The sequence below is a fragment of the Phragmites australis genome, chromosome 17, assembly GCF_958298935.1.
Source record: "Phragmites australis chromosome 17, lpPhrAust1.1, whole genome shotgun sequence".
Classification (NCBI taxonomy): Eukaryota; Viridiplantae; Streptophyta; class Magnoliopsida; order Poales; family Poaceae; genus Phragmites; species Phragmites australis.
The window spans coordinates 26,232,828-26,366,902 of record NC_084937.1 but is presented as its reverse complement, the minus strand read 5'-3'; the positions used below and the strand labels follow the sequence as shown (position 1 = coordinate 26,366,902).

At 43.5% G+C, this 134,075-nt stretch overlaps 13 protein-coding genes, 2 non-coding genes and 1 pseudogene across 17 annotated transcripts in view; 12 read left to right on the top strand and 4 right to left on the bottom strand.

The window, feature by feature from the left end:
• Window positions 1-5,196: 5,196 nt before the first annotated feature.
• On the bottom strand, window positions 5,197-7,114 carry LOC133896647 (NAC domain-containing protein 83-like). The gene is made up of 3 exons (XM_062337249.1): window positions 6,858-7,114; window positions 6,417-6,709; window positions 5,197-5,701 (listed from the first exon to the last, which is right to left on the bottom strand). The coding sequence occupies exons 1-3, from the start codon at window positions 7,030-7,032 to the stop codon at window positions 5,387-5,389; spliced, it is 783 nt and encodes a 260-aa protein (XP_062193233.1). The 5' UTR covers window positions 7,033-7,114; the 3' UTR covers window positions 5,197-5,386.
• Window positions 7,115-11,824: 4,710 nt separating this feature from the next.
• LOC133896680 (mitochondrial import inner membrane translocase subunit TIM8-like) lies at window positions 11,825-14,401 on the top strand. Its single transcript, XM_062337274.1, has 2 exons — window positions 11,825-12,173; window positions 13,791-14,401. Exons 1-2 carry the CDS (start codon window positions 12,117-12,119, stop codon window positions 13,974-13,976), a joined length of 243 nt encoding a protein of 80 aa, XP_062193258.1. The 5' UTR covers window positions 11,825-12,116; the 3' UTR covers window positions 13,977-14,401.
• Window positions 14,402-15,928: 1,527 nt separating this feature from the next.
• Window positions 15,929-19,662, top strand: LOC133897358 (multiple organellar RNA editing factor 8, chloroplastic/mitochondrial-like). The gene is made up of 4 exons (XM_062338071.1): window positions 15,929-16,353; window positions 17,264-17,361; window positions 17,453-17,518; window positions 18,637-19,662. The coding sequence occupies exons 1-4, from the start codon at window positions 15,986-15,988 to the stop codon at window positions 19,410-19,412; spliced, it is 1,308 nt and encodes a 435-aa protein (XP_062194055.1). The 5' UTR covers window positions 15,929-15,985; the 3' UTR covers window positions 19,413-19,662.
• Window positions 19,663-27,005: 7,343 nt separating this feature from the next.
• LOC133897874 (double-stranded RNA-binding protein 3-like) lies at window positions 27,006-29,027 on the bottom strand. The gene is made up of 3 exons (XM_062338702.1): window positions 28,431-29,027; window positions 28,131-28,350; window positions 27,006-28,041 (listed from the first exon to the last, which is right to left on the bottom strand). The coding sequence occupies exons 1-3, from the start codon at window positions 28,674-28,676 to the stop codon at window positions 27,458-27,460; spliced, it is 1,050 nt and encodes a 349-aa protein (XP_062194686.1). The 5' UTR covers window positions 28,677-29,027; the 3' UTR covers window positions 27,006-27,457.
• A 5,556-nt stretch (window positions 29,028-34,583) lies between these two features.
• LOC133897152 (probable protein S-acyltransferase 7) lies at window positions 34,584-40,523 on the top strand. Of its 2 annotated transcripts, none has more exons than XM_062337762.1 (5): window positions 34,584-35,063; window positions 37,655-37,752; window positions 38,923-39,222; window positions 39,384-39,617; window positions 39,699-40,523. In XM_062337762.1, exons 2-5 carry the CDS (start codon window positions 37,723-37,725, stop codon window positions 40,224-40,226), a joined length of 1,092 nt encoding a protein of 363 aa, XP_062193746.1. In that variant the 5' UTR covers window positions 34,584-35,063; window positions 37,655-37,722; the 3' UTR covers window positions 40,227-40,523. The 2 variants fall into 2 exon arrangements, with proteins under 2 accessions (XP_062193746.1, XP_062193745.1); XM_062337761.1 differs by having other exon boundaries at window positions 37,570-37,752.
• A 17,222-nt stretch (window positions 40,524-57,745) lies between these two features.
• On the top strand, window positions 57,746-59,389 carry LOC133897512 (bidirectional sugar transporter SWEET11-like). The gene is made up of 5 exons (XM_062338272.1): window positions 57,746-57,900; window positions 58,047-58,083; window positions 58,225-58,597; window positions 58,706-58,825; window positions 58,974-59,389. The coding sequence occupies exons 1-5, from the start codon at window positions 57,843-57,845 to the stop codon at window positions 59,232-59,234; spliced, it is 849 nt and encodes a 282-aa protein (XP_062194256.1). The 5' UTR covers window positions 57,746-57,842; the 3' UTR covers window positions 59,235-59,389.
• Window positions 59,390-70,475: 11,086 nt separating this feature from the next.
• LOC133897596 (uncharacterized) lies at window positions 70,476-80,426 on the top strand. 2 transcript variants are annotated; one of them, XM_062338385.1, is made up of 3 exons: window positions 70,476-70,529; window positions 70,621-70,810; window positions 79,542-80,426. In XM_062338385.1, exons 2-3 carry the CDS (start codon window positions 70,633-70,635, stop codon window positions 80,132-80,134), a joined length of 771 nt encoding a protein of 256 aa, XP_062194369.1. In that variant the 5' UTR covers window positions 70,476-70,529; window positions 70,621-70,632; the 3' UTR covers window positions 80,135-80,426. The 2 variants fall into 2 exon arrangements, with proteins under 2 accessions (XP_062194369.1, XP_062194368.1); XM_062338384.1 differs by lacking the exon at window positions 70,476-70,529 and having other exon boundaries at window positions 70,536-70,810.
• A 912-nt stretch (window positions 80,427-81,338) lies between these two features.
• LOC133898019 (small nucleolar RNA Z247) lies at window positions 81,339-81,473 on the top strand. Its single transcript, XR_009906038.1, has one exon. It is a non-coding gene; the product is annotated as a small nucleolar RNA Z247 (small nucleolar RNA).
• A 6,799-nt stretch (window positions 81,474-88,272) lies between these two features.
• On the top strand, window positions 88,273-89,068 carry LOC133897765 (indole-3-acetic acid-induced protein ARG7-like). Its single transcript, XM_062338586.1, has one exon. It carries the CDS (start codon window positions 88,378-88,380, stop codon window positions 88,768-88,770), a length of 393 nt encoding a protein of 130 aa, XP_062194570.1. The 5' UTR covers window positions 88,273-88,377; the 3' UTR covers window positions 88,771-89,068.
• A 5,511-nt stretch (window positions 89,069-94,579) lies between these two features.
• Window positions 94,580-96,978, top strand: LOC133897659 (large ribosomal subunit protein eL8y). Its single transcript, XM_062338456.1, has 7 exons — window positions 94,580-94,694; window positions 94,943-94,990; window positions 95,086-95,287; window positions 96,006-96,175; window positions 96,288-96,416; window positions 96,509-96,601; window positions 96,690-96,978. Exons 1-7 carry the CDS (start codon window positions 94,692-94,694, stop codon window positions 96,819-96,821), a joined length of 777 nt encoding a protein of 258 aa, XP_062194440.1. The 5' UTR covers window positions 94,580-94,691; the 3' UTR covers window positions 96,822-96,978.
• A 1,043-nt stretch (window positions 96,979-98,021) lies between these two features.
• Window positions 98,022-100,520, top strand: LOC133897390 (transmembrane emp24 domain-containing protein p24beta2-like). The gene is made up of 4 exons (XM_062338118.1): window positions 98,022-98,654; window positions 99,221-99,407; window positions 99,491-99,598; window positions 100,186-100,520. Exons 1-4 carry the CDS (start codon window positions 98,445-98,447, stop codon window positions 100,317-100,319), a joined length of 639 nt encoding a protein of 212 aa, XP_062194102.1. The 5' UTR covers window positions 98,022-98,444; the 3' UTR covers window positions 100,320-100,520.
• A 1,877-nt stretch (window positions 100,521-102,397) lies between these two features.
• On the top strand, window positions 102,398-106,213 carry LOC133897030 (peroxidase 73-like; annotated as a pseudogene).
• Window positions 106,214-106,400: 187 nt separating this feature from the next.
• Window positions 106,401-108,115, top strand: LOC133897029 (nuclear transport factor 2-like). The gene is made up of 2 exons (XM_062337620.1): window positions 106,401-106,568; window positions 107,826-108,115. The coding sequence occupies exons 1-2, from the start codon at window positions 106,401-106,403 to the stop codon at window positions 107,898-107,900; spliced, it is 243 nt and encodes an 80-aa protein (XP_062193604.1). The 3' UTR covers window positions 107,901-108,115.
• A 1,249-nt stretch (window positions 108,116-109,364) lies between these two features.
• LOC133897633 (uncharacterized) lies at window positions 109,365-111,743 on the bottom strand. Its single transcript, XM_062338428.1, has 2 exons — window positions 111,207-111,743; window positions 109,365-109,678 (listed from the first exon to the last, which is right to left on the bottom strand). Exons 1-2 carry the CDS (start codon window positions 111,532-111,534, stop codon window positions 109,641-109,643), a joined length of 366 nt encoding a protein of 121 aa, XP_062194412.1. The 5' UTR covers window positions 111,535-111,743; the 3' UTR covers window positions 109,365-109,640.
• A 17,068-nt stretch (window positions 111,744-128,811) lies between these two features.
• The window catches only part of LOC133897266 (MADS-box transcription factor 8-like), a 10,060-nt gene continuing 4,796 nt past the window's right edge, over window positions 128,812-134,075 (bottom strand). The window contains exons 4-8 of the mRNA XM_062337922.1: window positions 130,259-130,358; window positions 129,904-129,945; window positions 129,738-129,779; window positions 129,044-129,192; window positions 128,812-128,860 (exon numbers count right to left, since the gene is read on the bottom strand). Coding sequence (XP_062193906.1) covers window positions 128,812-128,860; window positions 129,044-129,192; window positions 129,738-129,779; window positions 129,904-129,945; window positions 130,259-130,358 — 382 coding nt within the window. The remainder of the gene's footprint in view (window positions 128,861-129,043; window positions 129,193-129,737; window positions 129,780-129,903; window positions 129,946-130,258; window positions 130,359-134,075) is intronic.
• On the top strand, window positions 131,461-131,599 carry LOC133898015 (small nucleolar RNA Z247). Its single transcript, XR_009906034.1, has one exon. It is a non-coding gene; the product is annotated as a small nucleolar RNA Z247 (small nucleolar RNA).

Below are 134,075 nucleotides of genomic sequence, written 5' to 3'. Positions count from 1 at the left end.
CTATGTGATTGATGTTCGTGCTAATGCTGTGTGCCTTAGTCAATCAAGTGCTCTTAGAAGAACCCTAGTAACCTAATGATCAGTTATCCCCTCTGGAGCCTTACCTTTTCTCCTACCTTCAAAGCAGATGCCGCCCAAGAGGACAACCCGGATTCAGCCACGCCTACAGCGTCAAGCTCATGAAGGATACGAGGCCGGTAGTGAGATTCAAGTGGGACGACAACCCAGAGGAAGACTACGAACCAGAGGTGGAAATCAGAACCGAGGTGGATGAGTTAGGCAAGCCCCACTGTTTCTCCAAGCCCAAAGAGCAGTCATGGAAGAGCTGGACCATGATGAAGAAGTAAACCAAGAGCCAGAAGGTTATGGCCAGAACAACCAACTCAAAGGACAACTGCCACCCTCACCGTCTGTGGAGGAACTTGTGGCTTTGATGGCAAATCGTCTGACCGAAGCCATAGCACGAGGCATTCAAGGCAACCGTGGGCATGGTCAGGGGCCACATTCCAAAATGACTGAGTTCATAAGACTGAGGCTAGCCACCTTTGACCACACCGAAGATGACCCTTTAGCAGCAGATGATTGGCTACGGGGCATAAACAGGAAGCTGGATATCGTAAACCCCAGTGACCATGAAAGAGTTCTTTTGGCATCACACCAACTGACAGGAGCAGCCTTAGAATGGTGGGAAAACTACCAAGAAGCAGTAGAGGATGCTAGTGCAATCACATGGAAGGAATTCCAGGAGGAATTTAGGAGGTATCACATTCCCGAAGGGATCATCGAGATGAAGGTAACAAAATTTTGTGAATTGAAGCAAGGGTCCATGACCGTGAATCAGTACATCCGCAAGTTCACCAAGCTCTCTTGCTATGCCCCTGAGGATGTGAACACAGATAAGAAGAAGCAGGACCGATTCAGAAGGGGACTGCATAGTACTCTGAAGACACACTTGTCTGCGAGTACCTACCCGGACTTCAACACGATGATGGATCGAGCCATCATCGTAGAGGAGGCCAAGACTGAAGGAGACAATGACCGGAAGCGCAAGTTTTTGGCACAAAAGCAAAAGCAGCAGGAAAGGTTTGCAAGGCCCAGACCTAGCCACTACCAGAAGCCAAAACACCAACCAACCATGCAGTATCGGTCCCAGGGATATAACCAACCAGCAAATTCAGCCTACCGTAGCCAACACCCAGCAAGTTAGCAGAATAGCAGTGGAACTGTTGCACAGGTGACGGAAAGGAATAAGGACAGAGTCTGCTACAATTGTAGGGAGCCCGGGCATGTGATAGACAACTGCCCACACAAGAACCCCACTGCAGCACGAGCCCCAACGAACCCCGCAGCAAGTGCTAGGACAGCAGCGTCGGGAGTTGGACATTGTGGACCGCAAGCCTCAGGACAGCAGTAGAGGACAACACAATCCTTTGGAAGAGGCCGCGCCAACCACATCGATGCTTGTGATGCCCAGGAAGCACCGTACGTCGTCTTCGGTGAGTTCATTATTAATTCAACTCTAGCAACAATACTATTTGATTCTGGAGCTTCGCATTCATTTATATCATCAAAGTTTGTTGCTAAGCATATAATTCCAACTGTTATGCTTAAAACCCCCCTTATGATACGCTCTCCCAAAGCAGAAATTAAGTGCCTATTAGGATGCCCCCGGGTTAAAATTATAATAAGTGGGATAGAGTTCCTAGCGGACTTAGTGGTTCTCCAATATGATAGAATAGATATCATCTTTGGGATGAATTGGTTAGCCAAATATCAAGGCAACATAGCTTGCGGCACCCGAAAGGTCACCCTAGTTAACAACCATGGTATTAAAGTGGAATGCCAGCCTAAGGGATCAAAACCCAAGCACATGTTGTGCAACTTGGAAGCCACAACTCTGGACAAAGTGCCCATAGTGAAGAAGTACCCAGATGTGTTCTCAGAGGAACTACCTGGAATGCCACCTGACCGGGAAATATAATTCATCATAGATCTTATAACTGGAACATCCCCAATGGCCAAGAGACCCTACCGTATGGCAGCAAATGAACTAGTAGAGTTGAAGAGGCAGCTAGGAGAGTTGCAAGAGAAAGGATATATAAGACCTAGCTCATCCCCGTGGGGATCGCCTGTCTTGTTTGTGAAGAAGAAAGATGGTGGTCTTAGGATGTGTGTAGACTATTGAGCCCTAAATGAAGTAACGATAAAGAATAAATACCCACTGCCCAGGATCGATGACCTCTTCGATCAACTACAAGGAGCCAAGTTCTTCTCTAAGATTGACTTGAGATCAGGGTATTACCAGCTAAAGGTTCGGGAAAGTGACATACCTAAGACAGCCTTTGTAACCCGGTATGGACAATACGAGTTCACAGTAATGTCCTTTGGATTAACCAATGCTCCTGCTTACTTTATGAGCTTAATGAACAAGGTATTTATGGAAGAGTTAGATAAGTTTGTCGTAGTCTTCATTGATGACATACTCATCTACTCTCAGAGTGCCGAAGAGCACGAACAACACCTAAGGATAGTCTTGGAAAGATTAAGAGCCCATGAGCTTTATGCTAAATTTAACGAGTGTGAATTTTGGCTAAAGAAAGTTACTTTTCTTGGACACGTCATAACGGAAGAAGGAGTAGCAGTGGATCTTGCTAAGGTTAAAGCAGTCGCGGATTGGAAACCGCCTACTAACGTAACACAAATCAGAAGTTTCCTTGGATTGGCAGGATACTATCGGAGGTTCGTAGAAGGTTTCTCGAAAATAGCAAAACCTATGACTGAACTGACCTAAAAGGAAAAACCCTTTCAGTGGACCAAGGCTTGTGAGAAGAGCTTTCAAGAGCTAAAAGATAGATTAATCACAGCCCCAGTGCTAACCTTGCCAGATATTCACAAGGATTTCACGGTATTCTGTGATGCCTCTAGGCAAGGATTAGGATGTGTCATACGCATCTAGACAGTTAAAAGAGCATGAGAAGAATTACCCGACCCATGATTTGGAACTAGCAGCCGTAGTGCATGCCCTTAAGCTCTGGAGACACTACTTAATTGGAAATAAGTGTGAGATATTCACGGATCACAAGAGTTTGAAGTATATCTTTACCCAGCTAGACTTAAACCTAAGACAAAGAAGATGGTTGGAATTGATTAAGGACTATAATCTGGATATCCAGTATCATCCAGGCAAGGCCAATGTCGTAGCAGATGCCCTTAGCAGGAAGGCTCATTACTACAACCTGAAAGTTCAGAAACGGAAGCCAGAGATACTTAAGGAAATTCAACGACTAAACCTCCAAATAGTCAATGAAGGTTGTGTCAATGCCTTGATAATCCAACCTACCTTAGAAGGCCAACTCCGAAAAGCTCAAGAAGAAGATGAAGAGCTACAGAAAATTAAGGTCCAAACCGGAGAAGGCAAGGCACCTGGATTCTAATTAGATGACCAAGGAACTTTATGGTACAAAGATAGGATCTGTGTTCCTAATAAAGAAGAGTTTAGGAAACTCATTATAGACGAAGCCCATAACTCTGCCTATTCGATCCACCCCAGGTCGACAAAGATGTTCCTGGACTTAAAGGAGAAATACTGGTGGTCAGGAATGAAGAAGGACATAGCTAAATTTGTTGCATGTTGTGATATATGCCAAAGAGTTAAGACAGAACATCAGAAACCAGTAGGATTATTGCAACCACTTCCTATCCCAGTTTGGAAGTGGGATGAAATCGGGATGGACTTTGTTGTGGGATTACCCTGTACCCAGAAAGGACATGATTCTATATGGGTCATAGTAGACCGTCTGACCAAGCTAGCTCATTTTATACCAGTAAAAGTAACTTATGGAGAAGATAAGCTAGCACAGTTGTATGTGAATAATATCCTCAAGCTTCATGGAGTCTCGAGTAGAATTGTATCAGATCGCGGTTCTCAATTCACCGCAAGATTCTGGAAAAGCCTACATGCCATCTTAGGAACCAAGCTGGACTACAGCTCGACCTATCACCCACAGACCGCTGGGCAGACAGAAAGAGTGAACCAAATCCTAGAAGATATGCTAAGAGCTTGTGTGCTCACGTATGGAAAAGATTGAGAGAAAAGTTTATCTTATGCAGAGTTCTCTTATAACAACAGCTATCAGACAAGTCTGAAGATGTCACATTTTGAGGCATTATATGGGAGAAAGTGCAGAACCCCTCTTATGTGATCTGAGGTCGGAGAACGCTGTCTCTACGGGCCAGCCTTGATAAAGGAGGCTGAAGAGCATGTAGCCAAAGTAAGAGAGAATTTGAAAACAGCTCAAAGCAGACAAAAGAGTTATGCCGACACTAGGAGGAGAAATCTTGAGTTCGAAGTAGGAGATCATGTGTATCTGAAGGTATCGCCGATAAGAGGCACACGAAGATTTCGGATTCGAGGAAAATTAGCATCCCGATACATTGGACCATACAAGATACTAAACAGGATAGGTGCTGTGGCATACCGTCTCGCACTTCCAGAGGAAATGGCGGACATTCACAATGTCTTCCATGTATCACAGTTGAAGAAGTGCTTAAGGATTCCTGAAAAGCAAGTACCGTTAGAAGTGATGGACCTTCAACCGGACCTACGGTACCAAGAGTGACCAATAAAAATATTAGATACAACAGAGCGACAAACCAGAAGATCTGTGGTCAGATTCTGTCAAGTGCAGTGGAGCAACTACACTGAGGCTGAAGCTACCTGGGAGCGTGAAGATGATCTTCGGTTGGAGTTCGTGCGTACTAGCTACTGATTCAGGGACTGATATGAGCTATACGAGGAGACCACAAAGGAGGGGGTCCGACATTTGTCATTGGGACCTTTTCCACTACTGTATGCTAATCGAGTGCACAATTATCCCATTCTGCATCTTGAAAGCTGCAGGGAGGAGAGTGGAGTCTCCTGCTCAGGCCACCAGCCTCTCTTGTACTTACCTTGAAAACACTGAGCATTTCGCTTCTACGCCATTATATCTAGGGCTAATCGACGATTTATCACCGTTAAAATGAGTTTTGCGCTTATTTGTCATCTGACTTTATGGTTATAGACTTAGGTGACCCATTTATTATTGGCTCTGATGGCATTGTAATCAAAGTGGCTTAAGTTTTTGTTTGCAAATCATCAATTTTTCCTTATATCTAACACTGGTTCTTTATGTCTGAAATATGCAAAACACAAGATCAAATCTAACTGCTGTATAAACCTGAAAACTGCAGCTGGACAGTAGCAACTGCTGCTCCTGATTAATTCAGGTTCCCTTTCCTAAAAAGTTTTTCAGGGAATCTTACAAGTTACAACTGATACAGATGGCGCAGCTGTATGGTAGGTAATCTTAGGATCATTCTTGAGCTGGACTTTCCTTAAACCTGATTACCTGACTCTTTGAGAGGCAGCTGGAGCATCCCTGCTGCTGCTGCTGCTGCTGCTGCTAACTTCTTCTTGGTCCGAAATGTCCGTGACACCCGTAACACAACTTGAGGACGACGACGACGATGGCGGAGTCAACAGCCAAGGCCGCAGCTGACCGGCATCCTGCTGGTGCTGCAGCTGTGGCGCGGTGCGGTGTGCAACGGAGGGGCGGTTGCCCGGCGTTTGGTTGCCTACGGTCACCCGGTTCGGCCTTCTTGGTCTGTTCTTCAGAAAGATCCGGCACACGACCCACTCTCCTGGCTGAACAACGCAACCCTGCGGAGTCATTGGCACATCATCACTACAACAAATGGCATCGCTCAATTCGGAATGAGTATAACTGTAGTACTGTTACAGCGAACTGTCGCGAGAGGCAAAGATTAGCATGATTAGCTGACTTCTGCTGTGCAGCTTGAAACTGACAGGCATGCACAGAGCAATTCGAAACACTAGTCTGCACTCTGTAGTCTGTACTCGCTGTTAAGCTGTCAAAGTCTCAGGATGCTCATGGAAGGGGAACTTTCTCCTGCCGAATGCCGATTCCTTAGCTTGATGGATAAGATGATCTTATCACATCTTGTACTGTGCTAGTTGTATATGTTATATTAGGTTGATTTAACATGAACTGCAAAGTGGAGTATGGATATAAACCTAGTGAGCAAATGTTACAGAGCATGAATCCTAGAATTTCAAGAAGGCGGCGAAGATCCTAAAACAGGATACCAAATGAAATCAACCATTCTACTGACTGCTTTAAAACACATCTGTTAGTATACTTTTTTGCTGTGATAGCACATATCGAAGAATTTCCCAGAACAATTGATTTGAGGCTGAGTTTAATGCAACCTATCTGCTGATCACTTACACAATTATAAGTGACCAGTAAATTAACAGTGCCATGAACTGAACCACTTAATAGTAGTTTCACAGCGATCACTGCTAGTCTGCAAGAATTACGCGTAAGACTGAAACTGTGGATAGGAATTCTCACATGGCTTGCATTCTTCCTCTGCTCCGCCACGCCGCCGGGCACGGGCACGGCGAGGCGGTACTCGTGCATGACCCAGCGGGTCCGCGAAGACGACGGCTCCCCGCGGTGGAACGTGAGCGCCGTCTTGACGCCCACGAGGTGCTGCTTGCCGCCGCAACCGGAGCTATGCAGGACCGGCTTAGCCTTCCCCGTGGCCTTCCAGTACCCGCTGCCGGCTCTCCTCCTGCAGCCGCTACGGCCGGTCGCCGGCCCTCGCCGCAGGCTAAAGAAGTACCCTTCCCCTTCGCTTGCCCCTGTACATACCAATACCAATGGAACAAACGCAACAAAACTCTGTCAGACTCTCAGAAGCTTCCATTTCCATTGATTTTGACACGCGTGCGGTGCTGCAGCTGCACGCACGGGCATGGCAGCTCGAATCAGGAAAGCGTCCGCACGCACCAGGGAGGTCCCAAGGGTCGAGCCTGGCGACGTCGTGGACGACGGGGATGACGGCGGCCGGCAGCGGGCGGGAAAGGGCCTTCCGGCCGAGGTACTGCACCACCAACTCCTCATCGGTAGGGTGGAACCGAAACCCCGGCGGCAGCTTCCTGGGTGCCTGGGCAAGCCTCTCCATTGCAGCCGCCGCTCAGTGCTCACAGGTGGACTCTGCTGCAGTTGGTTGCACAGTGCACAGTAGCAAGTCTAGCTGGAGAGAGAGATAGGAGAGAGAGAGAGAGAGAGAGAGAGAGAGAGAGAGAGAGAGAGAGAGAGAGAGAGAGAGAGAGAGAGAGAGGAGAGGCTTGATGAGTGGAGTGGGGAAGAAAAGGCGGGGGATTTATAGGAGTCCCTGTGGCGTGGAGCGGACTCCATCCTGCCTTGCTTAAATAGTATGATTCCTTCTTCGATTTGACAAGATCCTTTCTCATTCATTGATTTTCATTTTCATTTTTGTCAATTTCAAGATGGGGTATTTGCAATCTGGAGAACGGAAACAAACGGAGAGACAAACTATAAAGTAGTAACTTAAAAGGATTTAATTCAAGCACCCTTAGCTGCAACTGAAGCCCATTTCTTGTTCTTCTTCAGATGCTCAGCAGAATTGTGCATGAGTTGTTAGTTCAAATCAAATGGACTGAGATCATTCTTTTTTTTTGCCTGACTGGTAATATAGATTCGTGAAAAGTAACCGAATTGCACTATAAAGCTGGGTAAAAATAGAACAGAGGGAGTGTTTGGTGTAGAGTTAAGCAGCAGAGCAGGCAAAATATGATTACTAAAACTGAAGAACTGAATCAGATGTCTTCTCATTCTGAAAATTCTATTCGATCGATGGATATCTTCCATGTCAATTAACATAGTTGAGAGCTCACTTGATTATGCCATGTGATGTACGTGCTAGATGACGATGTGTCAGCTTTATATACTCCTTAATTTTGATTAGAAGTAATGATTAGCGCATTTCTTCTTGCGTCCGAATATAATAAATCATGCAACCCCATGGCCTTTTCTTGCAACTCTCTTCAGCCTTGCTTAAAGCCATTGCTTCCTGCCTCCTCCTTCCAAGGACCAGTCACTGAATCTTAGGGGCTCTGGTGTCCACGCATGGTGTCAGATATTTCTTGGTTCAAACCAATGGTCTCAGATATTTCAAGGCCACTGACAAAAAAAAAACTGAAATGGAGCTACCAGCCTCTGATTTTTCACTCGCCATACTCCAATATTTTCAACTCTCTTTGCGTCTGTTCTGAAGAAATGAAACATTCCTTGTGTACTTATACATACCAATCTGATCAATTGACCTTTTTGTTCAGACTTTAGAGTACTAAACTACTTCTTTTCGCTCTCAAATCACCGGCATCACCAAAACAAAAGCTACACGGAATAACGGAACAGTTCTTGAGGCAAAGAGCTGGAAGCCAAATGTAAGAACAGTATTAGCCTGCGAAGTAATGACGTCAAAGCATATTTCTTCTCCGAAGAAGATGACGTCAAAGCATGGATCATCCAGCAAGCAAGCCGAGCAAGAAGGTAAGTTTGGTCGGCCTGCCGCCGTTAGCATGACAAATACTTGTTTGGATCGGAATAAGTCCAACAAGATACTTGTGGACTTGCTTGTCTTGCCCCAATCAAATTGAGTGACCTTTTGGTGAACACAAGGACCATTTTGCCTTGCAAGGCCAGGGTAACTTGTTCAGTGTTACTGTCTGCTGTAACTTCGGAACTTGTACTTCTTCATGCAAGAGTGTAGTCTATACAGAATCTATTCAAGTTCACATCTTCACTTGTACACTTTTCACTTGTGGAGAATCTTGATGAGGAACAGATCGAAACTATTATTATGCATGTTTTCAGGTTTACACTTAGTAATGGGGACAGGGTTAGGACAAAGTTGGCCAACCCAAGCAACAGGTCCCCTTCAACTCTCCAAGCAAAGCAGCAGCACAATATGCAATCATGCAAATGTTGACAGGACCGCCCCACACAAACACATGGTTCGCATCAGGAGACAGACAATGCCGGAACAGAATTAGCAACCCGTTTCCAGCCAGTGATTTTTTCCGTCGATTTGCTGTCGCTTGTCGACATCAACTCGATCGAATTCCACGAAACACTGAGCATGTCTGAGGGCGCCTTTCAGGCTAGCTAGTTGGAGCAAATGGATTAGGAGAGCATCTGCCTCACAAAGTCCAATCCAAGAGGACTGTCCGCTCACCTGATCCTGATGCCATGTCTATTCCTTAAACAAACAGCAAGAGTTCAGAGACGGCTGTAGAGAACAAGCAAGCAAGAAAGCTATCAGCAGTAGGTAAACATCAATCATAGGAAGAGAGAGAGAGAGAGAGAGAGAGAGAGAGAGAGAGAGAGAGAGAGAGAGAGAGAGAGAGAGAGAGAGAGAGAGAGAGAGAGAGAGAGAGGTTCTTAGCTAGGACGTCCTACATTTCCTCAAACACAAGCTAGCCAATACTAACGTAGGAACTCAGAAACCCACGGATCCATCCATCGATCACGTGCAGTTGTGAACAGTGGAGTAATCACACCATTACCGAAAGGTTAAGGTGGTTGACACGCTTGTCTTTTCAGACTATGTCACTGAATAATTGCTGATCGCCATTGCAGCACATCGCTGGAAGCTCTTGGCCGGCCGGCTGGGTTGCTTTCTCAGGCCGGCGGGGCCGGGGGCCCCCAGGTGTAGCGCGCATCGTCAATGCCTTTGGAGTGCGGGTGACTTGCGCGCGCGTGGTGAGACCTTGCCCATGGGATGAAGCAACTCCGGCCGCATTGATAATCGTCAGCAAATTATTGTGAGGGAGAAAGGACGGCAGACTAAGCCCCTGATCAAAGCAATAGAAAAGGGAAGGTTAGGTTGATGCCTTCTGTCCCGGATACCTGGTGGACCAGGGAACTGACCCAGGATTTTAATTTTGTTTTATAATTTTTTTCACTCACCGGTGAAAAGATAAAATTCGTGAAATTTTGTCAAAATTTTGATCATTTTTTTCCTTTGCTTTGTACGTCTCAAATGTTAGTGAAAGAAAATTCTAGAATTAGATATTCCGTTTCCCTCTAAAATTCGTAAATTTCATCGAATTTTCGATAAATTTTTAATCCCTGACCAATGATTTCACCTTTTACTAGCATAACTTCTGAACATATTTTAGCCGGACTTAGTTGAGTAGGACGTGTTAGTATGTTAAAAATATATGAAATTTTCTAAACTAAACCCAAAATTTTGACTGTGGCGAAGTTCTGAACCTAGCTTAGGAAGGTTTTGCCGGGTTGATACAGCTGGGACTTCTCTTTGCTCCTAGCTTTTGTCAAAAGCCTGGACATGCTCTATTAAATCTAACCGAAGCTCAAGGCCCTATTAGGACCGTGGAAACTGTCTCCCAAACCTGCGGGAATGAACTGCTGCTTCCTACGAAATTCTTTGAAAAATTCTACGTTCCAAACCGGCCCCGAAAAGGTGAAGAGATGAATATTGCAAGGTCCTGCCCTGAAATCAGATACCGAAATTCGCAAAATTAGTTAAAATTTCGGTCATTTTCGTCCTATTCTACTACATGCGTCCCACATGTTAGTCAAATAAAATTCCGAAATTTTAATCCCTGCCGAAACACAGCATTGCTATAATGCTTGTGACCGAGCAATCAGGCACGCATGTGATGATGTGAAGTGTCTCGCTTTCGGAGGAACGGCTTGCTTCCGATGGATTGGTAGGTCAGGCCACAAATGCACGAGGCATGCATGCAGACTTCGATGATGCATCAGGACTGGCTTTTCGTTTAAGCCGATCGATTGCTTGTTTGGCAGGAGGGGCCATGAACAGCGCATACTTGCCTCCATGTGCATGCTCTGAAAGTCGCAGCTAGATCGCAGCGTGTGCAGTAGTCAGAGTTGCAGAACAGTAATTGCTTGGATCTGAAGAGAGTAAGCCATGATTCCAGGTGGTGATGGTGGTGATAATGGAGAATGGTTACGTACGCTAATGACATCCGTTGTATATTGGTACTAGAGCACGTGTTCTTCGGTTGCATATTTACCTGAGCATGCGTAGGGATGAAAACAAAAACTATAATTCTCGGTATGACAGATATAGTTTTTGAATTTTTTCTAACTGTAGCAGCCGGAAACGATATATCGAGAAAATGATGATGACAACAGGAAAAGTTTACTGAAACGATATAGAATACGATTTTAGACGCTTCTGATCATTTTCGAGTTTTTTCATCTTGGATGGGAAATATCGCCGGTAATTCCCGTTTTTAGACCAGTCTTTGTGAGCCCAAGGCCCAAGGCACAATGGCATGAGCATGTTGTTTGATGATTCGTATAGGCGTGCTGTTTTAATATTGCCCGGTATCAAACATGCACTAGTACTAGTACTAATGTTCTGAGTGCCTAATGCCCAATATCAAATCTAGGTATGGTTTGTCCGTTTTATTGTTTAAGTTTGACATTTGAATTTATTCTCATATACTCGTATTGTGTAAGAGTCAATCATATCCATCATGCATGGAGGACTTAATCTTTCGTGTTAGACACTTAAATTGTACTAGTAAGATGTCCATCATATATTGCTATGTATGGTGACCACCTAGCGCTACAGTTCGATGCTTTTCGCTTTGAATTACCGATTTTCGATTGATACTGGTATATTTTCATTCTGATAATATTGTTTTCGATATTCCTGTAATACCAATGCTGTATTCATTTTCGGTATTATCGTTTTTTTACTCCGCTTTTGAGAAAAAATGTAAAACAAATGTGGTTTAGACCTTTTCTGATGGTTTTCGATCTTTTTTTTTTTTCACCCATGGGCAATGGCTAACGAACTGGTTCTGTCTACGTACAAGGGAGGCAGAGAGAGAGAGAGAGTTGCATGCTTGAGGCTGAAACTAACAAGTGATGAACGATGATCCATGACTACATTTCATCTTGCGTTCGGTGAAGAAAAATCGCTCGCAAGGTCACAAACGTTTTGAGTTTTGAGAGCTCTTTTTTTCCTCCAGAGGTTTGAGAGCTCTGCTTCTCTGAAGAAAAGGAAGAGAAAGGAAGAAAAATTCAGCCCATCAAGGCCCGATTTCGAACACAAAGCCCAATTCTTGGCGGTGAATCGTGATCCCTGCCCTGCCTCTCTTCTTCTCCCTCCCCAATATTCTTCGGCTCCAATCCAGCCAAACTGCCGAAAGAAAGCTAGGGTTTTGGGAGTCTTGCACGATGGTGAGGGACATGGATAACTCACCCGAGCAGGCCGAGCTGATGCGATTGATGGAGGTGAGATCCGCTTCACACCAGATCCCCTAATCCTTGTGGTTTTTATTGGGGGCACGCGTTGTCGCTGATCTCTTTTGGTTCCTGTGTGGTCTAATTATTCGTGGCGCATCTGGGCATGCTTGTGGTAAGGTTACTGCTGGTTGCATGAACTAAGTGCAGTGGTTGATGCTAATTTTTTTGTTTATTTATGTTTGTTGCTGTTTATGGTGTGTTTTCCAATTGAACAGCAATTGTGATTCAACTAGTAGTACTCCGTAATTTTTAATTCTAGGTTTCAAAACTGTCATCAGTTGTGCTACAGCGGTTCCTGGAAACTGGCACAGGCTGCCGGCTGGTACCAATCCATATGGTGCTGGTTTGGACAGCAGCAGTTGTTCTACTAAACTTGAACCTTGTTATCTTCTTTATATTCAGGATTCTGTTGGCCCATGACAAGTGTGATTTATAGGATCCTTTATCGACCTATTACAAGAGACGCTGATTTTTTTAAAGGTTTGATGGCTGAACAAATGCCGGATTGATCCGCTTGATATGTTTTGGTAATTATTCGGTTAAGGGACGCCTAGTGTTCAATGACGACATATACAGGAAACATTAGACTAAACTGAACGGTCCACTGTTTGTGCAGATTTTGTGGTAGTGCTGACTTTCTGACCTTGAGCATCGGTGATCAAGTTGGTCCGCCAATGTGTGTGCGCGCGCGTATCAGTGTAGCCTTATAATGAATAAGACATCCTGGTGTTTATGCTTTACAATTAACTCAGTTAACTTTGCTCTTTCGGTAGGGGTCTAGTTTTATTGTCATTAAAGCAATATGAAACAGTTTCACCATTTCTATCTTGAATCATGGGCGTATTCAATACCAAGCTGCATGCATATTGGGGACCTTGCACAACACAATACAACTATGAGAACAAAACATGAAAAACAATACACTTCAATATCATTTCTGTTGCAGTGTTGCTGCGTACAGGAATGAAATTGTACATGTCTTAGTACTACCCAAATCTTCAGTATGCCAGGATTCTGTTTTGCATATGGTAACATTCTAGGAATTTGTGAATCACTTGTGACGCATAGCTCCTTTCACTAGTGAAGTTCGGTTGCAGTGCTGCTCTGGTGTGCATACATAGCTTAGTCATATAGAAAACATGAGTCTCAGATCATAAGCATAAATGCTGAGTTGTAAAGGGCTAGGCAAGGAATCCAATATATGTTGGCATACTCCTTTTCATATTTGGCTGGGGCTTGTTTTAAGTATTGAATTGGCACCGATGATATATTCTAGAAGCTATATGATGTGTCATTCGCAATCTAGTTATTTGTAAACATGAAAAAGTGCATCATCTGTCACAAATATGTTGTGCATCTCATCATGGTGCAGTGGATAAGAGAAATTACTCTGTGCACCAGGGATTCTCTTGTTAGTGTGGAAAAATGGTTGGGACCCTACGATCTCAATCCATGTGTTGACTTGAACCGAAAACGCATATTCATTTCGAATGGGTTGTCCGGGGTGAGGTGCATTGGTGTTCTTTTTCTCATTTTTTCAATGCATACATGCTCACCGTTATTTGTTGTCAGACAATCTGAAGTTTTATCCTGATCAATGTATAGCAAGAGAAGGAGCAGCTGATGGTTAAGGAGATGGTCAGCAAGCTAACTAGTGTGTGCTGGGACAAATGCATAACCAGTACACCCGGAAGCAAGTTCAGCCCTGGAGAAACCACTTGCCTGAGCAACTGCGCGCTGAGGTTTCTTGACATGAGCATGATACTCGCCAAGCGATTTCAGATGCAGTAAAACCATTTCAGTCCACTCCATGTTACTTTTTAAGACGTTTGAAGTTTTGCAGTCAGCTGCTTTTGGATTATGTATCTTTTGACATCAGTGGATTGTTTCTGGTAGTAACTCCAGCGCTTTGTAGTTTTGTGGTGGAAGACTCTGTAGGCTATAAGTGCTTGCAAGTGTCAACTTAATTTGAACGGAAATACAAATCCGCATATACTTGGATGTCCATGCATGTATCCCCTTCCGTTCATCTTTTTCTTTTTTTTCTTTTTTGAGGGGAAGACGTTCATCTGTTGTTCCTCCCTTTTGTTTGTAGACACGATGCCACGTGAACTGTTGAGAGTTTGTTTGGTTTTAGCAACAATGGCATGTACATAAATCTTTGCATCATTTGTACTGCCACCTGAGAATAATATTTTTCGCTGTCTTACATTTGCTTCCACCTCCTCCAACGCCCTTCTGGAAATCTTCTTATTCGCAAGAAATATTCAAAGTTTGCACTCATCCAGTGCTCAAAGCATCAATGTTTATCAGCATTTTTCATTTCAGGTGGATGAGATTAAGAAGATAGATTTTTTTAATAAGAAGATATAAAAATTGACAAGAGTGTAGTGTTTGCGATGAATGCTGCAACCGATGCTATGGGAAGTGGAATTGCAAATCTTCAAACGGGCATGGTTCAAAAGAAATCTTCAAACGGGAGCTGCTCAAGCATCGCGGCAGAGCCTGGAGCACAAGGTAACAGTGCACGCCTGTATAGTCCATTCAACACTGAAGACCAGAAGTCTGGAACCACAGTATTAAGTGGTGAGCACGAAAATTCTATTAGATTTTACGGACGCACCGTTCATTTATGTTAAAATTTATATTTAAAAAATAGGTAAAAAATATAAAGTATATGAGATAATCAACGGATATATAAGTGTGAGATGCGAGAAATCTAAAGATGTATGATAAGATAGACTGTGCATGTACAAATAGATGCGGAGTTACATTCCCCGGAAGACCGATTGCTCTGTTCAATGTTTGTCCAGTTGAGTGTGTCTGGCCGCACATCTTTGTCCCAGACCACCACGACCCTGGCCTTGAGCACAGCTTCATCTCCGCGCGGCCATCGAGCTCGCGGCGCGCACGTAGGCGCGTGAGGGCAGGACCAGCAGGATGAGAGTAGCCTCCACCCTCCGGCGGTGGAAGAACTCCTCGACACTTTAGGCGAGGTCGCTCCTTGACGAAGGCAAGGTCGTCGCGGACGCCGAGCTGCAGGGCGACCTCGTTGGCCAGCACGTTCTACAGCGCGCCGCCCGGCGTGGCGTGCCACCAAAGTTGGCTGCCGCACGGGTGACGTAGCCTCATTCTCGGCCTCCTCTCAAGCGCTAGCCGACGAGCTTTTTTTATTTTTTATATTTCAAAAATAAAAAAATACAAAAATAAATGTTTATTTTAAAAAATTATAAAATATGTTACTATCGTCTATTAGAAGAGGAACATATACTACTTTTATTACTCTTAAAATTCAAAAAATATCAAACTAGTCATGAAAAAATCTAAAAAATAGCTGACAAATTTTTTTAGATATAATATGTACAATAAGAAACAAAATAGATCATGTACAATGAAATTTATCTTTTTTCTCATTATAAAAATAATTGTTTAAGTTGAAAGTTTTTAAAATCTAGATTATAACATAATCTACAACATACTTAAAAAAATTATAATAACTTCTATAGTGTTTTGAATTTTAAGAGTATTGAAATGATATTTTTAATATGTTAAAAAAGTGGTAGATTTATATTTTTAAACCTATCGTCGGTTGAAAGTACATGGATGACCTTCCAACAAATGATAATGGCATACTTTTGCAATTTTTTTAAACAGGTCTAGTATTGCAATTTTTTATTTAAAAAATTCCCGAAGTTTCTAGAGAAAGAGAAACCAGAGAGATATTTCCCCACACTCTACTGGTCTTAAACCCTCGCCGTCTTTCCCATTTCCCCCCGTCCCCTCCTCTAGGGTTTTCACCGATGGCGATGGCGTCGACTTCGCGCGCGCTCCGCCTCGCCAGGCTCTCCTCGCCCCTCCGCGGCGCCGCCGCCTCCCGCCCCCTCCGCCCGCTCGCCGGCGCGTCAGGGAGCCTCCTCCCAGCGGCGCTGCGTCCCTCCTCCGAGCCCGCCAGGTTCTTCGCGACGCATCCCGCCACGTCCTCGCTGCGGGACTCGTCGCCAAACTGGACCAACCGGCCGCCCAAGGAGACGATCCTCCTTGACGGATGCGACTTCGAGCACTGGCTCGTCGTCATGGAGCCGCCCCCGGGCGATCCGGGGAACCCCGAAGTCACCCGCGACGAGATCATCGAGAGCTACATCAAAACCCTCGCCCAGGTCGTCGGAAGGTACAACCTTATACCATCTCTCCCTCTCATACACGTGCGCAGTTATGGGAATCTTATCCATTGATTAGAGATGATTATTCGGTGCTGTAGTCACCAGTTTAGGTCTATTGTGACATTTAACTATTTTTACACGGGGTTTTATTAGGGATTCTGCTTGTATTTGTCGGTTTTTCTATTTGTTGTGTATGCCATAGACCATTGGAGTCTCCTTGTGCCGCAGATCAGGAGTGATGACTGAATCATTTAGGTTGTCTATGTTGGTGAGATCTCATTCTGATTCACAGTTTTTGGAAATTAGTGAGTGAGGCAAGGAGGTGATGTGTAAATGGAATTGGCCAGTTGGGTTACTCTCTTTCTATCTCTTCTCACTTCGGTGGGTGATATTTGAAATTGGAGAAGCCTGGGAACTCTGTGATGTTATCCTGTTTTGTATCAATTTTGCTAGGGAAAATTGGCCACGAGATTTGGGCACCTGAGTCGGTCATAGGACTTCATCTCAGGTGTATGGTGAGGTTAAAATGGCCTCCCCACAACCATACCATTGATCTAGCCCCCTGTATCAAGTTATTTCATTTGTAAGATGACTCCTGTGCAAGTTGTTTTGTAGCATTGTATTTGTCATTTGTGTCAGCAATTGATTCTTACTGGATGACGGTGGTTAGTTTTAATGATAATCCTGATGTTAGTTTTAATGATAACCCCGATGACAATCAGACTTGCTCAGCCATCTATCTGCAATATTAGCTCATGTTAATATCTTTAGTTTATCTCTTACAACCATAAGCAGGGCTTGTGTTTGAGGACAGCGACATGCAGCTATATGCTTAATATTTTGGCTGTCTTGGCTAGTACATGGTATTAGTCACTTTATGCATTATTCTGAAGTATTTTTATCAACCCTGTGTTCCAGCGAGGAAGAAGCAAGGCACAAGATCTATTCAGTGTCAACTCGGCATTACTTTGCTTTTGGAGCCCTCGTCTCTGAGGAACTTTCCTACAAACTAAAAGGTATTGTTAAATGATATTCTTTGGATACAATTTTTTATGAAGTTGACTCTAAATGATCATGATGTAACCTTGTGCAAAAAATTATTTGTAGAATTGCCCAAGGTCCTCTGGGTTCTTCCTGATTCATACTTGGATGTGAAAAACAAGGACTATGGAGGTAACAATTATATGCTTTCTATCTGACTATGCCTTCCACTATTTTCAAATAGTCGTTGATTCCTGGTTATATATTTATCTTTCCTCAAGGTGCTTACTGCCTATGTTGTTATGAGTTATGACCATCATATTGGACTATCCATATTGTGGAACTCTGATGCACTCATATAATTTCTAGGAATGTGTGCTTCTAATTTCCTCTAGCTCTTACCTTTTACTTCTTAATTATCGATTTAATGAAATTGCTTCTGCCGATTAGGCAATTAGGTTGCCCTTTTGTACTTTATTGGTACCAAACTGTTTAGAAATGAATATCTCATTATTGATATCCTTTAGAAATGAGTATCTCATTATTGATATCCTGTAAAATTTTATAGCCTCAACTTCTCAAGGATATCTAAATGTACGATGTCACTTAACTCAAAAGAGAACACATTGAAGAGCATGACTGATAAGTCAGATAACCTATTCAAGTAAACTGGGATGCTGTCAACTTGATTAGTTGTTACATGCTAATTTGGGTCTTATATTCTGCCGTAACTTTGGTATTTTAGTATTTGCAACTTATGTTTTGTGATAAAATTTGAGTGTCGCAAATTGCGTGTATAGTTGAGAACTGTGTGGCAGTCATGTGTTGCTTGAAATACATTTGTCTTTAACAGTTTCTAGTGGTTTTTTTTATGTTTGCTCTAGTTGTGAGTACTCTTTTTATTTGTCAAGCATGGAGCATAATCTAAGACAATCGCAAAACTATGTGATTCCGTATCCCATCAGTTTCTGGGCAAGATGATTTTTCTATGCTTTTAGCCAGTGCGTTGATATCCTTTCTGCCCTGGGCTTCTGAGCTCTTGAGATAGCAGTTTTAACATTTTTATATAGTGGTCTTCCTATGACTCAACCATGGATGCCGTCTTTTAGCTTGTTTATGTCTGTATTCAGGGATGATAACACTATGTGAGTATGCGTTAGAATATGCTGATGGGCTGAGTTTATACATACATATTTTTCTTCTGTTCAGGGTTATCTTTATATATGTGATAGAAGTGGAGACTTGAGATCTCTGATCTATGAAGATTCAATCATATATATGTGCCTGATACCCTTTGTCTTATGTTGTAGGAGAACCTTTTATAAATGGTGAAGCTGTTCCTTATGACCCTAAGTATCATGAGGAGTGGGTGAGAAACAATGCACGTGCCAATGAAAGATCCCGGCGCAATGATAGGCCTCGTAACTTTGATAGGTCAAGGAACTTTGAGAGGAGACGAGAGAACATGCAGAACTTCCAGAACAGAGATGCATCCCCTGGGCAGGGATTTAACACTCCCCCACCAGGGCAGAACCCGATGCCACCCCGCGAAGCTCCTCCAATGCACCATGCTCAGGGCAGCATGCCGCCACCTCCACCGCCAAATGCTGGCACTCCACCAACCTACCAGCCCCATGCACCAAACACACAAGCTGGGTATGCACCAGGAGGTGGACAAAACTATCAGCAAGGTTTTCCTTGCAACCCTGGCTACCAAGGTGGCCCTCCTGGCAATCAAGCTGGCAACCAAGGCTACCAAGGTAACCCTGGTGGCAACATGCACAGTGGCCCCGGCCCTGCTTATCAGAGCAACAACCCTGGATATCAAGGTGGAGGGCCAGGTTACCAGGGTGGCAGGCCGCCTCCTTTTCCAGGTGGCGGCCAACCACCTTTTCCAGGTGGTGGCCAACCCCCTTTTCCAGGTGGCAATCCTTCTTACCAAGGTGGCAGCCCTAGCTATGGCGATGGCGCACCAGGCTACCAAGGCCAAGCTGGCAACCCAAGCTACCAACAAGGTGGCGGTAACTACAACGCAGGTGCACCAACCTATGAAGGGAGGGACGGACCAGGGAGGAATTACCAGTAGTAGAACACTTCTAGAAGAGACGGTCTGTAGAAGCTAGTATGGGCTCGCCCCAGTTGCTTCATTATGTTTTCATGGACTCTATGCATATATACTTAAGCTATGCCTCGACAAGTCGGTTTCAAATGTGTCGAACTAGTATGTCGATGTGTCTGAAACTGGTGATAGTTCACATTAATGGTTCCACTTCTACCGCTGCCTGTTTGGGTAAGAAGGGCCTTTTGTCGAAATAAGTACATTGGTTACTGTGCTACTATTCATTCGTATGTTATCATAGCTTATTTTTTCTATTATGCCTATTTTTTTCTGTTGCTTGGTTATGGTTCAACAACCTGTGCCGTCATCCTGGCTTCTTTGAAGCGTTATGTGCCTGCAAGTTTTTTGTATGGAGGGTTGGAGTAGTCTAGCCCAAGGTGCTCAAGCCTATTTCTAAGCAAGTCTTGCGAGATAACCTTCAGGTTTCGTAGTTGGTAACTCGCAATTCATAGTTCATATTACGTTCGGTGTATAGTCTGCAGGCTGCACCTGTATACAAATTTACAGCACACGTTTGCCACCTGAACATTATTTGCAGCTTACATGGTACCGGTGTACTCGGTGGCGCAATCACATCGTCCAAATGAAAACAACACCTTGAGATGTTATCCTGTGGTCTGTGATTTGCAAAGAAGTTTCAGAAGATCTGTTTCTCATCCCTGAGCAAGGCTTTGCCGTCGATCAGCAAAACCAATCTGAATTTAAGATTCTCTCTTCCCTATTGCGCCAACGCTGAAACAAATTAACATTGCTGTCTGCAGTCACTGTACCGTCAATGCCTCTTCACATAGAAGAGCACGCAGCTTGGTCCCGGCTCCGTCCCAATCAATTCACCCCTGTGCCAAGCATTCCTGTCTCATCGCCCACTCTTCTCCTTCCACCGTGCTCGTCTCGCCGTCCCGGATCCCGACGCACGCGAACGCCTACTCAACACTAGCATCGACATCCTGCGGATCAGACGTTGGGTTTCATTTCATTTGCTGGCCAGTCGGCAGATTGAGAGGGATTGTGAACAAGGTACTGACGTTGTGCTTGCCTACCGCAGCATGAAGAAACATTGCAAAAGGCCGATCAACAAAGAAAAAAGAAACAGTGCAAAAGGTTCTGAAGGCTCTTAAGCTTCTGAAGGCTCTGAACACCGTCTTCTTGGAAGGAACCTCAGTCCGTTTTCAGGCAGCTGGGCCGTCTGCATCGCCATAGATATCTCCACGTCCATGTGGTCAGGGGAACACGAGGATGCAGGCAGGAAGGACTGAGAGCGGCTTCGTGCCCAACCTGAAATGGAACCCTCCACTGTACAATAAAATTTATGTGGGTCAGGTTTAGGAGTAAGTCACATTACAAAGTATCTCAAGTTGGTTGCATTGACACATATATGCTACTGATGCAATCAGCCCCTCGCTGTCACTTGGCACAGCAATTGCTTGCAGTGTCAGGTGTGCATGGTCGGCTACTCCGCTGCACGCATGGACGGTTGTGGCTGGCCTGGCCTTACACCTGACATTCATGATGTAGAAACCTCCCTGCTTCAGGTAGACTCGGAGATTTCTACAGCTATTTTCTGTCACGTAGCTTTAAAAATACACACTTTTCTGGCAGGTAAATGCTTCTGCATACAGAATTAGTGCTGCCATGGCCGTATACTACTGACTGCACCGTGAGGCATCATCAATTCGTGGATCACCTGCGCCAGGTCGGGCTGGAGAAGGTGGGGGGCAAAATGGCGTAGAACCTCGAACGATTCTCCTGACCTTCAGTTGTTCTCCGTTTAGCAGTCAAGGTGTATCTTTAAACGTCGAAGCCAGTACAGCAGCAGGAGGAGGAGAGAAGGATTCAAAGTTCAGAGAGGGTGTGCCACGGTGCAGGTGTCCATTAAACTTTGCCTGTTTTTCGTAATCTTTTTTTCAAACTGGGATGGGGGCAGGCCATCACACCAGTTGAAGTGACGATGCAGAAGCGGAATTAAATTGCTTTGGTTGCAAGTTTGTACACTGAAAAGGAGAGGTAGCGAAGGTAATGCCCATTAAGGCAATGCTAGCTCTTTCACGGCCTGAAACTTCGAGCTTTGTCTAGGGGGGACAATCCGTGCGGTCATCCGCTGCTGCACCTCCCGGGTCAAAGGAACTAAAAAATCCAGCCACTTAACGAAAATCTCGATTTGTTACTGGAAAAATCATAGTCTGTTTTATGTAGCCAATGGTTTTTTTCATCTCTAAGTAGCATTGCCATCATACCGGAGATGATAACATTCAGGGGCACACAGACTATACTGTCTTTCTAGTTACGAAGGAGATCACGTTATCTGTACAGAGAAATGGACGGCGCAAAGTCGTCGCCTCACGAACAAGAGGAAGAAGAAGAGCCTGAGGGGAAAAGATAAAGAGTCTACTATTCTGTTCTGTTCTGTTCTGTTCTTCCATGGCAGATGTTTCTGTTTGCAGAGCTTGGCTTTGCCGCTGACGGAAGCCGCGGACATTGGAGGAGCGCCTGCCGGGATCCCAGTCCACGGAAGGAACCCGTGTTGGTATGCTGCCGGTGGCCGGTGGGGCAAGGAGACGCCCAGAGTGCCGTGGCTGCCGTAAGTAAGGCAGAGTACACGTCCGGTTCCATTCCGTGGAGTACACACGGTGACTGCTGATCGGAAACACGTTCTTCACCGTGCGCGAACGCCGCAGTTGCGCACGCACAGTGGCGAGAATGGCCAGCCGCGGTCGTGTGTAAAAACGTGCGTCCACGGAGGAGGACAGGGAGACTGACATCGTTTCCGTTGGTGCTGGGCGCCCCTGCGGCATGTACGTACGTTGCACTTCCGTGCCGTCCCCTTCGACGCCGAGAAGTTGTTGGGCACAGACCGAGAGACATGGTCGGAGCATGTATGTATGGTCGGGGGATTAGGGCTCGGGGTTAGAGATCGACGGTTAGGTTTTGGGGTTGGGTGAGATAAGCCTAGGACAGCTGGTCAGACCGGCACCGGAGGTGGGTGGTTGAGGTTTGTGTTGGATTTAGAATAAAAATAATTATATGTCTTATATTAGTCTATTAGGAGTTCGATTGTCTCGCATGTTGGGATAGAGATGTCATATGAGCTATTATATATGATGTATTATTGAAAAACGAAAATTTAACTAGTGTCTCGTACATCCTGTAGACATAAGTGGATTCGCTCTTGAGTGAGGCAACGGGATGCCGTCAGCTACGGTGGTGGATCAACCACATAAGTGTGGCGGTAACCGTTAGAGTCGCTGAAGACAAGGAAGGGGAACAGGTTGGTGGGAGCAAGGTAAGGTTGCGGTGCATAGGGAGGAGAAGAGCGAGGTGAGCGGCTAGAGAAAGTAGAAAGGTAATCACCGTCCGTTAAAAGATTGTAGGATCCTTACGTATCTAAGTAAGATTTTCTCGATTCACAAGTATATTTGTTTGTGCTTCTGCAAACGGTTGTTTCTTCGTAAACTTGCCGTCGGTACAAGTTAGCAAATAAGTTGAGCGGTTTAGCTGCGCGCCCTGCCCGGTTTGAGCGCGCCGATACAGTACCCAACACCACGTCTCCTCGTCACCAATCGTGTCGGGTACTTTGTGTCATCGTGACACCGGTTTCCCGCCTAATAAGTTGAGCGGTTCAGCCGCGCGTCCTACGGAGCAAGTTTTGTTCGGGTGAACCAAATCCTACCCCCACTGCACGGATCACCACCCCTACCGCCGTGCCGCGAAACCTCGAGCAAGAACTCGACGTTCTTCACCCTCGATCGCACGGGCCGCGATCTGCCCGGGCGGGCCTGTCGGCCACCAACCTCGTCGCCCGTACGTCGTCGCCGTCGCGGGGCAGCCCGATCGACCGATCCACCCGCGCGCGCAGGCACAGGCAGGTCAAAACGCGCCTTAGAATACGGCGCGGATCGCCACGCCAGAAACTGAAAGCAAGGAGGCGATCGATAACGAGCAGTCAATAGCCGGCTGGCGCGTCGGACTAAGCACGGCCCCGGCGGCCCGGCCGCCGGCGCAAGCGTAAAGAAAGCTTGCGCGGCGCGCGGACCCGTAGCGCGCATGTGTCGCGTCCTGTCCTGTGTCGCGCGTACTATCCTTCTGCTACCCGCTCGCTGCTCACCGTCGGGATGCTCATCCCCTCTCGTGCCACGCCACGCGCGCGTGCCGAGATCCATCTCCGATCCCGGAGTGGCTGCTTGATGCGTGGCGTCTCCGACGCGATGGCACGAGCTGATCGAGAAGTGAGCAAAATTTTAGGTGATTCAAAGATCGAATTTTTTTTAGGCGACTGAAAATGAGCAAAGCTGAAAAGTCCTCCGGCCCTTCCTGCTCCTCCGTGCCATCCCCACCACCGACCGCTGCTGCCGTGCAGCCTCCTGCAGTCCTGCTGGCCATTCGGCGAGCCTTATCCTTTGCTGGACTTTTACCGGCCAACGACCGCAGCCGCCTTCTCGTCCTCCTCGGCCGGCTGCCACCATGCTCTCACCTCCCGATCAACAGTGACACTGGAAACAGCGGCGCCCCTGGCCAGCCTTCCGTTTAGAGCGTGTTTGTTTTAGTTATAGATTGTAAAAAGTAGTTTGTAGATTGTAGATTATAAAAAGTTGTATTGTAAAATCTAAATTGTAAAAGTTGAATTATGTATTATTATAATTTGGTAGGAGACGGATTGTTGGTTTGTTACAATCTGGATGTTAGATTGTAACAATACAGTTTTTACCATCAGTTGTTTATTTTAGTATTTGAATTATGATCATAATCTAATTTTTATAATACAATTGTTTATTTTATCTTTTAGATTTTAATCATAATCTAATTTTTACGATCCAAAATAAACAATACCTTAGTATATTGGCTGTATGAAAATAGTGGTGCTAGTTCATGTGAACCCGTCAATTGTTTGTCGTGACGGGAACACTAAAATACTTATAATTTTTGATGGACAATTCTTTCAAATTATTACTTTTTTTATTTATCACTAACTTTTTTACTGTATCAATTTTGTTTTTCATCTTTTAATGAAAAATCTACAAATAATTAAAAATATAGAAGTACATTTCACTTCACGTTAATAATACGAAAATTTTATAGATCTCTATTTTTTTTTTAAAAAGTAAAATCGAGGGGAGGGCTCTCGTATTCTGTTATAGTAGGAGCATGCCGATGGGAGCATTGATGGGCGGAAGACAGTGTCCAGTAAATGGCCACTGGCCGCCATTAAAGCATGCCTGTCATCTCCCCCTTCTCTCCCCCTGGCCTCCGTCTGATGAGGCTATAAATGCCTGCGCTACGCCCATTAATGTCTAGAGATGGAGAGACGGTGACCACACTTCCCGAAAACAATCTAAGATCCGATCTCGTCTATTTACGACTAACCGAATTCGTAGCCTGATATATAACAATTTATTATTATAATATGTCATGTTATGGATTAAGTGTAGATCACAAATACATAAAATCAGATAGATTCGATCTCATTTTACGACTAACTAAATTCATAGCGTGATATACAACAATTTATTTTTATAATAAATCATATACCCTATGATTATTTTCGAAACACATCCATCTCTCTGTCTCCAACCTCTGATCTCTCTCATCTCTAAGAGTATCTCCAACCGACTACTCATATTTGACTACTTATTTCTCTTATTTAGAGGTTTCTCATTCAGATTTCATTCTCTACTTCTCAGCGCGTTCCAACCGACCCCTCATATTTGACCCTATATTCGAATCACCTCTGTTTTATTAATATCTGGTAACTCTATCTCATTTCTCTCCAGAGCCTCTTTCCTGACACCAACCAGAGCTCCATCTCTCTCCCCGCTCCTTCTCTCTCCCCGACCTCCCTCTCCTCGAGCTCCCTCTCTCCATACCTCCACGGCACGGGCGGGCGGGTGAGGGGACGATGGCGCAGCGTGAGCGGGCGAGAGGATGCGGGGAAGCGCGGTCGGGCAGGTGCGAGGCAGTGCGGCGACGCGGGAGGGGCCGTCCAGGGGCGCGGCGACACGGGTGAGGGGCCGGATGATGAGTCCCTAGATATAGAGGTGAGGTAAAAGATTTGAGAGCTTCTTAAAGAAAAGGGACCGGATAGGAAGCCGATTAAAGACTGATTTTTATCGTTTTTCTTTCAACTATAGAATAGGAAGTGAAAAGAGAACTCAGTTGGAGATACTCTGAGACTCCAACCTCTCTCTCTTTGGGTCTTCCCCTTTCTTCTTCCCTGTGTTATGTATTGCCGCTCGATCATGCCCTGTGGTGCGAGAAACAAGCAAGAAAAAGAAATAACGCGAGCAGGAGCGATGAGTTAGGTCTTGGAACATTCATTTGGCACGCTAACGACGTGTTCTTCGGATATTTTGACGTCTCCCCCAGGTTCCATGTGCCGTTTGTTCAGCAGTCGAGATCACCTTGAACTCTGGATCTAAAATGTGTACCCTTTTTGTTCTGGATCTAAAATGTGTACCCTTTTTGTTCCATGAATAATTCCCCGTGTGTACCACCCGGAGCCAATTGCAAACATAAATTAGTTGTCTGATTCTTGAGGATGATACATCCGCTGGTTCAATTTAGCTGTTTTTTTCGCGCGGATGGTCTCTTGTTTTCCATTGCAGTGAAATGATTTAGGTTGGGTTTGTTTAGGCTGAGGTTTTTTAATTTTTTTGTAAAATTACAAATACTTTCACAAAATTATCATAAAATTACATATTTAAGTAATAGTTTCACAAAATTATAGATTCATTGCTAATTTTATCGTAAAACTACATATATTTTAATATAATTATCGCAAAAATACATATGTAAGCAATAATTTAACAAAACTACATATTTAACGCTGATTTTTATCACAAAACTATAGATTCTAAAATAGTTGTTCATAGTCCTGTTATCGTAACGATTGGACCTCACTTACAATCTCACAATAACTACTAACTTATGAAACAAATCGTCTGTAAGTTCATATGACTGCAAGCGAGACTCATTCGTCAGCTTAACAGGTTTGCAATAGAATTTATAGGTTTACGATAAAATCGATGCTAAATTTGTAGTTTTATAAATTTTTTGCTTAAATATGTAATTTTACGATTTGCGATATTTTTACCAAAATATTTGTAGTTCTATAAACTATTGGATGGCTTTTTCATGAGTTAGCAATTACTGCAAGCGAGGCTCAGTCGTCATGCTAACAAGACTAGGAACAACTTCTCTAGAATATATAACTTTATGGTAAAATCAATGTTAATTTATAGTTTTATAAAACTATTACTTAAATTTGTAATTTTACGATAATTTTATCAAAATATCTATAGTTATGAAATTTACTCTTCTTTAAAAGCTGCTGATAGAAAAACTAATTTTAAATCGACTTTTAATACATATGAAATATACAATATATATAATACACCTCATAATATTATCTCTCCAAGCTAAAAAAAACTCATTCAGACCAACTAGTCTAGTAATAATAACAATTTTTACCGTATTTTACTTTGTCAGAAGTCATCTCACAAACCGAAGTCATCACATAAACGACCCGGATGATTCAGCCTTTTGCTTTTGAATAGCAAAAGGCAGCCGAAACAGAAATAAACAGGACCTTAATTTTTTAAGCAAACAGAACAAACAAGGTTCAGCAAAGGAGATGATGATGTATGAGATCAATTTACATGCCAAGACATGTATGATATATGCAGAGCCAAAGAGATGCTACGCTGGTTAAGACGGGCGCATGGCTTCTACTGAAGCCCTAGCAGAACAGTACAACTATATTCATATGTCTATGCACCTAAAACCCTTCATGGGCACGGCTGCCTTCCTGAAGATCTCACCATCCACATCATGGTCAAACCACAGCGCGCGCGCACAGACACAGAGAGAGAGAGAGAGATGCGTAGTTGACCTCGTACACAACTTTGGTACAGAGAAAGTTGTGATCAAAATTCCCCTGCAAGAACCAAGCACCAGACTCATATATTACTGATTTCATCGCCGCTTCTTGCACTTCAAAAGATGGCCACGAGCCCACGAGCTCACACTCTTTTGCCAGCTGCTGCGGCTTTTGCCGGGCCATTCCGTTCATCCTGATTGGCCACCGACGGCGGCGGCGGCGGAGCGGCGCACACCGGGATCACCGACCGCACGCTCACTGCCGGCGCGTGGAACCCGCCCGCGGCGAATGATCTCGGCGCGCCGCCGTAGTGGTACGCCGAGGCAGGCGCGTAGTAGCACGGCGACGGCGGCATTGCCTCCGCGGCCCTGTCCCTCGCCATGGCCCTCTCCAGCATCCGCACCAGCTCTGCTGCCGCAGCGTCCCTGGAGCTGGACGCCGGTTGCGGCAGCAGATGCAGGGGAGGCAGTATCCTGGGGCCGGCCGGCTGCTGGGGGACCGTCCTCAGCTGAGCAGGGGCGTTCCGAGGCCGCCATTGGTGTCTGTACAGCGACGGGTTCGGAAGAGCAGAGGGAGAAGAGCCCGTGCCGCAATGCTTCGGCAAAGGCACCGCCTTGCCGTCGCCGTCGTCTCGAGGCTTCAGCGCGGCGAGCACTCTGGCAACGACCACGTGCTCCTGCTCATCGCCGGCTCCGCCAGCGCCCGAATCCTTGCGCGCCTCCGGCACTGCAAGAATCATGGTGTTAACGGTTAAGGCTCTGTCTCTCGTAAAGATTTATGCAAAATTTGATTTTTTTTTAGGGCAGGTTGGTTACTCTGCTTGAGGGAGGACCAGGCGGCCATGGCGGCGTTCTTCTCGGCCTGCTTCTTGGTCCTGGCGGGATCGCCCGCGAAGCTCATCCCGGCGAGCTCGACGGTGGAGGCGAACACCGGCGAGTGGCCCGGGCCCGACCGCACCGTGGTGTACGCCGGCAGCTTCAGCCCCGCTCGGTGCGCCGTCTCCTGCAGCAGGTTCTTGTACACCCCCGTCTCATCCTACAGGCATCCAACGAGTTGGCGTCATGCCCAAGAAAGAAGAGCGAGAAGCAGAGCACGTGAAGATCAAGAGGACTTACGAGGACCAGGGCGGCGAGCGAGGTGGAGGGCCCGCGGAGGGAGAGGCGCGCGAGGGCGACCTCGGCGGCGGCGTGCTCGGCCTGGCGGAGCGTGGTGCAGCCGCTGGGGCCCTCGAAGGTCTCGCCGTTGAAGGTGACGGCGGCCCTGAAGCGCGGCGCGTGGTCGGGACCCTCCCGCGTGCACACGTACGACGGCAGGCTGAAGCAGCTCCTCTGCGCCAGCTCCTGTAGCTGGTTCTTGTACATCCCTACTGGCAGTGTTCCTCCACTACTAGCTAGCTCCTATATACTATCCTACTCACCTATCTATCTGCTGTTCTCCTTCTCCTTCATGGGATCATGGCGTCCTGGTGGTGCAGGGGAGAGAGAGATGGCTGTGGTTATGTTGCTGTTGGGAGGGAGAGGGGAGGAGGAAGAAGAGGGAGAGGTGAGACGTGAGAGTGCAGAGCTCCAAATGGTGCACTGTTCTTTATCTGCCCTGCCCCTTCTCTCTCGTCTCTCCTCCCCTCTCTCTAGCCTGTTGTGTTTCTCTCTCTCTACTTGTATTGGACGACGCCACTTCTCTCTCTAGAGACGAGAGGGAGAGGTGGGTGGAGGGAGATGGGCACAGACACCTTCTGATATTAATTGGCATTTATGGTGCTTTGTAAGCATGCTGGATCGGTCACATTCGGAGCAACTACAGCAGAAGCTCTTTCCACAGTACCCGTAAATCCGTGGATGTCGATTGGGAAGCTGAAAAAAGCACACGCTATCGTCTTCTATGGGGTTAGACAAGAAAATGGATGGCTTTAAATTTGTAAAAGAAAAAAAAATAACTGGATAAAAAATATAAAAGCTATTGAAGATAAAAAATAATAGATACCTTAATAATATTAAATGATATTATAATATTATTATAGAAGATAAATTTTTAAAATAATAATCTTACCGAGCCTACCTCCCTCGAGACTCCGGTGTCCACCAGACCACCACCGTCACGCATGTTAACAGCCTAAAATGCACTATGAAATTTTGATACTCATGAAATTTTGATTTTATCTTCTGATACTCATGTATCTATTAATTTTTTCTCATATACTTCATAAATTTTTAATTTATTTTTTAATACGAATCTTAATATAAATAAGTGGCCTTTGTGATTTTTTAATTTATCTTTTTAATACAAATCTTAATATAAATAAGTGGTCATAATGAATCATATGTATGTTGAAAATAATAAAAAATTTAGATTTAATTTAATTTCTAATATAGCATGAACAATAACAGATACAAAGAATCAATATCGATTATGTTTTGATTAGCTCCAACTAGTCTCGATTAAATTTGACTAGCCTCGAGTAGGATTTGACGAGTCCCAATAAGTCTCGACTAGAACATACCCTTAACAAGATATTCAACTAGACACTCGAGTAAGATTTACGTATGTACTCGATGACAACGTGAGATGCAGACGCTCCTGTGATGTCGATGCACGATACAGTAGACAATGACAAAGATGAAGTAGTCAATGCAGAGGTCATCGTGATGTAGATCCAGTAGGTGATGACAAAAACAAAGACAAAGTAGTCAAAGTATATTGCGATGATGTAGATGAAATTGATCGTGAGCAGCCGCGACGAGTAATTCTCAAAAACCTTATTCATCCTCTTCCGGTGCAGAATAACAAAGACGATGGATTTTAGAGACCTGCTCTCCTGTTCGTCGATGCATGTTGGCACAGCGTGATGAAGTAGACTACGTGCGACGTTGCATCAAAGAGAAATCGATAAAATTCTAATTGCGTGTATGCAACTCGCGTCACTCCTTTATGCGGTGGCTCCCAGATTTATATAGGGGGAGTCGTGCAGTTAAGACGCACCATGATCGAAGTCGGTTACTTCGTCACGATCGTAGTCATAATCGATACGATTTTTATATATTTATCTGTTTGCCCACACAATAAAAAGAATAAAATGACAAAAGAAGATCACACATGATCAAGCAACTGAACTTGATTTCAATAGACAACTCACGCGGATGTCGTGTGACCGCGCCCTCTGCCCTCACCACGGCCCGACCCGATGAGCGAGCGTGCGTATGCTCTTCAAGTCCTCTCATACACACACATGTTAAGTGAGTGAATAAGAGAATTTTTTTAAGTTGATCTCTATCCACCGTCACTAACAAGATGAGATTAAAGAAACACATATGACTCGTATAGTTAGACCTTAAATTTTATTTAAATTTATAAAAACATAATACGTTAAGCTCATATATTCTAATAATGTAAGGAAAGGTCAGTGAAAATTTCGCATTGTTCACAGTACGTCTCATGAGCTAGTGTGGGTGTAACGAGCATCTCATCTCTTGGGCCTGACCAACCACCAAAAATGGGCATGTCAATGGCCTGGGCTTGCTATGCTCGCAGCTAAGGTTGGATAACAAGCTAACTCGGTTTGTTTGGATTCGGCTTCGTTTGATTTATTTAATACAACAAGCAGAAAAAGTAAGCTCGTCTTAGTTCGTTTGGCTCGTTACTTTTTTTTAATAGAAGTAGCTTGTTATTAAAATGAAAAGAATTTAAATATCTATAAAGAATGTATCGATAAAATCATACAACAATAACAATGATATTTACAAATATAATACTTTTTTATAGTTTAATTAGAGGAATAATTGCTATAAACCAAACCTCTTTTGAATATTTTTCAAATCCACATATAGTACAATAGTAAACCGATCCATCTATATATATTCTGCTGCTAGAACAAAATACTCAAAAAAATATACAAAACAATATTTTTCACACATCCGTCTATATATAAAAAAAGCCTGAAAAAATGATTAATAAGAAAAGAAAAAAAAGATAGAACCATATTGTAACGATAGAAAGTTAAGTTGGCTGACAAGAAGCCTCTTCGTTAAAGATGAAGATAAAAGTAACTGACGACGATAATGAAAACGAGCCAGCTATCTATGCTCGTGAGGTTGGAACTTTTCATGGAGCCCTACACGGCTGTGCCTAGGCGGGCACTTGCTGTGGATTTTGGCCTGCACCTTATGCGTCACGGTCATGCTACACCATGAACCGGTGATTGCCTGCTAAGAGGTGCCAATCATCGTACTTTACATGTTAAAATTGCAAGAATGAAATGGATTTGTCAACTAATCACTAGTTGTTTCAAGCAATGTTGTCATGGCGTCGGTATAGCGACGCCATAGCGTCGCCATATCGGCGTGGCGATTTTCTGGCTCTCGCCACGCCGACGCCACAACGCAAGCGGGTATGGCGCGAGTTGGTAGCCTTCTGCCGCCGACCGCCGCCTCTCCATCCCTGGTGGCTGCTGCAGATCTCTCCTCCCTACCGCCAGTGGTCGTCGTCTGCTGCTCTCCAGAGTTCAGACCTGCAGCAGCCGTCACCAGTAGTCGTCTGCCGCCGACCGCCGCCTCTCCATCCCCGGTGGCCGGCGCAGACCTCCAGAGTCCAGATCTGCAGCAGCCATCGCCCAGGAGTTGCCTTAAGGTCGCATGGAGAGAGAGAGAGAGAGAGAGAGAGAGAGAGAGATGATGTGGTCGTGCTCATGTCGAACAAGAGAAATGGGATGGAGAAGGGACTGCTGTCATCCTACTGCTCTTTATGTGGTCTGTGTGAAAGCGTGAGTATGGAGGGAGGAGGGAGACAACAAGGCATGGGCTAGCAGTGGCAGTGTTCACAAGGTATGGGTGCCTCCCACTCTATACTGTGCACTAGTACTACTATAAGAGTATTTGGGTTGGTTTGGTGGCTGTAGCTTCTCTCTGACCTGTTGGACTAGTCTCACATGCACATAGCACTTAGTCGTTGGCACTAGCACTAAGTAAGCTCAAGCCCTGTTATGTAGACTAGCAGTAGGCCAGTAGCACAAGCTTAAGCTGTTTTGTAGACTAGACTATAATTTGCTAATATTCTAGACTACAATGCGTGTATTCGTCACGTGTGTATGGCGTCGTCACGCCACGCGCCATGTCGCTGTAAAGTTATGAAGGTGGTGGGTCGCCGCGTCTCGCCACGCCGCCGTAACAACCATAGTTTCAAGTCAGAAAGAAGGATGTACAGATACCACGCGCATATCCACACCACCCATGTGAGTGCACCCTGATAAAGGTTTGGAGGCCTAAGCTCGTGTGGTGTCAGCGTAAGATTTTGCCACTGAACACATCCATGTCGCCTACCCTCTTTATTTCTTTTTTTTCTCGATTCTCTTCCTCATTTTTATTCTCTTTATTTTCTCTCATCTCTAACGGTTTTATTTTGAGAGAAATTATGAAGTAAAAGGAGAGAATCTCATCCTAAAGTGAATGAACTTGAGAATCCCTTTGTGACAGGAACCGTAAAGGCAAACCATTAAAACGTTGAAAGAAACGAAAATTCTGTCGTTAATGGATTTAGCTCTGAAAACCGTTGAAGATAGTCTAAACATAACCAAAAGCTTAATTTTCCTGGATTACCACCGGAATTACAACGATCGAGCATGCCAAAATTGACTCTTTGATGGATGGCTTTTCCGATGATAGTCGTTGATCATCCGGAAGAGCACAGCATGTGCCGATTTGGGGAACAATCATTAATCCATCACTTTTGCTATGCACGAATGACCTGACTCTCATTTGATTATAAATCTGCTAAGAAATACTCTCCAATTATAAATATTTGTAGTTTTAATCAAGATTTGATTAAATTTTTAAAATTTTAACCATTAATAACTTTCAAAATATTTAGTTTAAAAATATAAAAATCACATGTACAGATTCGAGAATGTTACACTCCTCTGAGTATAGCATGTTTCACTGACCTAACTATATAAGGAGGAAATAATATACATCAAAAATGGGTCGGACAAGCAGGACAAAACCAAATAAGCCAGCGATACATAGCCAAAGAGAAATAATATGAGATTAGATATAAGAAAAAACAACCTATTAAGATTTGTAACAGATTCAAATTCTGATAAGATTTATTCGATAAGTGATTCATAATAGTACATTTAGATACACCTCCTTCTAAGACTAACCAAGTAGCATAGAACTTGGGATTCTTATCTTAAGAGAGACTGAACATGTATAAAATCTTATATGCTTATCTTTAATATACACAATTAATAAATAAGTATTTTTATTTTAAATAAGTATTTGTATAATTGATCCTACTAATCTTGGACAACACTAAAAGTATCTGCTTCGCTTGGCCAAGGTTCACACGATCAATTAAAAAATGAAGCAAAGCATTAGTAGCCCTAATGCTAACTTTATTGACGTGTCACACTACTTAGTTGCTTTTTGAACAGAATAAAATTTAGGCTTACAATAAACTCCGACTTACCAACCTACTCATCTAACTAAACCTTAATCAAATCCAATACTGCTATACGATCCCCTAAAATTTATCTCATCATTTTGCGTTGTGCACCGACTACTAAACTAGAGTTTTTTTTTACCAATAAAACCTAACTAAAAATGGCAATTTTTTTTACCAATAAAACCTAACTAAAAATGGCAAATCCTTTTTTCAAGGTGAAACCCTAATTAAAAGCGAATGGAATACACCAAGTCGCAAATTTAGATCATGAAAAACATCCGTATGCCTTTTTCAAAATTCTCCAGTCATTTTATTGGCTAGCTACTAAAAACCAACCAAATGGTTGAACCAGTGCCGGGATCTAAATCAGCGAAGCCAAATGTAAACAGTGATTTGCGATGAACAGTAGCATAACGGCGATCACAGCACTATTTAGATATAGCAGTTTTATTGTTCATAAAATATTGTAGCATCAAACTTTAACTATGCATTTTATTTAATCCAACGACTCATGATAGAGTAAAATCAGGCGACTTCGCTCGAGCGTGAACTGAGATGATCCCATTCCCCCGTGCCGGGGCGCTCCAGCCGTTCACCAACTCTACTCGGAAGCCTGGAAAAGTCAAGCAAAGGATCCTTTACCATCCCAACGCTCCCCATCGCATCTCCTCTCACGAAAAAAAAAAAATGTTTTAAAACCCCACTCGGTTGACGGACGCGAGCCCGGGCGCGCGCGGCCTGTCCCACTGCCAAGTGGGCCCCACTTGAGAAAAGTAAATAGCGCGGCCCCACGGCTGGCGGTACGGTGGCAGCCCGGTCGCTGCTACGCGCACGCCGACGTGTATCCCCCAAGCGTGCGACGTTCGCGCACACCGTCTGCTCTCTACTCGTCCCCCCACCCACACCTCCCCCGTTCGCGTCGCCATTCCGCCCGCGCCTTCGCATCGGCCGCCGCCGCCGCCGCCGCTACCGCTCCCGCGCGTCGTTCTCCCGTCCTTACTCTCGCTTCCCGTCCTCCGGCGGTGTCGCTCTGGGGCGTGGCGGCTGCTGGTTGTGCGTTGAGCGCGCTCGGTTTCGAGAGATCTGGGGGTTTGCTGCTTGACCGAGAAGGAGAAGGAGGCGGAGGGGGTAGCTGTGTGTGTGTGAGGGGGGGGGGGGTTGAGGTGGGATAGGATTACGGGCTCGCCGGACGGGCAGGACGAGGAGGGAAAGTCGTCGGGTGGTCAGGGATGTACGTGCCGCCGTCCCGCGACGGAGGGGGGGCCGGCGCCGCCAGCGAGCAGCCTAGGGTTTACCAGGTTTGGCGGGGAAGCAACGTAAGCGCTCCTTCTCTCTCTATCACTAGCTCTCTCAATTTGGATTTTGTGTGCATGTGAACAGTGGATCTGGATCTGGGCGTACGGTAGGCTCCGTGTTGCGATTCTGCATTAGTGGTTGGGAAATTAGATGTTTTGGTGGTGCGTTTGATTCGTGTGTTTGCGATTCGTGTCATGCTAGGCTCGGAATGTGGGCTTCCGGACATATGATAGCGGAAATTTGAGTTTTGCTGACACGGCTGTTGTGTTGTAGTGTTCGTAGTTGTCAAAATGTCTCTCTGGATGATAGCAAAACCAGTACATGTGCGAACTTTCTAAGCTGTACATGTGCATACTTGAGCTATGAACTATGAAATGTGGGTTGGAACTAGGAAATTAGTTTATATTTTTATCTTCGGGAATCTGTCCTATGTGTTTTCTTTTGATTGGGGACCATTACGGCAATATGCAGCACAACATGGTTTCATACTTGTTGTGCATTGATCAAGTTGGGTCGGAATGCTTAGTTTTCAGGACAGTGAAATTCTTTATTTTGATTTTTTTGAACTTTCATCAGCTGTTCCACTGTTCTAGAACGAATCATAAAATGTGGATTGCAACTAGGAAGATCACATGCTTTCTTATAATTGGACATTATTCTGAGAACAACTCCGTACAAATAGTTTATATTTGTAGTTTATTGATTAGGTTGGGCAGGAAATACTAGTTTGTGTGATGGGCTGATGGCAAAATACTTTAGTTGGTCTGAACATATCTCAGCTGTTGAACTATTCTGGAATGAATAACGAAATATGGATTGAAACTAGGAGGAGGCGAGGAGCAAATGCTTTTTTTGTGTGGACATTATTCTGAACTCATTCGGTGCAAAGGATTCTATATTTGCAGCGTGTTGATTTGGTTTGCTGGGAATAGTAGTTTGAGCGGGATTGCAAAATACTTCAGTTGGAGTGCGAGTCTACTATTTTATGAAACTCGATTGGGATGTGATGGTCTAATTAATAGAAAAACTCTTTTACTCATTTAGGGGTAGGGGGATAGGGATATATTTTTTTCGGGGGAAGGAGGCGATGATACCTTTCGTTCATCTACACAGACATGGCTTCTGTTTGTAGTGGTCAATCTATCTTGTCTACATTGAAGCGGTGTCTGTCGATAGTTTAAAATGTGCCTTACTAAATGGAAGCATCTTCCTTTTACCGTCCCCTGAACATAATACGAGCCAGCCCAATTATACTCTGACATGTGCACCTGGGCCCACCATCTGTTAAATATGCCTGACATGTGCACCTCCTTTTCACCATCTGTTTCTATTCCTGTTACCCCATCCCTTTTGCTTCTCTTGGTTGGCCGATATGGTGCAGTGCTGATATCCTTGACCAGTGATCTGTACCAGCACCCTTTGTCTGCTGGCACCTGTCATCTATGATGGCATTGCTAATAGACTTTGCCCATGAGATTTTAGGGCTTCTTTTGAGATGGGCTACTAGCGGCGCGGATCTCCTGGACGGGGGCAGTGTGTTCAGTTGCATGGTTGGAGACGAACAAATTTTTTCAGCTGCTCATTGCCATGTGTTTATTCATGCAATTCTTGTGAAGAATAAAAAATTTGAAATTTCTTTCTTGGCGTTTTCAAGTCAGGAAAAAAAATTCTTGTTGGATAGGTATATAAGATGAAACAATGAGGGCGGAAGGCTTTGGTCTTTATTGCTTGGCTTTTGGATAGAGTTGTATAAATTGCCTTCCTGTTTATAATTTTTTTTTTGAAAAATTACCTAGTTGTCCAGAAAGCCCGATAGGGTCAGACATAATATTATCATGCTTCCTGTCCACAAAATCATAGTTGACACAAGTACATGTTTGGATACATTTGTAGTTTCTGATAATTGTTTGCTCTGTACATTGTCCTACTATTAGTTATTTTGCCCTTTATTTAACATTAGCAGGTATTGACGCTGAATCTCTACTATATAAAACACAAGCTGGTTCCCGCGTCACCTCTTCCCTCTACTCTCTTCCCATCTAATAAAACCACCTAAAATTCAAATAATTTACCCACTTGCTATCTACCCTTGTCCTCCAGCCTCCCCGTCTCGTTATCGGCTACGGATATGGGACCCGTTTTATAATGAAAATAAACGAAGAAATTAGGAGAGATAGCGGATAACTCCTCTTTTTTTGATCTCATATGAAATCAAACTACAATATCGCTTCCGACGTATTCATTCGGCGGCGCTCCTATGGTGCATCCACATATCCATACCTTGAGTTTGTGCTTAATGTTACCGCGTCCAATGTTTGTGTTTTTGTTGCAACGCACGGGCACTTAACTAGTTGTTGTGTATATCTATGCTGTTTAGTGTCTAATGGACCAAATGTTTTCAAACTTTTGATCATTCTTCATATAACATGCTAGTTTGTTTTTGATACAACTATTTCACAACTACAATTGTCACTTTGAGTTTCATGTTTTGGTTTCGTTGATCACAGTTACGACTATTCTTTTCAGGAGTTTTTCTTGCAAGGGCGGTTCATATTTGGACCTGATGTGAGATCCTTGTTTCTCACTATATTCCTCATTCTTGCTCCTGTAGTGGTCTTCTGTATATTTGTGGCCAGACATCTGATCAATGACTTTCCTGATCACTGGGGAATTTCAGTTATGGTGGTAGTGATTGTCTTCACAATATATGTAAGTCTTGTTACTACTTTATTCCTTCTAAACCATTTTTACGCCATTCTTAGCTAGCTTGTGTGGAGTTGGTTAGTTCATATTGGCGACTAAGCCTTGTTCTCTTGCATGATAATTTAAGCTTCTGCAAGATAAGGACAGGAAGCATATTGTCATAAACGGGATGATTCCAACCTTTTCACATTAATTTGTTGATTGAAATTTCTTAGTTACATTTCTTTTTGATTGAATTTCGTATAAATCTTTCAGAAATATTGCACACGTTGAATATGGACCTAGAAATGTAAGGTGCAGACATTCATGCATAAAGAGTAACATACTCTAAAATGTGTATTTCTATTAACAATAACTTCCACAGTAGGTTGCTCGTCTTAACCAGTTTTTATTTAAGTTCGATCCCCTTACGTCAGTGAGCTGTTAGAACCCTAATAATACTGTTGACATTTATGGCAACATGATTTTTGACTTGACTTCTCTGAAAAATAGTGACTACTGACTTCAAGACTCGAGAACCATGCCATGTGCCATGACACAGTATTGTTAGGTTGTCAAAACTCAGTTGATGCGTCGGTACCAATTGCTGATATCTTGAGATGAGTCTTGATTATCACATTTGAAAAATTCAGAAGAACCACCGCCTCTTCCCTTGTTGCAACTAGTTTTTCCTTGCAATTAATTTCAAAGCACTAGACAGAGATGAAGCTGTTAATCTAACAATCATTGAAACCATGGTTCTTTTGCAATATAATGGATTGGTGTAAGTGTCTCTACTGTATGTAACTGACTGTTGGCTACAGATATCTGCAACTTGGGTCATCATTCTCGTTTTATAGGCAAAACCTGTAATCCTTGTATTTTTTAGTGGATGGTGGTGTTATGCAAATAAAAGCCATGAGAAACACGTCAGGTTGTGATTATCAAGGGGGAACTAGAGTAGCTGGCAGATAGCATTTAAATCATCTGTGTGAAAGAAAATTGTGCCTAATTAGTAAATTACTTAATCGACAAATCAAACCTCAACGTGAGTAAGATTGTTATTCTTTAGGGCTATCTGTAAAGACAATTGCTTTGTGAATACGCTTTTGTGAGTAAATTACTCCATTGACAATGCAAGTTTGTGTTTCCTATTTTTCTTTCTTTGACATAACCTTGTTTCCTTTTGTTTTCCAGGATTTGACACTGCTGCTTCTTACCTCTGGCAGAGATCCTGGTATAGTGCCTCGTAACACCCATCCTCCTGAACCTGAAGCCATTGATATGAACAGTGATGTTGGAAATGGTCAGACACCGCAACAATTGCGTTTGCCACGAACAAAGGATGTATTAGTAAATGGAGTCATTGTGAAGGTCAAGTACTGTGACACCTGCATGCTGTACCGACCACCACGATGCTCGCACTGTTCTATCTGTAATAACTGTGTGGAGCGTTTTGATCACCACTGTCCTTGGGTTGGGCAATGCATAGGATTGGTAAGCACCGTAATGGCTCAAATTGTTTAATATTGTTATTGCAATGAACACTATAGTTTAATATTGCATGCAGTATTGTTATCTGAAGATTGCTAGGTGGATTTCTCTAAATATTAACAACTTTTGTTATTTGGTGCTAACTACAACTTTATCTGTTGCAGCGCAATTATCGATTCTTCTATATGTTTGTATTCTCTGCGACATTACTCTGCCTCTACGTGTTTGGCTTCTGCTGGGTGTACATAGTCAAAGTCAGAGACGCAGAACATTCATCGATTTGGAAAGCAATGTTGAAGACACCAGCGTCAATCGTTCTGATCATCTACTGCTTCATCTGTGTGTGGTTTGTGGGTGGTCTGTCTGTCTTCCATTTCTACCTGATGAGCACCAACCAGGTTGGTACCTTTGAGCTTTTTAATACAGTTGGTTTTAAGCATAGCGCTATAACTTGGTAATCACCTTCCCCTCTGTTTCAGACAACCTATGAGAATTTTAGGTATCGCTATGATCGGCGGGCCAATCCATACAACAGAGGAATCGTGAACAACTTTCTGGAGATCTTTTGCACTGCAGTCCCTCCTTCCAAGAACAATTTCCGAGCTAGGGTCCCAGTAGAGCAAGGTTTACAGCAAACACGTGCACCAGCAAGGGGTTTCATGAGCCCGAACATGGGCAAACCTGTCGGAGATTTTGAACTGGGTAGGAAGCCAATATCATGGGATGAACCTCGGTCAGCAGCTGATATCAGAGATTTGGACGTTGGTCTAGGGGGCTTATTGGATGAGAAAGAAGGCAGAATAACCCATGCATCCCCAGATTTGAGCAGAGATGCCCTTCCGGAACTTATGGAAGGTAGGGCTGGTATGCATTCGAGGCGATCGAGTTGGGGTCACAGAAGTGGGACCTCGGGGTCAATGGACAGCATTGCCGTGCAGATGGGAACCGGAGAATCTCATTGGGGCTCCATAAGCAGTGTCCATGGTGCCACCAGTGGAACTCATTAGCAAACTGCACCACGTTTTGACGCTGTGTTTCGAGAACCCGTCTAATACCAACAATTAAGCAGCAAACCTTGTGTGTACTCTGTGCGCTTGTGCTTTCACCTAGGTTATACCTTAGTGCTTTCTTACTTGCGTCTCTGTTGTTTCATCCCGGAAGCGCATCAGTTCTTCTGATGTTCTTCCCGGCCGTTTGGTGTTCTAAGCAAAAATAACAGAAGTGCTCAACTCGCTAGTGTTTGGATTATCTATCTGTATATAATATTGGAACTGTCTGTAAGAAAGGTTGTTGTGTTTGGTTTTCGTACCATGCTGCTCGAATCCATCTTGCTTAAGTAATATCGCCTGCCAAATATTCTTTTACCTGATTTTTCTTTCATGTACTCACCATGTCACGCTTGGAACTTAATTTTTTATGGAATTCCTTTTGCCTGGTCAAACTACACCTTACAAAAGGAACCACAGGAAGTATCAATATTTCCTGAGGTTTAAAGTTACTTCCTCTATCATTTGTCATGTGTGAGCTGATGTTGGCCTGAGTTTATTATTGTAGAGTTGAGGCATGACACGCAATCAAAATTGTTCCAGTCATCAACTAGGTGTAATTTAAACATAAACGATCGGTTTGTACATATAAACAAAGACGAGCGATGGAATTTTTATTCCCCTGCCCGGAACCCTAGTTGCAAATAGAAGAGGTCGGTGAAAGGATCGTGTAGCCTATTTAGTTTGCTGCATCCAAACTTATATATACAAGAAACTTATACCCGCTAATGTATTTTTATATAAAAGTCTGTTTATTTATGTGTATGATAGGTGTAACTTGTATGAGTCATACTGATTATATAATACGTCCAAATTGAGTTTCACTCGTATCTAAGTTGAGCAGATATAGACTGTATAAGCTATAATATCAGTAGGACTCACTCGTCAATCTCAACTATAATGTCATTACATTCGTTTATATAGTCAACCAAACATCTTTCCAACTTCACAGTTTTACTGCATCTGTCATTGCATCCACTCATACAACCAACCACTCTTTAAAAAATTATACAACTCTCCTAACATGCTTACACTCAGACAGGTTTTACGATATAAGGCCATCTCCAGCCGAAGCGGCATCCGCTTCCATAAATTACTGTGCCGCCTGCTGCTTGTACTTTTGCCGAACCAAACACTCCGGAGAGCTCTCCAGCAGAGGCCGTTTCTAGCGGCACAGTGATACGGACGGAGGAAACAATCGGCAAAGTTGCGGACGGATGCAGCACCTCCTATCACTGTTCACGGTGTACGAGTATAGGTCCGAGGGAAGAAGGAGAGTAATAGAGGGTAAAAAATAGGGTAGCTGCTGGAGATGAAAAAAATAAGGAATACTATAATAGTATTAAAGGATATTCTAATAGTATTTTTGATAAAAATTTAAGATAGCTGCTGGAGTTCACCTAACCATTCGTTTGCAACTAAAACACCTATAGTGATCTGCCCACTGCTGGCCTCCAGCTCGAGCAGCACTGCGAAGAAAAGAAAAGAGCAACAGAAAATATTCTTCCCAAATCCCAATAACCTCATGTTTCATGCATTGATGCCAGCCCATGATTTCCTAGATATATGCAAGCAATAAACAATGATACTACAGGATCGACACAGCCAGGGCCGGTTGCAATAAGTGGCAAAAGGAGTGTATGATCACATGTAAGTCAGATGGTATGAGGAGATTGTGTCTGCAGCAACAGGCACGCGTGCCAGAACGAGGACGCTGCAACTTGCTGCTGCTGCTCTAGCTGAAGTGCAATACCACCATGCTGAGCTTTGGGCCTTGGCATGTGAAAAGGAGATAAGGAATATGTGTGCTTCCACTTTCCTTTTGCCTTTTGAACACTGGACACATTACATCACAAAAACGTAAATTGTCAAGTGTCAACAGCTGTGTTCTTTTTTGATTTAGGCTAGCTGTTTAATGAGTGCGCGTGGACAAGTTAACCCTTGCGCAACATGAAAAATTCGCCGTCCTGAGTTCCATGCAACAACCAGCTCAGTCACCATTCTAGCACGTTAGATAAAGGAGCCCCTACCTGAGACTATCACGTACTCCGCATTTTCTATTTCATGAATTTCGGAGAGTAATGAAATATCTAATTCTAAAATTTTGTTCACTGACATTGACATATGGGATCCACGAAAATGATCAAAGTTTAGCGAAATTTTATGAATTTCGATCTTTTCACCGATGAATGAAAAAAATTGTTAAACAAAATTGAAATCCCTGGACACAGACGTATAAGACCTCGTACTGTGTCAGTGGCAAAGATTTTTCATGCTTGGTTGCGCGTACGTCATGCTCCACTTCAACAGCGCATGGATGGCAGGCACTTGCATGCCCTCGATCGTCCTCGTCAACTTTGCCGTTCTCTCGGCGAAAGGCGCGGTTCGGCAGCTGCATTATAGCTCACTAGCCGGCACGCAGCCAGCCGGATCGATCAGCTACCTAGCCAGCAAACCGGGCACCTTGCCGCTCGATGGCCTTGGTCCTGCATTACTATTAGCTAGCTACGAGCCGAGCAAAGCGATGCTGCTGTAAAGTTACTGAGGCTGGCCGGTTACTTTGACCATGAAACTTGCATGATTTGTGTGATCAACCAGATCGATGCATGTGTGTGGTTGCTTGTGAATTTGTGATGGGTCGGATCGATCACGTATTCGCATGCATGGAGGGAAAGTGAAAAGGGCCTAATCCTGACCGCACCGACCAGCGAATTAAAGAGCCTGTTCGGCCATTCGGCGCATGCATGATATGATCGGCCGGTGGCACTGAGCTGCAGTAGCTGGCTGCGTGCAGGCATCTCACTTGCTAGTGGAATCTTGTTGGGTGAGTGGATACATCAACCAGTGATCAGGTCACGGATGCATACATGGGTACAGCAGTACCAGCACTAGCCAGTAAAAGCATTCGCTTCTTGTCTTTCTTCCCGTGTAGATTTTACAAAAGTAACTAGCTTCTAAGAGCAAGAGCAATGTATATTACCCAAATAAGTATTAAGAGTGGGCTATAAGTCGGTGGGTAGTGAACAGAAGAAGGTAATAAGTTGGGGCTCACGTTTCATAATATATCGATCTTATCCCAACCGCTCGGAGTACTGTGGGTGGTAGAGAGATAAACACAATAACAAACTATCTTATCAGTGTCGGTTTCAAAACCTCATCAGTGCCAGTTTTGAAACCAGCATTGATAGTCTGACTATCAGTACCGGGTCTGGAACTGGCACTAAAGATTCTTTTCACTGCCGGTTGGAGGCTACAATTGGCACTGAAAAGGTTTCAAGAGCCAAAAAATAAACGAGCTGGCTCGGCTGCCGTTCCAGTTACCATGGTGCTCCCATCGTCGCCGCCGTCGCATACTCAAATCGAACACATCTCATCCATACAACACATCTCACAATCAAATTCAATACAACAACATAAGAATTGACTTATCTCGTCTATACAACACATCTCACAATCAAATTCAATGCAACAATGGAAAGAACATGCACTTGATGTAGGCGGAGAGGAGGGAACATGCACTCGATGCAAAGAACAGGTACATATTAAACATCTTATGCAAACCATGAGCTAAAGTACAGAAGTACTCGGCAACATCTAATATTCTGGCTAGGACCACATCAGCTATTCGGGTCGGGACCACATCAGCGAGGCCATGATCGATGTGCTTCCGGTGCGGTGACGAAGTAGGACCACATCAGCGAGGCCTACCGCGTCGAGCGTGTTGCAGCGGCTTCCGTCAGGCCCGCGACTTCATGCGCCCTACCACCGTTAGATTCACCGGCGACAGGGGAGGCGGCGCTGTCTAGGGCGAGCCTACTCCATAGGTTGCTAGATTCGCGGCGTGGACGAGCTCGTCGGGGTGGATGAGCACGATGCAGCCTTGAGGAGTAGCACGACGCGAATTCGGCCACCTTCTCCGTGAATTCTGCAGGCACAAACGGATCCACGAGTGAGGGAGGGAAAGAGATGAAGAGATAAGGTGGAGAGAGAGAGGGGGGGGGGGGGGGGAGAGGGTAGAGCTGAAGATGGTAGCCGCTGAGTACGCGAACGACAGCCTGCTCCTCCGCCACCCGCTTCTCCAGACTGCTCCTTTGCGCCTGCTCCTCACGCGCCCCGCCGCGCTGCTATGCGCCCAGGCCGGGGCCGTCGGTCGATGACGCGCTAAGCCTGCGGTAGGAGGAGGCGCTCGCTCGGCCCCCGTCGCCTCGACCGACCAATAGACAGGGAGAGAGAGAGGGAGAGAGGAGGGGATCGATTCAGTGAGGAAGAGATAAAGCTCTGGCACTATGTGGATGTGACTCGTGAGGAAAGAGATAAGGCTTTGGACACGAGGACTGTGCCGACATGAGCTAAAATTGTATTGGAAACCAAATTCGGGTCCGAATACATCAGTGCCAGTTAGAGGCTCAAACCAGCACTGAAAATGATACATTAGTGCAAGTTCGTGGCTCAAACCGGCACTAAAAAGGACACATCAGTGTCGGTTCGTGACTGGAACCGACAATGATACTTCAGTGCCGGTTCCAGCCACGAACCGACACTGATATTAATTTTCAGTGTCGGTTCTTAACGGCTTACTCATTTTCACACAACCGACACTGATAGAATGTTACTTATGATCTATTCTGTAGTAGTGAAAGGAGAGGGAGAGTAAAATATTCTTTTATTCCTTACTACCGGTCACAAAGCTATTGCCGGTAATCTCTATTTTTTTTTATTATGACTGACTCCTATAATAATTACTATCTATTTTTTTAACACATTGTGGACGCCCTAATAATACTATATATGTCAGGCTGTCAGCACACTGTCACTCGGCTAGATTCAAAAGCAATACCAGCAATATCTGTCTATGAATGTGTCTTTTGCTTCCAATGGCTTTGGCCCCAGGTAATGTCCGGACGACAATGCGTAGTCCAGTGCCCGGATGCTGATGATAGTTATCTGAGAATGTCTGTACTCTGACATGAAGTTAATTTGTAAGACACCGGAAATGCATTGCATCATGAACTACAGAATGATGTTCTTAGTATTAGTTGTTGACTTCCTCGCTGGACTTCAGGTGGTTAGTATACAAATACAATCCCTGTGAAGGGGCCGTGGGTATTTCATTTTTTTCTGTCGCATTATTTTTGATCTTCTGTAAACGGATTTGTTGCCGCGGTTTTGCTAATCGAAGTCAGGGGCTGATCTCTTGTACTCTCTTTCTCTCTCTCGATCAACACAAAATTATCTCTAAGCAATTTTTGGTTAATCTAAACACTTGTTTATAATATCTATGCATATATATTATGGAAAAAGGTTATCTTAACAAAAGATAATTTGGCAAAGCTTGAGTAGAATGAGGATATCAATTGTTGCTTCTGCAATCATACTAAAAGCATTCAATACCTACTGCCATCTCGAGATTGGACTTGAGGGATGGTAGGACCCCAGAGCACTTATCAGGCCTCTGTCTGGAATGAGGTACGATAATTCTATCACCATTCCAGGCTTTGATTGTCAACTAGCTAAATCAGTTTGATGCATTGTCAAAATCGCTATTGTTGGGGGATAATCACTAATGATGAATCCGTGATATATCGAACGATGGACGTGTTGATCTATGTTTGTAGTGAATGTATATCGAACTGGACCTAAAAACATAAGGATTTATTCAAGTTCAGGCCTTTCGTAGGATAATAGCTCTACGTCATATGTATTATCTTATAAGTTGGGTAAACTTGTTACAAAGCGTGTTCTTTTATCCCTACAAGCAGTGTCTTTACCCTTTTGTATATTAGGGGAAACAATGTTTATATAAATGGATCGTGCAAAAACAGGTGATAGACCTACGCCCGACGAAGCCTAGCTATTTCTAGCTCATCATGACAGTGAGTAAGCACGCCCACCCCACTCTGGTTGTTCTGCATGCCCTGCACCATCACCGAGCGCCGTCATGCTCACTTGTTAGACCATCTCGCGGCATTAAATGCTACGGAATGAATCATTGCAACACCACCCCACCCCACGACCAGGCCTTACCAAAAGTGAGCACATGAGAAAGAAAAATACTCGAGTGGATATCATTAAATAAGACTTGACTGGTTAGGTGAGTACCTAGGGAAGGAAAATACTCGAGTGAATATCATTATATGAGACTTGACTGGTTAGGTGAGTACATGCTCTGCGAAGCCTTAGCTGGTCGCAGGATTTTACTTTGCGACCAGAGGGCTAGTCGCACAAGTCTCACCTTGGTCGCGCGATGAGGTCGTGGTATTGACAATAACTAATATCGGCTGATATTTGGCGATGCGGGACTCGCCTCGTGGGGCACCCCTTACACTGACAGCTATCAATATAAACATACCTAGAATTGTAACCTACATGATGGGTCGTTGGTTGAGGGGTGTTGGGCAACAACATAAAAATCTAATCTTTGTTGGTGCAACAATTTTATGTTGGACTATTTGACTATGCCATACTGATATTTTCTTTGACAAAAAAAAATTGCTAGATATATGTTGAATAATTATACAAAGTTGGTTGTGTCTATGACTTGAAGTTGTATTAGCAGTACATAGTAGAGTTATAGTAGGACTCCAAGTGGAGTTTTAGTAGGACTCATGTAACTAGACCTCCATATAAACATGAGATGAGGATCATTGTTGTAACAATGACGACATAACGACATATTCGCAGGGTGTAGCGAACATGGCTCTTTTATGACATACATGTGATTTTGATGATTAATAATAATATAGTCAATGAGACTAACATATTTGTTAAGTATATATTTTATTAGGTCTCATGGATATAACAAAAGAGAAGTCACCGAAGCCGAGACAAAGAGAGGATTGAATTGAACTTGTTCCATAAATTTTGATGTGATCAAATGTGATGGATTTCTATACAATCATGTAAAACTCTTCAAAAACTTTTTATAAAGTCCAAGATCGTCAAAATCAGAGTTCGAAGAAAAAAGTTATTCCCAAAATATATATTGTTGTTTTGTTAAAATTGTACCAATCGGATAGTCCAGTGCTCAGAAATAAAAAGCTCCGGTGTTCACAAAAATGCTTCGGTGTTCATAAAGAAAAATATTCCGATGTTCATAAAAAGTTTGCAGTGGAGTCAAATACACGCTGGATATTCTGGTATTCACAAAATGAACACACCGGATTATTTTTTAGACGGAGGACCATACAATGTTCACAAAAATAAAAGTGGAATTCCAACGAATAGTTTTTAGAGAGTACATACCGGATAGTCCGGTGCTTGTAATCTTGCACACGTCGAATCATCCGATGAGTACAACAAAATGTAACCGTTGGAGCAAGTTCATGGGGTTGAGGCTATTTATAATCTCTTGTTACGTCTTAAATCCGTAATCACATAATTAAGTCTAACCATACGTTATTGACGTCATGATTAATTTCAGGGCAATTTATTTAGGCACACCAGAGCACTTCGTTTCGAGTCAATCAGATGAGAGAAGAAAATTCGGGAGAGAAAGAAATAAAATTCACAGCTAAAAAGGATTGTTCTCTAACATGTGGGCCCCACCAGGGGAGCCAACCACCCATCTCTCAAGGGGTAGTAGGCTACCTGCTCTACCCCCCCTCTCTCCCTCACTCCACTCCCGTGCTCCCTCTCTCCTCAACCGGCCAAGCCAAGGAGAGCAAGTGCTCTCGCTCCCTCTCAAGCTCCCTCTTTTCTTCTCCCCCAAAATCCCACCCCAAGAGAAGGAATCGAGGTATGCATGTGCTACTCACGCGTTCACTAGCTCCTAAGCTTCCCATCCATCTAATTCATTTTTGTTTTCCCGGAAGATTCAAGCCGATTTTGACTTGTTTTGGTGTTCTTGGTTAAAAAATGAGGAACACCAATGTTCTTCCTCTTCCTGAGCATTTTCTCCATCTCCCGACGGTCACCCACCTCCATAAGCAACGTGAGTAAGTCCCTTAGGCTTCCCCCAATGTGAATGCTTGATTTGTGTCACGTCCCAAATCCTTAATCATGCAATTAAGTATAATTATGCTTATGTTTAATTTTGTGTAATTGTAATTTGGAATACTAATGCACTTCGTTAAAAGTCAATGGGATGAGAGAAAATAAATTTGGGAGGGAAAAGAATGAAATTCGCAGTCAAAACGGACCCTTTTCTCTAAAACATGGGCCCCACATGTGGGCCAACCACCCCACCTCTCTATGGGCAGCAGCTCACTCCCCCCCTCTCTCTCGTACCTGCTCCCGAGCTCCCTCTCCTGAGCTCCAACTGGCCAAGGCAAGAGGAGCACCCCCTCTCTCTCAAACTCTCTCTTCCTCCCTCAAATCCGAGCTCAAGAGAAGGAGTGGAGGTAAGCATGTGGTACCATTGCGATCACGAGCTCATAAGCTATCCATTCCTCCAATTCATTTTCATGTTCCCGAAGGATTCGAGCCAATTTTGTTGTCTTTTGGTGTTCTTGTTTGAAGCTCAAGGAACACAAGAGTTCGTCGATTTCCCACCGTTTCCTCCTGCTGGCGGTCCCCAACCTCGGCAAAGCACATCGGGTAAGTCCTCTAGGCTTCCCATGGCTTGGATACGCATTTGGTTGGTCAAAATCCAAATTTGGAGCTTGGTGGTGAAGTTTGGGTATTTTTGATTCTTTAGACCTAATTTAAGGATTTGGATGAATTTGAGTTAGGAATTGAGTTTCTAGGTTGGGTAGTGAGTTTTAGGATCCTTGAATTAGCTCTAAGATGTTTCCTTTTGGTACAGAGAAGTTCGCAAATCATTTTGACCAAGCTTTCCCCTTCTCAAACGGGCTGTTCTAGAGCCATCCGGAGAATCCGGACGACTCGCAGCTGAAAATAACAGAGGACCCCTCCCGGAGGGTTATCCGGAGACTCCGGTACCCAGAGTATCCGGATCAACCCGGAGTATTCGGGGTGACTGTTCATCAGTTTTTTTTCTTCTTTTGTGCTAATAACTTGTAAAATTCATAGTAAATTCTCTGTAGCTCTAAAAATTATGAAACTAATTTTGTTAGTTTTATAATAACCTCCTATACCCATTAAAACATTCCTAGCCATTAAATAGTTAATTAAATTTCTGAGATGAATTAATTAGGTTAAGGCTTCTTTAATTCGCCACTAATTCTTTTACAAGTCCAAAATGAGTGAAACCAATTTTGCTAGTCTTCTTATGACTTGTTCTATCTAGGAAAATTATTTCTCCTGCATTATGTGGCATATTTTGGGGCATTTCATTATATGCGCATTGTGGCATATATTGTTGTATTTTATTCATGCTTATAATTGCACGCGTTATGTTTCATAGAGCACGCCGATCCGTCGATCCCAGAGGTCGAGTGCGATCCCGACACGCCCCACCTATTTGAGCCAGTGCACCAAGGTAAGCATCTATCATATTGCACCTTTGTCAAATTGAATGAAATCTAAATATTGATAAAATATGCTTATGTATAGGTTTGCATATATAGGGAGTTGATGTCAGGTTTTTATGGGTAGAACCTGTGTTGATTGCATAATCTCTATCTTAAATTGTTCATCTATATCCTTGTAGCTTTGGTAATGTGGTAAATATCTAAGAGTCGATCGAAATGCTTAACAATGCATAGGTCCTCGGTAGAAGACGAGCAATGGTTCACCGTTGTTCGCGAGCTTAGGTTTACTACTTGTTCACGTATATGGTTATGTGGATGTTGGTTGGATGAGTGGTGAGTATGAGACGAGATGTGGGCGGTGTTAGGGGTAACGTTTGCTTCGAAGGAAAGTCCTGGGGGCAGTTCAGGAGAGGAACCCGGGCATCGTAGACCGCTTGTATCGTTTAACACCGATCGTCGGGGTAGTTGGCTTTAGCACTTAGCTTACTCACCACATGCCGATCTAATAGTAAGACGAGCCGAATACCTTCACAGTTGTGGCTTTGTGGGCCTGAACATCGACGGTGTGAGCGGACATGCTTGTATGTGGTACTAGTTTGCTTCAGAAGTAGTTCTAGTACCGTCGCGCCGAGCGATGCACGATCCACACGGTTGGGGCTGGTTGGGAAAAGTTGTCACGAGTACCCTCTTGTGTGCACTTTAGTGGGTGGCACAAGCCGTTGGTCCTCGTGTCGTGTGAGTCCAGGAGTATCCCCCTGCAGGGTGTATAAACAGTTTGAACTGCCGCACTCTCGGTCATGAGCATGCTATTGTTTCATTTGCATCCGGTCGTAGAGTTCTCGTTTGTGGGTGATGGTTCGGATATGTGGTTGATGGTTTAGTTATTATGGTAATGGATGAGTTGGTTCAGTTTACTTATATGTTCAAGTAGTTATGTTACATTATGTTACAGTTTCATTTTGTTCAGTTGGTTATTGCAGGATAGAATGACATGTTTGGTTAAGTATAGGTGCTCACACATGTATATCTAGGTTGCTTACCGCATATATTTTACTTAACCTTATGACCTGTCCTTGCTACCAGCTCAATGCATAATCATTGGAGTCAGAATATTATATACCCTTATTGTGTAAGTCTTGCGAGTACTTTCGTACTTAGGGTGTTGCCCTTAAGTTGATGCAGGTATTACTGCTACCGAGGAAGAGGCTGTCTTTGGCTATTTCGTGCCTGCTGATCAGGGTGGCGGACAAGAGTAGTTTATCCTACTCTAGGAGGTCGTGCTTTTGGGGAGGCGCCTAAGAGCATGTGACACCGCTCTCTCTTTTGTTATATAGGTTTCTTCCGTTGCGTAGTTGTTGTTTGCCTTTTGCTGTAAATTGTTAGAAACCGTTGCATGTTTAAAGAACTTGTTAATTACTTGCTCTTTATTAAGCTATGTTGTGATGTATTACATTGGAAGGCATGCGTTTCGGTCTTGGGCATAAAACACGTGCCGGGACTATCGGAGTGGTGTTCGGGTTAATCGTTGAAGTCGTGATTATGTAAATGATCGACTTAATGATTAATTCAAATACTGTTTGGACAATTTCTCACAGCGTGCTATCAGAGCTTGGTTTAATTAAGTAGCCTAAACATAATTTAGAACGTTGTTTAGTAAGTAGTCAACTTTACCTAAACAACTCACTAAGTTTTGTTTATGCCTCATCATGATCAATATGTATGAAAATGCAATATTATACCCTTAAATATAACTGCTTGTGAGTTCTAATGTTTGTTGTGGAGCCAAGTGCTCGAGAAAGATACGTGTAGTTCAAAATTGAGCATACTTTCATGTTTTATTTCTCATTTTGCATCATGCCTTTGAACATGCATTTTCATCAGTATATAGTATACGGATCCAAGTAAGCGAGGTCCGACATAGCAAAGTAGTATTAGTTGGAGTTTGATTTTTTTTACCTATGTTGGAGTTTAACCTTTCGCCTCTCTTTCTTTTCATCGTCATAATAGGATAAGAACCCGTGGCAGTTTGGGTGATCTTCCTAAAGGTTCCAATGAGAATAACCCACCTCCATCGCCGAACATGGCGGATATCCTAATGCAAATCGATCAAAATCGTCAAGCTCATACGACGCTTCTTGAGGCTCTCGTGTGCAACACGGCCCCTCAAGGAGGAGGTGGGGCCCGGCGCCGAGATGACTTCTCAGATTTCCTTAGGATTCAGTCGCCAACCTTCACGCAAGCTGAGGATCCTTTGGATGCTGACCACTGGCTCCGGACTATCGAGCAGAAGCTCACCCTCCTCAGATGTGAAGATCACGAGAGGGTACTTTTCATCGTCCATCAGCTTCAGGGTGCGGCGGGCGTGTGGTGGTCCAACTATTTGGCCATGCACCCTGTCTTGGATGGAGTTCCGTCACGCATTCAGAGATTTCCATATTCCTAAGGGTCTTATGGAGATCAAAAGAAGGGAATTCATGGACCTCAAGCAAGGAGGTAGAACCGTCATGGAGTACGTGCAGTTGTTCAACCACCTTGTACAGTATGCTTAAGATGAGATCAACATCGATGAGCGGAAGCAATACCGCTTTGTCAACGGCCTCAATTACAAGATGCAAGACCACTATCGGCGCATTAGTTCACCGACTTCAACAAGTTGGTGAGCACGTCTCTCATGGTGGAGTTCAAGCTCAAGAATCACCAAGAGAAGAAGAAGAGCAAGAGAGGTCCGTCGCCTTTCATGGGCGGGAGCTCTCAACACGCCCGCACGGAGAATCTATCTCCACCATCTCACGTGTTAGCCTCGACAGCTCCACGACCGATGTGGATGGTGTGGCGCCCGTCTTTCTCCGCCCCACAAGGGTAGACGGCAGGACCCGCTGGCTCCCAAGTGAGCATGACCGGTGGCCCAGGCGGCCCGTGCTACAACTATGGCCGTGTCGGGTATTATGCTCGAGATTGCCCATATCCGAAGCCGGGAGTCGTGGTGACCACTTCAAGGTCACCACCGGCTCAGTCTGCATCACAGTCCTCTCAGGCGACCCACGTTCCCAAGCTTGGCCGAGTGCGCCACACCACTACCGAGGATGTTCGCGAGGGTGACACCATTCTGATGGGTACGTTGAATATGAGTTTTAAATCTGACATCGTGTCTGCAGTGGTTCTATTTGATTCCTAGGCCTCTCACTCCTTCATAGCTACAAGTTATGTTTGGCGACATGGGCTGAAAGTCAGTACCACTCCTATACCGTATGTTATAGACACCCTCGGAGCCAAGGTTCTAGTTAACCAGTGTGTGACCAAGGCATCCGTGATCATCAATGAAATGCCCTTTGTTGCAAATCTGATGGTGATGGACTCGAAGGGGATAGACATCATATTGAGGATGAACTGGCTCTCTAAGAATAAGGCTGTCATGGATTGTGCTCAGTGGACAATTACTCTAAATGGTCCGTCCGGCACCCGAATTCAATTGAAGCTTGTGGGTGTCGATTCTTGTCTTTTTTGCTTTGAAGGTTGCCCCCACTATAGATCTGTTGAGTATTTCTGTGGTGTGGGGAATTTCTGGATGTCTTCCCGGATGAATTGTCAGGGATGCCGCCCGACCGTGCAATGGAATTCTCGATTGATCTCATGCCCGGTGCGGCCCCAATTTCATAGAAGTCGTATAAGATGTCGTCAGTGAAGCTAGCTGAGTTGAAGAAGCAATTACAAGAGTTGCTTGTAAAGGGATTCATTCGTTCGAACTCCTCACCCTAGGGATGTTCAGCACTCTTTGTGAAGAAGAAGGATGACATTCTGCGGATGTGTGTTGATTACCGTCCGCTGAATGAAGTCACAGTGAAGAACAAGTATCCTCTCCCTAGGATTGATATTCTGTTTGATCAAATGACCGGAGCCTGAGTCTTCTCGAAGATCGACTTGAGACTAGGCTATCATCAAATCAAGGTCCGACCGGAGAATATTCCAAAGACGACTTTCTCGACCTGCTACGGGCTATATGAATTCACCGTCATGTCCTTCGGATTGATGAATGCGCCGGCATTCTTCATGTATTTGATGAACACGATGTTCATGGAGGAATTGGATAAGTTTATCGTGGTTTTCATCGACGACATTCTCATATACTCCAAGACTGATGCAGAGCTTGTAGAGCACCTCCGTATTGTTTTTGGCCGACTCAGAGATCATCAGCTTTATGCTAAGTTTAGCAAGTGTGAGTTCTGGCTCAGGGAGGTAGCTTTTCTGGGTCATGTTCTGTCAGAAAATGATGTTGCAGTTGACCTAATCAAGGTGCAAGATGTGCTTAAATGGGTACAACCCAAGAATATCATGGAAATCCGGAGTTTTCTCGAACTTGCGGGCTATTACCGCCAGTTCAACGAGAATTTCTCCAAGGTTGCCAAGCCAATGATCGAGTTACGGAAGCAAGGCAAAAAGTTATTCTCTGTAAGAAATGCTCTGGTGCTCCCATCTTTCCATCACCGGATAATCTGATGAGCTCAACTTCAATTCTTTTGGAAAAATTCACTTCTGCTGAAGATGCTTCAGTTCTCTAATCCAGTGTATCACCGGACCATCCGGTGCAACACTTCTAAAATTTCAGTACATGTGTCACTAAGAAAATGTTCCGGCGAGAAGACCTTCTTTGCCACTGGACCACTAGGTGTACTCAATACCTTCCTGAGTTGAGAAGCTAAATTGATCTAGTGAATTCACCTTTCACATGACCGGAATATTCGGCGAGGCAAACATCTCTGAGCTCGTCCAATTCAAACTTCTTTGAGCTCTAACTTCTCGATATCTCTACCATAGGCTTATATGAGCTACCTAGTACTAGAATTTCATAAGTGTTCATAAAACTAAATCTAGACTCAACTAGGTCAAACTAATACTCTTAGTCTCTCTTTATAGTACGGTCAAAAGACTAAGAAAGAAGATTTATACTACTCTAAGTGTCATTTCTCTCCCTTATAAGATCCTTAGTCTTGATGCACATCTCCATTGATCGTCCATATAAACAATTTAGGGACTAAGAATACCCAATCATTATTGTGAACTAAATTCTTTGCTACCCTTCAAAATAAATTTGTTAGTTACAATGATACGGTTACCATTAATCACCGAAACACTTACCACTTAACTACGGACCTAGATGCTCCAATTTGATTAATTTATTCCAAGAATTGTATGTGGGCGAACTGCCTTTATTTAGCCTCTATTTTGGGGTGATAACTCTGCTACCAAAAATCAAAGAGGCAAACCGAATCCAACAATATAGACCTATTTATTTGCTGAATGTAAGCTTCAAGATCTTCACAAAGGTGGTCACAAATCGGATTAATTCCATTGCGGATCATGTGGTTAGTCCAACTCAAATTGTGTTCATGCGAGGATGAAATATCCTAGAGGGAGTCACCATCTTATATGAAACAGTTCACGAATTGCACAAAAAGAAATCGAGTGGGGTTATTTTTAAGTAGACTTTGAGAAAGCCTACGATAAAGTCAAATGGCCCTTTCTACTACATACTCTTTGATGATTCTCATCCAAGTGGATCTCTTGGATTGAGACCTTCATCTCGGGAGGTAGTATAGGAATTAAAGTGAATAATGATGTCAGACCTTTCTTTCAAACAAAAAAGGACTCCGGCAGGGAGACCCGCTTTCCCGATGTTGTTCAATATTGTGGTTGACATGCTACCTGTTCTTATCAAAAGGGCCAAAGCAGACGTGATAATAGGTGGAGTGGTGCCTCATCTTATATATGATGGTATCTCTATTCTACAATATGCCGATGACACAATACTCTTTATGGATCATGACCTTTAGAAAGCTCGCAATATGAAGCTATTGCTTTGTACTTTTGAGCAGTTATCAGGTCTTAACATCAATTTTCATAAGGGTGAACTATTTTGCTTTGGTGACGCCCAAGCCATGACCGAGTAATACACCAAGCTTTTTGGTTGTGGTACTGGTGAACTCCCATTGCGATATTTAGACATTCCTATTCATTATAGAAAACTGAGGAATGTGCATCAGAAAGGGGTCGAGGTGCGGTTGGAGAGAGGCTCAGTAGTTGGAAAGAAAAATATCTTTCAATTGGTGGACAACTGACATTGATAATTTAGTGCTTAGCAATCTGCCTATGTACATGATGTCTTTCTTTGCTATACCGAAGGGGGTGCTTAAAAAACTTGAATATTTTTGCTCCAGGTTCTTTTGGCAAATCGAGGATCAAAAGAAAAAAAAATATCGTCTTGCTAAATAGAACATTTAGTGTTGACCCAGAGATTAAGGGGGTTTAGAGATTCATGATCTAAATACTAAGAATATTGCCTTACTCAGCAAATGATTTTTTAAGTTGCTCATAGTTGATGGAATGTGTCAACAACTGAATCACAATAAGAATCTGGGTTCTAAACCATTATTGTAGGTCCAATGGAAAGCTGGGGATTCATATTTTTTGGCCTGCCTTATGAAGGTGAAGCGATATTTTCTATGCTTCGGAACCTTCACTATCAAAGATGGCACCCAGATCAGGTTTTGGGAGGACCATTGGTTGGAAAATTCACCTCTGCGAGAACAGTATCCATACTTATACAATATAGTAAGGAACAAATAGGATATACTGGTTGAAGTCCTCTGAACCTTTCCTCCAAATGTTTCTTTTAGAAGGAACCTTACATGACCAAAATTAATTGTGTGGAATACTTTACTTCCTAGAATCGCTATATTGTCCTTATGCATGAGCAAGATGAGTTTCGCTGGCATTTAATCCTGAATGGGCAGTTCTCGATGAAATCTCACTATATTGCTTAGTGCATAGTGATATTCCCAATCTTAATAAATTCCTTTAGAAACTGAAGGTGCCTATCAAGTCAAGAATCTTCCTTTGGTACCTATGCCAAGGTGTAGTTTTGACAAAGAATAATTTGGCTAAGCGCAGTTGGTAAGGGAGTATGAAATATTGTTTTTATCATCATGAATAGACAATTAAACATCTTTTCTTTGAATGTCGTTTTGCCCACGCTGTGTGGTCTATAATTCAAGTGGCTTCAGGACTCTTCAAGCCTCGTAATGTATCATATATGTTCGGTGCTTGTTTATGGAGTATTAAGAGGGACTTGGAACCAAAAGACCAGTTGGGCGCGGCTACTACTTGTTAGTTACTTTGGGTATACATGAATGATATGGTGTTTAATAAAAGAAATATTGCATCTCATTTGCAAGTTATTTACTTTTGTACTCACTGGCTCTGTATCTGGGCTATATTGCAGAAGCCAGATTCTCAGGATATGGTTACAGTGGCATGTCAGCATTTGGCGATGGTAGTGAGGGAGTGTTTTACCCAGGTGTATGGGTAGCGACCTAGTCAGAGGATCGTAGCGCCTTAGCATCTCCTGTTTTCGCCTTTGTTAATCTGTACTAGTGTTTTCTTTTTTCTTTTTGTCTGTGTATATCTTGGTTATGCAAAGGCCGGGAATATTCTCAGTACGATTGTATCACCTTGATCTAATTGACCGAGTTCAATAAAAGCTTTCTTTATCAAAAAAAATGTACACGGTTAATAAGTACTAGATATATGTGGTAGCCAAATGGTGCCTGGGAGGACGACCACTTACCTCATCAAGAACACACTTTCTAATTTTCAGACGTCTGAAAATTAGAAAGTGTGATCAGGCGATAAAGGTCGGTGACCAGGGGCGGGGGTTAGGTTTAGGGGTTTTAGGATTTGGGGTGTCCTCCATGGCTGCCAGATTTAGAGGAGGACCGAGGAAAGAAGGTTGGTCCGACGAAGGAGATGGACGCGAGGGTGCCGCCAACAGTGGGCGAGGAGGACGGCTGGTGGGGCGGGGGTGTCTTGACATGGCAGGTTACTGCAGTGGGGTTGTGGGAGTAGATCTAGCGGCGTCCTCATCGCCAGAGATGGCTAGAGGTGGACGGGTGAGGGAGTGCGACGAGATGAGATGACATCCAATAGCTCATAGCCGTCGCTAAATTTTTTTAAAAATAGACACCTAAAATTTAGCATCCGCCCATCCAGAAAGATGGGGCCGGGAGCTCGGCTATATATACACGAGCGCTTCCCCAAGGCCAGAGCACACAAGCAAGCATTCAACACAGTGAAACACAAGTTGGCTTTAGCTTGTCTCATCACTCTATCTCACGCTAGTAACGAGGGCTTCAGCTTGCTAGTTACAGTCAGAATGGCAGGAGGACTTTTCTCCATGGATCACCCATGGGCCTCTGCTTTTGGCATTCTGGGTATGTAGTTGCCTGACCACCACCAATGCTGAATTGCTCTCTCCATGTACACAGTCTGCCTGCACGGCAGCACGACATGGTTATTGCCAACGATTGTTCATCAGTGTTACTGACAGAAAGTGTCATCTTCCCTTTGTTTCCTGCAGGCAACATCGTCTCCTTCCTGGTGTTCCTCGCACCAACGTAAGCGCAGCGCGCCATGCGATCCTGACTCCTGAAGTTGTGTTGTGACCAGCAATGCATGAAATACATTCAGTAATTAGCTTCTGACGAGCATGCTGCATTTGCAAATCTGAAGAATATGTTTGTGTGTGATGTGTGCAGGCCAACGTTCCTGCGCGTGTACCGAAAGAAGTCGACGGAGGGGTTCAGCTCGGTGCCGTACGTGGTGGCGCTCTTCAGCTGCACGCTGTGGATCTTCTACGCGCTCGTCAAGACCAACTCCAGCCCGCTCCTCACCATCAACGCCTTCGGCTGCGTCGTCGAGGCCGCCTACATCCTCCTCTACCTCATCTACGCGCCACGAACCGCGAGGCTGAGGACCCTCGCCGCCTTCTTCCTGCTGAACGTGGCGGCCTTCTCGCTCATCGTCGTCGTCACCGTCATGCTCGTCGCGGAGACTCACCGCGTGAAGGTGCTCGGAAGCATCTGCCTCGCCTTCTCCATGGCCGTCTTCGTCGCCCCCATGAGCGTCATCGTAAGCTCGATCAACATGCATGCATGCCCCAACTTGTTAGCTTCACTCGATCGTGTGCGCGCATCCATATATCCAAACTGGTCAACGCGTAGTTCCTTCTACATGCAGTTCGTCGTGATCAAGACCAAGAGCGCGGAGTTCATGCCCTTCTCCCTGTCCTTCTTCCTCACCCTCAGCGCCGTCGCCTGGTTCTTCTACGGCCTCTTCACCAAGGATCTCTACGTCGCGGTAAAAGATCTCGTCACCTTCTCGCATTAACGCTAGCTGCATCATGCTTGCATGCGCTCATTTTGATTCATGAATAGTCATGATACACGATGACGGCTCAAAAATTGTAACGACTGATCGTGACGTACGTGATGCCTTGCCTCTGCAGCTTCCCAACGTGGGCGGCTTCTTCTTCAGCTGCATCCAGATGGTGCTCTACTTCTGCTACCGCAAGTCCAAGGCGGCCGCGGTCCTGCCGACGACGACAGCCACCGTGGCGCAGTCGGTGGATGCGATGGAGCTGCCCGTCCTCGGTGCCCTCCACGCGGTGGCCGTGCTGCCGGCGTGCGCGGTCCCGGTGCTGGTCGAGCTGCAGAAGATGGAGCAGGAGGCTGGATCGCCGCGCAAGGGCGGCGTCAAGGCCGTGTGACCGTGCGTGCATGCCCGGCCGCCTGGGTCAGTGGCCTGGCCTGCCTGAAACGCGATGTATGCATGCTCTCGATCAGTTGCTTGATGGCTTGTCAATTAGATGCAAAAAAAAAAAAAACCTAATGGCAAATTAACCGCCACTAGAGATATGCGTGTATCTTCTTTTAGTTGCTTTGTTTGGGTTGCATTTGTGCGTTGGTAAGTTTGTATTGCCCAGTCTGGTGATTTGGCAATAAAAAAAAAGAAGCAGCATGCATGCACGCGCACGTTAACTGTATCTGAATGTCCAGCTGCATTGTTGCATTCACGAAGGTCCTTGTACACGTAGCGCAATGTCGGAGATTGACCTGCTGCTTCTGAACCGAAGCCCCTGCCGGGCCGGCCGATCGATCAGTGATTCGGCTGTGAGGTTCCCCCGAAGCGAACGGCTGCTCGACCACACGGTCGCACCCACTCCGCTCTGCTGGACGCCTGGAAAGCACCGGCAAGTTGCGGTCTGCAGCGTGCAACCGTTCTTGTCGCGCTTTTGTTTTCAACGATTGGCCGGAGCTCCATCACATTATATTGCTAGAGTAGAAATAAAAGTAGAAAGATACATCAGCCCATCATGCCGACAAAACCAAAAAAGGATAAGAAGGTAAAGGACACGAAGCACTTGGCCTATGCTGCCGGCCAGCCAAACAGGGTATTGCAAGCGGTGGTTTCGAAGCTTCTGTCTAGCTGAGGAAATAGTTATGGTTAAATTTAGATTGTTGATTTTTATAATAAATTGTTAGTTTCTCACACACCTAAAAGCTAGAAAAGTCAGCCAGAATCTACTTCTCAGCTTTTAATTTATTTTAGTCATAGCCACAACCAATTTATCAACCAACCAAAAACTACCAAAAAAACGAGACCAGGAACCTACCGTTTGGATACCTTCAGACTTTTTTCAAGAAAAAACTGAAGAAAAAAACCCAATCCAAATAGGGTCGAGTCTTCTCGGGAGATTTGAAAACGCCATGAACTAAGCTCGCCACAACAAGATCTAGATTTTTTGTCATAGTGCATTTACCTTTCCGTGTCCCGCACTGCTCCGCGCGTAGCTCTCTGCCTGCCGATGTGCATCTCCTCCCCTGCCGCGCGCCGGCTACGCGGCATGCTGATACGCTATCCACGCGGCTGCCTCAGGCGTGGTGAGGTGAAGTCAAGGATGGTTTCCCTGGGAAGCCGAAAACCGCACGATTTCGAGATCGAGCTTTTTTATTTTTATATTTTGAAAATCAAGAAATTGCAAAATTAGATGTTGACTTGAAAAAAATTGCAAAAATAAGCTATTGTCTCCGTTAGAACGACACAGTCACTTGCCGCACTTTTAAAGGGCAATAGATTTTAAAAAATAAAATAAAGATCTCACTTTTTCAATAGGCGACATGTTATAAAATAAAAAACATTGCATTTTATTGCTTAAAAATCAAAATACTACCGAAATAGTCATAAAAATGGGAAAAAAAAGTACGTAGTAGAGGATGCTATGATAAAAAAAAATCAACTCAAACAATTACTTTTATAATAAGAAAAAAGATAAATTTTATTGTACACAGTCTATAGATCATATTTTTACCTGATTTCTTTTAAAAGTTAGACCATAATATCCTCTACGGTACAATTCTTTTCAGAATTTTTTTAAGACCATTTTGATAGTGTTCTAAATTTTTAGAACAATGGAACACAATGCTTTTTTTTTAAATTTTAACCTATCATTTGTTAAAAGGGTGATATCTTTATTTTTTAAAACCTATCATCTATCGCTCTTCCAACGAACAATAATAGCATATTTTACAATTTTTTAAAATGGACATCTAATTTTTCAATTTTTATTTACGAAATATAAAAATTCTCTGAGATCACACGGTTTTGGGCCTTTTCGAGTTGAACTGGTTGGGCCGTGTATTCCTCCAAGCCGACCGTGGAAGCTCATTCCTATGGGCTCAGTCGGCACTCAGCTGTTTTTTTATTTTTTTATTTTTTTATCATTAATATTTAAATAAATAGAGCTCTGATAGCAATATTTTAAAAAAGGCAAGGATACCACGGTGACAGCGTCACCCCTTACCGTACTCTCAGATGGTAGGTAGGGCCCACCCCAGAGCACAGCGCCCTTACCGCCCTCTGAGAGTGTGGTTAGCCCTTGCCGCCCTCCCAGGGTCGGTTAGCCCAACCGCTTGGAAATTTGATTTTTTTAATTTAACTTATGTATATGCCAATTTCAAAAATAATGCACATTCATTCGGTGAAAAATGTTAGTTGTGCAAAAAGTGATCAAAATGGTATCACAGAGTAATTACTTTTTGAAAATTTTGGATCGATGTAAATTTATCGATATTTGTTTATTTATTTGATGTAAAATTTGTATGAGTAATTTTTTAGTGACGTAATGTTGGGAGTATATAAAATCTAATTTTTTGAACAATTGTAGTTGTGAAACACTATTAGCATAATACCCGGAACGGAGGTTACATACGCTGACAAAAATTATATAAGACATGGTGTTTGTCTTTGCTGTACGAATGAATCCTAACCATAAAGATATAACGACAACAAATGATGGTATGTACGGTACGTCTAAAGACTAATATAATAGCGTGCCGTTGCTAATCCTAACATGCTTTAGTGAGTGAAAATATAACGAGTTACCGTAGATGCTCTCTACTGAGTACACCTAGAATATATGCCCTTTCTCAGGGTATGGGGCTACCCGCCTTAGCGCGATGGGCCCTCTACTACTGTCTTTCCCTCTTTGCTTCTTGTGCTTGAGCTGCGGCGAGCTCCTCCGCTGCCTTCCTCATGCGCTCCTCCACCTGTCGCTTCAGCCGTAGTTTCTCCTATTGTTGCTCGTACTCCTGGTGTTCGTACATTTCTCTCCTCCACCACATACTCATGTCGACCCACTGCTTCTGGTCTTCATTTTGCTCTATGTCGAGCCATTCTATGAAGTCACAGATAGGTGGAGGAGACTGGATAAATGAAACAAGATGTGAAATTAGTAAAATAATGCATGAAATTGTATAGAAAGTGCCATATGAGTGATCTATATCGCTATACCGGTGGGTACTCATATGGTCCATATTGAGGCTTGTCGTATTGGTAGTTGGCACACATGAAGAAGCGTAGGTCATAGGTGTAGAAGATGTCTTGGGATTTGTGAAGCCTACAAAGGTCGCCACAGAAGCATATCGGCGGTTCAACCCCAGAGGGGATGAAAATCCCTCAATATTTTTGGGTAGGCTTGGTGGAGCTAAGGAAGATATTGTAATTGAGAGATCTGAGGAATGAGTGGTCTATCCATAGATGAGGGTGGGGTTATTTATGGTGGCTGGAGGCTGGTGCATGGACTGAGTACATATGTTTGGCTGTGGGCTGGAGCATAGGATTCCTTGTGAAGAATGAAAAAGTTGTGGCATTGATGTTAGATAGAGATTCTCTATGTCAGGATAGAGGTGTTATCATTTAATTTATGATTAAAGCTCTGACGTGTGGTCACATCATATCTACAGCCTGTGTCAGGACAGAGGTGTTGTCATTTCATGGTTAAAGCTAAGTCGTTTGATCACTTCATGTCTAAAGCTAGACTCACGACAGAGGTGTTATCATTTCATGTTTGAAGCTCTGCCGTGTGGTCACTTCGTGTATAAGTAGCTTTCTAAGTAATGCTTTTAATATATTGGATAGAATTGTGCTTGGATAGTACGTTAATATAATAAACGTAACATCATATTGATTAGACATAAAGTTCATAAATAGTTTATAACATAGTACGTTAATATAAGACAATAACCATATACCCATCAAACTGAACTAATGAAATGGAAATGTAAACAAAAGAAATAGTTGTGGCTGTATTTGCATAGTTCTTAATGGATAGATGTTGAATGCCTAGATCATCTCAACATGGTGGAGGAAAGTGGTGATGCAAATTAGTGAAAGAATGTCAGTTGTACCAGTCAATGCTATCAGGGTAAGATAGTTGCCGTCTCTGAGATGGTGATGCAAAGTTATAAGGATGGGTGCCAGAAAATCCACCATTATTTTGAGGGTCATCAATGTCCTCTGGAGATGGAGGCCTCGGAGGGAGGGGTCGTTGTGGCATGAAATCATCGTCGTTGTCATCATCTTAAGCTATCACGGTAGTAGCACGTCCAATTTCCTTATCGGTTGTATGATATGTCGATGTGGTGTGTGAACATCCTCTTGCAGTGTTTCTTGAACCTTATCCTGTATTGCTGCTAGAACGTCGAGGCATCGGGGGTATGAAATCATCATCCTCATCGTCCTCGTCAATTTGTAGGTGAGTAGCAGAGGGCACCCCTGTACCCCTTAGGTTCATTGAACGTCGTTGTCTTCTACGCGAACCGGGCATCACACCCCCGCCGAAGAGCATATACATCATCAAGATGTTTGTGATTTCTTTGTTGATCAACTGTGCGTCTTCCAAAAACGCTTAACGTAAAAGAGGAGCATTCAAATCAATGGAAGATAAGTAGTATCACCAAGAAGTTTGTGATTTCTTTGTTGACCTGAATGTGGGATGCATACTAGTTGGGCAACATCACTATTGTTTTTTGCATCTTAGAAAAACCTAGCATGGAAGGATGGTCGGCCAGTTCATACACCCTGAGATACATTTGACACTGCTCGTGCAAGAGCACCCTAAGGTCATCGGTGGTTACATGTTGGAGCGGAATGGTTAACGCAGCACAGAAGTGTCTTGCATGCAATTTAGCCACATCTTTGATTAGGGTGTTCTCCTTGAAGGGACCATCCTTCTCTTCATGCACAACTTGCAAGGAGGCATTAAGTGCTATATGAATCGTTGTAGGTGCTCGTAGAAAGCTTGTACTGAAAGATCCCGTCATAGATTTATTGATCCTTCACTGTAACATTATGGCTCTGCACCAAAGCACGAGTCCCCGATTATTTAAAAAATATTAAAAAGTATTAAATATCATAATTAATATGTAACAAAGATTAATAAATAACTAACAAATAAATTAAAAATAATTCATCCTTGAAGGTTCAGAATTTATTGTAATTGGCTGTGACCGCATGATTTTGGATGCCCCTTTGCTTGGAGAATAGACTTTGCATGGTGTAGAAGTAACATCTATCCCTTTGATCTTAATCCAAAGTGAAAGCCTGTTTTAAGCATTCATCCTAAAGAAAGCAATCCCTGTGTGTTGAACGGTTCATACAATCACATGGTTGATGCTAGAGCTGTAATTAATGTTAGTCCCAGAGATATTGGTGATACAACCCCAGTCTATACCAGTCCCCAAGGTGCTCGTGCTACAATATTAGCTCGTGCTACCACATTAATCATAAGAGGACATTACCACAAGAATTGGCGTGTCTAAAGCCTGAGTCAGGATAGAGGTGTTGTTATTTCACCTGGTGTCGAGGATGAGAGATGGGTCAACCTGGGATCGCGTGACAACGTCGTAGTCCGGTGTGGCCTCGAAGAAGCCCCTCATGAGGTCGAACGGTGGTTCTGGCCCAGACTCAGCCTCCTGACTCGGGTATGATGACTGCGATGGTCCCGCCGTGCCTGGAACCGTCCGAACGTTGATGAGGGGGAACGCCTGGAAGCGTTCGAACTGCCTCATCACATGGTGGGGTAAGTACTCCTCAACGTAGATGTCGAAGACGAGTGGCTTCTTTCTAAGCCAGTAGTCCTCATCGCAGCTGCACAACGGAGACAGACAGAAAGGTGCACGGACTTGTATCATCAAGTGGCTGTAAGGGGTCCAAACCATGTCCTCTGGATGCGAACAGTCGAACTGCGACCTAAAAAGCTCGTATGCGCTGTGGGCTTGCTCGTGCGCCCAGTGCGGCTGTGAAAAAAAATAGTAAGAAACCGAATTAAATTATGTGGCAAATAAAGTAGAGCTATATTTCATACGTACCCGACGTCGACACCACAATAAGCCCATGGTGGGCCCGTCCTCCTCGGGTTCCCCGTACCATTCCTCAGGATACGATGACTGGTCCACAACGGGTCGGGCAATCATGAACCGCTCGTTCGACCACAACTGCAACAGGAGTGGGCACCCAACAAATGTGGGTTGTGGCTCCTTCTTCATGCTCGTGTCACACAAAGCTCGATACGTTGCCGCCAGGATAGCGAAGGCCCAGCTCAACTGGGGGATATCATCGGGCTCCGCATCTGCAATCCCCCTCGTGTACAGAACAAGGGTCCTCGACACCAGGTGGCCTTGGCAGCCGGTGAATGTAACCTAGTCGAACAACCAAAGTAGGTTGGCCTCCAAATGCACACCAGCGTCCGGGTGGATGTATACAGGCTTGAAGTAATGCAAATGATGATGAGTAAAACATATTTGAAATTATAAAGTAAATGGGAAGGTAAATTGCAAGGTACCTGGAACTAGAGGATCCACTTCTTCGTGGGCCCTCGTAGATCCAACAGAAACTCGAGCACGTAGGCGGGTGCATTGTCTATCCATTGAACAGGGGTGAACCGCTGGTGCATGACGTTCATCCAGTCTGCATCCACGTCAACGACTCCAACGGTGGCTCCGACGCAAGGTAAGCCTAGCAGGTAGGCTATGTCCTGCAATGTTAGAGCCATCTCGCCGCATGGGAGGTGGAAAGTGTGGGTCTCAGGCTCCACCGGTCGACCAGTGCAGCGATCAGCAAGCGTCGAGAAAAATCTCCTCGTCGCTACCTCAGGGTTCTCTGCCGCTCGGGCCTCCACCAAATGACACAACGGTAGGAGCCCAGATGCTGCCAACCTGAACCATTTGGAATATTAAGTGAATGTAGAGCATGTGGTAAATAAATAATCAGGAACATACGTAGCTAATTCTCGACATACCGGTGCTTCCAACGATCGTCAATCATAAGTAGCTCCCCGGGGCCACGTGGTCAGAAAACTCCAAACTCCATATGGTGAACAACAGACAAGAAGCTACGGTTCTTCCTATCCACTGTAGGGTCAAGAAGCTCAGAGGTCGATGGGTGCGTCATATCTGCATTGAAACCAAATATAAATAGTTTATTACATGAAAATATACACATAGTTACGTAAACTACATATAACATACAGGTACACAAAATTACATGAACATATTACAACATATAGGTACACAATCAAATACAAATGTAAGGTCCAAATATAATGCACATTTGTAAGGTGAAAACCTTAAAAAAATAACATCGAGATAGGCTAAATACATTCATACTTGATCGCCGTCATGACCCCATCTACACACCAGGCACATTTTTCATATAGTACTTGTATGTGTGACTTGTTTCATCGCACTTACTACATCGCTTCACCCTTGGACCTGCCTCGGATTCATCCATTTCGTTTTGAATCCATCGAGTTTATCGACATCCCAGTGTGTACTTTATCCTCTCAAAGTCTGGCACATAGATTCATAAGGGACTTGGATTACTTGTAAACGTATCAACAATGTCGTAGCCATAAAGCTCATGGTTCCATATATTTTAGTATCTGATCCTTTGTAAAGTAGTGGGAAACATATTGTCTAGGTAGAATATTATGCTCTCCACATGCAGCTATGACGTGTGTACACGACCTGTGTAGCAATTATGGTTTCTGCCACGTACAGATGCATGTTCCAATCTTAACCATGCACTCTTGCACATGACGCTCACGTCTGCCACGCCTACGACCCTTATCACGGCACAAGACACTGAACATGTGCTCCGCAGTTCCTTCCTGATTGGCACGATGCATATGTGCCTTCTTTGTGGTCTTCTCCATGTACTCACATAGCATTGATCCATACAACATACGATTATCTCTCATTGCCTTTGAAGCAGCTACGTAGCGATCAATGAAATATCTACAACTTCCATGCAGAATACCTTCAATAATTCCAACAAGTGGGAGGGACCTCATACCCCACATAACCTAGTTGTAGATCTCAACTAGATTAGTTGTCATTATCCCATACCTTGCCCCTCCAGTGTCATACATTAATATTCATTTCTCTCTTTACTCATTTTGTATCCACTGCGAAAAGTTCCTAACAGCTGACCCCTGACCTCCTTACTATCTAGGAGGTATTTGTTGGGATGGGTCCAAGAGCAATCGAGTCATCTCATGTGTGTACTAGCTCGGTTGTCTGCTTCGTGGTTAGTTTGTCTAGTCTTGCCCATAGTGCATTGAACTTTCTCTGCTGGTTTTGGATGCACAATTTCTTTAAAAGATTCATCAAATCCTTGTTTTTGAATTGTTTGTAAAAGTTTGCACCCATATGCCTCATGCACCACCTGCTCTTCAAGTCGGGCCACTTTGCTCTTACACACCATCGAACATTGTCATATTGTATATCCAACAAAGCCTACAACAACCCTGTATGTCTATCATGAATCAAACATACATCAGATCAGTCCAGAACAATAGCATGCTTGACCGACTCAAGGAACCAATACCAGCTCTCCCCATTCTCACTCTCTAAGAAGGCAAACCCCAGTGGCATGACTTAGTTGTTTCTGTCTACCCCAATTGCATAATATTTATCTTTTATACTTTCCAGTGAGGAACATCCTGTCTAAGCAAATGATGGGTCGATAGTACCTAAATGTTTTGGTGGTTGCCGCAAATGCAAAGAAAGCATGTTGTAATACTCGCTTCCCTCTATACTTCACATCAGTCAAGGGGTAATGCTTGATGTTAAAGTAACTTCTAGAGTTTCTCGCACATATTGTGGTTAGTTGACGTGGTAAGTTATCATATAAATCTTCTATATCCCAAACCTTATCTCAATAGCTTTTTGTTTCGCCCTCCATGCCTTGATGTAGTTTATTGTGTACTAGAACCTTTCCTAAATAGCACAGATTATTGATCGTGGTTCATACTTTAGGTTGTCCACAATCTCTCCGTATATAAAATTGACAACAAAAGCAGATGACAGGTTCTGGTGGAAGAACTTTATTTCCTCAATGTGACAGTTATGCTCCCTAACTATTGAGCAATACTAGTAGTCAACCCACTTCCCCCATAATGCGTGCATCCGCTACGGACATTCAGGCACCAAACACTTGGCGTCATACTCCCTTTTGCTTGACTTCACAACCTTAAACTGTCTCCGAAGAGAGAACGATCAGAATTTCACTGCATCAATGACAACCTCCTTACTAGGGTATATAGCACCCTGAGACACTTTGTTCTCATGATATTTCCAAGGTGTCTGATGACCCTCACTCACCACTAGCTTTGTAAATTCCTTATTTCTCCACTTTGTAGGAACAAGAGCATTTTTCTCCTCGTCAGATGAATCCTCATTGGCAATGTCTTCCTCCAGCTCTTGATCATCCCTCTCTATCTCTTCAATTATGCTAGAGATGTGCTCCCCCTCATCGGCTACACCCCTAGGTTGCATCTCCCGCACATCCTCAACATCTTGCTCGTCTCCCACAATTACTGGGTCTGCTTCAGTCACCACTGCCTGACTTGTTCCTGCTATTGTTTCTGTAACGTTTATCTCTGTTGGATCCTTCTGTTACGTCTCAGCTAGTAACACAAGAGGGAGACCATGTTCACATGATATATCTACATACTGCCACCAATTAGATGTCGCATTAATCAGGATGAGCTCCCCAAAGTACCCCTAAGTAGCATGGCTTAGCACAGCTCTCAGCTTAAGCTCATATTGCTAGGGATCCAGTTGAAAATGGTGCATCAGCCACTTGCACACGCCCACTATGATCCTCTCATTGACTCTACTAAGTCCCCTAACGGCATGTTGAAATCCAGAGAGATCTACACAGCTAGAACCATAACCAATTTGACCTTCACCATAATATATCTGAAAATATAATTTATTGGATATCCCTGGAAATATTCAAAAATATGTCCAATGTTAATACCGAAAAACTATACTTCTGATTATCGAAACTCTAACAAAATTATCGACACCGATGATCACCTAACAATACGTTTAGTTCACTACAATCAATATTGCTCCTAAGCAAACTAACCAATTTAAACTAATTAAGCATCCGTCTATTTAATAATGTTTCTAATTATCTATAATTATTACTTATATCATTATTCTGTAAAATCTAGATAATTGAAATTACCGTACTCTAAATACTACTATACATCTAATAGCTATCCTACCATGTTGAAATTGATCTTTACAATATACTACAAAAGACAACATATTCTACCTTTCTAGACCCTAGATCTCATATAATATAACTACCATTATATCGCTACACCCTAAATCTAGTGATACTTTAATTACTAATAAAAATATAAATCTAAAAAAATTACCAGAAACCGAGATCCAAAATCCACAGATCAAAAAGAGTATGGCTTCATCATGCTGCCTCCCTCTCCTCTCCTCTCCTCTTTCTTTTTTTCTAGATTTAAATGGTTATTTTGACTAATTTTTAGCCTTTTTATACTGTGAGGGCAATGAAAGAGGTGGAAGCGGGGAGCTAACCGCCCCCTGAACGGGAGGTAAGGGGGCTATCCGCCCTCTCAGTGGGTGGTAAGGGACGGTACGATCGGCGGACACGAGTGTGAGCCCTATCCGTCCTCTGAGAGTGCGGTAAGGAGTGATATTACCACCGTAATATTCTTACCGTCCTCTGAAAGGGCTGCCCCTTTCAGAGTACAGTAGAAGTATATTTGTGAAAATATTGACATCAAGATCTATTTATTTAAATATTAATGATAAAAAAAATAAAAAAAAACTCCTCATGCTCTACGCACAACACATACGGCCCCATCCAGCAGTAGACAGTTCAGCCCATCCGCACAGTGCCCCTGCTCCTAGTTTCTCTCTTGTTCTGTAGCCAACGTGTTCACATATTTCGGTGACAGTCGCCTCGCCTGTGCTGTGATGCACTCATCAGATGTATTCATGCACCCCGGTGACTCAAATGTAAGTCTGTTTAGTTACATTTCATCTGGAGATTTGACAGGTCAAAAAATGGGCTATGCTTTATAAGTACACAACCTAGCTGCATTTTCGTCTCCAACCATTGAACTTGAACCATCAACAGCAAGTGAAGAGGAACTCCGGTGATCTTGCAATGAACCAAGTACCACTCTACAGTAGCATATTGGAGAATCCTGGCTACGAGGGCCCAGAAACCCAATCACATGCACCATTTCACCAATCTACCTTCACCGAGCAGGAAAAAAAAAAGGAGAAAAGGGAAAGAGGTGACAACATACCAGAGGCTAGTGCTTGATCGGCTTCTTCGTGTCTCCACACCAGTCCAAGCCGATTCACATGCGTTTGTTCTTTTGCATGTAAGCTTCCTCCTCTCCTCATCGGCTCGTCTCCTTCTCTCTCCCCTTTACTGTCTCCAATCTGATATCCATTGCTCCCCTTCCTTCCAAGCTCGCTGAGGCCATGGCGGCAATGGTGAGTACATTGACGGCTCCCGTTGCCGTGTTCTTGGCGCTGATGCTGCTGATGTTCAGTGGCGCGGAGGCCAAGTTCCTATCCAACAACATCACCGTGGTTGGTTCTGTTTACTGCGATGCCTGCTCAAACAACACCTTCTCCAAGCATAGTTTCTTCTTGAAAGGTGAGTGGAAATGCTATTATATCTGTTACAGAAGTTCTGCATTGCCATTGACTTCGATCGTTGCCTCATCCTGCATTACAGTAGAAGCCTAGTTAGCTCTGAAATATGCAGTATAACAGCAAGTATTTTTACACCAAGTTGTTCCATGCTCCTCTTTGTGGTAGATTTACAAGTTTCTCCGTGCTTCCCAATCCACATTGCTACATTTTAGATATTTTAGGACTATTTTATACACTGTTCCCTTTTTCTTAGTTTTTAGTTTTACCTTTTAAAGCTGCAACTGAAAACTGATAAACTAGAAGGTTATATTTGATATGGACTGATGAGGTAATGGACATTTTACATTGATTAGTTGAGTGCTCATGCGTTGCAACGGAAACAAAAATTGCACAAGATGTATCAAGTATATGTAAAAGCTATTGCTTATTGCACAATACCTCATGATTCTCTAACTAGTATCCTTGCCCCGTAGAAATTCAATGATAACATATCCCTCTCTGAGAATAAGAGTGAAACAATTTCAATTATCATGGCATTGTTGTAAGTCACCATTGAATGCCTAGAAAAACATAACGATAAAAGCTACAGAAATCTTAAGATCAGTTAGTCAAAAGTTAAGATTGATAGTAAGCGTATACATAGAATTCACGTGTCCAACAAAATAAATTCGATAATGTTGCAACGCAAGCCAAAAACTTTTCACAAGAATATTGCATGGCAAGTTTGGATGCTATGCACACAACAATATTTTATCAAAAGAATTGAAAAAACTACATATACAATAAGTTTAAATATCGCTTCTTTGGGTGTGCTCGAGCACACCTGGTGGCCTTGCTGAATCAACCCCTTGAATCGATACACTACTAATAAAATAAGATCAATAATATAATTCACGCAATTAATGGATGCATCTGCAGCGGTGCAGCAACACATGATCATACTATAGAAATCCTAGGAAATCACATAAGTGCAAGAGAAAATATTCCTTCAAGAACTTAGGGATCTATGCAAGAAGTGAAGCGTGAGAGCATAGAGAACATATGGAAGAGCTTCACCTTAGTGTCATCTCTGCAACTCCCATCCGAACAGCTACGAAGGTGCCACTTCCTGTCATCTCCTTCCACTTAGGAGCTGAGCATGGTTTCCTGGAAAAACAAAGAGTCACAGAGTCGAACCTCCCTCTGAGTACTAATTTGAAATCTGGATAACCAACAAAACTAAGATGATTTGCAGAACTTTTTTGAACCATACAGAAATGAGGAGGCTTGTAATCAATACAAATGCAACAAGAGCACCTCTAAGCTGGAAATGTTTCTGAAATAGTGCAAGAGGGCTACAAAACTAAGGGGCACATTTCAAAGGGCATGGTCATATTTCAAAATTCGAACATAGCTGGTGAGATCGCGTTACATGAACATCCAAGCCATGTTACACTACAGTCTAGTGGTAATTATTTTAACCAGAGCCTATATAGCAGAACTAAACTCGGCACGCTTGTCTCACCGGACGAGATACTCAAATCCAACAGATTTCCCTACTTGCTCCTCTACAGATCAACGATGGCATCCTAAAAGTTAAACCTTTCCCCAAGGCGGAGCCTGAAATCTTAAGAAATCTACAATTGCCAAGGCCTAAAACTCACCCTCAACAAGAACAGAACACTAAGACCAAGTCCCTCCACCCCAGTAAGAGTCTTCCTGCAAGTCAAATGCTTGGAATCTCACCTCTTGTTGAGGCTCTCGGCCTCCTCCTCCGTCACCTGCCTGCCGAACACCACCTCGTGGATCACCTTTGATGGTTGCACCAAACAAAGAGTGAGAAAAGTTCAAAGAAGGCGAAACACCCCATCCCCTAACAAAAATGGTAGAGGATGACCATCAGAGCATTCAGAAAATGAACAAAATGAGATTCAAATAAGCTTGATAATGGACAACAATAAATCATAAATTGGCAGCCCATCTAAACATGAGTACATCTTAGTCCACTGGAGTGGTGGCACTGCCAACAACAAAGGTCAAGAGAGTTATATCTAATCCTTATATTTATATGCATCTTGAAAAACGAAATAAGATCTTAGTGCGCAGGCACAAACAAGCACTGATGCAGATTGGCTTCATATTGACACCTATCTATCAATGTTGTGCACCACCATTACATGCACTACTCAAAGCAATCAAGTTTGCACTTCAGTGGGAGCTAAACGACAGTGCTAGATATTATTTATTCTACAAAACTTGAAGAAATACATGTATAACATTTAAAAAAAATGAAGGTAGTATTATACCTTCGTCTTGGACTACGACTTCTGGAATGGCCCCTTGACCTTGGAAGTGGCTCCATGATTATCCCTTTATCACTATGAAAGCCATATATAATAATATTATACACGGGTTCAGTAGAAATGCTAATGAGCAGAACAATTTTACTTCTACAACAAAAGCTAGTTCACTCTCTCACACCACTACACCATGCTTTCCTGTGGAAATTTTTAAAGGATCAGCTCTAGCTGCTTAGTGTATTCCCACAATACATAAGATGAATTTACTTTGACCACCATGTGGCACTATAGATAAAAAAAAGCCACTTAGTTAGATTTTACAGACTTATTTTAAAAATATCGTGGTTTTTTTATGCATCCTTCATTCCTTCTTGCTAACTCCCAAAGTACATACAAAAATCAGGATATGTTATATTCAACTGAATAAAACCACATGTCGCCTAAGACAACTCATGAAGGCAACTAAATGAAATTCAATTTCAGAACCAGCATTTATGGCATGATAAATGCTCTACTTAACAGTGTTATTTATTTGTTTTAACACATGGTATTCAATTATTGTGCAAGGCAACATGACCAAACACTAATCCATAAAGACCACATATAGCAAACAAATCACATAGTTCAGCTACTTTGCTCAGGAACAACAGACAAACAAACGACAAGTAAAAAAATAAGTTAAAATTCAAGATCTTATATCTACTATCTGGAATGGGAGTAGAAAAAGGCAAGTTGATCTTAAAAACCATGAAACACATAATCAATAAATAAAGAGAAAAAGGCATGGATCACAGAAGTTACTTTATGGACTGACTGTATGTCTCAAAAGCCAGGATGCTTTAGTAGCATGAACAGAGAATTCAAATCTGTAGCTTAGCACAGAGAATGACACACCCGGAGCACAAAATTAGCGTGTAGCATAGGAAGATATATGAACAAATTGTTAAGTTCCAGACCAACAATCCTACACACTGTAAGGAATGAGCAACCATAATGAACTGAACTGATCGTATACAAGAACTGAAGCTAAACATATAGTAATCAGTTGAACTGTACGCATTAGTACAAAGCTAGCCATCGTTATATCTACATATATCAAAATTGGCGATCAACCAGTTACCTTTCTTATTTTCCTGATTAGCATCCTCAGTCAGGTTTGTTAGTTCTCCAACTGGAACCAGAACCAGGCAAAGCAAACCTAATTCCCGTCCTATATCTATGTCTTTCTGCTTGTCTGCTCCGCCGAATCACCAGAATCCGTAGGAACCTCCGCCTCTATCATGTATTATTTTTTAGCAACAAAGATTAGGTGCACAAAGAAATAGGAAAACACGAGATACTTTGCAGCATGTAACATCTAATTTAATAAAACATGAAATACCAACATTTTCTAACAAACCAGGAGCCAAAATTCAGCAAGCAGAAGAAACAAATAATGAGGCTAGGAAGTGCAAGGTCTATGTGTGCTGATTAAAACAGTCTCACCTCAATATCGCCAAGAGATATACGTATTAGCAGTAGAAAATGCCTTTGGAAGAAGGAAATCACAAGGCTTCATTGCGAAATTGCGGGAAACATCAGTTTACTAATTATTTTAAAGGCCATGTACATTAGAATATGAGAACAAGATATATCTTCCAACAAAACAAGTGATTGATATCCAAGTCATTTTAAAGTTGCAATCGTAATTAACTTACTTAATCAATCTGTCCTCCGAAACTAAGTTGCAGAATCCTACTACTCTTCCCCATCTTAATCTCGAAGACAGCATGAAAGTTAATATTGACAAGAACTGAAACTCCAAAAACTGAACTTATCTTAAGACATTAGTAGCCCACATTCTTCTTCCTCTTCCATACCATTCAAGCTTCTTGGTTTTTGCTGCAACAATAAGGACATAAATCCAGTCAAAAGTCTTGCATCATGTTGCTAAATTTCTCCACACATTAATATACTCTTACAAGTATTACTGGGTAAGTGGTTTAGCAAGTTGTACATGGAAAAGGTTTAACAAGATTACCAATTCGTATTCCCTCTGAGGGCATTGATCTCTCCATTATGGCCTAAAACACACATTGGTTGCACACGGTCCCAGCTGAGGAAGGTGTTTGTGGAGAACCTTGATGCCGAGGAGCGAGCCAACGACGTGATGGCGCCCTGCTCTCAGCGCTACAGGGACCTAACACCGCCAGTGTACCTCGCCGCGCGCTGCCTTGTCTGGGAAGACGATGATGTGTACACCAGCTGGTGTGTTGCACGCAACATCTCAGGTACCTCCAGCCTCGACCGCGGTGAGGACACCAACGGAGGTAAGTGTACCTCCCCCATGAGTACATTGGCAGATTTGGCTGCGAGGGTACCATATCTGGTCGCCGAGGTCGAGGATGAGGATGCCCATGAGATCTAGCACTCAAAAAAATCCTGAGAAATCTCCAAACAGGACCGCACAAATCGAGCATATCGCAGATCTGAGCGCGCAATGGGGCAGATCGGGGGCGCAAGGAGCGTATCTCACCAAACTCACGAAGGCAGGCATCCTTGGGGTCGATGATGGAGTCATAGAGGGCGGCCAGGTCGATGTTGGCCTCATTCGGCACCTTCCAATTCTTATGCTACAACCGTTCATCCCACGAACATAGGCAGCCACTAGTTCACGAAGGCATCGGCAACTTAGATCGGTTCCGCCACGACCTCGGTCTGCATCGATGTCATCCACATGAGCCACAGTCCATGGTGTGTTGGTGCAGGAACTTGGCAGCAGATCATGTCGATGGAGTAGGTCCTTCTCTCCCGCTTGCGTGGATGGAAGGCCTCGGTAGGGCCATGAAGTGGTGACATACCTGATTGATGGTGCGTTGGTGCAGGAACTGGGCAGTGGATGAAGGCGGAGGCAGTGGATGATAGACATGATTGACGGTCTATGGGGAACCATCCAGATAATATTCTAATTAGTCACTAAGTCGATCATTTGTGAAATCACGACTCTTATGACTAATCGGAATATCACCCCGGTAGTCCCGTTATGTGTTTTCTTCCAGGATCGAAACATACGCCTTTACAACAAGCACATCATCATGGGATATAATAAAGAGCGAGTAATTAAAAATAAGTTACAAGTCTTTAGGTAATTCAAGCTTTACGACAAAATACATGATTCGAACATATGTAGAGTAATCATGCAGCGGAAAGTACACAACTACAAAAGATGGGTAGCCCCGGTTGCCCTAAGGCGCCACCCCAAAATATCCACATACAAGTAGTAGGCACTATTCCTGCTCGCCGCCAATATCGGCGGGCGTAAAGTAGCCGAATACAAGTTCTTCCTCACCTGGAAAGCAAAATAAGCACGTGAGTATAAAAGTACTCGCAAGACTTAATCCATAGTGGATACTTATAAATAGCCCGACTCCAAGAAGAATGCATTTTTGGGTAAAGTAGCAAGGACTCGGCCACAAAGGGTTAAATGACATTTACCATGCGAAAGCGATTTAGACTCAAGTGTAAGCACCTACATCTAAATTAAAATCCTTGTACCACGAGATCATCAACATAACATAGTTGTACTTGAACCATACCAACTCATCAACAACATCACCATCCAGTAACCATCATACCACAATAACATCCCAATATCGAATCTCCACGATTGATGCGGATGGATAATAGCTTGCTCACGACCGAGAATGTGGCAATTCAAATTGATATAATTGTAGATAAGCCGATTTTCACGGTCGATTCAATCGTGCATGTTAAATCCATTCCACCTAACATGTATAAGGACTAGTACAAGGGTTCTAAACTCAAAACACACCCTAAACCCTCACGATTTTTTGAACACAAATCAACGGGGTTCTCACTGTGCTACTCGTTCCTGCAGAACATGATTTTGTGGCGATTCATCGATTGATTCAACTTGCATGTTGAAATACACACTAACTAACATACAGTGGCACTAATCCTTAGTTCTAGACCTACCACGCTCACTTTAGCAACACAATTTACTAACTTCACCTCATTCAACATCCTTTTAGCTCTAACACCTCAAGAACTCGACATTGCTCCACCATTCATCATTCGTAGCTGTGAAATGCGAATCCTACCCAACCAAACCCGCATTCTTACTAAAGGAAACCCTAAGGACTTACCCCAAGTCCTCGTTGGGGGATGGTGACCTTCGGTTGGAGAAGAAATCCATGGGGAAATCTTGGAGAGGAGATGAACAACGCGCTGAAATTTTCAGAGAAAAAGGTGGTGACGAAATTGATTGCAAAACCTTCAAACTTTCATGCATGTGAGGAACTCTTGGATGGATTTAAAGCCAAGAAGGAGGGGAATGCAATGGTATAACATGCATTCGATTTCTTTTTCTTGAGGGAGATTTTTGAGGAGAAGAGTGAGAACTTGAGAGAGAGAGAGAGGGAGGAGAGCTGTTGCCCCTTGCTGCTGTCCAACTGAGAGAGGGAGCAAGAGAATGAGTGAGGTGGTGTGGGGGAGAAGGGAGGGGTGGGGCTGCAGCTGAGAGAGGGGGGAGGGGGTGTGGGCCAGCTCAAGTGGGCCCCAAGAGCATGAGAGACAAGTAGTGTTCAGTTGAAAATCATTTCTTTCTCTCCCTAATCTATTAGCCTAAAGGGGAAACTCTAGGGTTTCAAAAATTCTAGGAAATTTGTGACACGATTTCAAAACGAGATGAAACCTTTCTAAAAGGATTCATTTACAACGCATAAGTGGAGGTTTTAACTAACGATAATTCTATTATCGGGTATTTTTAAAATACATATAAATAAACAAACCATCAATTGATTTAATCAAGCAATCCAAATGCTTGACAAATAAACATGATGCTTATGATGCGCAATTATGCTTAATGACCTGATTAAAGAATTGGGACGTGACACAGTCCTTCTCTCCCGCTTGCGTGGATGGAGGCAGAGGCAAGAACAGCATGGTGGTGCAGGAACTGGTAGATGCTCATGCATCGATAGAGGCGGCGAGCAGACCTCCAGTGGACGGGCAGTGGACCGAGGACCGCAGCTCATGTGGATGATGTCGATGCGTGGAGTCAGATACAAGGGAGAGCGGGGCGATGAGGTGAGGGAGGATGGAGGAGGGCCGATGCAGTGCTTGTGGACGATCTATGCTGGATTGCGGGTGTGAATTCGGGAGCTGGTCTTCATAGGATTTTCATGGGGAAAAAACTGACAGGAGCAGAGGAGCCAAATAGGAGGAGCGGAGAGATGTGGGGGAGCGGAGAATCGGGAGGCAGAACGTAGACGAGACGCACGAGGAGGGTGCCGAGCGTGGGGGGCCATGTGTCGGCGCGTGCGGATGGGGAGGGTGCAGAATGGGAGAGGGAGCAAGACATGCGTGACAGACGAAGGATGGGGTGCAGGCCAACGAATTTATTAGAGACGTTTTAAGTAGTAGAGATTTTCTATGTGGCAAATTAAGACAAACTTAGTTGACATACAGACACACGCGACTTGTTCTTGGTTTGGTTCCTTTCTGTCAGCCAAACCGCAATTTTAGTTTAGCTTTGACTCATGCTTGAAAGGGTGTTTCCCTAACTGAAGTTTTCTCTGAGGCCCACTAAGCTTGGAATACATGTGTCACATACAAATTGTCGAATTTCCCACTGACTTCAACTGCACAAATATATTGCCTGGTACAACTCATTTGGTGTTGCGATTTATGAGTAGAACTTGAGTTCTAGTTTAGATTTTTGGCATCGGATTAGTGACAAGTACCATTGTTCATAGCATATTTATTCAGTTATGTTGAACAGCATGGGTTCCTTAATTTCGTTATGCACTGGAATTTAATAGTTAGTACTGCCTCAAGCTGAAACGTGCCTCACTGAGTAAACTGGATTTTTATTAGTTGCTCTGAACTAGACCATCAGAATTCAGACTTTCAATACACTTGTGTATATGAGTTGTCAGAGCATGACATGCCTATGATCAACAATTCTTTACTACATTTGCCAATGCCTCACCCTGATACGCATCTCTCCTCTCTCGCTTCTACATTGGTACTGAAACTAGAACTCAGCTTTCAGAAGCTCAGCTGGCGCCATAGCTTTGATCTTTGCATTGAACTCTAAATCAACTTAGTAACTTACTTCCTGTAGTCAAATGATGTATTGTCCTTAGTGCGTGCAATCAAATTATTTTAACTTTGACTTTCGATACCTTTATGAACAGTTTCATGTGATATGATATGAGCACATTTTCTTGAGTAATACTTCAAGAGCATTGTAGTTTTATCAGATTTATACAGATATACTGTAGTAGAAATATGTGCTAAAATTTGCATTTCGCGGTCATGGCGTCTTCAGAATGACACATTTTTTGTCTGCTCAAAGGGCGTGCCGATCATGCACATACCCTAATGATGTTGACATCCCCGACAATAGCTCAAATGCCGAATCCTGTAACGGCGACAATCTGCATGCAGGAGCCAGGGTGTTGATCCAGTGCAACTTCAAGGTGAACTCGACCTCGGAGGAGGAGCTCTCCCTGGAGGCGGAGCGCACCACCGACCAGAACGGCGTGTACAAGCTCGACGTGCCCCCCGTCGACGGCTTCGCATGCCACGAGGGCCACGAGCTCCGCTCGGCGTGCCGCGCCACGCTCGTCCAGAGCTCCTCCGCCGCCTGCAACGTCCCGGGCCTCAGGGGCTCCACGCAGCACATCGCGCTCCGCTCCCGCGCCACCAACGCCTGCTTCCTCAACCTCAACGCGCTCAACTTCCGCCCGGCCAAGCGCGACGGCGCCCTCTGCCACGGCGGCGGCGGCAGCGACGGTGGCGCGTTCGGCTCGTTGCTCTTCTTCTGGCCGTTCTTGCCTCTCTTCTGGCCACCGTTCCGGCTCCCGTTCCCCGCACCGGCCGGCGCCGGCGGGATGGTGTCGTTCCCGTGGCCGTACCCCGTGCCGGACTGGCTCGTGCCCTTCCTGCGGCCACCGTTCTTGCCATTCCCGCTCTACGAGCCGGCGCAGCCGCAGTTCTACCGCTTCCCGCCTTCCCAAGAAGCGGACTCTCGCCCATAGACAGGCATGGTCCATGAGCCATGTTCAGAAGAACCTTGTCAAGATATGAGATTTCAGCCTTCTTGCCAAGATTGTTTTCAGAATGTGTGTTTTAGTGCTGAGAGACTGAGAGGTCGTGTGATATTTGGTCTCATGTCAGGTGACCTGTGTGTCATGCTCATGGATGTAATTGGAGCTAGTACTGGTGTTGCCATGGTGTTCATTGAGCTGATGGACATATGGATGTGATATGATGTAGTGACAATAGTTACTGGTGTTGAACTTCTGATCAAAGTTCAGCGGAAAATGAGTATATCGTCCACCTTTCCTCGTTGTAAAGTAATTTTCCGACGAATTGAATCACGCACCATACTTTTTTGTCGAAGTTGACCATCTGATCTGTTAGAAATACAGTTTGAGTCGGATTAGACTGGTATGATATTATAGTTAGGATTCGTAGTATATTGTAACAATCCAATAACTATACGAGTCTTGTATCTATACGGCAGTACCTGAGCTATATATATGGTGCTGGTCCTCAAGTTGGGACACGCCAAGCTAATTTGTTCTACTCTTTTTTGTCTGGTATGAGACACGCCAAGCTAACCTGTTCTACTCTTTTTTGTCTGGTATCAAGGCTCCTAAAGCTCCAACGAGTGTAGGGATCCAGTCTTCCCGTCGAGATGTTGGAATTTAGTGTTGCACCGTCATCCGCCAGCGCCGACACTCTTGTCTCCACCAGGGCTCCGACCAACATGCAGTCGGCATCCTCGTTTCTGCAACTCATCAATATCAAGCTGAAGAAGGACAACCCATCTGCTTTGGAAAGCACATGTGATGGCTTGTCTTCGCATTCATCAGCTGCTTGGATATGTCGACGGCACCATCATGCAGCCAGCACAAATGTTTGAGCAAGCGACTGACAAGGGATTGATCTATAAAGTCAACCCAGCGTATCTTACTTGGTTCCAACAGGATCAAACGGTTCTTAGTGCTTTGCTAGCTAGCCTCCCTATCTGAGGAGATGCTGGCGTGTGTGATGTTTCATGGTACGTCAAGAGGCGTCTGGACTGCCATAGAGCAGATGTTTGCGGCAAGAACTCATGCTAGGGTCATGCAACTCCACCGTCAACTTGTCAACATACGCAAGCGAGAAGATGAAGCCCTAGGTGAATACTTCAATAGGGTGAAAAATGTCACCGACACCCTGGCGTCCATCGGACGTCTGCTCACCGAAGAAGATGTGGTCACACACATCCTCAACGGGTTAGATACAGATTATGATGCTCTTATCGCGTAACTACTCATTCCAATCTGATGTCGCTAGATGAGCTCTATGCACATCTTCTCAGTCATGAGATCCAGATTACTGAGAGCAACAATGGTGGCTTCCAACAAGGAGGATTGGCAAACATAGCTGATAAAGGAGGACGCTCGAACAATGGTGACAACCGTGGGTGTGGGCATGGGCGCGGTCGTGGCCGAGGAAGAAGCCCTTGCTCCAACTACAACAACTCTAGCGACCATGGTGATAGCTACAACCAGGGAGACAACAACAACCGCAATATCAATCGGGGAGATAGTCAGCGGTCAGGCAATCGCCCAATCTGTCAAGTCTATGGTAAACTAGGACATACAACCCTCAAGTGTTATCACAGGTATGATCGCACATACCAAGATGATAGAGGACGCTCTGGTGGTGCTGCCTACTCGATTGACACGAATTGGTATGCTGGGTGCCATGGACCACATAACTAGTGATATGCACAAATTGACTATGAAGGAAAGGTACAGTGGGAAGGACCAGATCCAAATAGCTTCTGGCTCATGTATGGTTATTCAATTTGTTGGTCAATCATATGTTCCTACTCGTGTCAATTCCCTTCTTCTTAAAAGAATCCTTCATATTCCTCAAGCCAATAGGAGTCTTGTTTCAATTTAGAAACTTGCGCATGATAATGGTGTGTTTCTTGAGTTTCACTCTCGAAGTTTTCCTTGTTAAGGACCAAATCACGAAGAAGGTTCTTCTTAGAGGCGAGAGCAGGAACAATCTCTACCCCTTACCAAGTCAACACCGTTGGGTCATCCCTCTTCAGCTATAGTTCGTCAAGTCATAGAGTCTAATAAACTTCCTGTTTCAACAACGTCCAACAATCATATTTGTAATGCTTGTCAACAAGCAAAGAGTCATCAATTATCGTTTGTGTCCTCAAATAATGTGACAACTACTGCTCTTGAGTTAGTTCACTCCGATGTATGGGGTCCAGCTCGCACCTCAAGTAGTGGTTATAAAATACTATGTCAATTCATCGACGATTTTAGTAAATTCACTTGGGTCTATCTTCTGAAGTACAAATCCGATGTCTTTCACATCTTTATCCAATTTCAAGCTCGTGTTGAGCATATGTTGAATAAAAAGATCATTAGCGTTCAAACAGACTGGGGAGAAAAGTATAAAAAACTCCATACCTTCTTCCAATGCAAAGGGATATCATATAGTCTTCTGTCCACATACCTATCAACAAAACAGAACTGCAGAACGCAAACATAGACACATTGTTGAAACCAGACTATCTATTTTGGCTCATGCTTCGCTTCCGCTACGGTTCTGGGATGAGGCTTTCCTCTTTGCGTGCATCCTCATAAATCTTCATGCCAAGTCGTGTCATCAATCTTCATACTTCAATTGAGCTTTTTATAGGATCTAAACCTGATTATACTATTCTCCGTACCTTTGGGTGCGCCTGTTGGACTCATCTCTGACCATATAACAACCACAAACTCAGTTTCAATCCAAAAGATGTGTATTTCTGGGCTATAGCAATATCCATCGTGGATACAAATGTCTTGACTCCTCCACTGGTCGCGTCTATATTTCTCATGATGTAGTCTTCGATGAATCAGTGTTTCCCTTTGCTAAACATAGTTCTTCTAGCCTGACCGAAAGCTTCACTCAAGAGTTGGTTTTGTTACTGGAACTTACCTCTTCTTCTCTTCCTGACCAACAATTGAATAGTCATGTATTACCTGTGCAGTCTGATGGTTTTGTTTTAGGGACTTCCCAACATATTGGTGATGCCAATAATGGTTCTACGTATGTGCCCTTGCAAAGAACTGTTATGTCGGTGTCGCAAGCGGGGGTGACACCTAAGCTACCCGAGCCCGAGTTTGGCCCATCCTCGGCCTTCCCAACAGTTAACTCTGTGTCATCTCTTGCTGCCTCACTTGGATAAGAAATGGTATCTCCAATCCGAGAGCTGGTTGCTCAGCCAACCGAGCCACTACTGGTTGTATCACGTATTTCACTTAGGCCACACCCGATGAGGACTAGACTACGGGATAAAATTAGGAAACTCGTGATTCGAACTAATGACACAGTCCCTTATGGTCGTGCGCTTGCAGTCATGGGCAATCAGGCAGACAACATAGATGTTGAGCCGATGGGTCACTTTGAGGCCCTGCAGCACATAGAATGGAGAGAAGCAATGGATGTTGAGTATGAGGCGTTAATCAAGAATCAAACTTGGAAATTGGTGCTGCCACCTAGAGGCGCAAACGTGATTGATTGCAAGTGGGTATACAAGATCAAACGAAGGGCTAATGGTAGCATTGATCGGTACAAGGCACGACTTGTTGCCAAAGGCTTCAAACAACGGTATGGACTTGATAACAATGATACATTTAGTCCAATTGTTAAACTTGCTACAATCTGGTTAGTGCTCTCTATTGCTGTTTCACGAGGTTGGGTTCTCAAATAATTAGATGTTTAGAATGCTTTCTTACATGGACATATAGAAGAAGAAGTATATATGAAACAACCTCCGGGTTATGAAGATGTTACACAAACAAATTATGTGTCATCTTGAGAAAGTCTTGTATGGGTTAAAACAAGCTCCTCGTGTGTGGTACTCCCAGCTAAGTGCATATCTTCGAGAATTTGGCTTTGTTCCATCAAAGACAGATACATCACTATTTATTTTTCATAGAGGTGGAATCATAATATTTATGCTTATATATATGGATGATATTATTGTTGCCAGCTCCTCTCCACAAGCAGCCAGTCGATTACTTGCTCAGTTGAAAGAAGCATTTGTTGTCAAGGATCTAGGTGATCTCAATTTCTTTCTGAGTATTGAAGTCACAAAAGAGGGAGATGGACTACTGTTGATGCAACAAAATTATTCACGGGAACTACTCAAGGGAGACGATATTGAAGGGTGTAAGATTGTGACGACTCCAACGGTTGCGTCATAACCGCTGACAAAAGAAGAAGGAGAACCATTGAGCAATGAAGAAGCAACAAAGTATCATAGTGTGGTTGGTGCATTACAATATTTGACACTTATCATACCAGACATAGCATACTCGATTAATAAGGTGTGCCAGTTTCTTGCTTCTCCCACATCAGCTCATTGGAGTGTCATGAAAAGGATTCTTCGGTACTTGCAGCTTACATCATCGACAGGGTTGGAAATTTGCAAATCAATGTCAACAATGCTCAGTGCGTTTTCTGATGTCGACTGGTTAAGTTGCCTTGATGACCGGTGATCCACAGGAGGATATGCAGTGTTCTTTGGCGCAAACTTGATTTCATGGAGCTCAAGTAAGCAAAGTACAGTGTCCAGGTCGAGTACAGAGGCCGAATACAAATCGCTTGCTAATGCAACTGCAGAGCTAATTTGGGTGCAGTCACTTCTTCAAGAACTTGGCATAAATCAAGGACGGCCACCAATACTGTGGTGCGACTAAACACAATATTTCATGCACAAACTAAATACATTGAGATTGATTTTCACTTTATATGTGAGCGGGTTGCAGAGAAGCTTTTAGAGATCAAGTTCATAGCGACAGGAGATCAACTAGCATACATATTCACTAAACCACTAGCCATCCGATAATTTGTGAACTTACGGTACAATTTGAATCTCACGCCTAGGTGAGCTTTGATTGAGGGCGGCTGTTAGAAATACAGTTTAGTCCGATTAGGCTGGTATGATATTATAGTTAGGATTCGTAATCTGTTGTAACTACCGTGTAACAATCCAAGACCTATACGAGTCTTATATCTGTACGCCAGTACCTGAGCTGTATATATGACGCTGGTCCTCAGGTTGAGACAGGCCAAGCTAATCTGTTCTACTAGTTTTTGTATGACCATCTGATCAAAGTTGGGTGCAAAATGAATATATCACCCACCTTTCTCGTTGTAAATTAAATTCCAACGAATTTATCCATGCAACCATCTGCAACGGTGCTCACAGAAAGTTCTACTAAACCTTGAAGAAATACTGAATAATCCAATATTGCTGCATCTACAAGACTACAGCTAGATCGCAACAGCAATTATTGAATAGCTCAATCACCAGCTCAAGAAATCCTGGAAACCAGAGGTGGAGGAAGATTTAGGGGCGGTGGTGCTTGAAGAAGTAAGATACGACTGCCTGCTAATGCTGCCTCCAAGAAGACCACGACGAGCAGGTATCATATGTGGCCGCCGCTCCCTCGACCTATGCACCTGCGCCGCTGCTCCTTCGTCGCGCCATTGCCATCTCTAACTGGAGGCAAGAGGTAGCTATGAAAATTTGCTCCATCGCCGTGCCAGGAAAAGGCGTTGTCCAATGCGTATATGACACGAAGGAGTATAGGCAAAATTGTCTGATTGCTGAACATGGAGTCCATCAGGATTGTTGCTTTGTCTCCTCTCCTGGACCCTAACATGGTAGGACAAGGATGCTGTCAAACTTACTGCATTTTTTTACAGTGGAAATGCACTTCAGATGTTCAAAGGCTTCACGTTTAAGGATGCTAGAATCATGGCAAATTCTTGGTTCCAGGTGTCAAATTCTGGAGTTGTTCATGACACACACAGACTGAAAACCATAAAACAAATCTGCATGAAAAGCTGACGATGTTTTGGAGCTTTGCATTGGAGAGAAGACAGACGTTGCTAAACTAAACAACCCTTGTGGTTGGGGAGTTTGGCACCTCCAAACTAATTACAATCATGCACACGGGTCAGAGAGAGCTTGCAGCTAAATTAACCTAATGCATTATTGCCATGACGCCATTAACTGGCCCCTCAAGTCGGCCATGATGTCATGCATGTATGGATTATTCTTGGCTCTTGCTTTCAGTTATTATCCCTTCAAAACTGTCAAAACATACCCTAGCAATTGTACTGTATGTATTTTTTTAAACACAAGTACAACTTGTAAACGTACTCACTCACACCACCATCACACACTCATACAACAACTACTGAAGATTGGAGATACAGAACTCGAAGAATGACAAAGTCACCTCGCTGTTAACACAGATACGTATCACTAAAGAAAATTCCATATTAATAAAACATACAAGGAGTAAACTTGAGGTTTGACCTCCGGTGATGCAAGTGCATAATTCTATAAAAGCAATAATTGTGTATGAAAACCACATAGCCTCTCTCCATCAGCTCCTGATCTCTTATTAAAAAAAAAGGAAAAAATCCATTTTACTCCCTTGAACTATCACGTTTGTCCAGATAACCTCCTGAACTTTTAAACCGTCCATTTTACTCCCCCGAACTATCAATACCGTCAATTTTACCCCCTGAAGTGGTTTTTCTTTGTAGTTTTGATGACGTGGCAGCGGTTTCGCCACGTGGCAGTCCCAGTCAGCGTGCTAACATCAGTGTTGCGCAGTAATTCAATTTTTCTTTAGAAAAATAATTCATGAGAATAGATTATTCCGAAAAATAGGTTTATGTTCAGAAAAAAATCCAAAAAATATAAAATAATTTAGATAAATGTTTTAATATGTTTTTAGCTCTATTTTTATTTCTGTAAATATTATTTAATGTTTTTCTAGTGTAAAAATTATTCTAAAAATGTTAGAATAAATGTTTTAATTTGGAAAATAGTTTTAGAAAATATAGATTAATTCTGATAAAGTTTAAAAATATTTTCTTTGTAAAATAAATGCTTTTAATATGTTTTGTTGTATATTAAATTAGTTTTAATTCTAGAAAAATTAGGTTTAATTCCAGAAAAATCATTTGTAGTTTTCGCGTCCTATTTGGACACATTTTGATCACATTTGGCCATATTTTGGTCATATTTGGGCACATTTTGGTCAGATTTGGGCACATTTTTAGCACATTTGGACATATTTTGGTCACATTTTGGCATATTTGGTCATATTTTTGACATATTTTAGTATATTTGGGTACATTTTAGCCACATTGGGCATATTTTAGGTATATTTGGCCACATTTGGACACATTTTAGCCATATTTATGTAAATTTTGGGCACATTTGGACACAGTTTGAACATATTTTGGGCATATTTGGACAAAATATGGTCAAACATGCCCAAATATACCAAAATGTACTCAAATATGTCAAAAATATGGCCAAATATGCAAATATGTGACCAAAATATGTCCAAATGTGCTAAAAATGTGCCCAAATATGACCAAAATGTACCCAAATATGACCAAAATATGGCCAAATGTGATCAAAATGTGTCCAAATAGGACGCGAAAACTACAAACGATTTTTTTGGAATTAAACCTAATTTTTCTAGAATTAAAACTAATTTAATATACAACAAAACATATTAAAAGCATTTATTTTATCAAAGAAAATATTTTAAAACTTTATCAGAATTAATCTATATTTTCTAAAACTATTTTCTAAATTAAAAAATTTATTCTCACATTTTTAGAATAATTTTTACACTAGAAAAATATTAAATAATATTTACAGAAATAAAAACAAAGCTAAAAACATATTAAAACATTTATCTAAATTATTATATATTTTTTGGATTTTTTTCTGAACATAAAACCTATTTTTCAGAATAATCTATTCTCATGAATTATTTTTCTAAAGAAAAATCGAATTACTGCGATGTCAGCACACTGACTGGGACTGCCATGTGGCAAAACCGCTGCCACGTCATCAAAACCACCAAAAAAAACCACTCTAGGAGGTAAAATAGACGGTTTAAAAGTTCAGAGTTATCCGAACAAACGTGATAATTTGAGAGAGTAAAATGGACTTTTCTCTTAAAAAAAAACAGCCTGTTGATGAAGACCATTTCTCTAGATTCATTCATCATCCTCTCTCTATATATATCCCTCTCTCTCTCATCTTCTCATTCTTGACCATAAAGCTTGGTTTCACCATAAGCCTCTGCCAAGGTTTGCTCACACTGTCACGCACCTTTTGCAACTTTGTAAGCAGCTAGCTAGGTAGCCAAGTCTTGAGAAGAAGCTCAACATGGCAACGGAGAGAGGGAGGAAGCTGCGCCTGATCATGAAGACGCTGGACCGGTGCCGATCGTCCTGGAAGAAGCCGCCGCCGGAGGGTTGCTTCACGGTGTGCGTCGGCGCGGGGCGGCAGCGGTTCGTGGTCCGGACGGAGTGCGTGAACCATCCGCTGTTCCGGGCGCTACTGGAGGAGGCCGAGGAGGCGTTCGGGTACGCGGCCGCGGGCCCGCTCGTGCTGCCGTGCGACGCCGACGCGTTCGTGCGGGTGCTGGAGCAGATCGAGGAGGAGGAGGCCGCGGCCGGCGAGGCGGTCGCAGCCGTGGCGAGGTGCGGCCTTGTCAGAGGGCACTCCGCGTACCGGATGCTCGCCCCCGGCCGGCCGCTCCTCGTCGGCCGGTCGTAGCTCGAACGGCGAGGCGTGTTCTTGCCAATCGCCATCCGAACTAGTCTCCTCCATGTGACTTAATACTGATATTAATCTTGTGTAAATCATGTAGATGCCAACCGCGAATCAGCGGTCTGTGCGTCGTATAGTAGTTGACGAGAGGTCTTGAGCTCGAGTTTTTGTTGAGCAGATTCTCAATATGTTGACGGTGATGCGTGCTTCTCCGGTTCTCCCCCGTGTTGTATAGTAACTGTTGATGCAGGCTCATTATGAATCACAGCAGCTTTTATAATGCTTGTCGTGGAATTTCAGGCTAGACTCACGAAAAAAGTGGCAAATTTTACTGCATTTCATTTTGGTAAATGATCTTACACAAAGAACTTCTATTCGTCTAAAAAACAAGAAGTTTTTATAGAGAGCATTCGAAGAGTCTAGTATGGAAAATACACTGCCAAAATATGCCAAAGTTTGAGTTTTCCCTATCATTGTAACTTGGTACATCAGTTGAACCCAATTACTGTTACCATATTGACATGATTAGAAGAAAAAAATAGGTGACATTCTTTGAACACCCAAAGACAATGCAGCAAAGCATATAATTGCCAATTTGCCATTTTCATAAACTGTCTTTGTGACCTTGAAGGCTCGATCTTCTGACATGGAGAAGCTAGAGACATTAGGTTTACAGATGTAGAAGCAACTATTTCCCAAAAATGTAATTTTTAAGAGGCATGTTTTGACTACATCAAGACAGGAGAATATTATGCAGATACGGAAACCTTGATATAATATTGTTTAAATCGTTGAATAATTACCCACCGTTAACTTTTCGAACACTTGGAGCGCCAAAGAGAAAGCATCAACTACGAAAATGAGAATAGGCTCCACTTCTCATTTTTTTTATTGACTCCTCTAGAGTCAAAAGTTGGATGTGCTTGGAGCCACCTTTGTTTCGTTAGGTCTAGCTCCATCCGAAAAGTTGAAAAAAGACTAAAAATGTCTTGGAATGTAAAATCGCTTTTGGTAACAATCCAGGACATAATCCAACTTGTGATTCCTCAGCAGCTTCACAAAACAAAGCACTTGTCTTGCAAAAATTTTGGGGATAGTTGCACAGGCTGAGCAGGCAATTGAAACTAGGGTAGTTTGAAAGATTCTAGCAAGTAAAGTAAAATGTACGATGCAGAAAGAATTAATATTTCTTCTAAGTTGCACTTCTAATGAATTAAAAATAATACCTGGTGATGCATGTAGTGATTTAACCAGGAAGTCAGCATACACATGACTAAAGCTTAAAGGAGATTAGCAAAGCCATTCAAGTTTGGAGAACTAAAATGAGATCCAACCTAGGTGGAACTAGGTGGTTTTTCATTAAGAAGAAATATCAACCAAATTCGAGTTAAATATGGCTCAAACATGGGTGGTGGAGGTGTACAACAACACATCACCTGTAACACCCCGCAAAGGGTTCATCCGAAGGTGCTATATTTAGAGTGCGAATACTGATGCTATGTTTGAAGCATGATATGTTCTACCTAATGATGTAGTGATTTAACCAGGAAGTCAACATAGACATGACTAAAGCTTAAAAGGAAATTAACAAAGCCATTTAGGTTTCAAGAATGTAAAATGAGATCCAACCTAGGAGGAACTATACGATTTTTCCTTAAGAAGAAATATCATCCAAATTTAAGTTAAAAGAACTCAGACGTGGGTGGTGCGGATGTACAACTACATCTTAGCTCTCACCAACTGAGCTACGCTTAGTTTCTGACGGAGCCATTCAAGTTATGAGTGCAGTTTTACACACAACTGAACATGGGTGTTTGCAAACTTCACAATATGAAGAACTAGAGTCTCCCAGCAATACAAATATTTAACATACAAAAATGGTGAAATGTGAATAAATAAGCTTTGCCGCATCAAGCACTGAACAGGGGTGTTTGAACCTATTCAGAAATTGACGAAAAAAATAATGTTTCATCAAGTGAATGTGGTAGGGCAGCGGCTCTGGCAATCTTTTTCTTGTGATGCATTGCCAACAAAGTACATTGTTGAATGTTGAGAGTTTTTTTTTTTTTTAAAAAGAGTCTAATTTTTGCCGCCTGGTCTTCATTGAAGGCCATAAATAGGTTGATTCCATCCTTAGAACATAGCCTTTTTTTGTGCGGGACGGGGGATCGAGCCCCCACCGGCTCAGCTCCTCCCTGAAGCTTTGTCACTGCACTACGGCATCATCTGCAATGTTAAGAGCTTTCAATGTTAGAACCACTAAACCCAATCTTGTGAGTCTGCAGAATAGTAGAAACGAGTACACGCAGAATCAACAAATCTTAGTTTACCCAACAAATGTTCAGCACCGCCACTAAATCATAGTTCCCCGGCACAATAACACCACTACTAATTCAATAATGAAAACTAACCACATTATTCATTAAAATAAATAAATGTGCAAACCCTAGACGACGAGAACTAGGAAGAGAAGGAGCGAAGGGTGAAATTCACCGTCTTGAGAGCAACTCCAACCCATTTGGTACTCAGGTCGCTACTCTATTATTTGGCGAGGACGGCCAAAAAACCGGCTCCAACCGATTTGCCATTTCTATCCCTACTTTTACTCGTTCGCCATCTCACCTCCTCCATTCGCCACATCTGGGGAGACCCTCCCATTCGCCATCGAGCAATGGCCGCCACAGATTCGATCCTTCCCGCCACCACCCAGTAGGTGAATCCTTGTCTCCTTCCTCTTCCTTTCTGGTATAGGGTCGATTTTGAGGTTCTCGGTCGTCGATTTCACCAGATCTGAGGGAGAGAGAGGTTAGAGAGGGGAGGGAGTTGCCGTAGAGGATGCCCGCTAGATGCGTGTTGATGCTGGCTTTTGGCTGTGTGTTGCTTGGCTCCGTGTGTTGTTGTTTGTATGTCTGCTGAGTGGTGATGAGTGCTACTTTGGTTAATAATGCAGATAGCTTGTTGAATGGATGGATAGCTATATGCAATTGTTGAGTGGCCAAAATGTTGGTAGCAGCCAATTTTGGGATGACAACCAATTTGCAAGTCCACCCGAGGAATAAGCGATTGAGAAAATAGAAGTTGTGCAAGGTACACCGGTCGTGAAACCAAGCAAAAAAAGAACAAAAAATTTTAGTGAAAAGGAGGACATTCTTTTGTGTTCGGTATGGCTAGAAATCAGCATGGATCCTATACAAGGCGTTGATCAAACACGCACTATGTATTGACAGATAATTCATGAGTACTTCTACAAGCACAAGGACTTCGAATATGATCACTCTGTCAACTCTTTCACGCACCGTTGGTCTACCATACTAGAGAGTGTTAACAATTTTTATGGACAATATGCTCATATTCAAAATAGGAGCCAAGGTGGGGTAATAAAGCAAGATCATGTATATGTTGCATGCATATGATTCTTTTCTAATTACTTTAACAGCATATGTTGCTTTCATCTTTAACAATACATGTTCACTTGTGTAGGTACTTCAAACACGTGCAGTGTACAAGGCCAAAGACATGTATAACAAACCGTTTAGCTTGTTGCATTGTTGGAATATCTTGTAACACGAGCAAAAGTGGAATGATAGATGTTCTCAGAAGAAACAGAAGATAACTGATAATGCAAGTTCGGGATCCTCTACTCTAGAACCAATGAAAGTCGTCATGATGAAGAAAGGGTGGGTATTACTTTAGAGGCTTTAGATGCAAGGCCAGATGGTAAGAAGAAAGAGAAAGAACGACAACGTTGAGGTAAAATTTTTGTTTCTCCTGGAGATAACCTCTACATGGATGCATTGGAAAATTTGTGGACCAAGAAGAAAGAGACCGAAGACTTGAAAAAGATGAAGAAAAAAGAGCACAATGATGAGAGACTTGCATTAGAGAAGAAAATAAATGATAAGAGACTTGCATTAGGGAAGAAAATAAACGATGAGACAAATGCAGTAGAGAAGAAAAAACCTAAACCGAAGGAAAGAGATCTAGAATTAAGATAGAGGATTGAAAATAATAAAGTAATGAATATGGACTTGAGTGGCATGAGTGAGCGACAACAACAATACTATATAAGAATGCAAGATGAGATCATTGCTCGACGGTTTGAGAATGCATGGTGCTTTATTATGTGTGGACATATTCTATTTATTATATATGGACTATCATCGTATTTTGGTACTCTTTGTTATGTTCACATGATGAGATTGATATTATTAAATTGTTATGATTTGCACTGCATAATCCTTTTTATATTGTTTTATGTTCTATATTATTTCTGATACTATGATTTTACTTAAATTGTCTCATGTCATGAACAGTAGAATGGCATAAGGGAAGATGATAGTTGATGGGGATGTCACTTCATGCTAGTTTGTACAAGAGGCTAGAGGCAATATAATTGCCACTGATGATAAGATTGCAGTTGCTTAAAATTCATCTGGCTTGCTCAAAATCAGAACTCGTTGCCTAATTTGTTCGAGTGTTGAGATTTGAAACCACATGGACGAACGTTTAGTAGATCCAATGATCGGTTCTTCTGAACTTCCCTTACCAATAGAAGTGCGAATCATGACAAATTTTATTAGAGGAAAATAACATTCGATGAATTACGCATTGTAAGAGCAGTTACCACACAAGAATACGAGTTATAATAATTTGTAAAAGTAATTACCACACAAGTACATATGTTATAAGAGAAATTACCATATATGCACACATTTTGTAAGAGCAATTATCACATAAATAAACGTATTATAAGAATTTATAAGAGCAGTTATCACACAAGCACATGTGCTGTAAGAGAAGTTACCACACAAACACATGTATTGTAAGAGAAGTTATCACACAAGCACATGCATTGTAAGAATTTGTAAGAGCAGTTACCACACAAACACACATGTTGTAAGAGAAGTTACTACACAAATATATGTTTTGTAAGAGTAATTACCACACAATTACACGTGTTGTAAAAATTTGTAAAAGTAGTTACCACACAAGCATATATGTTGTAAGAGAAATTACTATATAAGCACACGTATTGTAAAAGCAGTTACCACATAAGTACACATATTATAAGAATTTGTAAGAGTAATTACCACATAATCACACGCTTTGTAAGAATTTGCAAGAGCAATTATCACGTAAGCACATGTGTTGTAAGAGCACTTACCACACAAATACACGTATTTTAAGAATTTGTAAAAACAATTATCACACAAGCACACGTCTTATAAAAATAGTGACCACACAATCAATGGCAAGAGAATTAACTCCGCTTTATTAATATAATACCGAGTACATAATTAATACCATACTAAGTACATAATTAGTATAATACTAAGTACAATAATACATAATACATAATTAATACTAACAGTTATTTGTTAGTTATAAAATATATGTGAGTGGATTATAGAGAGACAAATTTAGAGAATCGGATCAAGCGCGCTAGAAATTAGAGAAGAAAATCTAAATAAATGAATATAAAATCAGAAATAAGGAATGGATCGAAGTTACTCTGATAGCCATGTGTCCGCATGCCCTAGCAAAATTTTCGCTTCCAACGCCGCAACCGCGCAAGTTTAGTGAAGGGTAGTATACGTAATACTCAAACCTATGGGGGGCTCATTTGAAAAGTACCAAACAAATGGGCTCGAACAACCGGCCCAGCCATCTAGGCCCACTCTCCCACCTTGCTCTAGGTTGCGGCCCAAGTGCCATCGCCGAAACCCTAATCTCGCCCCTGGACGGCCGAGATCATCCGGTTCCCTTGCTCATCCTACATCCGACGGCCAGGAATTGTTCACGTCGTCCCGAGGCTTCCTTTATAGAACCACCAGTCTGCTTCGAAGCATCACTCGCCGCCTCCGCCTCGTCCTCGTCCTCCCCCTTCGCCGTCTCCCGTTCGGAGCGCCAAGCTCCCCTCCAGCGAAATGGTACGTACGGTGTGGCCGCCGATTTGCCGCCTGTACTTTTAGATTCCTACCGTTCAATCTCTATCATGTGAAGAAAACTTGGATTCTTCGTGGTTTATTGGGTGTTGTTTCAATCTTGTTTCGTAGATCTTGGGAGCGCTGGCTTATGTTATTGCAGTATTAGGATGATAACTAATCTTCCTATGAATTCCTGAGAATTTACGTATGATTCATGTAATGTGCTAAGTGTTCGAATCACAAATTTGCAGGCCCCGAAGCGAGGTGGCAGGGCGCCGGTGCCGGCGAAGAAGAAGACCGTAAGCTCTGCAGTCTGCCATGCTCTTGCTGAAGATGTGTGCGATGCCATGGCTGGAGTGTGTGGTTTGATTGGGTTGTGTTTGGCTGGGTGCAGGAGAAGGTGACGAACCCGCTGTTCGAGAAGAGGCCGAAGCAGTTCGGCATCGGCGGCGCACTTCCCCCCAAGAAGGACCTGCACCGGTTCGTGAAGTGGCCCAAGGTCGTGCGCATCCAGCGCCAGCGCCGCATCCTCAAGCAGCGCCTCAAGGTGCCCCCGGCGCTCAACCAGTTCACTCGCACCCTCGACAAGAACCTCGGTATGCACATCACTCACCCCTCTGATTCGCTAGCACTGGACATAGAAATCGCAATACCTGAATTAGGTGCCCTTTTTTTGCTTGCGAGTCTGTAATAGATGAGGGAACCTGTCCTAACAATGTCATTTGCTCCATGGATCGATAATGAACCGTCTTGATGTATTCATTGTAAGTTTCTGGTTACCATTGGGTGTTCTTGTCTCACATGATCGGGCAATATAGTGGTAGGGTGTGTTTAACACCAGTTGTCATGTTTGGGTATCTTGATTAGCACTGGTGGCTTGTCTTGAGTTTATGGAGCCTTTTATTTGTGCTTATCTAATCATTTCCCCTAGTCTTTCAGAGTTTTTTTAACTCAAGAATGGATAGTAGAATGTCTAATCATGCATGCAGTATTCACCTGTAAATATGATGAAACGCTGCTGCTAAACGAGCGGATTTGTGCTCATATGAGCTACTGTAAAACTATAGAATGACTGGCATCAGCATCTCACCTCTGGAGGTGCAATCAATATAAGATGAATATACTCTTGTGTTCTGTTGTAGTTGACTATGTGGCTGGTATGCTCATACTATGTCTGTTCTGGAATTGCACCTCCTCTATTTGCCTCCTTTGTTATTGTTGATGATTGCTTTCTTGGTTCTGTATAATGCATCTCTTTAGTTTTCCAAATAAAATTTTGTAGGTCGAATATCTCTGATGTGATTAATTTTGCAGCAACCAACTTGTTTAAGATGCTTCTCAAGTACCGCCCTGAGGACAAAGCTGCCAAGAAGGAGAGGCTTTTGAAGAGGGCTCAGGCTGAGAATGAAGGGAAAACTGTTGAGGCAAAGAAACCAATCGTTGTGAAGTATGGCCTGAACCATGTGACTTACCTCATTGAGCAGGTAAGGCTTATTCACTTCTTTGTTTCACTTAACTACTTGGCAATCAAGGATTAACACTTCTATGGCAACAAGCAATGATGTTGTATTGATTGAATGTTTTTTTTTCCTCCAGAGCAAGGCCCAGCTTGTTGTCATTGCTCATGATGTGGATCCGATTGAGTTGGTTGTGTGGCTTCCAGCCCTGTGCAGGAAGATGGAGGTCCCTTACTGCATTGTTAAAGGAAAGGCTCGCCTTGGATCAGTATGTTTTTCTCCTACTCTGTTTCAAACTCTGTTGAATCTATCAAGGCTAGCTGAAATAAAGGCCCGTTGTTTACAAATAATCATATGCAGATTGTTCACAAGAAGACTGCATCTGTTCTATGCCTGACCACTGTCAAGAACGAGGACAAGCTTGAGTTCAGCAAGATCTTGGAGGCTATTAAGGTAGGAAACAATGCAATTTCGTTGTAATCTTGACATCCAATGATCCACTTGTTACTTGTTCACTGACTTCGCAACTTGTATTCTCCAGGCGAACTTCAACGACAAGTTCGACGAGGTCAGGAAGAAGTGGGGTGGCGGCATCATGGGCTCCAAGTCGCAGGCTAAGACCAAGGCCAGGGAAAAGCTTCTCGCCAAGGAGGCTGCTCAGCGGATGACTTAAACTAGCCTCAGCTGAATCCGTCTGTAGTTTCCTTGTTTTGACGGGGAAGAACATTGTGCACTCGTATTGTGGTTTTCTGAATCTAGTTTCACATCTCTTCGTTCACCAGTCCATGTTTAGAAACTTTGCAAGACAATAGTTTACAATGTTTATGCGATGTGTTGAGCCTCTGAAGCATGTGATACATTCAACAAGCATCATGTGAGCCACAAACCGGTTACACGTTATGGCCTGAGAATCCTGCAATGCTGAAGTTATGCTGGTGGCCATTCTTGCTGTTGCTAGTGAGACTGTTTCTCGTTATTGCCATTGGTAACAAAAGTTGCTCATTGCTGCGGCACAGTGCACACACGCAGGAAGAGAGTAGTTGTAGCTAGACATTTGGCATGGCCCATGGAAAGGTCTGGGACATGGCCCATGGAAAGGTCTGGGCCGGGCTTGCACCAGGCCCCCCATGTTCTTAACTGCACGTGGTCCTCATACGTCTTTTTAATGTTTATATTTTAATTTTTCAAATTTAGCAATTTTAGAGTTTGAAAAAATAGCACGAATGGATGGCTATCATATGTTGGAAGGGTCATAGGGCATTGATATTTTTTTCAAATGGATGTTTAAAATTGTTAGATTTGAAAATTTAAAATATAAAAATATAAAAAATTCTGACCCTTACGTCAGGCTCATCCACAAAAGGGCCCACACCGTTCCTTCAACGTGGAATGCGTAACAGACGGATTTTCTAAAACAAAAACTCGTCGACCCAAGAGGTCGCAAGATGCACCAACAGTGGCAGAGCTTACACATAAAATTAGCAAGGCCAACACTAAATTATGAAGAATAAGCAAGGTAGAGGGGGCCACTTTAAAGCTTAATCAGCAAAATTACCTAAATACTACCACGTTTACCATGTAGTTGCCCAAATTTAGAGGGACCATGGCCCATCTTAACCCTAATGAAGCTTCGCCTTTGTGCGCCAAGGAGGACATTGAACAGCATAGGTGAGCATTTCGACTGCTCTAGAGCCATCCTCGCCAGGCGTTGTTGTGTCCTCTATGTATTTTTGATTGTGTGTTCAGTAAAGTCTAGGGTGAAGATAACTATAACTTTAACCTATCATATTATATAAAATATGCTTCTCCTATTTTTAATTGAATGACAGAGCTCCTGCAAATTACGTTTCAAAAAGGTCCACATGTACAAGTGTTAACCCAACGAAAAGACAAGGCCTCGTGCTCTCTAATGCAAACCCGCCGGCTTCCCGATCTCTCGTCTCTTAAGAGGAGGAGCTCCGCGGAGGAGGCGGGTGAAGATTGATTTCGCGGACTGCGTCCAAGGTCAGCTTTGAACGCGCCTCCGTCCAGATCCAGGCTTCCTTCCACCGGAGCTGCACCTCTCGCCGGTGTCGTCATCGGCCTCCGTTCGAACTTGGGTTGGCTTCTTCTTGTCGGGGAGTGGAGTGTGTCCGTTCTGTTCTGTTCTGTTCTGTTCTGCAGAATCTGTTCATTGCCAATTTGTATAATTTCTTAAGCCCCGCCCCTGCGTGTAGTTATAATGGCTCTGTAATGCTTGAATTCTGATCAAACAGGGTCTAATTTCGCATCGCTCTGTGTTTCTGCCAGTGAGACAATGGGGACGAGGAGTCTCGGATTGGGGGTGTTCTTGGCCCTGTGTCTCATGCCTTTCTTGCGCAATGCTGCGGCTATCCGCTTCGTGATCGATAGGGAGGAGTGCTTCTCCCATAACGTTGATTACGAAGGGGATACGGTTCATGTATCCTTTGTTGTCATCAAGGCGGACACCCCGTGGCATTACACCGAGGATGGCGTGGATCTTGTGGTATGGCCTCACTTCCTCTCTTTCATTCCTTGTCACTATACCCAATTTTCGGTAGTGTGGTAAAATTGCTGCTTCCTTTCTTGTAAGGAGCAATGACTAGCCAAGGCCAACTACCTTCATATTTGTTTGAGAATTGAAATACTGGACATATTTGAAATCCGACTATTGATTCGATGTCAGCAGTTCAACTTACTAGCGCAAGTCATTTTGTGTCTTAGTTGTGTTCTTGCTTTGCTTTTGGAGAGAGCAGCCGTAGTCTTTTCATAGAAATGTACCTTTTCTTCTGCGGATGGAATCAGTTAACCTGTTGGGACTGGTTGGTTATCACTTACTCTTACTCTATAGTAAGGATTGACTTCCAACAGATGAATTACTTTTGTGTGTTAGCCCATGTATATCTAATCGACTTCATGATGTAGATTATTGCAGCACCCATCTGCTGATGCATTCAGATAAATTGTTTTGAGAACGTCACATAAGCAGTTCATTATCTCTGTGCTAAATAAGCTATTTATTATTTTAAGTCGCATCCACTACAAAGCTGATTCAATCTTGATTTATGGCAGGTTAAAGATCCTAAAGGCGATCAAATCCATGATTCTCGTGACAAAATTAGTGATAAATTCGAATTCATAGTTCAAAAGAGAGGTGTCCACCGCTTCTGCTTCACTAATAAGTCACCATATCATGAAACTGTGGACTTCGATGTGCATGTTGGACATTTTTCATATTTCGACCAGCATGCCAAAGATGGTACGAGTTGAGTTTTCGTAATCTCCTTTAACTTGTCTAATAAGCAACATATTAATGGTTTTTTTTCTTCTGAAAACATGCAGAGCATTTTGGCCCTTTGTTCGAACAAATTGCAAAGTTGGATGAAGCCCTCTACAACATTCAGTTCGAACAGCACTGGTTAGAGGCCCAAACAGACCGCCAAGCAATACGTAAGCCCCTCCTGCCATGCTCTCTCATCTAATTACTAATGAACTGTATAATATGTAAGGCATCGCTGTTATCATCTCTATCTTTCCTTTCTAAATACTAGTTCAGAATAATACCCAACAATTCATTAAAAAAAGAAACTCAAAAGAAGTTGTAGCCAATATGCGACTTCCTTCTTGTTAGTTTCTTACTCTCAATCGTTTCCCTGCATTAAGAGGTTCAGTCTGCTATTTAATCATAAGGTGCCGATACGACCATGTTCAGGTAGAGTCACTGCAATTTGACAACTTGGGGAGGGATATCTGGTTTTCAATTTTGAGAACTATTACGTAGTACATACTCCACTAATGAGCAACATGAGAATGCATGCCGACTTGCCGAGTCATATTTGTGTAGCCTCATGTTTGGTTACAGCCCTTCCTTTGCATAGTCTTTTGCACTGATGTGATGATGTCTAACCCACCAGCATTTTACATCTACTATTTTCTATGGCTTCTCAGCTATCAATCTTATGGACAAATTTGGCATTACCAGCTAAGCATGTATTGTTCCTAAAATTGTGATGCTTTCCTTCCATATTGTGATGCAGTAAATGAAAGCATGAGCAGGAGGGCAGTTCACAAGGCACTCTTTGAATCAGCTGCCCTTGTTGCAGCCAGTGTTGTGCAGGTTTACCTATTGCGCCGCCTCTTTGAGCGTAAGTTGGGGACTTCTAGGGTCTAATTCTGTGACAGTAGATCACCTCATGCTCATCAGCCCAACAGGATTTCTATACTGCATTGTATTGTTGCTTCGGTACATCTTGTTTGAGTGTTCATGAATTTTTGTTCCAGAATTTTGTAATTCAGTTGACACAGCGCTGTGCAGCATTAATTTGCCTTGTACAATTTTTTTCCACCAGTTTCAAACCAACTTTTATCTCTATCTTTGTACCTGCATATTGTGGCTAGGTGCTCTCATGGTGAGTACCCGTCAATGTACTAGAGTACTGATCTTGGTAAGATCGAAGCAATAACATGTGAATAAAGGACAATGCAAGGAAACACAAAAAAAATGGCAGATTTCTGAAAAATAACAATGTCTGGACTGACAGGAGCACTGCCAGCCCAAACCTGCAACCTTTGTATGGCAATCACAAACCATCTTTTCTGTGATAAGAAATTGTTAGTTTGAATTATTTAAGCTTGTTTCATGCTGCTATTATTCCTTAATTTGACTGACGGGACTTTGAAAAGGCTCTGATGATACCAAATCCAAGGAGATGATGTCCATTGGTTTGTTGGTAACACTTCACCATCCGATTATTATACAATTGGAACCATGTGTAGCTCATTGCTCGCAATTCTCGTTGGACTATATTTGATTGGCATTGGGGGTAAAGATTTCACAAATAGTCATTAACACAAACATCAGCTGAAGCTGATAAGCGGAAGAGCTCTGCTATTCACATTTCAAAGTCCAATATGCATGATAGGCATGGCCTCAGTGACATCGAGTGAGGAATTTATGGCCAATCTTTATCTTAGCCGCCCGTGATGTATCAACGTCATGAACTCATGAGTCACGTACGAATCGTGATCATAATCCGGTATACTCTTGGAATGGCCAATAATTGGCAGCCTATACTTTTGCTGATCCACGAAGTCAGGTACTGCTAGTATAATATCGTCAGTATTTCTTCCTTGGAACAATTCTACTTGAAAAACCTTCCAAGAGGTTGTGATCTGCACCAGAACACACCTAACCATCCACTCCTGATGAGAGTTAATAATTATATCATATCTCGAATCTCGATGCATGTGATGAAAACCAGGTCAAGTTTGATATCAGTTTCTCAACAATGCGTCGGATGAGTTGGAGACTACTAGTCCTCAAAATCTCCTGAATGTGCCCTGATTTTATACCTGTGCATGTAGCTGGTTGTTTTCAAATCAGATATTTTACTAACAAATTGTACAGATTCTACAACATTGCAATTTTCAGTTATCCCTTCAACTACTTAGCTTCATCATATTGCAATTTGTAATTAAATTATCAACCTAACCTCTCTTCTTTTTTTCTCGAATACACAAAAGAACTACGTATCATTGTATTAAGATAGAAAAAACCGATACAAATACATTGCCTAAGGGAAGCCCCTCGGAGCAAGGAAGAAAGGGAAAAAAAGGGATAGCTATTCAAATAACAGGCGTGCCACATAAACAATAAGGAATGACCACTTTCGAGATCTCTCGTAGCACTCCTAATCTTGCCACAAGGCCTCCAGCCTCTTTGCTCCTGTCATGATCCATAGTCGTGTCTCGTCTGAGATCTCTTGCAAGACCGTCTTTACTCAAGGTGAGACACCATTGAACACACCGTTGTTACGGTGCTTCCACAGCCATGATGCGCCAAAGATGATCAGAGGGTGGAGCCCTTTGCATCTTTCTTTTCCTGCTCGTTGTTGCGCTCGGTGCCACCAATCCGTGAAAACATCATCTGAAGCGGAGGGTGCGAGCTACTGGAGACTGACCCAGCTGAGGAGCTTGAATCATAAGTCCCGTGCGAAAACACAGGAGCAGAGGAATATAATATATGTTTCATCTTCTTGATCACAAAGTGGACATCTGACTGAACGATCAGCTGTCCAACATCTGTTGACTCACCCTCTCCTTTTTCACTCACCCTAGTGCACACTGTATACACAGGCCCATCCTTCCTCCCTGTCTCCATTTGTAGAGCCTTCCAAGCTAGCCACTGGTCGCTAGTCAATGTCTTCTTCCCATCGGAGCGCACACACACAGAGCTTGAGCTCCAAGGCCATGGAGCAGTGGAGAGGGCACCTGTTACTGTAGTAGTGGCGGCCCTGGTGGCCGCAATGCTTCCGTCCGGCGAGGCGAAGCTGTCGCCGGACTACTACCGGTCCACGTGCCCGGACGTCGAGGCGATCGTGCGGTCAGTGGTGGCAAAGAAGATCAAGGAGACCTTTGTCACGGTCCCGGCCACGCTGCGCCTCTTCTTCCACGACTGCTTCGTCGAGGTGAGCGAGATATACATCAGCGCCTGCAGCTGCGCGTTTGTGTAACTTGAGGTTCTTTATAGGAGCGAAGTTAAGAAACACGGGAATTTCTACCAAATGATGCTGGAATCGAACGGATTCCTGCGAAACTCCCTGATTCCAAACGTTCAGCTGCATTCGGATCGTCTATTGGAGTTTCTTGGTTTGCAATCCTATTGAAGAGGTTCAGTTTGATCAGCCTTGTAAAGTTTGCAGCTTTCAACTGTCTTTCAGGCTTACAGCTCTCAGCCGCCTTTCAGGCTTGCAGCTTACTGCTCATTTCATTGGAATTTTCAGATCGGAATGAATTCGGTTTGTCTCAGCAAAAAATAGGAATGATGGTCTTTTTCAAAAAAACGAGAGAGAAGGGAATGATACATTAGACAACATACGGTACTATATTTGCTAAAATAGATAATATATCAGCATATTTACAAATTTAGCATTTGTATTCGACACTTCGTTCATCGAAAACCCGATTTCGGTACGTGAGGCACCGAAAAAGATGGGTCCGACCGTTTTCAATATCTAAGGTGCCGAATACAGCACATGTGCCGAATACAGGCCGGCAGCGGTCTTGTCACCGCTCCCGCGTGCTGCTGCTCATCTTGCTCAGTGCAACTTTAGCAGACTAGTGAAATTTAACTAGTCATATCTTCATTTGTCTATTCACTCCAAAAAATTCTCCTTCTATATTTCTACACACTCCTACTCTCCATATCTCATATAGTATATTTTATTTGTAGCGGTTGTTTCTTGCAACGACTTTATTACAACGGTTATATTTCAACAACTAGTTTTTTCAAATGGTTTCCAAACAGATATATCCCTACTGTATATATGGGTAGCCATCCGATTGTAGTTCTAGCAATGTATTCGAATTATTGTAAGAGCAGTTATCACATAAGCGCATGTGTTGTAAGAATTTGTAAGAGCAGTTATCATATAAGCACATATATTGTAAGAATTTGTAAGAACAGTTACCACATAAGCACACGTATTGTAAGAATTTGTAAGAGCAGTTAACACACAAACACATAAGTTATAAGAGCACTTATCACACAAGCACACGCATTGTAAAATGGAATTACCTCGATGAGATCTACACATCTGCGGTCTCTGATGGTACATCTGAACAACGGATCTAAAAAGTCAAATTTCGCACTTCCAGAAGACCCATGGTCAACTGCTTTATTTTATTTCTTAAACACTTAGGGTATTACACCGGCGTGCACAAACCAAGCACCGAACCATCCGATGGGTTGATCTTCAGTCTTCAGCACTTATATTCTTCTCTGCAGGAAATACTCCAATGTTACCCTGTGTAGATCATTGAACTATTTGGTGAGGTCCTTAACTTTCTCCCCTTTGTTAGAAACACTATGGTAAGTTCAACACACAGAGCACTGTACCATACGATGAGGTCAATTCTCCTAGGACTTCTCCAATTCAGTCAATTTTTGTCACGGATGCGGAGATTTCTTTATGTATTACATCCATAAAACCTACTAACATATATTCTTAATAAACATATTAGTCCCAATGACTATATTATTATTAATCACCAAAATCACAATCATAACCTAATAGGACTATTTTTGCTACATAAGCAAATAATCTAAGTATTCCAATTTATCAAATTAATATAATTAAACAAATATAATTGAACCGATTAAACAATCTACTTACTCTAATTATTATTATTAATCTAAGTATTAATTAAATATATAATATAAGTACTTACTGTAACTCGCGTTGTTGCTCCTCAAGTTACTCCTCTCCTACTGCTCCTCCTCAACTCGCGCTACTGCTCCTCATCACCTTGCGCTGCTTATCATCTCCTCACGCTGCTACTCCTCCTCGCATCGCACTGCTTCTCCTCTCCTCGCGCTCCTCCTCCTATCCTCTCTTCTTGCGTGAAGCTCTCAACTGAAGCCCTTTGTCATTATATAGCAAACACATGGTAGCAGACACTGGGACAACAACGCGTGGCCTGCAAAGCGTGACAAAGACACGGACAACAGCAGCACGCGGGACGTCAGGACAACAGTAGCATGCGACAACTAAAGCGTGATAAGACCGTTGCCGACATAAGAACAAGCCTATATTCGGCATCTGAGGTGTTAAATACGGTATTGTGCACCGTATTCGGTACCTACATGTTATTTTTGGCAACTCAGGTGGCGAAAACGGTTGAGCCCATCCTTTTTCGGTGTCTCGCGAACTGAAATCGGGTTTTCAGTAACAAAATATCAAATACCAATACTAAATTTATAAATACGTCGATATATTATTTATTTTGATAAGTACTGTGTAAATTTTGTCTATTTTTAGATTTTTGCCTGGAGGATAATCGCATGGTTGATCGGGCAGTAGATTATTGGTAGGAATGACGGCTCGATTGGCTCCAAATCAGGCACTCGCCGTTTCGGCCATGTGTCTGCACGACCTTTTCTGTCAACTGGGATGAATCTTACCAAATATTTAGGCCAGACGTGTCGGACGTCCCCGGTGCCAAATCACTACCAGGCACCCATTTGTGATTTCCGACGTGGCGAATGCAGAAATTCATGCTGTCCACGCCACCATTCCTCACTCTCACGAAATTTTTTCAATTCCAAATTACCAGTGATGCAAAGTACTGCTGTACTCATTTTGAATGTATTGTTGATAGTGCTTTGTAGTTTGTACCGAGTGCAATTGAAATCGACATGTTTCTGGTGAATTTATTTGCAGGGCTGTGACGCGTCGGTCATAATTGCGTCCCGCGACAGCGATGCCGAGAAGGACGCGCCGGACAACGTGTCCCTCGCCAGCGACCGAGGTCGAGAAGAAGTGCCCCGGCGTGGTCTCCTGTGCGGACATCCTCGCCATCGCTGCCAGGGACGTCGTCAGCATGGTAATTGAGGCGCTCACTCATCATGCACCGCTAGCTCTCTCTTGTCATGGTTACAGCTCCTGAGACTTGGCAATGCCAGTGTCTGACTCTTGGTTGTGGTAATGGCGTGGCGGTCGTCCGGCCCCCACTGGGCCGTCGAGCTCGGCCGGCTGGACGGGCTCGTCTCCAAGGCCAGCAACGTCGCGGGCAGGCTGCCGGGGCCGGACATGCGCGTCAAGGACCTCGCGGCCATGTTCGCCAAGCACAACCTCGGCACGCTCGACTTGGTCACGCTCTCGGGCGCGCACACCGTTGGGTTCGCGCACTGCACCCGCTTCACCGATCGCCTGTACCGTCACGGAGGCGGCGCGACGGTGGACCCGGCGTACGCGCGGCAGCTCATGCAGGTGTGCCCGCCGGACGTCGGCGCGACCATCGCCGTCAACATGGACCCGATCACCCCGACTGCCTTCGACGACGCCTACTACAAACGCCAACCTCGCCGGCGGGCTGAGCCAGTTCACTTCCGACGAGGCGCTGTACAGCGACGGCGCGTCGCGTCCTGCGGTGAAGGGATTCTCCAAGAACCAGACACACTTCTTCGAGGCGTTCAAGGAGGCCATGGTCAAGCTGGGGAGAGTCGGAGTGAAGACCGGAAGGCATGGGGAGATCAGGAGGGACTGCACCACGTTCAACAAGTAGATCGAGGAGGCTGCATACCACAACACTTGTAATTGAGATCAATGTTGACATTATTTTTCAAAGTTCGACAGCTAATTTTTCAAAAATGCACATGCAAATAGTTGTTATAAATATACAATATGCTTAAAGTACTTTTAATGGCAAGACTAATGATACTGCCAGCCACCCATCCGGCCCCGCTGGCGACATGCTCGTCTTCGTCGCCGGGAAGCTCACCTCGCTCCCTTTCGCCGCGTGCAAGGACCAGGTCACCACCGTTGACTGCCAGCCATCCGGCCCCGCTGGCGACATGCTCGTCTTCGTCTCCGGCGCCCTGCAGATCGGCGAGGGCAAGCACCTCCTCAAGTTCTCGCAGGTGATCTCCCTTTAGCCTCTAACGATCCTTTCACCTAATCTGATTCGTAGCCGTGACTGGAACGTTTGATCTCTCTATACTGAGATGTTTTAGAGCGTATTTGGATGTATCCTAGCGATTAGTTGCGGAGATGCGGTTGCTCCGGTACATTATCTGCATCCTAGCTGACTTGCTAATGTTGCGGATTTGTTTTATTCAATATCTGTTTATTGCTCTGGAGATAGGATTGGTCATAATTTGATTGCTGCACATATCTTGTTGCCTCCTGTACTTTTCAGATTGTCTCTACACTCTAGGATTCACAGTGTGATCTGTCCCTGCCAGGATTATTTTGTTGCAATGTTTTGTTCATAGTTATTACCTCCTTCAAGGGCACACAATTTGTATGTTGAACTTCATTCTGCTATTTCCAGTGATCTATTGCATCATTTGATCTCTTGGTTTGGTTGAGGGATTTGAGAATTATATGATGATTTGGAGTTTCCATGCTCAATCTAGTTCGTTGTTATTATTTTCGCGGAGGGCATGTCAACATGATTCTTTTTTTAATGCTTGTTGATTATCTTGTTATCCACATCGGGGAGATGTAGCAATTTTTTGTTTGATTCTATCATAGCTGTCATATTTTGCATTGCCTTTGACATTTGCTTTGTGTTTGATTCACGCTAGTATTGGTTAATCTTGTATTCCTGAGTTCAGAATTTTAGCATCCTGTTTTATCAGTGAACTAAGTTTGTGAACACAGATGTGGGATGCTGACAGGTTGCATTTTTATTGACAAAGTCGTATCTACTGAATCATTTTCGATGCCCTGGAATGCCAACCCTTTCGGCACATCACTTCTCTGTGTTTTCCTAGTAAGGTCTAGCTTCTAAGTTAATACATGAACCATGTTCTTGTTGCGTGCTTCCTCGATCATGCTCATTGTTGTCGCCTGGTTTTTGGAGAAAATCAGAAAATATTGCACCTGCTACTGTCCAACTTGTGTGTGCTTCGAATTCATGTCTACCATAATTGTGTCTCGTCAGCTGTGTTGTGAGGTATTTGATGTTTCTGTTTTTTTAGATAGCTGAACTGAGTCCCCACAGGCTAGATTACCTTCAGTTTTCTGTTACGTTAAAGCCTTAAAAGATGTTTGTATTGGTTACATCTATTATGGTCTGTCTATTTTTTTTTTGTTTATTTGTCTTTTCTCTGTGACTTTTTTTTTTGTTGGCATGCCCAAATGAAATTGATGATTGTAACCTGTTGGTGCAGATGTTCCATTTGATGCCAGCAGAACCAGGGAACTTCTACGTGCAGAACGACATGTTCCGCCTGAACTATGGCTAAGAATGTCTTCCAGAAACAATGTAGTTCTGGTTTTGTGTCGAATGATGTAAAATTAATGCTGCATTAGTTTCAGCGGCTGAGTGATCTGTTGCGAGGGATTTTGGATTCCCTATATGGATCACTACTCTCCTTTTTTTTCTGAGAATTATGAATCGGTACTTTAGGATTTGTTATTTTCCTCGTCTTGTAACTGTGGCAATGGTGTCAGTTTTAAGGTGAAGGTTGACGAAGTTCTCTTTTGCTTATTTTTTTTCTCGAATATGCAGGAAGACTACGTATCTTTGTATTAGAGAAGAAATAAAGAGTTTAAAATATTACAACACGGAGTGTCACCGCACACAATCTCTTTTGTTCATGTCGGAGTGCATTCCTGATTCCTTCCATTCGATGGCCTTCTGATTTTATTCGCCGCAGGCTTTCACAGCAAATATTCCGTTTTGAGATTGTGTGAACTGCAAAATCCTGCTTCTTGTTCTGAACTCATCAAATATATGCAAAATGCTAAATGCGTCGGGATTATATATTTGGTCGAATCAGAGCACACGAACAATCTGCCCACCTGATAACGAGTTGTGCCTTTCTTCTCTTCGTTTGTCTCTCCCTTGCGTTTCTTAGCTCCTGGACTCCGACACGGCCAAGCTTCACCGTTGCCGGCGGTTGCAAAGCAGCACCACCCTGCCAACAAGACACGGAGCCGGTGCCGGTGCCGGTGCAGCGCAAGTCACATAACTCCCTTGGATGCCAGTTGCTTGACGTCGACCCTAGAATGGGGCTATGGGCACGTACTCACGCAAAGCTTTCTTGTGGTAGGGCATTGCTTCTTCAGGCAGACGTCCTGTTGCTTTCATGGCCACATATTTTGGCCTAATCGCCTAGCCTTTTCTTTCGTGAGGTCTTCACTTTCTATCGGTTTCGGGACTTGGGAGCGAACTATTTTTTGGGCCTACCCAACGTTTCCAGCAGGGGCGGGTATCTGTAGCAATCTGTGAATCTGATAGCCTTTTTGTACTCAGGAAAGAAAGCACTTTATCAAGGTCTGTTGTGCTTATTCTTGCTTGTCTAGGCAAGGATTAAGTAATGTTTAAGCATAAGAGACAAAGTTAATGTGAGAGGAAACTGCAATTTCTGAGTTTCTTCACAGTTTGTGTAACATCACCAGAACAGAAGGCAAGAGATTAAGTTCACTGTACGTCGGTAGGTGGCACTTCTGTTGAGACTGCACAGAGAAGCATAGCAATTGAACTAGAAGAGAAGCCCAGAGACAAGTTCACACTTTTCATTTTCATTCGAGGGTCCAAAACAGAATGCATAGAAATTGAACTGTTGGTGGCACTTCAATTGAACTAGAAATGGAGATTTGCATATTGTTCCTCTCCAACATGAGCATAGGTAGAACTTAACAGGGCAGTAGGGAGAAGGGCCCAAGGGGGAGGACCTAATTGATCAACAGTAAGAATTAAGACAGGCTGAAAAATATAAGATTCTTGTTGTTCTGCAGAGGAACTGAAATTAGAACATTTCTGAAACAATTATAAGCCCCATGTATAATTATACCAGAACATTTTTTTCCATATGTACAAAGAAGTATCCTACTAGTATAAACCATTTAAAACTTGCTGCGGTGTTACATGGTAAAAAAGTTGCCCACGAAGGAAAATATAGGTTATGCAGCGATAAACCGAGCTGCTCAAACCTCGCTGCTTCTATACACCTCCGTGGGAGCCTACTTCGTATTTTGCTTCACATCGGCATGAACGGAGGCTTGGAAAATATATGCCCTGCAAGAAGATGACAACAAAAAGGCGTTGTTACAGTGCTGCGTTGGATATAAAGGTAAAAAGTCTTGGTAGCATGATAACGACCTATGCTGGAGTATTAAAGAAAATGGAATTGAAATGGTTTGAACTTATTCTAGATGGTAATAATACTTCTTGAAGATGTACTTAGTCTATCAGCTTTGTTCAGCAAAGAAAACGAAAAATAAGAGTGTAGATTTTCCATGTTTCAGAACAACACTTTTCTAGAGCTAATCTTGGTTGGTTTTGAAACTGAGGTTGAATTCCACCATTATCTCACTCTTGTATTTCTAATTCTCTATTCCTGTAAGAAATATAAGGACAATAGTGAAATACTGAAAGGAATAGGCCAGGTCAATTCCCACCTGTCTGCTGTTTTTCCCTACTTTTTAGTTAAGAGACCAGGAAAGTTCTTGTCCTGTAAGATCATGAATCCTTACATTGTCTTCGTTTCAAATATTTTTCTTAAGAAATTCCCCTGTCCCGCAATCAACATGAATCAATATACAATGGTTCTTTCCCTGGTCTCCTACTTAACAAGCACTAAAGCACTCAGGAAAGTAAATACCGATGTCATTGTTACATGATCCTTTTTGACTTTACATGTTTACTCTTCCTTTCCCTCCCTTAATTTCACACAGTGTGTGACATAACTAACTTTTCCCATTCCGATAATTCATCAAACTACAGTTATCAATAGCCGTTACTGACCTTAACTTGCATAACTAAAACTAACTTGTACTGGCTGTCTGGCTTGCACCACCAGCGATTACTTACTTTCCCCTTACCCCTTTTCTGTAGGATGGGCGGTGCTGTGCGCTTAAATCCTAAGCTAATGTCGCTTACCAAGAAGAACTGCAAAATAGAGGTACGGCACTTTTCTACCACAGGCTGTTCACATTGTCTTGACTCTTGAAAACAATTGTCCAAGCCTATGATACCCTCTTGAACTAAATCGGCAGAATTGTCCTAAATTGTTTTTTAGGGAAAGAATTCTCCTAAATTCCCAATTTGCATCAATAACCTACTTTAGTTTCAACGTTCACAACGATTTTTTTTTACGGTGGGACTCCATCTGCACGGCCTTTATTGGAGGTCCCGAGGCTGGGTGCGGAATAGGGGATCGAACCCCCGCCAGGCTCGATTCCACCATGGAGCGTTGCCCCCACGCTCCGTGCGTGACAGCATAAATCGGAAAAATCCCTTGCATACCCGCGCGAGCACACGCTCGAATGCGGGCTGGCTCAGGCGCTCGCGCCGTTCACAACGATTTCAAGCTTCCAAAGAACTTAGATGCTTCAAACTAGGGAAAATTTAAGCAAAGAATGCTCAATTTGGCGCGTTTAACCCTGACCAAGCATGGGAACCTCACCGATTCACCTATTAGTTCCCAATTACGCTCAAATTCACACTGAATTTCGATATTCGGCACCCCAATCATACAAAAGAAGGATCTTTCATCCCCCAGAAACATGTAACCCTAAACGGCCAAACCGGTGAGATCACGTACATGGGGAGGCCTCCTTGGGCGAGGAGGCGGCTGCGGGCCAGAGGAGGATGGCCCTCCCGATCCCAGAGAGGTTGGTGACGAAGCCGACGAAGAGGAAGACGCAGCCGAGCCCGACGACCCAGGGCATGAGGAAGAACCCCAGCATGAAGGTCACGGACCCGCAGAGCATCAGCGCCATGGACGCGCCCAGCAGCATGGACGCCACCCCCGCCGCCGTCACCTGCCGCGGCAGCAGCGGCCGCGGCCCCTCCGGCGACCGAAGAATTGTCAGCAGGAGTGCGCAGAGCTCGTAGAGCAGCCGCGACTGGTGCGCCTCCGCTGGCCTCATCCCGACGCCGCCGCGGGGGAGCGCCGCCGTTCCTTGAGTCGTGGAGGAGATGAGACGGCGGTCGAGGAAGGAGGAGAGGGGAACGCCGAAATGGCTAGGATCTACGCTGCGTTTCTCGTTGCTGTTGCTCCTTTTTTTTGGTTGGGTTTGCGCTTTCGTGTCGCTGAAAGAAAGGCAACATGGGTCCAGCGTCTCCAATCGGATAATGTCGCTCTGGAGTCTGAATAGTGAATACATTATTCTTTATTGGTTGGTTGATTCCGGTGTGACGTGGATAACTCGTTGATTGACTAAGATCATGATTCATGCAACTCGTGGACAATAATTCTCCAGAAACGGGTTGGTTTCCGATTCTTTATACAAATATTTATCTGTTAAATTAGAATTATCTTGAAAATTATTTAACTAGATGACTGTATTTAGTTTTTTGAAATAGAGGATGATAGTGAAATGGATTTTTACCATACATTTTTATTGACTCATCATATCATGAATTTTTATCATTATCATCACTTGATAACATATAAAAAAACTTCATCTCATTATCCTCAACTCTTCCCCACGGTTCTCCCTCCACTGTCCTCTTCCCCCATTGTTCTCTCTCTATTTCCATTATACTCTCAGGCCCATTGCAGCTTGTTGATGAGCGAGATTAGGTTCTTCATGGCCCTAGCAACGAGGAACAAGATCTGGCTAGGTTGCATGAGGTGACGGAGGAGGTGAGATTGGGACGGGGAGGCATGGGGAAATGAGGTGAGGCCGACCGTTCAACAGTGTATAGGATTCTCCTCTATGCGCCACCGTCAGTCTCCTCCTTATGGTCAGCTGCCCCATGCAACTCATTTGTCATTGGGCTTGTTCTCCTAGCGCCGTCGCCATTAAGCTTCTCCTCCACACGCCACCACCTGGCTCATCCTCCACGCGTCACCGCCGCCGAGCTCCTCCTCCACGTGCCACCATCGTTAAGCTCATCCTCCACACGGGGTTATATGCAGAACCAGTGCCCATTTCTCAGGTGAAACTGGTCTCAAGGTGTTTCACGTGCGCAGTTGGAAAACGCTCCACTGTGAATCTAGCCAGCCCGAGCACCATTTTGGTATCGATTCTTAATAATCATGTTTCATATTCATCCATCCAAACACGTCTTAATAGTAGTAAGTTTGTAATTTTTTTTCTCGTGAGAATTTAAATCACGTACTATTAAAGGCATGCAATTTCTTCGAAAAATCAAGGCCCATAAACATTGTACCATGCTCGCTGGCACTTTAGTACGTAAGAATCGGTGATGCTCTAACTTTATCTAATATTACTATTCTATCATAACAATATTGTATAGCAACAACGTTGTGCACTCTAAGTTGTAACAACTAGTTGGTACTTTTGACCAAATATTCATTCATAGAACTGAGAAAAATATGCGTATGCGCATCACTTATTTGTGTACCTTACGATTGGTTGTGATGTACTGTTATCAAATTGGTATAGTTCTTGAGTTTTTAAGTTGCAGACACACGGAGGTAGTTGTTCTGTACTTGTTCATGAGCATGGTGGGGGGGGGGGGGAACGGGCAAGATGGAAACGCTTGACCCATCCAGGGGAAAAAACAGTTATTTTACTAGGCCGGAAAGCTGCCGTAAGCACATGCGAAACCAAACAAAAATATCTTGCAGTAGCACTGTATTTGATTGGGTTGAGATTTTTTTATTTTTGGTTGAAAAATTGATTTCTGGTTTCTGTTTAATGGCTGATAGTTTTTATTATTGGTTTTTTAATAATTTTTTAACTTCTCGGTACATTAAAAATCAGAAAAGCTCCTTTCAACCGGTTTATTAGTTTTTAATTTATTTTCTTAAAAATCAATATTTCAGTTTTTCAAAAAAATAACTTCTCAGCAGACTATTTAGGTAAACTTTTAGCTTTAAAAAACAGAAACCAGAAAAAACTTAATCAAACAGGTCAATAGTATTCCCAAGGGATAAACACCAAACGCAATTACCCATCGGTCTGCAAATTACAGTGTTTACATACCTTACGTGCCGATCGATCTGCGCGCAGTTATCTCATCTGCTGCCTTTCGTCCACGTACGGCGGTACGGGACGAGAGGTCGTCGCTTGTCTCCAATGATCTCCGTCGCCGAAGCCAACGTGTGGCACCGCAAGTGACATTAACCAATTTCTACAGCGACCGGTGCTTGTTTGACGTTCTCCGCGATTCCGATGCGCCTGTTGAGGCGTGTTGCGTGTGGATCACGTGGACGGGGCCCGGCTCGCTTTCGAGGTAGGACGGGGCCGAGACACGAAGCGGGAGCAACGTCGTTCTCGGCGTTGATAGTGCGGGCGGAAGCCACGGGAATTTGGGTGCGGAGGACACGTGAAACGGCGGGTTTTGACCGTGCGGCCGGACACGGGGGCTCCATCATGGCTCGGTGTGGTGAGGGGCGCGGCGCGCGCGGGCCTGGCGCTGCGTTGCGTTACGCCCGGGTTGGGTTGGGCGGTTGGACTTCTCCTGCCGAGATTTTTTACCGTGGGAAGAGTCAAAGGAGACCATCAGTTACCGAACGGTTTTTTAAATTTTTCGTATTATTGATAATCACTCGGTTTTCTTGATAATCACTCGGTTTTCTCAATTTATCGAACGATTTTTTTGATTTTCAGTGAAATTAAAAAAACCTAAAAATTATCTCAATCTTGTAAAATCAATAACTAATTTATCTGAGCTTCAAATAAGTGAAACAAATTTTGTTGGTTTTCTTGTAACATGATCTACATGATAAAAGTATTTATACTCATAAAAAAGTTTAAAATTTTCTGTAAGAAATTATATTTGTTAAACCAAGTTAAATACATAGTTTACTATTTGCTAATAAAAAACATGAAACTAATTTTTTTAGTCTTCTTATATGATCCTATGTCTTTTAAAAATACATGAACTCATGAATTAGTTATTGTAACATACATGATTGTGTAAATATGTTGCGACTAGATTAATTCATAATTGACCTATCACACCTCAAAAATTAGTGAAACTACTTTCATTAGCTTATTTATACTATGATTTACGTAGAAAAAATAATAGTAGATATGAAAAAGTTAATTACAGTACTGTTTCTTAACATATTCACTTTATACTTGTGAACTTTGTAAAAATCATAGAGGAATTAATAAAACTCTAAATAAAGTGAAATCAATTTTAAAGATTCTCTTAAAATACGTTTTACACAAGAAAAATATGTGTTTGTATGTTAAATTTTTTCTTAACATGAGTTAATAACTGAGCCGCACGCTTCAATTTTTTTCATTTTTTTAAACTTTCTCCCTACAGAATATGATGCAAACAACATTATTTTTGAAAAAAAAATTCACAGAAGATCTTAAAATTGTGTTTAGTTTTTTTAAAGATTTGTTAGTTTTTTTAATTTTATTTATTTTTTTTCGAATTTTTTAAATTTAAATTTGGTTATCGTTCGATTTCTAAAACCAGATCGGATTGAGAAGTTTGGTTATCGTGATTTTTACGGTTACTGTCGGTTTTTTTAAATGTGGCCGTCGGTCGTCGCGGTGTTTTTTTTCTATCAGCCGCCAAGCCAAAGTCAGGCCGCCAAGCCAACCGGAGACCCAGCAGCCCTTGCTCGGCTTCTTCTGACACCCAAGGCCCACGCAAAATGACCATACAGCATGAGCCTTGCTACGTGGCGTGAGTACGAAATATCGCAGACCCTATCTGGAATGTGAGAACGTGTAATCAGGATTCACGCGTCCCGATTTCCGAACCAAGGACGGAGTATGGACAGGGCAATTCTGTTAATTATGGATCAGATCCCCTTTTTTTATCCTCCTCGCTCTCGCTTTTCCTCTCATCTTCCCCTTCACGTGATGTCGAAGGTCTACGAGGTGTATCTGGGCTTGCAAAGCAGCAGCTCGGCAAAGCTCAAGGCCCGCGAAGGCGTGGTTCGCGTTTCGGGCCGCTACGCGCGACAGCCCACGAGGCGCAGACGACACTTCGGTCCGCGATTCGCCACACAGCCCGCGAAGGTGTATCTGCGCCGCCAAGTGTGGAGGCTTCGGGTCTCCCTGCGAAGGGGTGGGCCAAATGTCGAAGGTCTGCGAAGGGTGGGCTTTCGGCCGCGAAGCCATTATCATGTGGTCATGAGTTTGCCAATGTTGAGAAATTTATTCCTGGATTGTTTGGGCTATCCTAAGAGGACGCACTCCATTTGTGCTCTCATAGAGCCACCGACCGATGCAGTAGCTGTTGCTCCGGGCACACGTCGCAGAGAATTCAGTAACTTTAGTTGTTGTTTTCACCTTGTCTGCTAATTAGGCAAATTTCTCTGCCGATCGAGTGCGCACTGCTGCTCATCATCCTCGACCACTGGTGACGCCACACGCAGCTGGTAAGTAGACTAGCGCTCAAGATCCTCGTAGAAAGATAGTATCTAGCTTCCCTCTCGGGTCCCACGGGAGTCCGTAGTGCTCACAGTTAGCCGCGTTGACATGCAGCCCTATGTACATTGGGCCGCACAATTATCATTGTGCAGTTCGATTAGAACATTTTTGTTTTTCAATTGAAATAATTTTGTCTATAGTCTGGAACAGGTTCTTTATGAGGGGTGAGCTCACCTAAGGATATCCCCCTCGTTGCACGGTTGAGGGTTGGTCAAATGTGGAGGTGATGACAGATGGTGTGGTTGGGGGAGGGGGTCACATGTGGTTAACCGTCCGCCATAAGTGTGTATGGGTCGCACGGAAATTATATTGGCGTTTGGAAAGGGGCATGCGGTGGCTAGCTACAATTAGCCCCTGCAGCCCTGAACAGGGGACTGACTTTATCAAACCCGCGCTACGCCGAGCTTCGGCATAGTGTGGCCCATGACCCGCAAACACGTCAACCCTAATTCTATCCAGAAGCCTAACTCGTTGCCTTCTCATCCTACCTCGTCCTCCACCCCGCACTTCGCTCTACCCTCCTCGTTATCTCCATCCCCGGCTCCGGCATGCCCCATGGCAACAACCTCCCTACGTCAATCCTCATCCTTCCCTCTGTTGTTGTTGCACCCCTTTCTTCGTTGTGATGCCTTCTTCTCTCTTGCTTCTTCTTCATCTCTGGCGAGACAGCTCCGCCCCGTCTTTCACCTTCGTCTCCAATGGCTCCCTACCATCGGATCCACAATCACCGCTCTCTCCCTCGCTAACCTGACGAGTCGTGATGCTTGCCCTGACACTACCTAATCGGCAGTCCTCCACCTCCTACGCCTAGTAGCTTTCCCGACGCCTCACCATCATGTCTGCCGCCATCACTGAGTCGACCTTTCTCCCCAGACCTCCTCTACAGTCGGAGCTCCCCCATCCAAACCCCAAACCACAACCTAGTCATTGGAGAACATGCCACCTCAACCCCACACCCTAACCATGAATCATCACCGAAGAAGCTCAGGCAAGCTTGGCAAAACGAGAGAAGAGAGTCGGAGGAGGAAGAATGAAGCGCATGAATCCTCCTAAATCGCACTACCCCCAGCTACATAACGGGATTCCACCAAACAGGCCCCCAGCTAATGGGTCTTGCATCATGCCTTCCATTCTGGGCCTTGGTATAAATCAATAGGTTGCCGAGTCCGCTTGCTTCTATCTTGAGGCCCATCGTCATCTGCAACCATCTTTCACGCCCTGCTTCCGCCCTCACCTGTCTGATGTTGCACATTTTTTTCTGGCCGAAATCTGATGTTGCACTTGCACGGGATCCGTGACATATATAGTCAGACAACGATAATCGCCACATCACATTTGCCAACTGGTTATGGAAGAATCCGGTCTCTTTTGCATATTCCAGCACCAGGTTGTTTAACAAGAATCGATGTTTAATTCACAGTCATTTCCTCATCATTATTTGTGGAACCTGAAAAATTCAACGAAGATTAAAGTTTTTATGTGGTTTCTGAGCAAGAGGGGTTGTGCTCACAAAAGATAAACTGACGGTCCTCAAAACAAAAAAGAAAGAAAAGAGAAGAGGATATATATATGTGAAAAGGTGATAAGCGATGTAACTTTTGCCTAGGAGATGAGTCAACCAATCATCTCTTTTTCAAGTGCTCACTTGCTCAATATGTTTGCCAAGTAGTGGCTGCCAGTTTTAGTTTTCCCATACCTAATAACGTTGCCATACATGGATCAACAGCTAAGCATCTCATTACAAGCAAGCAACATTACATAACTATTCTAAAGTGGCCAAACATTCATTGTTTGCTTTTGTTGCTGTATAGCCGAGAGTGGTTAGCTAGCGGGTACTTACCCAGCAAGCCCCTACGCTGCTGCCCCTCCTGAAGATGATCAGGCGGCCGCTCGACATGGCATCCGCCTTTCCACGCGAACACGCTCTATCTGTAACTGGCGGTGACACTGCTATAAAATAGTACATCAGTGCCTGGTTGAAAAACGGTTTCAGTGTCAGTTTTCAACCGACACTCTTTATTCGGTACTGATAATCAGCGATCAGTTTACATATCTTACGTGCCTATCGATCTGCGCGCAGTTATTCTCATCTGCTGCCTTTCTTCCACTTACGGGACGAGAGGCCGTCTCTCGTCTCCAATAATGTCCGTCGCCGAAGCCAACGTGTGGCACCGCAAGTGACATTAACCAATTTCTACAGCGACCGGTGCTTGTTTGACGTTCTCCGCGATTCCGATGCGCCTGTTGAGGCGTGTTGCGTGTGGATCACGTGGACGGGGCCCGGCTCGCTTTCGAGGTAGGACGGGGCCGAGACACGAAGCGGGAGCAACGTCGTTCTCGGCGTTGATAGTGCGGGCGGAAGCCACGGGAATTTGGGTGCGGAGGACACGTGAAACGGCGGGTTTTGACTGTGCGGCCGGCCACGGGGGCTCCATCATGACTCGGTGCGGTGAGGGACGCGGGCCTAGCGCTGCGTTGCGTTACGTCCGGGTTGGGTTGGGTAGTTGGACTTCTCCTGCCGAGATTTTTTACCGTGGGAAGAGTCAAGGAGGCCACAACAGTTGGAGTTCTCGGGGTTGATAGCGCGGGCGCGGCGGCGGAACGACGCCGGGGACTACAATCAGCACCCGAATGTTGAGGGGCCGTCGGCCGTCGCGGTGTTTTTTTTTTTTCTATCAGCCGCCAAGCCAACGTCAGGCCGACTTGACCGGAGACCCAGCAGCCCTTGCTCGGCTTCTCCTGAGACCCAAGGCCCACGCAAAATGGCCATACAAAAAGCTGGAGAAGGCCGAATGTGATCGGAAGTGACACGTATGTCGCTGTAATTGTCGCCGTGAACCTACAGCACGGGCCTTGCTACGTGGCGTGAGTACGAAATATCGCAGACCCTATCTGGAATGTGAGAACGTGTAATCAGGATTCACGCGTCCCGATTTCCGAACCAAGTACGGAGTATGGACAGGGCAATACTGTTAAGCTTAGACATCTGTAATTAAGAAGCCCGTCCTCGCGTAGCCTCTGAGCGACTCGGGGGCGACCCCACACTCGGCCTCCCCACCTCGGTAGCCTCCTCCGTGTGGCTGCTGCCGCCCTCGACAATTAATGGTGGCGGCTCTGCCTCCCCACCTCGGTAGCCTCCTCCGTGTGGCTGCTACCGTCATCATTTGCCATAGCCACCACTATTAATTGTCGATGGCGTTAAAAGATGGTCATCGTAGTTTTTTTTTAAATCCTCCTCGCTCTCGCTCTTCCTCTCATCTTCCCCTTCATGTGATGGCGGTTAGATCCGTGGCGTGCCTGGGATCAGATCCATAGCACAGAGCCCTTAGGTTTGGCTGACTATCCGAAGGAGTCGATAATATAAGTGGGTATTGATCCTCCGTTTATTATAGATGAGTTCTTAGATATTAGTCTTTCAGAACTTTAGTTCTTACTGACTTTCTGAGGAGTCTATCACATACGTAGGTATCAAACATCAGTTTATTATAAGCGAGTTCTTAAACATTAATCCTTAAACATATAAATTATAGCTGAAAATAATTTTAGAAATTAATCTATCATATAAGAAGAATATTAGTCTTTTTTAAAAATTTAAGTTTAAATCTACGCAGGTTTTTTGGATAAATCTAATTAAAATGAGTTACACATAGATTATGAAACACATAAAAAAAGTTATAGAATTTTTATAGTAACAGAATATTACTATTTTTAAAATAAAGCGAAACGAGAGTCATCAACAGTAATTTCGATTACTACTGTTCATCCGACGGGCTAACATTCGAAGAGGCGGTAAGGCCCATGCGTGGCAGAATCGGAAAGCTTGCACCCCTTTCAGGGCTGGTAAGAGTGTAGCTGCTATTTTATAAATTTTTCTAATAAAAATCTATTTATTTAATATTTTAAGTTTGATAATATAAAAATAAAAAAACACGTATCTGCGCCGCCAAGTGTGGAGGCTTCGGGTCTCCCTGCGAAGGGGTGGGCCAAATGTCGAAGGTCTACAGAGGGTGGGCTTTCGGCCGCGAAGCCATTATCATGTGGTCACGAGTTTGGTGCCAATGTTGAGAAATTTATTCCTGGATTGTTTGGAGGACGCACTCTACTTGTGCTCTCATAGAGCCACCGACCGATGTAGCAGCTGTCGCTCCGGGCAGTCACATTCACGGCCGCGGAGAATTCAGTAACTTTAGTTGTTGTTTTCACCTTGTCTGCTAATCAGGCAAATTTCTCTGCCGATCGAGTGCGCATTGTTGCTCATCATCCTCGACCACTGGTGACGCCACACGCAGCTGGTAAGTAGACTAGCGCTCAAGATCCTCGTAGACAGATATCTAGCTTTCCTCTCGGGTCCCAAGGGAGTCCGTAGTGCTCACAGTTAACCGCGTTGACATGCCGCCGTATGTACTACATTGGACGGCACAATTATCATTGTGCAGTTCGATTGGAACTTTTTTGTTTTTCAATTGAAATAATTTTGTCTATAGTCTGAAACAGTTTCTTTATGAGGGGTGAGCTCACCGAAGCATATCGCCGTTGTTGCGCGGTGGAGGGTTGGTCAAATGTGGAGGTGATGATAGATGGTGTGGTTGGGGGAGGGGGGGCCACAGGTGGTGAACCGTCAGGGGACTGACTTTATCAAGCCCGTGCTACGTCGAGCTTTTGCATACTGTGGTCCATGGCCCGTAAACACGTCAACCCTAATTCTATGCAAAAGTCTAATCCGTCGCCTTCTCATCCTATCTCAGTCTCCACACCACACTTCACTCTAGCCTCCTCCTTATCTCCGTCCCCGGCTCCAGCATGAACCATGGCAACCACCTCCCTGCGTCAATCCTCATCCTTCCCTCTGTTGTTGTTGCACCCCCTTCTTTGTCGTGATGCCTTCTTCTCTCTTGTTTCTTCTTCATCTCCGGTGAGACGCCCTCGCCCCGTCTTTCACCTTCGTCTCCAATGGCTCCCTGCCATCGGATCCACAACCACCACTCTCTCCCTCGCTAACCCGACGAGTTGTGATGCCCCTGGCCCGACACTACCTAATCGGCAGTCCTCCACCTCCTACGCCTAGTGGCTTCCCCGACGCCTCACCATCATGTCTGCCACCATCATCGAGTCGACCTTCCTCCCTAGACCTCCTCTACAGTCGGAGCTCCCCTATCCAAACCCCAAACCATAACCTAGTCATTGGAGAAAATCCCACCTCTATCCCACATCCTAACCATGAATCATCGCCTGAGAAGCTCGGGCGAGCTTGGCAGAATGAGAGAAGAGAAGACAGAGGAGGAAGAAGGTTGTGCATGAATCCTAAATTGCACTACCCCAAGCTACATAACAGGATTCTGCCAAACAGGCCCCAGCTAATGAGCCTTGCATCATGCCTTCCATTCTGGACCTTGGTACAAATCAAGTAACAATCTACGATTTACCATTGAATAAGTGCATGTTCTACGATATGTCATCTATTGCGAGAATAACATGTGGGATCTGGACCCACATGTCATTAACACACTGATAACATATCGTAGAATAGATAACTTATTCAGTGATAAATAGTAGAATCTCCCATTAATCAATAGGTTGCCGAGTTTGCTTGCTTCTGCCTTGAGGCCCATCATCATCTGCAACCATCTTTCCTGCCCTGCTTCCGCCATCACCTGTCTGATGTTGCACATTTTTTTCTGACCGAAATCTGATGTTGCACTTGTACGGGATCCGTGACGTATATAGTGAGACAACGATAATTGCCACATCACATTTGCCAACCGGTTATGGAAGAATCCCGTCTCTTTTGCATATTCCAGCACCAGGTTGTTAACAAGAATATGGATGTTTATTTCACGGTCATTTTCTCATCATTATTTGTGGAACCTGAAAAATTCAACGAAGATTAAAGTTTTTATGTGGTTTCTGAGCAAGAGGGGTTGTGCTCACAAAAGATAAACTGACGGTCCTCAAAACAAAAAAGAAAGAAAAGAGAAGAGGATATATGTGAAAAGGTGATAAGCGATGTAACATTTGCCTAGGAGATGAGTCAACCAATCATCTCTTTTCAAGTGCTCACTTGCTCAATATGTTTGCCAAGTAGTGGCTGCCACTTTTGGTTTTCCCATACCTAATAACGTTGCCATACATGGATCCACAGCTAAGCATCTCATTACAAGCAGACAACATTACTTAACTATTCCAAAGTGGCCAAACATTCATTGTTTGCTTTTGTTGCTGTATAGCCGAGAGTGGTTAGCTAGCGGGTACTTACCCAGCAAGCCCCTACGCTGCTGCCCCTCCTGAAGATGATCAGGCGGCCGCTCGATATGGCTTCCACCTTTCCACGCGAACACGTTCTATCTGTAACCGGCGGCGACACTACTACAAAATAGCATATCAGTGCCCAGTTGAAAAACGGCTTCAGTGTCAGTTTTTAACCGACACTCTTTACCCGGTTGAAAAACGGCTTCAGTGTCAGCGACTATCAGTGTCGAGTCTAGAACCGACACTGAATGATCTTTTTAGTGTTGGGTCATACCTCCAACCGACACTGAAAAGGTTTTCGAGCTAAAAAAATAAACGAGCTGGCTCAGCTGCCGCTCTTGTCTCCACCACCGCCACCTTATGCTCAAATCGACTCATCTCAATCCAATTGACTCATCTCAATCCAAACAACAGGCTAATAATAGATTCAACAACACACAAAAAATCGATTCAACATCACACAAAAAATTACTCGACATGACACAAAAAATTGATTCAATATCCCACAAAAAATCGATCGACATCACACAAAAAATCGATCAATCAGTGTCGGTTTCATTATCCATCCAACACAAATCATAGCACACAGAGAAGGGTCGTCCGCTCAGGGCCGCCGCACGCAAACACCACTAGCACGCCGGTTGGGTCCACTTGCTACGAAGTCACGGCGTGAGTAGGCGCGGAAGGAGACCCGTCGCGGCTCGGGACCACGAGGCACAGTGCGGTCAGGCACACGGTTGGATGAGCGGCGCAGCGAGACTAGCCCCACGGCGTCTCGGTCGGCATCGAACTCCACGCCATGGCCAAGCGCGTCGCTCCACAGAGCCGCCGATGCCAAGCGCCGCAGCCGCCTGGCCAAGCGTGACGCGTCCCAAAGGAGCCCGCCGCCCTGTAGTGCTGCGCCCAACACTCCATCCGCGCCTTGAGGAACGCCGAGGCGATGTCCTGTGCGAACGACGGTCGGCTGCTCCGGTGACCTCGGGGTTCGTCCGACGAACCGAGCTCGAGAAACTTTGTGCTAGACGTAAAGAAAACTAGATCTATACTACTGCTATAGAAGAGCAGGTCCCTCCACCTGCACATCACCGCCGGCGAGCCGGAGACAGATGGGAGGGGTCAGATCTAGCTAGAGTAGACAGATGCTACTGAGAGGCGTGTCTGCTAGAGTAGATAGAGGCTATCTTTTGTGGTGGAGGACGCATGAGGAAGAGATAAGTTCAGAGCCGAATGGACGCGATTCAAGTAAAAATTTGGGTTTGATACCTTCAGTACCGATTGCGACTGGAACCGGTACTAATTTGGGTTCGGGGACGCCGCTTTGAAAAAACCTCTCATCGGAGATAAGATTTATTGTTATCAATGATGACTCATATACCATGTGTCCTTGATGGTTGTGAATTTCATAATGGTTGTGAAATCCTTGATGTCTATAAAAATGGGTGAAAACTATTTTAGCAGGGGCAGGTGGAGTAGTACTCTGGTGGAGGATGCTCCTGGTGGCTTAAGTCAACTATGTGGTATTCATGGCCAAAAGATACCTAGCATGGTCGCTTAAGGACTGAGTCTTGCGCCGTCATGCTTAGCCACCCTCGTGCAACCATACGTCCTGAATGGACATGATTTGATTTTTCTTCACCGGACTGAGTTGGGAATCATACTAGGAGACTGAGAGCAGCGAGTAGTCAAGTGAATATGTGGCCCTCTGTTTGAACGTGCAGAGACCGGCAATTGCTTAAAAAAGGAACCTAAAGTTTAGTATAAGACCACTAGTACTTGGGGGTAAATCTCGTAGAAAAGCCCTACGGGAAAGCTGTTTGAAGGGTCTCGGTATGATTTGCTTATCCGCTTGCAACGGATAGAGGTTGAGCATATCGCATGCGTACAGTGTACAACATCTACAGAGTGTAAACCTATTCGAATAGTCGTGTTCACAGTAATGGACATGCGAAGGCATGATCACGCTTGAATATACTCCGGGTGCGTGTGTTTTGATGAGTGAGTATGTGGACTAGATGTCCATGTGGTGAGGTTCTTGGCTCAATATGCCAAAGGCGTGTGGAACTACAGGTACACCGGATGTGATGATAAGGACTGCGGAGTGAGGTGTAGCCCCTCCCAGGACTAAAACCCCTGATATAGCTCGTTGCCTAGTTTTGAACTACTTAAACTGTTTTAAAGCTAATCATAGATGATACAATTGAATATCTGCATAAACTGCTTCATGCTTAAAAACTAAACCGTAAAGCCTCACCCTTGAATTACACCTTTATGCATCTATCGACACCTTGAAGTAGTATATGGCTTGTTGAGTACCTTCCGTACTCACTCTTGCTATCATTCAGACGAGGAAGCCAATGTTGACTTCACCAGAGGTGAAGGCAGGGATGAAGAGTAGTCTTAGAAGTCACGTTCGCACCCTAAGCTGCCTGTGGCTTGGGTTTTTGCTTTCCGCTATGTTTGTTGGTCTATCGGTCAGGTTTGTAATATACAGTATAGTTCGTAAACCTTTTTTACTCTGAATCATAATACTTATGTATGAAGTTTGACTGTGATACTACTACTGTTATATTGTGCGTATCAATTACTTGATCCAGGGATCGATACAGGAGGTATAGGAGATCATGGGTTTGGGGTCTTACAGTTTTCATGGTTGCAATGCAAGTTTTAGCTCGGTTTTGGACAGATTTGTGAGCTGCAAGTCGAAGAACAGTGAAGCATCATCGTGTTCTTGAGGCAATAGAGCTAGAAGAAATGTTTGGATGAGTAGAGCTAGTGAATCGAGCTTTTGGAGCGAGCAAGATAGGTCTAGAAACAATGTAATTGTGCCATTACATGTTTATGTAGTTTAGTTTTTGACATGCGAATTGAATCAGCAGAGGAACTGTCGCAAACATGTGTTCTGCAGGAACCCAAAAGCTCCGGATTTCAACCCGAAAGTTCCAGGTAATCCTATTGTGAGCTACTCGAGAACCCTACTCGGAAGTTCTGGGTATAGCCCAGAAGTTCCGGGTTAAATTGGGCAAAACCAACACAAGAGCCCTATTCGGAGGAACACTGGAGGTTTCGACCATCTGGAAGTTCCGGTTATAGCATGGAAGTTCCGAGCTAAGCTGAGTTAGGATTAACCGAGAACCCCGTTCAGAGCCAAACCCGGATGTCAGACCAACCTGGAAGTTCCGACCTTGACCGAGAACTTTCGAGTTTATCAAAAGTTACAACCCGAGGAACCCTATCCGGAACTTCTGAGTTCTAGTCAGAAGTTCCGAGGTTGTTTAGGTCGCAGACTTCATCATTCTTTCGCACGTCTTGTACTTTTAACTTGTTTTTGTGCAATATTCCCTACTGTTATGTATCTTGTAGCATATATCTTTGCACCTCATTCATGCTCATCATATTGCATGCGTTTTTCTTTAGTGAACGATGGACCCGAGTGTGACACAGGCGTGATCAGGGGTGATCAAGACTTTGTGGTTGATAGTTGTGAAGCTGAGCAGCAAGGCAAGAACTTTGGATCACGTGATGTTAATATGATAAATTATGCTATGTATGTTTGCATGTTAGCGAGTCAATATCGGTTTAAGGGTAGATCCTAACTTTGTATTTCCCTACCTTGACTTTGTTTATCCCTTGATCTATTGTAACCTGGGTGGCTCTCATATATTTGTCAAACGTAAAATGAATGTGATGTGCTTAGCAAGCTTAAATCATCGGTAGAAGTCGAGCGGTGGTTCAGCCATCATTCGTGAGCTTAGGGATTATTTAATTGTTCACAAATATAATGATGATGTTGGGTTGTATGAGTGTGAGGATGAGACGAGATATGGACGGTGCTAGGGTTAGGTCGGGGGGAGTCCTAGATGCCATAGACCGCTTGCATCTATTAAGCACCGTATATTGTTGCAATTGGCTCTATCACTTTCCGTACTTACTGCATATCAAGATAATGGTAAGATAAGTCGAATACTTTTTATAGTTGTGACCTTTTGACTTGTTGGGGTAAGGTGTCGTGGGCATAATAGGCTTGTAGAGGTAATGTCATAAAGGTTTTATGAATAATAGGCTTGTAGAGGTATCTAGTTTGCTCGAGGAGTAGTTCTAGCTATATTCACACCTTTAATGTATCTAGGATGCTCTAGGAGTAGCCCTAGTGGATCTCCACACTTATAGATGCATGTTCAAACGGTTGGAGCTCAATTAGAAAAAGTTGTCACGAGTACCCCTTGTGTGTACTTTAGCGGCTAGCATAAACCGAATGGTTAGCGTGTCATGTGGGTAAATATGTACCCCCTGCAGGCTGTAAGATCAATTCAAATTACCGCTCTCTCGGCTATGAGTATGCTTCTGTCCATTTGCATCAATCATAGAGTTTCGATATTGGGATGATGTCATGATATGTTGGGAAATGAATGGTGATGTTGATGACGAGTTGAGATAGTTCTAATGGCAAATATGATATGTTGATAATCTCATGATAGAAGAGTTTTGGCTAGGTTATAGAAGCTCATACTTGAGTCGAAATCGTTTTTGCATAATAAATTCATTTAACTTTTATGACTGATTCCTTGCTACGTATCCTCAAATGCATTCTTCTTGTAGTCGGGTTATTACTAGGTACCCAATATGAATCAAGTCTTGCGAATACCTTCGTATTCACACTGCTTGTTTGTTTTTCAAGTGATGAAAAATTAGTTTTTGGTTACTTCATGTCCGCCGATGTTAACGACGGGCGAGAGTACTGCTACCTACTCAGGAGATGTCTTTTTGGGTGGTGTTTATGGGCATATACACTACCCATCTTTTATCGTTCATGCGTTTTTTCGTTGCGTAGTGACTCTGACCTATTAGGAGATGAAACTATCTTTTATCTTCCTTGTGAAACTGTTTTTTATCTTCCTTGTGTTTGTTATGTAAATTATTGTAAAATTGTAATCACTTAAATACTTGTAATCTAATTTTATTACTTATTTTTTATTATTATATCTTAATATGGTGAATCATATTGTAAAGGTATGTGTTTCAATCTTAAACATAAAATACATACTGGGACTATCGAGATGATATTCTGGTTAATCATTAAAGTTTTATTATGTAAATAATCGGTTTAATGATTAATTAGAATACTGTTTAGACGATTCCCTATATTTATAGATGTAGTACGTGTACACGAGGAAAATGCTTAGGCCGTGCTTTTTAATTGCTCCAGAGAGAATTAGTTCCTCCTAATATGTTAAACATAAAGGTGCGCTGAAGGCGGATCCACTCGGCTCTAAGTAAAGCAATAATTATCTAAAAGAACAATAATATTTTCAGGTGAAAATTATTATATATAGTGTATGTTTTCTTTTGCTAAAATCCCCAATAGGCTAATACAATGAGAACTAGCTATAGTACGTGTGCTAATAGAATTGCCCTTGTTTTCTAAAAAGTGTGTCAAACATCTAAGGCATGCAGTGCAATAAAGCTATTGAGTTACAGCCTAACAAGCTACAGCCTACAGGCATGATTCCATCTACAATTTGTACATGCTAGAAAGGACGAAGCTTGGGTCAGGCCAATCTGGGCTGTGACCCCCTCAGCCTTTTTGCCAAAAAGAAAAGTTTAGAGCGGGGCGGTGGGTGGCAGCAAAGCACAGAGGCGGGTGCGGGAGAGCCGCTTGCTGCGCTTGTTGCTCCATTCGAGCAGAGGTGGGACAACAGCTCTGATCTCTCTCACTACCCTCGAGCTCCACTCCATGACCAGAGATGTCCATGGTGTCCATCAAATTGAGATCCTCAACAACCGAATCGACCTTCTACCCCCCACCCCACCCCAAAATCGAGTTTCTTGCTATTGAATCGCTACCAAATCTAGCAGAGTGGTGGCCAAATCGAACTTATATGTCGCCAAATCGAGCTCCTCACCGCCCAAATCAAACTCACATGCTGCATGGAGGTGATTTGATCAGAAAGGGATAGAAGGAGAGAAGAAAGAAGAGACAACAAGCAAGGAAACCAAACACCCCTCGCCAACACCATCGGAATTTAGAAGTGCCTAGTGCACATAGTGCCATATCTTGATTGGTGGTTTAGCACTTAAATATTTTCGAATTTGCTTTGTTCTTTTGTCCCCTTGAAATTTTGGTTAAGCTCCGTCACTGCATGCTAGCATTTATGGAGTAGTGTAAGCATGCAATTATCGAGTAGTGTAAGCATGCAAGATGAAACGCAGCCTCAAGACATTGTACGTAATATGGCCACACTCAATAACAGCACAGTATGTAGACATATAGTTAAACACTTGAACTTGTACTAAAAATGACGAAGTGTACATGCATCTATCACACCGTGCTTTATGCATCGAAGGCAGCTAGCCGTACGCGTATAGGCTGTGACGTACGGCCTTTATACCGGATACATTTTAACATCAAACAAGGGACTAGTCTTGCTCGTTTCTACCGTGCGTTACATCACAAAATCACAAACGTACTGTTTTCACACATCGACACAGACACAGTACATTATGCGAGAGTGTAATCAACAGTCACTCTTGCGATAGAATATAAAGCGACTGCCATCGCATTTTTATTTGCTTCACGTCCCTCCATCTTCAGGGTAGCCATGTCGGCATGAAGTTATTGATCTGCTCAGGAGCGAACCTGCAAGCATGCCAAACATGCAAATCATCAGATGGCCATACACAGATTGTGTATAGTAGATAACCACGCGGGTGATAATATTGGATCTCAAGCCCAAAGTGCCCAAGATCGTTGAAGCAAAACATTAAGATAGCACCCACAGAACAGATCTAGCGAACGATAAGAAGCATCTGGTACACATACCCAATCTGCAGGGTTGGCTCCGCATCCAGGGGATGAAAGAATCCGTTGCCGCCATGTGGTGGGGCCTGCTGTGGGGACTGCCGCTCGTAGCCAAGTAAGTTGGCACCTTGGTCCCACATTTGCCCATGCACTTGGTTGGTTTCCTCCAGCTTCAATTTCGTCGCAAAGCAATGGCAAAACACACGTTATTCTCGCAATTCATATATTTCCCATGTATTTGAATTTTCCCCTTAATGATGGTTCAGTTGGTAAGGATGACGTACGGTAATGGCAGGCGAACAATAATGTGCAATGTACATTGATAAGAGGTTATTGTTTTACAAATGTACTGCCATAGTTAAACTATGGTATTCCTCATGCAAAACCTGACCAAGATGCAAATCTTGCTGGACTATATAGGGAATTCACGGATTTATTAAGATATATAAGCACCATAGTAGTACTGTACATGCAAACTGCTTCTTGTCAGAATACCTGTGTATTTATATGCTCATGAAAACTCAATTCGTCCATGACACATGTATTTGCAAACGTGAACTTGAAGGACTGAATTCTACAGATGTGCATTTGCCAAAAAAACATGACTTAAACTTCAAAACAAAATAACATGATGCTTCCTGGAGTATCTGAATAAGATCAGCTAAATTAACATATGCAATATGTAAGGGCCAGTAAGGGCAACAACGGAACATACCTTTCTTCTAAGGCACTTATTTGTTTCACACAGCATTTGCTCCTGAAAAATGGTTTAGCGACATCATTCGTTTGAACATTACCCATTCTCGTATCTCAGCAGAAGTTAACTCAGAATATTTCAATGGATAGAAATCAGCAGCAATTTTATTATGTTAAGAGCCTACCCTCCTCTGGAGATCAGTGAGCTGATCAAGCATATGCTGTGTCTGCAAGAACAGAATTTTGATCAGTATTTATTAAAGTTATACGATACTGCATGATGACCTAAAGCTATACATAGTGAATTCCAGGCTGACATAATTAAGGAACATTAGAATTCTAGGACTTATATGAGATGAATGGAAATATTATGGAATTCAAACGTTCCACTGTGTGTAGCAATTCTCAGTCCTCGCTAATTTCATCCAATTCACAATTATATCCAAAGGGATCCATTAAAAAATATAAAAATGTGCAATCCTCGCTAATTTCATCCAGAATATTTTACTGCATGAGGAAATGGTATATTCCATCAATTACCCTTGTGGATCTTATGTGCCTTAAGGATGAATCAAGTTGCTTCTCAAGCTGCTCAAGCTCTTTGACGCCAAGTGACCCGAGATCTTCACCAAGCAAATTCCTGTAGTTTCCAGTAAAAAGCCGATAAGCAGTTCTGTACATTTTTAACTAATTATTACACATTAATCCTTCTTTAAACTTCGTTGCAATTTAATTATGACATCTGGATTCATTTAGCCTCCATCTAGTTGATGTCTATCTTCAGGGGGTTATGCATTTCTAAAACTCGTTTCAAAGAATACAGGTGTGGGCATATGCTTAAGATCGACCCACTGCATTAGCTATGCAATTAATCTATGTTCCTTTTACAATAGTTAATGACGAAATTAGGGCAAAACATGCATGCATAACTATTTAAACCTAGAAAAATATAACCAATTACCTGGCAACTAATAACATACATTGTGAAAATGATGTTAAAGAATTTGTATCGTGATCTGTTTCCTTATCTCTAACCGAATACAATTATCTTCAACCAAATATAAGTCTTGTATATATAGAATTCAGAGATATGATTGTATTTGGTTTGAACTCCCTGTAATCTGTCTATAAATTAACATGAAGGCCTTGTGGAAAGGTTTACGGCAAAATCCTTTTCGCCTAACATGGTACCAGAGCCATAAGACACAATATCAATCCAATCCACCACCTCTCCCGTTGTAAACTCATGTATCCCTAGCGCTTTGTCAAATCCCACCCTTAGTCTTCCTCTCATGCCCTCCGGTCATCTGATCAACATCAAGCTTGGCCGTGACAACTATCTGCTATGGAAAATGTAGATTATACCATACCTTCAAAGCTACCAGCTCATTGGGTATGTGGATGGCACCAAGGAGTGCCCATCACGGATGATCACAGCGACAATAGAAGAAGGCGCAACTCAGTTTGTCAACCCAGAGTTTCTAATCTGGCATCAACAAGATCAGTTAGTCCTGAGTGCCAATGTCTCCTCGGTCTCTGAAGAATATTTGTCGCACCTGATGTCTGCGACAATAACACGTCAAGCATGGCTGGTCCTGGAGAGGGTGTTCTCCTCTCGATCACGAGCACGTGTGATGCAAATTCACATGTAGCTTGCCAACTTGAAGAAAAAAGATCTCTCAGCATCTGAATACTTCAGACAGATGAAGACATTGGCCGATATTCTCTCTGCTATAGGTATGCCTCTTCGGGAAGATGAAATTATCTCTTATGTGTTTACTGGTCTCGGTTTAGAATATGAACCTTTGGTCACGTCCCTCACCACAAGATATGAGGAACTCACTCTCGATGATGTCTATGCTCATCTCATAAGCTTTGAGCACAGGATTGATAGCATAACACTGATGTGCAATTTAACAACTCTGGCTCCTCGGTGAATTTTTCGGCTCAGAATCAAGATCGGGATAACTACATCAACCGAGGTGGAAGAGGAAGAGGATGTGGCCGTGGCCGCGGTGGTAACCAAAACCGTGGTCGTGGTAGCAATACATTTGGGCGTGGTGGTGGTAACAATGTTCAACCGGCCTGTCATATCTATGGGAGAAACAATCACATGGCTGAAAGATGCTATCATCGCTTTGATCATGCTTATCAGGTCAACGAAATACATGCACAAGTTGCTACTACAACGCCCTCATATCATGTTGATCCAAATTGGTATGTCGATACTGGAGCAACGAATCACATAACCAGTGATCTTGATCGTCTCACTGTTCGGGAAAGATACCATGAAGAAGATCATATTCAAGTTGGCAATGAAGCAGATTTGCAAATCTCCCATGTTGGTCATTGTGCTATTAATACTACTGCCAATCCTTTAACCTTGAATGATGTTCTGCATGTTCCTGAAATTTCCAAACACCTTATATCTGTGCATAAGCTTAATAAGGATAACAATGTGTTCATCAAATTTCATCCTAATTTCTTTGTTGTAAAGGACAAAACATCGAAGAAAAGTCTGCTCCACGACATATGTGAGTCCGACCTTTATCCAATCAAGACTGCCACCATAAGTTCGATCAAATCAGCTATGCTCAGTCCGAAGGTCAATAAAGAGCTATGGCATGCTTGTATTGGTCACCCTTCGTTCCAGATAGTTCAGTCAATTTTGCATCTTAATAGGTTGCCTTCTGATAGTTCCTCTCATTCATCCATATGTAATGCTTGTCAGCAAGCAAAGAGTCATCAATTGCCTTATTCATCGTCAATTCATGTGTCTTTAGCTCTACCTTTTTCGATGTTTGGGGTCTTGCTATACAATTTGTTGGAGGTCATAAGTATTATGTTAGTTTTATCGATGATTATAGTAAATTCACATGGATATACTTGCTTTGTGCCAAGTCTGATGATGTTGAGAACATATTTTTGCAATTTCAAAAACATGTAGAACGTATCCTTGATAAGAGAATTAAATGTGTGTGTGTGGGGGGGGGGGAGGGGGGGAGGGGGGGGGGGGAATACGAAAGGCTCCATAAGTTCTTTGGGAAAATAGGTATAGACCATAGAGTCTCTTGTCCCTATACCCATCAACAGAATGGTTTAGTTGAGAGAAAACATCGCCACATCATTGAAACTAGCCTTTCTCTCCATTCTCATGCTAGCATGCTTCTAAAATTCCAGGATGAAGCCTTCTTAACAGCCACATATTTGATCAATAGACTTCCGACTCGGGTCATTGACAATGCTTGTCCTCTTGAATGATTGCTTGGGGTTAAACCTGATTATTCTATGATGAAAGCTTTTGGGTGTGCTTGTTGGCTGTATCTTAGACCGTATAACAATCATAAGCTTTCCTTCCGATCAAAAGAGTGTGTGTTCTAAGGCTATAGATCTCATCATAAAGGATACAAATGCCTTGACATGTCCTCTGGATGGGTTTATATCTATCGTGATGTTGTCTTTGATGAGCATGTCTATCCTTTCTCTCGACACTTTGAGATTGTCTCTTCAAATGATTTAGCTTCCATGACTAGCAGTGTTCTTCCTGTTCCAACATCTACTCTTGCTATTTCTGAAGTTGGATCACCACCAGATCCCATTGGCAATACTATTTCTAGTCATAATGATCAACTAACCCATGAAATGCAAATGATTCTCTCCAATGATGACACGTTTATGTGATAACATTTGCTGTCTTAAGAAAAGAATTGATGGAACTGTGGTCTACTCACTACATCGTGTACAGGAGAACCCGAGTCATATGTCGAAGCCATTCATAACATCAACTGGAAGCAAGCTATGGATGAGGAGTTCAAAACACTTCAGAAAAATAGAATGTGGTATCTCATTCCTCCAAGACCTGGGTGTGAATATTATTGATTATGATGATACTTTTAGTCCCGTTGTGAAGCCTGCGATTGTCCGACTCTTGTTATCATTGGTGGTGACTCAGGGAAGGAGTCTTAAGCAAATTGATATTCAGAATGCTTTTCTTTAGGGGATACTTGATGAAGATGTACACATGAGACATCCTCCGTGCTATGAAGATTCGAGATATCTAGGTTATCTCTGCAAGTTGGATAAATCATTGTACGGATTGAAACAAGCACCAAGAGCATGGTTTTCTCGGTTGAGCTCTTAACTTCAGGACATTGGTTTTGTTCCATCCAAAACTGATGCATTTTTATTCATCAACAAGCAAGGTGACATAAGAATGTATATGCTTATATATGTTGATGATATAATCATTATTAGTTCCTCAACCATAGTTGTAGATTCTTTAGTTCAACAACTCAGAGATGACTTTGCTGTTAAGGATCTTGGAGAGCTTAATTATTTTCTAGGCATTGAAGTAAAA

Excerpts from the sequence above, each read along its gene's own strand:
- LOC133896647 (XM_062337249.1), bottom strand. The coding sequence starts at position 7,032 with ATGGAGAGGCTTGCCCAGGCACCCAGGAAGCTGCCGCCGGGGTTTCGG. Across the intron at positions 6,710-6,857 it reads CGACCCTTGGGACCTCCCTG|GGGCAAGCGAAGGGGAAGGG; the intron begins GTGCGTGCGGAC and ends TGGTATGTACAG. Across the intron at positions 5,702-6,416 it reads AGAGGAAGAATGCAAGCCAT|GGTTGCGTTGTTCAGCCAGG; the intron begins GTGAGAATTCCT and ends ATGACTCCGCAG.
- LOC133896680 (XM_062337274.1), top strand. The coding sequence starts at position 12,117 with ATGGTGAGGGACATGGATAACTCACCCGAGCAGGCCGAGCTGATGCGA. Across the intron at positions 12,174-13,790 it reads AGCTGATGCGATTGATGGAG|CAAGAGAAGGAGCAGCTGAT; the intron begins GTGAGATCCGCT and ends ATCAATGTATAG.
- LOC133897358 (XM_062338071.1), top strand. The coding sequence starts at position 15,986 with ATGGCGATGGCGTCGACTTCGCGCGCGCTCCGCCTCGCCAGGCTCTCC. Across the intron at positions 17,362-17,452 it reads ACTTTCCTACAAACTAAAAG|AATTGCCCAAGGTCCTCTGG; the intron begins GTATTGTTAAAT and ends AATTATTTGTAG. Across the intron at positions 17,519-18,636 it reads GAAAAACAAGGACTATGGAG|GAGAACCTTTTATAAATGGT; the intron begins GTAACAATTATA and ends CTTATGTTGTAG.
- LOC133897874 (XM_062338702.1), bottom strand. The coding sequence starts at position 28,676 with ATGTACAAGAACCAGCTACAGGAGCTGGCGCAGAGGAGCTGCTTCAGC. Across the intron at positions 28,351-28,430 it reads CGCTCGCCGCCCTGGTCCTC|GATGAGACGGGGGTGTACAA; the intron begins GTAAGTCCTCTT and ends GGATGCCTGTAG. Across the intron at positions 28,042-28,130 it reads CTGGTCCTCCCTCAAGCAGA|TGCCGGAGGCGCGCAAGGAT; the intron begins GTAACCAACCTG and ends TGATTCTTGCAG.
- LOC133897152 (XM_062337761.1), top strand. The coding sequence starts at position 34,977 with ATGTACGTGCCGCCGTCCCGCGACGGAGGGGGGGCCGGCGCCGCCAGC. Across the intron at positions 37,753-38,922 it reads TGATTGTCTTCACAATATAT|GATTTGACACTGCTGCTTCT; the intron begins GTAAGTCTTGTT and ends TTTGTTTTCCAG. Across the intron at positions 39,223-39,383 it reads TTGGGCAATGCATAGGATTG|CGCAATTATCGATTCTTCTA; the intron begins GTAAGCACCGTA and ends TATCTGTTGCAG.
- LOC133897512 (XM_062338272.1), top strand. The coding sequence starts at position 57,843 with ATGGCAGGAGGACTTTTCTCCATGGATCACCCATGGGCCTCTGCTTTT. Across the intron at positions 57,901-58,046 it reads CTCTGCTTTTGGCATTCTGG|GCAACATCGTCTCCTTCCTG; the intron begins GTATGTAGTTGC and ends TGTTTCCTGCAG. Across the intron at positions 58,084-58,224 it reads CTGGTGTTCCTCGCACCAAC|GCCAACGTTCCTGCGCGTGT; the intron begins GTAAGCGCAGCG and ends TGATGTGTGCAG.
- LOC133897596 (XM_062338385.1), top strand. The coding sequence starts at position 70,633 with ATGGCGGCAATGGTGAGTACATTGACGGCTCCCGTTGCCGTGTTCTTG. Across the intron at positions 70,811-79,541 it reads GCATAGTTTCTTCTTGAAAG|GAGCCAGGGTGTTGATCCAG; the intron begins GTGAGTGGAAAT and ends ATCTGCATGCAG.
- LOC133897765 (XM_062338586.1), top strand. The coding sequence starts at position 88,378 with ATGGCAACGGAGAGAGGGAGGAAGCTGCGCCTGATCATGAAGACGCTG.
- LOC133897659 (XM_062338456.1), top strand. Across the intron at positions 95,288-96,005 it reads CACCCTCGACAAGAACCTCG|CAACCAACTTGTTTAAGATG; the intron begins GTATGCACATCA and ends TTAATTTTGCAG. Across the intron at positions 96,417-96,508 it reads GAAAGGCTCGCCTTGGATCA|ATTGTTCACAAGAAGACTGC; the intron begins GTATGTTTTTCT and ends AATCATATGCAG.
- LOC133897390 (XM_062338118.1), top strand. The coding sequence starts at position 98,445 with ATGGGGACGAGGAGTCTCGGATTGGGGGTGTTCTTGGCCCTGTGTCTC. Across the intron at positions 98,655-99,220 it reads AGGATGGCGTGGATCTTGTG|GTTAAAGATCCTAAAGGCGA; the intron begins GTATGGCCTCAC and ends GATTTATGGCAG. Across the intron at positions 99,599-100,185 it reads AACAGACCGCCAAGCAATAC|TAAATGAAAGCATGAGCAGG; the intron begins GTAAGCCCCTCC and ends ATTGTGATGCAG.
- LOC133897029 (XM_062337620.1), top strand. The coding sequence starts at position 106,401 with ATGCTCGTCTTCGTCGCCGGGAAGCTCACCTCGCTCCCTTTCGCCGCG. Across the intron at positions 106,569-107,825 it reads ACCTCCTCAAGTTCTCGCAG|ATGTTCCATTTGATGCCAGC; the intron begins GTGATCTCCCTT and ends CTGTTGGTGCAG.
- LOC133897633 (XM_062338428.1), bottom strand. The coding sequence starts at position 111,534 with ATGAGGCCAGCGGAGGCGCACCAGTCGCGGCTGCTCTACGAGCTCTGC. Across the intron at positions 109,679-111,206 it reads GCCCAAGGAGGCCTCCCCAT|GGCATATATTTTCCAAGCCT; the intron begins GTACGTGATCTC and ends ATCTTCTTGCAG.